Consider the following 144,179-nt stretch of genomic DNA (forward strand, 5'->3'; position numbering starts at 1 on the left):
TTCATGTTGGAGAGACTGTAGACAGATGAACTCTTATGTGCTGCTGGTGGGAATGTAAAATGGTACAACTACTTTGGAAAATAATTTGGTGCTTCTTTAAAAAGGTAGAAATACAAGTACCATGTGATCCAGCAATTACACTCCTAGGAATATTTCCTAAAGAAATGAGAGCCACCACACCAATAGACATATGCGCACGTATGTTCATTGCAGCATCATTCCCAATTGCAAAAAGATGGAAACAACTTACGTGCTTATCAACTGAAGAATGGATAAATAAATTATGATATGCACAGACAATGGAATACTATGCAGTGATAAAGAACAATGATGACTCCATGAAACATCTCACAACATGGATGAAATCTGGAAGGCATTATGCTAAGGGAAATTACTCAGTCACAAAAGGACAAATATTGTATGAGACCACTATTATAAGAACTCAAGAAAAGGTTTAAACACAGAAGAAAGCATTGCTTGACAGTTACGAGTGTGAGGAGGGAGGGAAAGAGATTCACTAACTAGATGGTAGATCAGGATCAATGTCGGTGAAGGGAATGACAACACACAATAAAAGGGAAGTCAGCACAACTGGATGAATGCAAAAGCTAAGAAGTTTTCTGGACACATCCAAACACTTAGAAGGACAGGATACCTGGGGTTGGGGTCTGGGAACCATGGTTTTGGGAGACATCTAGGTCAACTGGCATAACAAAGTTCATTAAGAAAATGCTCTGCAACCCTTCATGGTAATGTTGCTGGAATAAGGTTCTTGCCTCTAACTGGTCAAGAATGAGTAGGTAAGGCATGTAGGTTTCCACACGAGCAAAGCTTTATTGAAGACCCTTGCAAGCAGAGCTGAGGAGGGCCTAGAGCAACCCTTACTCTCATCTCACAGAAGAAAAGAAGGGCCTGAGTTTTAGAAGTTCTTGGATGGGAAAAATTCATGTTTATTCATAGACACAGGCAGAGATATGTTAACTATGCCATGACTGCAGTAGCTTTCCAAGATGGCTCCTGTCCTGGAGGCATCTGAGATTTGTAACAGGACTTATTATGGGGTGTCATGCCTACGCAGGATCTCCCTCTCTGGGTTCAATTCTCTGGGTAAGGCTGCAGCCCCTCACTGCCCCTGGTGGAAGGTCACACAGCGGTCACAGGTGGATGTTCTGCACATGTCCTTGGGCCTGGTTTTCTCCAGCTCCTTCTGAAAGGCAACTTTAAAGAAGTTTGCAGGCTATTTGTAGATACTTTGCCCCATTGTTCTGGGGAATGGCTTTGTTTCTGCACTCTGGCCCTTTTCTTGTTACTTTGTTTACATATTTGGGGGCCCCTCTGTTCCTTGTCTTACTAAGTCTCTAGTTTCCACACTCAAACCCCTATTACCTCCCTGATAGTAGAGTCTATTTCTCTTTTACTTGCTTCTCGTCTAACCACAGCAGCCTCTTTGCTATTTCTCAAACAGGCACGCACGATCTCAGGGTCTTTGCTCTGTCTTAGTAAGTGGCGTCTTGGCTCTTAAAAGCTTGCAAGCACCCATCTAACATGCACCAATTCATCCCATTTCACCTGGAGCAAAGGAGAATGAAGAAACTGAAAACAAAGGGAAAATATTAGTGCAAGAGATAAAAGGTCCACATAAACCAGAGACTCCACCAATCTGAGACCAAAAGAGCATGATGGTGACTGGCTACCACCAATGACAGCCCTGACAGGGAACACACCGAAAGTCCTGGACTGAGTGGGAGAAAAGGGTGGAGCAGAATCAAATTCACATGAAAAGAGCAGACTTAAGGGTTGGACAGAGACTGGAGGAGCCCTTAAATCTATGGCCCCTGGGCGCTCAGTTAACCCGGAACTGAAACCATTCCTGAAGCCAACTCTTCAGACAAGAATTAGACAGGACTCTAAAACAAAAAATTATACACCTGGAATGTGTTTCTTAGTTCATTAAGACACACGAGACCAAATGGGTGGCTCCTGGCTGGAGGCTCAGAAGGCGGGAAGGGATGGGACCAGGTTAAATGGTCACAAGGAACCTGGGGTGGAAAGCAGGAGTGTGCTGTAACATCTTGGGGATTGCAACTAATGTCACAAAATAATGTGTGTATGAATTTTTATATGAGAAATTAACTTGAATTATAAACTTTCACCTAAAGCACAATTTAAAAAAAATTTAATCTTCCATATAAATTGAAATACTCAATATAAATTATTAATTTACAAATTATCTACAATGTAAATCATTCCTTAAAGTTTAAATCTTAAAGTTTAAAAAATAAATATGATCCATTGCTCTATTCTATAGTCTGTCATAGTTTTCTATTCATCTGGCATAAATAAATAAGACACCATTTTGATTGCTATTAAAACAGGTATTAAACTATCCTTCTCTGGAATTCTAGCTGACATTCCAGAGCTGAAATAAGTATTCAACATTTTTAAGAGTATATGAGATATATCTCCACCAAATGGTCCTCCAACTTTATTCTTGCTATAACAAAAATCTATGTGCAAGAGAACTCTGTAGGCTTTCGTCCAAGAAGACCTAACTAAGAAAAAAATTTCTGAACTTCTATAAACCTTTTGCCATCCAGTCAATTCCGACTCCTGGCAACCCCATGTGTGTAGGAGCAAAACTGTGCTCTTACAGAGGTAGATCAGCAGGCCTTTCTTTATTGCGTGGCTTTGAATCAGCAATCTTTTGGTTAATAGTCGAGTGCAAGCCATTGGTGACCAAGCAGCGAAGTCTTTTTTGGCATTTAGGGCTCCTTTATACCTTAAAAACACTGAGAATCTGAAAGAACTCTTGTTTATATGGAGTTTATTTATCAACATTTACTGTTTTAGAAATTAAAACTAAAAAAATTAAAATGTTTATTTAAAAATAACACATCAACTGATTACATTGTTAACATAAAGAGTATATACATATTTTAAAAATAATTATCATTGCCTGGCCACAACCCATGACTGCCCTGACAGGGAACACAACAGAGAACCCCTGAGGGAGTAGGAGAGCTGTGGGATGCAGACCCCAAATTCTTATAAGACCAGACTTAATGGTCTGACTGAGACTAGAAGGACCCCGGTGGTCATGGCCTTGGACCTTCTGTTGGCCCAGGACAGGAACCATTCCCAAAGCCCGCTCTTGAGACGTGGATTGGACTGGACAATGGGTTGGAGAGGGATGCTAGTGAGGAGTGAGCTTCTTAGATCAGGTGGGCACTTGAGACTATATTGGCATCTCCTGCCTGGAGAGGAGATGAGAGGGTGGCGGGGGCTAGAAGCTGATGAAATGGACAGGAAAAGAGAGAGTGGAGGGAGAGAGTGGGCTGTCTCATTAGGGGGTGAGTAATTGGGAGTGCAGTAAGGTGTATGTAAGTTTTTATGTGACTGACTTGATTTGTAAACTTTCACTTAAAGCACAATAAAAATTATTTAAAAAAATAACTCATTCTTGAGTTAGCAAATGCTCTGTTATCCATATTTTTACAACAATAAAGATAAATAATTATCATTTCAAAGCAAAACAGAAATTAGCGAGAAGAGTGGCATTGCTATTTTTGCAAATCTTGGTTACTAGAAGGCTAATGAATTCTTACATCTGTTTTTGCATTAAATCTACTCTCATATACTGTGTGTTATTGCTAGTTGCCATTGGTATGATTCTGACTCATGGTGACCTCATATGTTATAGGTAGAACTGTTCCATAGAATTTTCTTGGATAAAATCTTAATGGAAGCAGGTCACCAGGCCTTTTCTTCTGTAGTACTACTGGGTAGGTTCAAACAGTCAGCCTTTATTTAGGCTAGCAATTGAGTTCAAGCTGTTTGGGCCACCTAGGGGCTTTGTATACTGTTTAGGTTAGAGTATATGAAAAACAAACTGATCTTACAGATGTGAAACTGGAAAAGGAGCAGTATTTTACTAGAAATATTTGGTATTTGTGAATTTTTTTTATTTCTGTGGTAATACACATATATTATATATAATATATATTGTTGTGTGCCAAGTCAATTCTGACTCATAGTGAACTTATAGGCAAGAGTAGAACTGTCCCATAGAGTTTCCTAGGCTGTATGTAATCTTTACAGAATCAGATTGTCAGGTGTTTTCTCCAGCAGAGCTGCTCTGGTTTCAAACAGCTGACTTTTGCATTAGCAACCCAGCTCTTTAGCTTTTGTGTCACCAAGGCTCTATATATGTCATTTGCCATTTTAACAATGGAGTATAAAAATTCAGTGGCATTAATTACCTTCACAATGTTGTGCGACCATGACCACTATCTATTTTCACAACTTTTCCATCATCCCAAACAGAAACTCTGGCCGAATAAGCAATAACTATCTCCTCACTACATGCCCTAGTTGTCTATTTTCTATCTCTCTGAATTTGCCTATTCTAGATTTCATTAGAGCCATGGTGGCACAGTGGTTGTGTTAGGTTGCTAGCTGAAAGGCAGGTGGTTCAAACCCATCAGCAGCTCCAAGGGAGAAAGATAGATAGACCATCTGCTGCTATAAAGATTTACAGCTTTGGAGAACCTATGGGGCAGTTCTACTCTATCAGGTAGGGTCACTACGAATTGGACTCAGCTGGATGGTAACAGTGTTGTTGTTGTTTTTTTTTTTTTGCTTAGGTAGCCATACATGTAGAATATCTTGTTTGTCCTTTTTTGGGTGTGTTCACTTAGCATAACATTTACAATGTTCATCCACATGGTAGCATATGTCAGAATGTCATACTTCTCTACCGTTAAATAATATTCCATTGTATGTATGTTTACCCCTTGTTAACATAAAGAGCATGATTTTGTTAAAAACGTAACAGAAGACAATCTTTGTATATTGCTAAAAAGATAAAAATTTTGTTTATTTCTCTGTTGATAGACACTTAGGTCATTTCCATTTTTTGACTGTTAGAAAAATTCTGCAATAGACATTGAGGTCCAAGTATCTTTCGAGTCCCTGTTTTCAATTCAAATGTAGGAGTAAAATTGCCGGGCCATTCGGTAATATTGTTTAACTTTTTGAGCAAATGGTTTTCACAGTGGCTGTACTATTTTAAATTGGAAAAGCATTCCAATTTCTCCACTTTCTAGACAGTACTTGCTATTTTTCCAGTTTTTTTTTTTTTTTAATTTTAGGCATCCTCATCAGTGTGAAACAGTAAGTCATTGTGGTTTTACATATCTCTAGTGCCAATAATATTGAGCATCTTTTCAAGTGTCCTTGGCCATTTGTACGTCTTCTTTAAAGCAGTAACTATTGAAGCCTTATGCCCATTTTTGTGTTGTTTATGTTTTTGTTGTTGAGTTTAAGAGATCTTTACATATTCTGGATATTAAGTATTATCTGATACATAGGTCCCAAATATTTTCTACCATTCTGTGAATTCTTTTCATGCCTTGATACTGTCCTTTGATACACAACAGTTTTTCAAACTTGATTAAGTTCAATTTATCTGTTTTATATTTGTTGCTTAAGCTTTTACATTCTTATTTAATAATCCATCTCAAAAAAAAAAAGTCAGGAGGATTAACCTTTACGTTTTCTTTTGAGAATTTTATGGTTTTAGACTTTTTATTACAGTTATTGAGTCAATTCTTTATATGGAGAGAGATAAGGGTCAAATTTATTCCTTTGTGTATGGCAATCCAGTTGACAAGGCACCATTTGTTAAAGAGGTTCTTTTTCTCCCTATTGAGCGGTTGGTCTTGACACACTTGTGAAAAATAAACCAGCTATATATGTATATGTTTATTCCTGAACTCTTAATTGTATTCTGTTGGGTTATGCGCCTGTCAACAGGCAGTATCACACAGTTTTGACTACTGTTTTTTTGTAGTAAGTTTGGAACTCGAAGAGTATAAGTCCTCCAACTGTGTTTTTTTTTTCAAAATTGTTTTGACTATTTGGGGCCCCTTTGAATTCCATATGAATTTGAAGATCAGCTTTTCCATTTCTGCAAAACAAAAAAAACAGGGGAGGGGTGTTGGAATTTTAATACAGATTGTGTTAAACCTGTAAAATACTTTTGGTAGTGTTGACATCTTAAGAGTAACGCTATTTGATTTCTCTATTCATTAAGAAATGTTTTGTAGTTTCAGTGCACAAATCCTGTACTCTTTTGGTTAAAATTATTCCTATGTATTTTATTGTTTTAGATGCTAAATGGAATTGACTTCTTAATTTTCTCTTTTATTTGCTCATTGCCAGCGTGTTGAAGCAATCAATTTTTGTGTGTTGATCTCATATCCTACGACTTTGCTGAAATTTGTTTATTAGCTTTAGCAGGCTTCTTGTAGATTATTTGGGAGTTTCTGTAGACACAATTGTTTCATTTGTTAATAGACGTAGTTTTACCTCTTAGTTTCTGATTTGTATGCATATTATTTCTTTTTATTAACTAATTCCTTTGACTAGAATTTCCAGTACAATGTTGAATAGCAGTGGTGAAAATGGACATCCTTGTCTTCATCCTGATCTTAGAAATATTTCAATCTTTCTGTATGGAGTATAATATGAGGTGGAAGAAGTCCCCTTCTATTTCAACTTTTCTCAGGGCTTTGGAAACCCTTGCGGTGTAGTGGTTAAGAGCTACGGCTGCTAAACAAAAGGTTGACAGTTCAAATCCATCAGGCGCTCTTTGGAAACTCTATGGGGAAGTTCTACTCTGTCTTACAGGGTCGCTATGAGTCAGAATCAACTCGACGGCAATGGGTTTGTTAGCTCTTTTTTTTTTTTTTTAATAATAATAAAAACGTGATGAATTTTGTTAAATGCCCCCCCGTATCAATTGAGAGGATATCACGTGGGTTTTGTCCTTTATTTCACTAATGTAGTGTATTACATTAATTTCTTGTTTAACTACCTTACATTTCTGGGATAAATCCCTCTTGGTTGTTGTGTAAGATCCTTTTAATATGGTGTTTCCTGCTATTTTGTTAAGGATTTTTGCAGCTATATTGATAGTTATTGGTCTGTTGTTTTCTTATGACATCTTTGTCTGCCTTTGTTATGAGGGTAAAACTGTCATTATAGAATGACTTAAGAAGTTATCTCAGTTACCTAGTGCTGCCATAATAGAAATGCCATAACTGGGTGTCTTCTTAAGAGTAAATTTATTTTCTCATAGTTCTGAAAATTAAAAGTCCAAATTAAGAATGCAGTCATGTTGATTCCTCCTTGTAGGTAGTCCAAATGTTCCTTGATTTGTAGATGATCCTAACATGGCATCTGTCTTCCCATGTGTGTGTGCCTGTGTGTGCTGCTGCTGTTTATATAATTCAGAAGTGATTAGGTTTATCAATTCATTTGAAAGATTATGTTGTGTTAGATGTCATTATGGAAGGGATGTTCTATTTCTTCTTGAGTCAGGTTTTCTAGTTAGTGTCTTTCTAAGAATTGAACATTTCATCTAGGTTCTTGAATTTGTTGTTATATAATTGTCAATGATATCTTGTTATAATTCTTTTTATTTCTGCAAGGTTAGAGTATTGTACCCACTTCCATTTCTGCTTTCAGCTATTTGAATCTTCCCTTTTTATCTGTCAGACTAAATAAACATTTGTAGGTTTTATTGATTAAAAAACAAACAATCCAACTTATGGCTTAATTGACAGCTACCTGGCCAACCAACTGGAAGAGATTCATATTTGTGCCCATTCCAAAGAAAGGTAATCCATCAGAATGTGCAAAGTTATTGAACAATATCATTAATATCACATGCAAATAAAATTTTGCTGAAGATAATACAAAAATGGTTGCAGCAGTACATAAACAATGAACTTCCAGAAATTCAAGCAGATTCAGAAGAGGACATGGAACAAGGGATATCATTGCTGTTGTCAGATGGATCTTGGGTGAAAGCAGAGAACACCAGAAAGATGTTTTCCTGTGTTTTATTGACTATGCAAAGATATTTGACTGGGTGGACCATAACAAATTATCAATGACATTGCAAAGAATGGGAATTCAAGAACACTTAATTGTACTTGTGAGGAAACTGTTCATAGACCAAAAGGCAGTTGTTTGAACAGAACAAGGGGATGCTGTATATTTTAAAATCAGGGAAGCTATGCCTCAGGGTTGTATGCTTTCACCATACTTATTCAATCTATGTACTAAGTAAATAATCAGAGAAGCTGCTCTATATGACGAAGAACGCAGCATCATGATTGGAGGAAGACTCAACTACTTTCGATATGCAGATGACACAACCTTGCTTGCTGAAAGTGAAGAGGACTTGAGCACTTACTGATGAAGATCAAAGACTACAGCCTTCATGATGGGTTACACCTCAACATGAAGAAAACAAAATCCTCACAACTGGACCAATAAGAAACATCATGATAAACAGAGAAAAGTTTGAAGTTGTCAAGGATTTTATTTAACTTGGATCTATAATTAACACCCACAGAAGTAGCAGTCAAGAAATCAAACAGCATAGTGCATTAGGCAAATCTCCTACAAAAGTGTTAAAAAGCAAAGTGTCACTTTGAGGACTAAGGTAAGCCTGACCCAAGCTACAGTGTTTTCAATCTCCTCCTATGCATGTGAAAGCTGAACAATGAATAAGGAAGACTGAAGAAGAATTGACACCTTTGAATTGTGGTGTTGGCGAAGAATATTGAATATACAATGGACTGCCAAAAGAACGAACAAACCTGTCTTGGAATAAGTACAACCAGAATTCTCCTTAGAAGCAGAGATTGTGAGACTATGTCTCACATACTTTGATCATGTTGTCAGGAGGGATCAGTCCCTGGAAAAGTACACCAAGCTTGGTAGGAGGTCAGTGAAAAAGAGGAAGACTCTCAATGAGATGGACTGACACAGTGGCTGCAACAATGGGTGTAAGCATAACCATGATTGTGAGGATGGTGCAGAACCAGGCAGTGTTTCAATCTGTTGTATGTAGTGTCTCTATGAGTCGGAACTGACTCAATGGCACCTAACAACAACAACTGAAGCAGTTCTTACTTAATGGAATATTTAAAAGATTTGCATCCAAAGGTTGAAATTTTCAAGCAGTAAGAATTATTTCTGCTTTAGCAAGATGAAGAAAATTTTGATTGTTTCACTGCAAATGTGTGGTGGTGAAGGAATAAATGATTACTAATACAGTTTGATGTCATATGCTGTATATTGTACCTCCTTCATGAAAACATTACCTGGTTGGCACACATTATTTTGTTATGTGTTGTAGAATAAATATTTTAGGATTTTCAGGTCAACAAATCTCTGTTGCAATTAACCAGCAAGAGACAACAATGTTAATTAATGGGCCTGGCTTTATTTCAACACAACTTCATAGGCAATAAATCTAAATGTCACACCTAGTTTTTGTGTGTCACATAAAATTATGCTTGTTTTAAATTTTTTCAAACTATTTAAAAATACAAAAATCATTCTTAGCTCATGGTCCTCATAAAAACAAACATTAGGTGAATTTGGCCAGTGCAAAACAGTTTGCAGACCTTTTCCAAGAATATCTACAACAGGAAGAACACAGGTAGGAGAAAACACTGGCATTCTCAGAAGCAAACCCTACCCCAGGGTCCTCTGTGGAAAAGTGAGTTCATCAATACTCAGAAAGAAATCATTTTAAGAATAGTGAGCTTACAAACGTAGTTCTAACACATGCCTCCCTATTTGTGCAGTAAACACCACTGTCCTAACATAGTATCAAAACAAGTTGGAGGTAATATCTTATGTAAAAAATAAAGTAATTATGAGGGGGACAGGTGGACAGGAGCCATTTTTCACCAGAAACAATAAAAAAGAGTGAGAAAAAATGTCAAAATTAGCCTTATCAGAGCTCTGGGAGACAGTCAAAAGTTTACGCCAAGCAAGCAAACACTTAGCAAGGACAAAGGCCAATAAACAGGGTAGAAAACCTGTGAGATATTTTAACTGACGCTAGTCCTATCCTCTACCACACCTCTGTCAGTTTCTTGTGCCATGATGGCATGTATGTTGCTGTGATTCTGGATGATATGCCACCAGTATTCCAAATACCAGCAGGATTATCGATTTTGGACAGGTTTCAGCAGAGCCTCTACACTAAGATAGGCCAGGAAGAAGGAGCTGTCAATCTCCTTCTGAAAAAATTTGCCAGTGAAAACCTTATGAATACCAGGAAAACATTGTCTGGTATAGTGCCAGAAGGTATACTCTTTGCCTTGGAAAGCACTGAAACATGCCTGGGGAAGAGCTGCCTCCTCAAAGTGGAGTCAACCTCAATGATGTGAACTGACTAAAACTTTCAAGACCTTCGTTTACTGATGTCACGTCTCAAAATGAAAAGAATCACCCGCAAATGTTCATTAATAATCAGAAGATGGAACATATGAAGTATGAATTTAGGAAAATTGGATGTCATCAGAAATGAAATGAAATGTATAAAGATTGATACCCTAAGCATTAGTGAGCTTAAATGGGCTGGTATTGGCCATTTTGAGTCAAACAATAATTTGTTCTACTATGCCAAGAATCATAAATTGATAGAGGAATGGTGTTGCGCTCATCATCCAAAACAGCATTTCAAGATCTATCCTGAAATACAACGCTGTCAGTAATAGGATAATATCAACCACCTACAAGAAAGACCAGCTAATACAACTATTACTCAAATTTACATGCCAACTACTAATGCCAAAGATGAAGAAATTGAAGATTTTTACCTACTTCTGCAGCCTGAAATTGATCAACTGTGCAATCAAGATGCCCTGATCATTACTGATCATTGGAATGCAAAAGTTGGAAATGAAGAAAAAGGATCTCTAGCTGGGAAATACAGCCTTGGTGACATAAACAACAGGGTAGGCTGCATGATAGAATTTTGCAAGACCAAATATCTTCATTGCAAATACTTTTTCAACTACATAAACGGTGACTATACACGTGGGCCTTGACAGAGGGAATATACAGGAATCAAATCTACTAAATCTGTGGAAAGAGATGGTGGAAAAGCTTAATATCATCAGTCAGAACAAGGCCAGTGGCCGACTGTGAAACAGACCATCAATTGCTCATATGCAAGTTCAATTTGAAGCTGTAGAAAATTAGAAGTCCACAAGAGCAAACATATGACCTTGAGCATATCCCACCTGAATGCAGAGAACATCCCAAGAATAGATTTGATGCACTGAACGCTGCTGACCAAAGACTAGATGAGTTGTGGAATGACATCAAGAACATTATACATGAAGAAAGAAAAAAGGTCATTAAAAAAAACAGGAAAGACCAACATGGATGTCAGAAGAAACTCTGAAACTTGCACCTGAATGTAGAATAACTAAAGTGAATGAAAGAAATGATCGAGTAAAGAGCTGAACAGAAAATTTCAAAGGGAATCTTGAGTAGACAAAGTAAAGTATTTTAACAAAATGTAACAAAACTGAAGTTAAAAAAATCAAAAAAGAAGAAATGCTCAGCATTTCTCAAGCTGAAAGAACTGAGGAAAAAGTCAAGCCTCGAGTTGCAATTTTGAATGATTCTACAAGCAAAATATTGAATGATGCTGAAAGTATCCAAAGAAGAAGTGAGGAATACACAGAGTTGCTATACCAAAAATAATGGGTTGATCTTCAACCATTTCAGGAGGTAGCATATGATCAAGAACACATGGTACTGAAGGAAGAGGTCCAAGCTGCACTGAGGGCATTGGCAAAAAACAAGGCTCTGGGAATTCACAGAATATCAACTGATATGTTTCAAGAAACACACGCAGCACTGGAAGTGCTTGTTTATCTATGTCAAGAAATTTGGAAGACAGTTACCAGGAACCAAACATGAACATTTGGCTATATAGTTTATTTGAACACTTGTTTTTAATTCTAGGTATTATACCTAGGACTGGAATTATTGGGTCATATGGCAATTCTTTTTTAACTTATTCAGGTACAGGCAAATTGTCGTACACAGTAGCTACACTATTTTAGCATTCCATCAACAATGTAAGAGGGTTCCAGTATTTTTTTTCTATTTTTTAAAATGCCTATTTTAGTGGTTAATGAAATGCTATCTAATTGTGATTTTGATTTGCATTACCCAAGGGACAACTGCCAAAAATTCAAGCCAGATTCAGAAGAGGAGGTAGAATGAGGAATATGATTGCTGATATCAGATAGATCTTGGCTGAAGGCAGAGAATACCAGAAAGATGTTTAGTTGTGTTTTATTGACTATGCAAAGGCTTTTAACTGTGTGGATCATAACAAAATATGAATAATATCATCTTTGGTAAAACAGAAAGTCAGCAAAAAAGAGAAGACACTGAGATGGATTGACCCAGTGGCTGCAAAAATGGGGTCGGAGATACCAATTAAGGTGAGGATGGCACATGATCAGACAGCCTTTTGTTCTGTTGTACATAGGGTCATTATGAGTCAAAATTGACTCTACAGTGCCTAACAACAGTAGTTATTAATGATTTTGAGCATCTTTTAATGTGTATATTGACCATTTACATATGTTCTTTGGAGAAATGTCAATTCTTTTGTTCTATTAAGGGGATGTATTATGTTAATTGATTTTCTTATCCTGAATCACCCTTGCCTTCCTGGAATAAATCCCACTTGGTTATGGTGAAAACCTTTCAATATGCTGTTGTATTTGGTTTGCTATCATATTGTTGATTTTTTGCATCTGTATTTGTGATGGATATTGGTCTACAATTTTTTTTTCTTTTGATGTGCTATTTGGCTTGGCATCATGGTAATGCTTGCCTCATGAAAGAGTTTTCAGTTTTTTGAAGAGTTTGAGAAGGATTGGTATTAATTCTTTTTTAAATGTTTGGTAAAATTCCCTTAATTCTTTTTGTTATTGTTGGGAGTTGTTATTAATTTCATCATTGGTTACTGGTGTACTAAGATATTCTATTTCTTCTTAAGTCAATCCGTAGTTTGTGTTTATAGGAATTTCATCCAGGTTATCTAATATTTTTGGCATGCAACTGTTTATGGTAATCACTTATAATCCTTTTTATTTTCATGTGGTTGATAGCGATGTCTCCACAAAATCACTATCAGTTTTGCTGAAAGTTTGTGGGAAAAAGTTTCTTCATATCCGTCAGGAGGCACCTGGACGAACTTGCGAAATGCAGGACCTTCAGAGAAAACATTCCTCACTCCCACCAGAGAGAGAGAGAAACTGAGAAAGAAAATTTATTCTGCCTACAGGTTTCATGACAAAAGGGAGCAATATAAGTAAATGGCTGCAAAAAATAGGTACCTTAAGGCATATCTTTTAGATAAGCTTGCCCCTGGAGACACAAAACTTCTAAAACAAAAAGGGGGGGAGGGGGTAAAATGTGATTGAGATTAACCCATATATTAAATGACCTATAAGCTGTGGAAAGGCTATTGCGTCTAAATATTTAAGGACTCTGAAAACACATCAACCACTTAAATCAACTATATAAGTGGCTAAGGAAGAGATGGGCTGCTGAACTTGCGTAGATACACTGCATGGCCAACAGGCAAAACACGTTATTTCTCAACCCTGTCACACAGGTGAGAATAGTGGCAGATGTTCTCAAAACTGCTGACTGGTATTCCTCAGTGGAGATGTTCTCCCCAAGGATATGGGGTAAAACAGCCTACAGAGAAGATGTGGTGTCTTAAAGGACAAATGGAGAGATAGTGATCCGTCCCTAGTGCTGAGTCAGTGCCAGCAGAATCAAGGGACTAGACTGCCCTAAAGAGGAATTTAGGGGGAAAAAAATTCACTTAAAGCACAATAAAAATTATTTAAAAAAAAAACCCCAAACCCAAGCACACAATTAAAATACTTGAGGAAAGAGAAGATTTCGATTTCCAGAGTTAACAGAGTATAGTATGCAAGTGTTCTAAGTTCAAGAAAAAGTTATAAACCATATGCAGAAGCAAGACAGAATGATTCAATTAAAAGAACATTACAAAGAACAAGAAATATCACTACGAAAGCCTGGATAATGAATGCAAGAGTACTTTCAAGCAACATTAACTATACTTAAAGAATTTTATTGACATCAGATAACATACTGTACAAAATAAGGAAATAAATGAAAATCTCGATGAGGAGATTAGAAAAAAAAAAAAAGAACAACATAAAATAGAACCAAATAGAAATACTGGAACTGATGAATACAGTAGGTGAACAGGAAAGTGAAAGGGAGGGTTTTTAAAATAGATTTGGCAGAAAGAAGAAAGTATACATGAACCAGAGGACAAGCTAATTGAACTTAGTAAGTCCCAAGAGAAACAGAAGAAAAGAATAATGAACAAACTCAAATGGAATTGTGGAACATCATCAAGTGAATCAACATAGGCTTTATAAGAATTCAGGACAGAAAAAGGGACAGAAAGAATATTTGAAGAAATGATAGCAGAAAACTTCCAGACCTGAGTAAGGAGCTTTACATGCAAATCTAAGAAGTCTGGCAAAATGCAAGTAGAATAAACCCAAAAGATATACATCCTGACACACTGTAATCAAACTCTTGAAAACCAAAGATAAAAAGAGTTCTGAAAGTAGCGAGAGAGGCACTAAGGAAACATAAAAGTAGTCTTCAATCAGATTAAGTACTGATTTCTCCTCAGAATCCTAGAAGGCCAGGAGGCAATGGAACAAAACACATGAAGTGTCAAAAGCAAAAAACTGTCAACCAAGAATTTTTTTATCTAACGAAAACCTCTTGCTGTCAAGTTGATTCTGACTTATGGCGATCCCATAAGACAGAGCAGAAGCTGTCCTTCAAAAATGATATGCTAAAACACAAGGCAGTCCCAGATAAACAAAAGTGGTGGAGATTCATTATCATCAGAGCTGCCTTGCAAGAGCTGCTAAACGGAGTTCTTCAGATGAAATGGAAAGAACACTAGACAGTTATTCGAAGGTGCACACAGGGAAAAAAAATAAGAAAGAAAAGAAAGAAGGAAGGAAGGAATAAGGAAATAAAGAGAGATGTCAAGTAAGTGTAATGGCATGGGCAAATAAAACAGTGCCTCTTATAGAATTACCTGTTGGCAAATTCAGCAGACATGTTCTATATGCTCCATAACACCAAATACATAAAAAATAAGTATAAATTTATCCTAACACATACAAGGTGTATAATTATGTAAAAGGTGACAACAACAGAGATGAGGGAGAGAAGAACCAAATAGGAATAGAGTTTGTGTACGTTAATGTTATATGTTACCTGTTGTTCGTTAAATGTAATTTAAATGTAATTGTTATGGTACACACTAAGAAAATACATTTACGCATATACATCGAAGGTAAGAAGAAATAAATAAAATAGATTCAACAATAAGAAAAAACCCAGAGAATGAAAAAATTGTAGAAACTGAGGGCCAAAGATGATACAAGACACAAAACACATTTAACAACATAACAGAAGTCCCTCATTATTGATAATTACCTTAAATTTAAATGGATTAAACACCCCAAGCAAAAGGCAAAAAGTTTCAGATGGATAGAAAAAATATAATTCAAACTTATGCTGTCCACAAGAGACACATCTTAGGCCCAAGGACCCAGACTGAGAATGAAAGGAGAGAAAAAAATAGTCTATATAACTAGTAACGGAAAGGGAGAGGGCTGCCATACTGATATCAGACAAAATAGTTTTTCAACCTAAATATGTTATGAGAGATGAAGAACATTAAGTAATGATAAAAACGGCCAGTCTATCAGGAAGACATAACAATTGTAAATATATATATGTACCTAACATCAGTGCCCCAAATACTGACATGACTGAAAGGAGAATAGACAACTGCACAAAAATAGTTGGGGATTTCAATATGCCAGTTCCAATAGTGGAGAGGACATCCAGAAAGATTAGTAAGGAAAGAGAGGACTTGATAACACCATAACTGATACGAGCTAATGCACCTAAATAGAAATTCTATCTAGCATGAGAATAATGCTCATTTTTCTTCAGTGCACATGGATCATTCTACAAGATACGCCACAAACAAGTCATAAAACAAGTCTCAATATGTTTAGTAATATTGAACTTATACAAAGTATCTTCTCTGGCCAAAAGGAAATACCATTAGAAATAAATAGCAGATTAAAAACCAGAAAACAAACAAATCTGTGGAAATTAAACGTCACATCTTCAACAGCCAATGGGTCAAGAAAAAATCAAATGAGAAATCAAAATATATCTGGAGTTGAACAAAAATGAAAACACAACATACCAAATTTGGAGATGCAGTGAATGCTGCCCTGAGGGGAAAACTTAGAATAAATGCCTATATTGAAGAAAAAGATCTCAAATCAATAATCTAACTCTACAACCTGAAGAACTAGAAAAAGAGTAAACTAAGCCTAAAGTTATCAGAAAGAAACACCTGAGCAGAAATAAAATAGAAAAACAACACAATCAATAGAACCAGAAGTTGGTTCTTTGAAAAGATTGATAAAATTGACAAATCTTTAGCTAGACTGACAAAGAAAATAAGAGAATGATGTAAATAGCCAAAATAAGATATGAAAATGGAGATATCACAACTGATCCAAAAGAATGAAAAGAATTATAACAGAATACGTTACACTCACAAACTTGATAACTTAGATGAAACGGACAAGTTCTTAGAAGCATATGACTTACCTAAACTGACTCAAAAGGAAGCAGAAAATCTCAACAGACCTGTAACAAGTCAAATGATTGAATCAATAATCAAAAACCTGCAACAACAACAAAAGTCCTGGACCACATGGCTTTACTGGGGAATTCTACCAAACATGTGCAGAACTGACATCAATCCTGTTCAAATCTCCAAAATGTTGAAGAGGTAAGAATGCTCCCTAATTCATTCTATGAAACCAGAATTACCCAGACAGAAATCACAAGAAAACTACAGACCAATATTCCTCATGAACATAAATGAAAAAATTCTCATCAAAATACTAGTGAACAGAATCTATGAGCATATTTAAAATTATCACACATCATGATCAAGTGGGATTTATTCCAGGAATGCAATTACATTAGAAAATCTATGTAATACTATATTAATAGAACAATGAATAAGTCACATCTAAATTAACACAGAAAAGCCATTTATAAAATCCAACACAATTTTCTAATAAAAACTCACAGGCTAGGAATAGAAAGGAAGTACCTCAAAATGACTAAAGTATTTGTGAAAAACCAACAGTCAACACTGTAGTCAATGGAGAAAGACTGGGAGCTCAATATTGTAGTAAATATTGTATTGGAAACCCTAGTCACAAGGCAATAAGAATAAAAGTTATCTAAATCAGAAAAGAAGAAGTAAAATTATTTCTATGCACAGAAAATATACTACTACATATAGAAAATGATATAATCCTATATATAGAAACTGACAACTATAAGAAAGCTTCTAAAGTTAATAGAGGAAGCTTAGCAAGGTTGCTGAGTACAAGGTCAACAATCAGTGGGGTTTCCACCCATTAGCAACAGGAAATCTAAAGAAGAAATTAGGAAAAAAACAACTTAAAATACCATCTAAGAGAATAAAACACATCGGAAAAAATTTAATAAGGAATATGGAAGACTTACCAAATAAAATTGTAACACATTACCAAAACAGATTAGTAAATGAATAGACCTTCCATGTTCATGGACTGGAAGACTTAATATCATTAAGATACCGGCACTTCCAAAAGTGCTCTATAGATTCGATGCAACTCCAGTAAAAATTTTAACCTTCTTTGTTGTTGTTATTAGGTGCCACTGAGTCAGTTCTGACTTATACTGACCCTATGTACAGTAGAACAAAACACTGCCACATCCTGTGGCATCCTCACAATTGTTATTATGTTTCAGCCCATTGCCGCAGTCACTGTGTGAATTGATCTTATGGAGGGTCTTCCTCTTTTTCACTGACCCTCTACTTCACCAAGCATGATGTCCTTTTCCAGGGACTGATTCCTTCATGATAACATTTCCAAAGTACGTGAGATGAAGTCTCGCCACCTTTGCTTCTAAGGAGCATTCTGGCTATACTTCTTCCTAGGCAGATTTGTTCATTCTTCCGGCAGTCCATGGTATACTCAGTATTCTTCGCTAACACCGTAATTCAAAGGAATCATTCTCCAGCTTTCACACGCATATGAGGCAACTAAAAATACCATGGCTTTGTTCAGGTACTCCTTAGTCATTAAAGTGACATCTTTGCTTTTGTCATGACATTGCTTATTAGTCCTGTTGTGAGGATTTTTGTTGGATGTTAAGGTGTCATTCATATTTGATCTTTGATCTTCACCAATAAGTGCTTCAAGTTCTCTTTGCTTTCAGCAAGCAAGGTTGTGTCATTTGCATAATGCAGGTTGATAATGAGTCTTCTACCAATCCTGATGCCACGTTCTTCTTCACATAGTTCAGTTTCTCAGATTACTTACTCAGCATACATATTAAAATTACTATAGTAAAAGGATACAACCCTGATGCACACTTTTGCTGATTTTAAATGATGCAGTATCCCCGTGTCCTGTTAGAACAACTTCCTCTTGGTCTGTGTACAGTTTCCATATGAGCACCATTACCTGTTCTAGAATTCCCATTCTTTGCAAGGTTATTCATAATTTGTTATCACCCACACACTCAATTGCCTTAGCATAGTCAATAAAACACCGTAAAAATCTTTCTGGTATTTTCTGCTTTCAGCCAAGGTCCATCGGATATCAGCAATGATATCCCTGGTTCCATGTCCTCTTCTGAATCTGGCTTGAATTTCTGGCAGTTCCCTGTTGATGTACTGCTGCAACTGCTTTTGAATTATCTTCAGCAAAACTTTGTGTGTGATATTAATGATATTGTTTGATAATGTCTGCATTCTGTTGGATCACCTTTCCTTGGAATGGGCGCAAATACGTACCTTCTCCAGTCAGTTGTCCAGGTAGATATCTTCTAAATTTCTTGGCATAGAAGGGTGAGCACGTCCAGTGCTGCATCCATTTGTTGAAACATCTCAATTGGTATTCTGTCAATTCCTAGAACCTTGTTTTTCAGTGCGACTTGGATTTCTTTCTTCACTACCATTGGTTCTAGATCATATGCTACCTTCTTTACAAATGGAAAAATCAATTCTCAATTTGTACGGAACGGAAGGAGGCCCACAGCTAAATTAATTTTGAAAGACAAAGAAGGGTCATTCACATTTCCTCATTTCAAAACATACTATACAGCCACAGTAATCAAAACAGTCTGATACTGGTATAATAATAGACACAAAGAACAAAAGAACAGAATTTAGACCCCAGAAATACAAGTATCCCTCATTTTTTGAAAGTTTGCTTTACATCACTTTGCTTTTACAAAAGACCTACTTTAGTACTTGTTTTCTCTAATTGAAAGAAATTCGAAGAGGAATTTCCCTTTTACAAAAAAAGCCAAAAAGTGGAAACAGCATTCAGCATTTGTTTTGCAGTGAGGTGCTAAAGAAGCAGTGGGGACGCAAAGCAGTGAGAGTGGGATGACCAAGCTCCTCCTCCGAGAACTCAGCATCACAGCGTCAAGCTGGTATACCTTTTAACTGTGTCTGTGGAGACACACTGTACATACATTATTCTACTTTATGTAGGCTGCATACTTATTATATCATCCCTGCTTTTACTACACAATATTTTCGGTTTTATGTTATTTGCTTTGAGTTGATAGGTTATTTTTTGGGTCTGGGAATGCTCAAAAAATTTTTTCCCACATAAATTAATGCTAATTTTGTCTTTACTTTATGCAATTTTAGCTCATGAAAGATTTCGTAGCAATGCTCTACTTTTAGATAGAGAAGAAAACCTGTAAAACCACATATCTATGATCAATTGATTTTTGACAAGGGCACTAAGACTATTCATGGGGAAGGAAGACTTTCTTCAATAAATGGTGCTAAAAGAATTGGATTTCCACATGCAGAATGGATTGTTCCATGCCTCACACTATACACAAAAATCAATTTAAAATGGTTCAAGGACCTAAACATAAAATTAAAACCATAAAATTACTTAAAAAAAAAAAAAAAGGTGCATGGCTTTGGGCCTAGTATTTTTTAATTTTTATTGTGCTTTAAGTGAAAGCTTATAAATTGTCAGTCTCTCAATTTGTATATACCTTGCTGTATACTCCTAGATGTTTCCCCCCTAATGAAACAGCACACTCCTTCTTTCCACCCTGTATTTCTTTGTCCATTCAGCCAGCTTCTGTCCCCCTCTGCCTTCTTATCTCCCCTCTAGACAGGAGCTGCCCACATAGTCTCATGTGTCTACTTGACCGAACAGGCTCACTCCTCTCCAGTATCACTTTCTATCTTATAGTTCAGTCCAGTCCCTATCTGAAGAGTTGGCTTTGGGGATGGTTTCTGTCTTGGGCTAACAGAAGGTCTGGGGACCATGACTTCAGGGTCCATCTAGTCTCAGTCAGGCCATTAAGTCTGGTCTTTTTACGAGAATTTGAAGTATGCATCTCACTGCTCTCCTGCTCCCTCAGGGATTCTCTGTTGTGTTCCCTGTCAGGAGAGTCATCAGTTGTAGCCAGGCTCCATCTAGTTCTTCTGGTCTCAGGGTGATGTGTTTTCTGATTTATGTGGCCCTTTCCGTCTCTTGGGCTCATAATTACCTTGTGTCTTTGGTGTTCTTCATTCTCCTTTGCTCCAGGTGGGTTGAGACCAATTGATGCATTTTAGGTGGCTGTTTACTAGCATTTAAGACCCCACCCACCACTCCCCAAAGTGTGATGCAGAATGTTTTCTTAATAGATTTTATTATGCCAATTGATCTAGGTGTCCCCTGAAACCATGGTCCCCAAACCTCTGTCCCTGCTATGCTGGCCTTCCAAGTGTTCAGTTTATTCAGGAAACTTTTTTGCTTTTGCTTTAGTCCAGTTGTACTGATCTCTACTGTATTGTCTGTTGTCTCTCCCTTCACCTAAAATAGTTCTTGTCTACTATCTTGTGAATACTCCTCCCTCCCTCCCCACTCTCATAACCATCAAAGAATATTACTTAAAAAAAAATTCAGTAACTGAAAAAATGTAATATACTGGCAAAGATGCATTATTTCCCTGGGGTTTGGCAAACTGTAAAACCGTTGGAGAGAGATGCTGACGAAGAGTGAGCTACTTGTATCAGGTGGACACTTGAGACTGTATTGGCATCTCCTGTCTGGAGGGGAGATGGGAGGGTAGAGAGGGTTAGAAACTGACAAAACGGTCACAAAAGGAGAGACTGGAAGAAGGGAGTGGGCTGACTCATTAGAGGGAGAGTGAGAGTATGTAATAAGGTGTATATAAGTTTATATGTGAGAGACTGACTTGATCTGTAAACTTTCACTTACAGCACAATAAAAATTATAAATACATATATATACACACACACAGCAAAGCATACACCAATTCAACAGTTTCTACATGTACAGTTCAGTGGTGTTGTTACACCTTTTCAGCTGTGCCATCATTCTCACCTTCCTTTTCTGCATCCCACCTTGGAGAGTGGCGTCTGGGGTCTTAAACGCTAGCAAGTAGCCATCTAAGATGCATCAATTGTTCTCAACCCACCCGGGTCAAAGGAGAATGAAGAACACCAAGGTCACACGATAACTATGAGCCCAAGAGACAGAAAGGGCCACATGAACCAGAGACTTACATCATCCTGAGACCAGAAGAACTAGATGGTGCCCGGCCACAACCGATGACTGCCCTGACAGGGAGCACAACAGAGAATCCCTGAGAGAGCAGGAGAATAGTGGGATGCAGACCCCAAATTCTCATAAAAAGACCATACTTAATGGTCTGACTGAGACTAGAGGAATCCTGGCAGTCATGGTCCCCAAACCTTCTTTTGGCCCAGGATAGGAACCATTCCCGAAGACAACTCATCAGACATGGAAGGGACTGGACAATGGGTTGGAGAGAGATGCTGACGAAGAGTGAGCTACTTGTTTCAGGTGGTCACTTGAGACTGTGTTGGCATCTCCTGTCTGGAGGGGAGATGGGAGGGTAGAGAAGGTTAGAAACTGTCAAAATAGTCACGAAAGGAGAGACTGGAAGGAGGGAGCGGGCTGACTCATTAGGGGGAGAGTAAATGGGAGTATGTAGTAAGGTGTGTATAAGCTTATATGTGACAGACTGACTTGATTTGTAAACTTTCACTTAAAGCACAATAATAATTATTTAAAAAAAAAAAGAAATGTGAAATGAGTTGTTCATTTTTTTTTTTCCTTCCAGGACTTTGCATGTTTTGGAGCCCTGGCAGCTCCATGGTTAAGACTCTGCTGCTAACCCAAAGGGTGCCATTTTGAATCCACCAGCCACTCCCTGGAAACCATATGGAGCAGTTCTCGTCTATCCTATATGAGTCAGAATTTACTCGATGGCAACAGGCTTGCACGTTTCATTACACAGGAAAACCTGCAAAAGACAGAACCTGGGAAAGACAGAAACTGTAAGAGAAGGAACACTCAAATATTTTCCACTAAGATGAGCAAGAGAAAAGTGCTAAGACTGCACCTCATTGTTAGGGTAGTCATAGCAGTCATCTTGTTCTTACTCCTGTTCTCAAGTGGGAGACTCTCCGTCGTCTCCATTCAGTGTTATGCTAGCTCTTGGTTTTTAATAAAAGTACCTTATTCATTCTCAAAAATTTCCCTTCTACGCATATACTGTGACAATTTTTATTAGGAAAGGGTGTTGAATCTTGTCAAATACCTTTTCTCCATCTATTGAGACGATCATGTAGCTCCGATACTTTGCTCTGTCATTGTGGTGTATTACATCTAAAAATTATACAATGTTGAATCATCATGTGTACCTGCAATAAATCCAAACTGTTCACGGTATGTAATTCTTTTAATATGTTTCTGTCTTCTGCTCACCAGTATTTTAATCAGAATTTTTTTTTTTTTGTATATTCATGAGGGATACTGGTCTTTTTTTGTGTGTTGTTTTGTTGTTTCCTTGTCTGGCTTTGAAATCTGGGAAAGGTTTCCTTTATAGAATGACTTATGGAGTATTGCTATCTGTTCTATAGTTTAGAAGAGTTTGAGGAAGAAGGTGTTGCTTTTTTCTCTGAATATTTGGCAAAGTCCCCCAGTTAATTAATTTGGTCCCATGATTTCTTGTTGCTGGAAGGTTTTAGATTCAATCTCTTCTGAGTTTATTGAGATTTTCTACCTCTTTTGTGTTACCTTATGTAGGTTATGTGTTTCTAGTAATCAACCCATTTTATTCATGTTTTAAATTTGTTGGAATACAACTTTTTATGGTACTCTGTTGTCCTTTTTTATTTCTCTTATATCTGTTGTAATGTCTTCTGTTTCATTTCTTATTTTTGTTATTTGCATCCTCTGACTTTTGTCAGTTTAGCTAAAGATTTGCAACTTTACTGACCTTTTCAAAGAACCAACTTTTGGCTTTGTTGATTTTCTTTGTTGTTCCTCTGTTCTTCATTTATCTAATTTGATCTCTATTTACCTCAGTTGAAATGCTTTTTCATCTCTGTCAAAAATTATTAGTCTTGGGCGGAACCAAGGTGGCAGAATAGACAGACGCTTCTTATGAGCCCCCTTTACAACAAAGACCCAAAAAAAAACAGTAAAACGAGTATATTTGTGACAAGCTGGGAGTCCTGAGCTTCAAAGGCAAGCTTAGAACACGAACCGAGGGGCAAGGGGAGGAAGAGACTGTTCAGAAGCGGAGAGAAGTTACCAGACCTGAATCGCGGGCAGCCCTCAGGCACCATTCCCAGAGGTGCAACGGTGGCAGGCTGATACTTGGCGGTCGGCTGCAATTTCCTCAGGGAGAAGCAGCCAGCCACACAGCCTACTCATGGCTCCAGAACCTGAGGAGAACAGCACTCTCAGTAAAAGGTAAGTACTTATGTGTATTTTAATGCACACCCCCCCAACCGCAAACCACCTTCAGTGGCCAAATTCCCTGGGCCTGAAACAGGCACTGTTGAGCACCTACAGCCATCCTCCTGGGCTTGGGGAGGAAAAAATTTGCATTTGGGAGAAAAGATAATTTCCTAGCTCCACTAACCAGAAGAGCTCAGGATAGAAGTGGCTCCTGTCCAGGCATAAACCATCCCTGGACTTTGAGCACTTTTCCCTTCTGCATGGACCTGTGTGGGCCTATTTCAGGAGAATAGGCCCTTGTTGGCAGACTCCAACCATTTCAGCTATGCAGTGGAGAGGTGGGTGTTTGATGTTTGACATTGCTTTGCCTATTAAACAAGGTCCTCATGTACCCGCATCACAGGCCTAAGGACTGGTAGCTCCACTGAGGATACCCAGGCAACCAATGACAGGGGTCCAAAGATAACTGGTACCTCCGAGTCCTTACAAACAAAAATTTGGGTACCCATGGTTCATCTGCAGAATCCACCCACCTGCACACTCTAGGAAACAGGGATGTGGTTTCCTCAGAGATACTCAGGGTAGGTTCTCAGCCCCTCCTGCCTTGTTCAGAGTGTGACCCTATGCTGCAATCAGACACCAGTATGTATGCCAATCACCCCTGCCCCTCTAAGATTGTAGGACAGAGTCTGTACCACACACTTGATGATCAGCTACCTGGAAACCTGAGCTGAATTCATACAAGAAAACTGAATGGACTCCTAGACTGATTTACCTGATAACAGCTCTAGCCAGCTGGGGACCAGACGTCAGAGCTCCAAAGGTGAAAATAATCAAGCTAGCTCACTCAAGTAACACATAGGGGTACACCAAAACAAAACAAAGCAAGAAGCTATGACACAGTAAGCAAGCATAAACTAATACAATGACTATAGATGGCTCAGAGACAACAGTCAATATCAAGTCACATAAAGAAACAGACCATGATCAACTCAACAGGCTCTCAAAACAAAGAATCCAGCAATCTTCTAGATAAAAGTGCATTCCTGGAATTCCCAGATGCAGAATACAAAAATTTAATATACAGAACCCTTCAAGACATCAGGAAGGAAATGAGGCAATACACAGAACAAGCCAAGGAACACACAGATAAAGCAACTGAAGAAATTAGAAAGATTAATCAGGAACATAATGAAAAATTTAATAAACTGGCAAAATCCTTAGACAGTCAGCAATCAGAAATTCAGAAGATTAACAATAAAATTACAGAAGTAGACAACTCGATACATAGTCAGGGGAGCAGAATTTAGCAAGTAGAAGCTAGAATTTTTGAACTCAAAGGTAAATCACTTGGCACTAATGTATTTAATGAAAAATCATATAAAAGGACTTTAAAAAATGAAGGAACCTTAAGAATCATGTGGGTCTCAATCAAGAGAATTAACCTACGAGTGACTGGAGTACCAGAACAGGGAGGGATAACAGAAAATACAGAGAGAACTGTTGAAGATTTCTTGTCAGAAAACTTCCCTGATATCGTGAAAGATGAGAAGATATCTATCTAAGAAGCTCATCGAACTCCACATAAGGTAGATCTGAAAAGAAAGTCATCAAGACATAATCAAACTTGCCAAAACCAAAGATAAGAGAGAATTATAAGAGCAGTGAGGGGTAAATGAAAAGTCACCTGCAAAGGAAAGTCAATAAGAATAAGCTTGGACTACTTGGCAGAAACCATGCAGGCAAGAAGGGAATGGGAAGACATATTTAAAAAACTGAAGGAAAAAAATTGACCTCCAAGAATCATATATCCAGCAAAACTGTCTCTTAAATATGAAGGTGAAATTAAGACGTTTCCAGATAAACACAAGTTGAGGGAATTTGTAAAAACCAAACACAAACTACAAGAAACACTAAAGGGAGTTCTTTGGTTAGAAAATCAATAATGTATCAACCCAAGACTAGAACACTGGGCAGAGCAACCAGAAGTTAACTCAGACAGGGAAATCCAAAAAAAAAAAAACAAAGCAAGATTATTTAAAAAAAAAAAAGCTCAAAAGAGGGTAACAGCGATGTGATTATATAAAAGAAGAACATTACAATAATAAAGAGGGACTAAGAAATGTAATCATCATACCTTCCACGTGGAGACAAATATGGTGATACAATGAAATAAAAATTGGTTTTAAATTTAGAAAAATAGGGGTAAATAATAAGGTAACCAAAAAGGAGACAACTATTCTACTCGTCAAGATGAAATACAAGGAAAAAAATAGAGCCTCAGCAGAAACAAAATCGACAACAACAGTTTGGCAAACTGTAAAACCAAAAAACTCAGAACTCATCCTGTATTTCTTTCAAGTCTTCATACTCTATATACTTGTGCTCAAAAGGCTCTTTTCTTCTGAAGTTAAATTCTACCTTTTCAGGCTTACTGAAGGATAAACTCCAGAACAAATTCACTCTGAGCTGGAGATGAGACTGAGATTTATAGAAGGGAGCCTTTTAAATAGGTAATACAAAAAAAAAAAAAAACTTGTTGCCATCAAGTCGATTCTGACTCACAGTGGTCATATGAAGAAAAATCTGCTGACGCTTTATGACTATTTTAGGTTAAGCAAATCTTAAACTTGAAATTAATAAACTGATTTCTGCATTATAATTTTTTTTTCATGACTATGACCTTTGTGAATCATTTGCCAAGAGGAAAACAAAACTGAGTTACTACAAGGTACGATAAGGCTCAGCTTGAATCAAGAGGATGTCCTTCTCTTACAATATGACTAAGAGCACCCCAAATTAACATAGGACCCCCGACATGTGATGGTGGCTCTTCTAAGGTCTGAGGCTAAAACGCCATTTTTGAATCAAAAGTAACTTCTGCATCAAAAATGCAGCTGTGATTTCTATAACTCTGCATAGCACCCTGATAAAGTTACGTGGTAAACAATTTTAGAGAACAATGTGATTTTGCTTAAAAGTTCTGCTTGCTTAAGAACACTGCCTTTTCAGGAAACTGAGTCCAAAACAATTATCAGAATAGAGTTTACTCAAGGTAAACCTTAGAATTACCCATGTCCTCCTGGTAGTCACATAAGGTGGATCTCGTCATTGTTTCAAGGCCAGATGTACCAATGTAATGATTACGTTGTAAGTTAAAAAAAATTAAAAATGTATGTAATCTACCAATCAGATGTACTCTAACCCAATTTGGTAACAATTATCTAAATGTCAGCCAATCACTGGATTTTTAAAATATTTTTATTCTAGAACAGTTTTAGACTCACAGAAAATTTTCCAAGATAGTTCAGAATTCCCATACACCCCACAATGGCTTCCCTTATTAATAACATGTATGTATTATATATTTGTCAAAAGTAATGAACTGATGTTGATACATTATGATTAACTAAAGTCCATACTTTATTCATATTTCTTTAGTTTTTACTTAATGTTCAGGAAGGGACAGGAAAACTGTAGGAATGGAAACAGAGAACCTGAGGTAGAGAAAGGGAGAGTGTTGACACATCACAGGTGTTGCCAACCAATGTCACAAAAAAATTTATGTATCAACTGTTTAATCAGAAACTAATTTGCCATGTAAACTTTCACCTAAATCACACACAAAAAACTACCCTAAAATCAAGAAAGACAAAAAGATATCCAAGAAGCTCAACAAACCCCACATAGAATAGAACCCAAAAGAAAATCACCAAGACGTATCATAATCAAACTGTCCAAAACCAAAGACGAAATAGAATTCAGAAGACAGCTTGGGAAAAAGAAAATGTTACCTACAAAGGGGAAACAATAAGACTAATTGCTGGTTTCTTGGCAAAAACCATATAGGCAAGAAAGCAATGGGATGAAGCACATAAAAGCCTGAAAGAAAAAAGACTGCCAACCAAGAACTATATATCCAGCAAAATAGTCTCTTAAATATAATAGTGAAACTGGGACATTTCCAGACAAACGGAAATTAAGGGAAATTTGTAAAAACCACACCAGACTTACAAGAAATGCCAAAAGGAGTCCTTCAGGTGGAGAACCAACAATGTCACACCACAACCTGAGATTAAGACACATAACAAGAGTACCAAGGTACCAACCCAGATAAAGAATTTTCAAAAATAAAGCTACTAGACTGAAAACAGAGCACCAGAGAGATCAACCCGTAAAAGATGACAACTGCAAAATAAAACCTAAAAAACAAACCTATTGTTGCTGAATCAATTATAACTCATAGTGGCCTCGTTGGACAGAAAAGAACTGTCGTACTGGATATCCAAGAACCGGCTGGTGGATTCGAACTGCCAACATCTTTGTTAGCAGCCAAGCTCTTAATCAGTGTGTCACCAGGGCTCTGCACAAAATAAAAGGGGAATAAATGGTGCAGTTTCAGAACTTCGTATGGAGAGGAAGTCAAAGCAATGTCAAGACACGAAAGGCTATTTTAAACTTAAGAAGATAAAAGTAAATTTCAGGGTAACCACAAAGAAAATTAATCAACCTAGTCATTAAAAAAAGAAGAAAATAATAAAGACTCAGTAAACACAAAATCAACAGCAGCGAAGGTAATTAAAGAAAATCTACAAATAAAACCTCAGCACACAAGAATACCCAAAAGAAATCACTAACACCATAAAAAAGCACTGAAAAATAACAGCAGTATATTCATTCCTATCAATAATTACACTGAACACAAATAGATTAAATGCACCAATCAAGAGACAAAGAGTAGCAAAATGGATTAAAAAAAAAGACCCACCAATATTCTGCATACAAGAGACAGGCACAAAGATAAAAGAGCTAAAGAACAAAGGATAGAAAAATATATGAAGCAAACAGTAACCATAAAAGAACAGGAATAGCAATAAGAATCTCAGATAAAATAGATTTTAAGTCAAAAAGCACCATAAGAGACAAGAAGAGCATTAAATAATAATTAAAGGGTCAATTCACCATGAGCATATAACCATAATAAACCTTTATACATCCAATGACAGACCTCCAAAATACGTAAAACAAACTCTAACAGAACTGAAAAGAGAAATAGACAACTCCACAATAATAGTAGAATTTAATGCACCACTTTTGATGAAGGAAAGTACAACTGGAAAGAAACTCAGCAAAGATACAGAAGATCTAAGAAACACAATCAACTAACTTGATCTCACAGACATATACAGAATGCTCCACCCAACATCAGCACATGGATCATTCTCTGGAATAGATCATATGCTAGGCCACAAAGAAAGCCGTAATAAATTCAAGAACACTGAAATAATACAAAGCATCTTCTCTGATCACAGCACTTTAAAATTAGAAATCAGTAACAGGAAGAACAAGGAAAAAATCAAATACATGGAAATTGAAAAACACTGCGTTTAAAAACCATTGGGTAGTAAAAGAAATAAAAAATTAACTAAAAAAATTCCTAGAATCAAACGAGAATAAAACACAACATACCAAAATGTTTTGGACACAGCACAAGCAGTACTCTGAGGTTAATTTATAGCAATGAATACACAAAAAAGAGAACCACAACCAATACCTTAATCCTACAACTCCAATAAATAGAAAAAGAGTAGTAGAAGAAGCTCACAGTCACCAGAAGAAAAAGAACAATAAAGACTAGAGCAGAAATAAATGAAACTGAAAACAGAAACACAACAGAAAGAATCAACACGACTAGAAGTTAACTGTCTGAAAGGATCAATAACATTCAGAAACAACTAGCCAAACTGACAAAGGGAAAGAAGAAGATGCAAATAACCAAAAAGAAAAAAAAAAAAAAAAGAGAGAGAAATGAGATGGATAATTTACAACAGAACAAACAGAAGTCAAAAGGATCATAACAGAATACCATGAAGAACTGTAGTCCAACAAATTTGAGTGGACAGAAACATACTACCTACCCAGACTCACACAAACTGACATAGAAAATCTGAACAGACCCAAAACAAAAGAAGAAATTAAAGAAGTCATAAGAAAACTCTCAACAAAATAAAGCCATGGCACAGATGGTTTCCCTGGGGAATTGTACCAAACATTCAGATAAAAGCAGACACAAGTTCTACTCAAACTCTTCCAGAACATAGAAGAAGATGGAAAAATCCTGAATTCATTCTAGGAAGACAGCAGTACACTGGTACCAAAACCAGACAAAGACACTGCTAAAAAAGAAATTTATAGAACCATATCCCTTATGCATTTCACAAAAATTGTCAACAAAATCCTCGCCAATAGAATCCAACAGCATAGCAAAAACTCAATACATCATGACCAAGTGGAATTCATATCAGATATGCAAGGATGGATGCCAGAGGAGACTCTGAAACTTGAGGAACCTTTATACAGATTAAAGGCAGTTGTTCAGACAGAACTAGGGGATACTGGTTGATTTAAAGTCAGGAAAGGTGTGTGTCAGGGTTGTATTCTTTCATCATACCTATTCAATCTGTATGTTGAGCAAATAATCCGAGAAGCTGGACTATATGAAGAAGAACAGGGCACCAGGATTGGAGGAAGATTCATTAACAACCTGCTTTATGAAGATGACACAACCTTGCTTGCTGAAAGTGAAGAGGACTTGAAGCACTTACTAATGAAGATCAAAAACCACAGTCTTCAGTATGGATTACACCTCAACATAAAACAAAAATCCTTACAACTGGAACATTGAGCAACATCATGATCATGATAAACTGGGAAAGACTGAAGTGGTCAAGGATTTCATTTTACTTGGATCCACAATCAACACCATGGAAGCCGCAGTCAAGAAATCAAAAGACACATTGCATTGGGTAAATCTGCTGTAAAAGACCTCTTTAAAGTGTTGAAGAGCAAAGATGTCACCCTGAAGACTAAGGGGTGCCTGACCCAAGCCATGGTATTTTCAATTGCATCATATGCACGTTAAAGGTGGACAATGAATAAGGAAGACTGAAGAACTGACGCCTTTGAATTGTAGTGTTGGTGAAGAACATTGAATATACCACGGGGTGCGAAAAGAATGAACAAACCTGTCTTAGAAGAAGTACAACCAGAATGCTCCTTAGAAGCAAGGATGGCGAGACTGCGTCTTACATACTTTGGACATGTTGTCAGGAGGGATCTGTCCCTGGAGAAGGACATCATACCTGGCAAAGCACAGGGGGAGCGGAAAAGAGGAAGACCCTCAACGAGGTGGATTGACACAGTGGCTGCAACAATGAGCTCAAGCATAACAATGGTTGTAAGGATGGCTCAGGACCAGGCAGTGTTTCGTTCTGTTGTGCATAGGGTCACTGTGAGTTGGAACTGACTCGATGGCACCTACCAACAACAATGACATGCAAGTATGGTTCAAAGCAAGAAAATTTACCAGAGTAATCCACCACATAAATAAAACAAAGAACCAGAACTAGACGATTATACAGATTGATGCAGAAAAGACATTTGATAAAATTCAACACACATTCCTTTAAAAAATTTTCAGCAAAACAGGAATTGAAGGGAAACTCCTCAAATAATTAAAGGCATATATACAAAACAAACACCCAACATTATTCTCAACAGAGAGACTGAAATCATTCCCTATGAGAACAGGAACCAGACAAGAATGTCCTTTATCACCACTCTTATTCAGTATTGTACTGGAAGCTAGAGCAATAAAGCAAGAAAGGGAAAGATACAACACACAAATTGGTAAGGAAAAGTAAAACCATCCCTATTTGCAGACAGTATGGTCACACACATAAAATGCAGTCCTGATCCAAATACCAACAACATTCTTTAACAAGAGGGAAAAACTAATTACCAGATTTATACGGAAAGGAAGGAGGACTCAGAGAAGCAAAACATTACTGAAGGAGAACAAAGTAGGAGGCCTCACAATTCCCAACTACTATAAAGACACAGTTATCAAAACAGCCTGTGACAGGCATATGGATCAATGGAAAAGAATTGAGAACCCAGAAGTAAATACATATATCTATTGACAGCTGACCTTTGGCAAAGGGTTGAAATCCACTATGTTCATGGAAGAGATACTCTAACAAATGGTGCTTGCAAAGCTGGATATCCATTTGCGGAAAAAGGAAACAGGATCCTTACCTTACACCAGATGAAAAAGCTAACTCAGGATGGACTAAAGATCTACATGTAAAACCAAAAACTATAAAGTTCATGGAAGAAAATATAGAGGCAAATCTAGGGGCCCTAATTTGTGGCATAAATAGACTATCAAGCATAACAAATCAAGCACAAACAGAAGATAGACAACTGGTGCCTCCTAAAATTTAAATACTTATGCACATCAAAAGACTTTACACCAAAAGAGTAAAAAGAATTTAAAGCCTGGGGGGGGAGAAAATTGGCAACAACATACCCAACAAAGGACTAATCTCTGAAATTTACAGAAAAATGTCAACACCTTAACAGCAAAAAGACAAACAATTCAATTAAAATGAGCAAAGGACATGAACAGACACTTTACCAGAGAAGACATGAGAGGGGCCAATGAATACATGGAGATGGTCATTACCATTAGCCATTAAATCCAAAAACCAACCCTGCTGCGGCGGTCGATCCTGACTCACAGCAACCCTAAAGGACAGAGTAGAACTGCCCCATAGGGTTTCCAAGGAGCTCCTGGTGGATTCAAACCCCTGACCTTTTGCTTAGCAGCCCTAAAACTTACCACTATACCACCAGGGCTTCCTTCATTAGCCATTAGCAAGATATAAATCAAACCTGCAATGATGTACCACCTGGCACTAATCATAAAAGCCTAAAACAACAAATCTTGGTGAGGGTGTGGGGAGACTGGAACTTTGTACACTACTGGTGGAAGTATAAAATGGTAAAACCATTTTGGAAAACATTACGGCACTTCCTTAAAAAGCTGGAAATAGAAATAGCATATGATCTAGCAATCCCACTCCTAGGAATATATCCTAGAGAAATAAGAGGCGTCGCATGAACAGACATATGCACACCCATGTTCACTGCAGCATTTTTCACAATAGCAAAAAGACGTAAACAATGTAAATGTTCCTCAGTGGATGAACGGATAAACAAACTGTGGTACACACACAGAGTGTTAAAGAATAACGATGAATCTGAGAAACATCTAACACAGATGAATCTGGAGGGCATTATGCTGAGTGAAATAAGTCAGTTACAAAAGGACGAATGTTGTATGAGACTACTATTATAAAAAGTCAAGAAAACTTTACACGCTGAAAGAAACGTTCTTTGATGGTTAAAAGGGATGGAAGGAGAAGAGAGGGAAAATCACTAGCTAGATAATAGAAACACATTAACTTTGGTGAAAGTCAATACACAATATGGGGGAAGTCAGCACAACATGACCAAGGCGAAGGAAGACACAGAGAAGTACACAACAGTAATAGGCAAAAATAGTAAACACAATTACATTTACATCCTCAATAGCAGTAATAACAAGCAATAATTCATGAGTAGATATATAGGCAGATATGTAAGCTGAATAGGTATGGGAGCGTGCTTATATAGGTTTGGGGGCAGAGGAATTTCTATATATATTTTACATTTTAACAAACTGATACAATGCTAGAGGCACTCACTTGTCTATGCCAAAAATTTTGGAAGATATCTACCGGCAAACTAACAGGAAGAGACCCATATTTGTATCCATTCCAAAGAACCCAAAAAAAAACCAAACCAAACCCACTGCCGTCAAGTCAATTCCAACTCATAGTGACCCTATAGGACACAGTAGAACTGAACCATAGTTTCCAAGGAGTGCCTGGTGGATTTGAACTGCCTACCTCTTGCTTAGCAGCCGTAGCACTTAACCACTACACCACCAGGGTTTCCATTCCAAAGAAAGGTGATCCAAAAACATGTGGAAATTATTGAACAATATCATCAGTATTACCCACCAAACCCAAACCCACCACCGTCGAGTCGATTCCGACTCATAGCGACCCCATAGGACAGAGTAGAACTGCCCCATAGAGTTTCCAAGGAGCGCCTGGAGGATGTGAACTGCTGACCTTTTGGTCAGCAGACGTAGCACTTAACCACTACACCACCAAGGTTTCCATTAGTATTACACACAAGTAAAATTTTGCTGATGATCATTGAAAAGCATTTGCAGCAGTACATCCACAGGGAGCTGCCAGAAATTCAAAGCAGATTCGGAAGAGGACGTGGAACAAGGGACATCACTGCCGATATCAGATGGATATTGCCTGAAAGCAGAGAATACCAGAAAGATGTTTACCTGTGTTTTACTGACTAAGCAAAGGCATTCAGCTGTGTGGATCATAACAAATTATGGATAACGTTGCAGAGAATAGGGATTCCGGAACACTTAATTGTGCTCATGTTGAACTAGCAGATAGACCAAAAGGCAATTGTTCAAACAGAGCAAGAGGCTACTGCATGGTTTAAAATCAAGAAAGGTGTGTGTCAGGGTTGCCTCCTTCACCATGCTTATTCAATCTGTATGCTGAGAAAATAATCTGAGAAGCTGAGAAGAATGTGGCATCATTATTACTGTTAAGACTCATTTATAACCTGTGAAAAGCAGATGACACAAACTTCCTTGCTGAAAGCAAAGAGGAATTGAAGCACTTACTGATGAAAATCAGAAACCACAGTCTTCAGTATAGATTGTACCTCAACATAAAGGAAATAAAAATCCTCTCAACTGGACCAATAAGGAGCATCTTGATAAAAGGAGAAAAGAATGACATTGTCAAGGATTCATTTAACAATTAACCCCATGGAAGTAGCAAGATGTATTACATTGGGCATACTGGCTGCAAAAGACCTCTTAAAATGCTAAAAAGAAAAAGATGTCACTTTAACAACTAAGGTGCACCTGATCCAAGCCAAGTTTTAAATCACTTCACATGCATGGGAAAACTGAGCAATGAATAAGGAAGACTGGAGAATTGTTGCCTTTGAGCTATGGTGTTGGCACAGAACATTGACTGTACCACAGATGGCCAGAAGAACAAGCAAATTTGTCTTGGAAGAAATTCAGCCAGACTACTCCTTGTAGGTGATGATGGCGAGGCTTTGTCTCACGTACTTTGGACATGTTATCAGGAGGGACCAGTCCCTGGACAAGGACATCAAGCTTGGTGAAATAGAGGTCAGCAAAAAAGAGGAAGACCCTCAACGAGATGGACCACCTCCGTGGCTGCAACAATGGGTTCAAGGATAAAAAATAGACTGAGGATGACACAGGCCTGGTAAGTGTTCTGTTCTGCTGTACATAGATAGGGTCACTATGAGTTGGAACCGGCTTGACAGCACCTAACATCAACAGCATTTTTATATTCTGTAAATATATCCATGTATATAATAGAGTACACAATGAGGCAGTCATGAAAACTTCTAAGCCAACACCTCATGGACTGAAGCACTGGACTTGAGGGCTTAGGACCATAGCCAGGGGATATCTAGGTCAACTGGCATAACATGATCCTTAAAGACAATGTTCTACATCCTACGTTGGTGAGTAGTGACTGAGGTCCTACAAGCTTGTGAGCAGCCGTCTTCCCTTCTGGACCAAAAAAGAATGAAGAAAACCAAAAACTCAAGGAAACAATTAGTCCGAAGTGTTAATGGGCCACATGAACCACAACCTACTCTAGCCTGAGACCAGAAGAATTAGATGGTGCCTACCTACCACAGCCCATTGATCTGATCAGGATTAGGAAAAAAAGTCCTGGATAGAGTCAGATAAAAATGTAGAACAAAATTCAAATTCATAAAAAATACCAGATTTACTGTTCTTTTAGAGACTGGTGGAACCCCTGAGACTATGGCCCTATGAACTCACTCTCAGCCAAAAAACAGACAGGCATAAAAAGGGGAAGTAACATCTGTGTACCTCAAAACAGTCAAGCAACAAGACCAAAAGGGCAGCATTTAACCAAAAGCATAGTTCAGAAGGTAGGAGGGACCAGAAAGCTGAGTTAATGGAAACAGAGAACCCAGAGAGGAAGGGGGAGAGTGCTGGCACGTTGAAGCGATTGCAATCAATGTCACAATACAAGCTCTGTATAAACTGTTGAATGAGAAACTAATTTGCTCTGCAAACTTTCATCTAAACCACAGTAAAATGTTCAAAGAAAAAAAAAAAAAAAGAATTAACTCAATTGCTAATTCAAGACCTTGCTTAGAAATCTCTTTAGCCAAACTTCCAGTTCATTACTTATAAACTCTTTTTTCCATAAAATACTCAAATGCATTTAGCCAAGTTCTATTTTTTAACAATGACTTGCATTTCTGTCACTGCTCAACAAACATGTTCATCATTTCTTTTCACACAAATTCATACATTTTCTAGCAGTATTCTGCTCGTGACAATATATAAAAGCTTTACCCACTTCTTTCTGAAGTACCATTGGAATTGCTTTTAATGACCATAATTTCCCAACAGTGTCTTCAAGACAATCTAGGCTTTTACTATCATGTTCCTGAAAAGTCATTCATCGGCCAATTCCAAAATTACTCACACTTATCTTAACATTTGTAAGACGAACAGTACATTCAAGTGCTGTTCTTAGTTTCCTAAGATTGCCATAAAAGAATACCACAAAGAGGGTGGCCTTAAAGAACAGAAATTTATTGTTTCACAGTTTGGGAAGCTAAAAGTCCAAATTCAGGAAATCAGCAAAGCTATGCTTTCTCTCTACAAGCTCCAGAACAAGATTTTTTCTTGTCTTTTTCAACTTCTATAGCCTAAGCATTTTTATGCATTGCTTAACTTTGAGACGTATCTTTATAGGACATCTTCCCCCTGACCAAGACTCTCCCTACCTCTATGTCTATTTTCTTTTCTTTTTATTAAACACCATTCAGAAGGGATTAGGATTAGGATCCACATTTCTCTTTGTTATGGGTTGAATTGTATCCCCCAAAGTGTGTGTTGTAAATCCTAAATACCTCTACCTGCAGATATAATCCCATTTGGTAATAGGATTTTGTTATATTAATGAAGGCAGTGTCCTAAGCCTATCACCTCTGAGATATAAAAGGAGCAGATTAGGTGGAGAAGCAATCCAAACCAAACTAAACTTGCTGCTGTTGAGTTAATTCTGACTCACAGGGACCCTACAAGGCAGACTAAAACTGCCCTATAGGGCTTCCCAGGGGCAGCTGGTGGATTTGAACTGGCAACCACTTGGTTAGCAGCCGTCTTTTTAACCACTGTGCAACCAGGGTCCTCAGCACAGAAGCAAGGAAGCACAAATAGGGGAAGAGAGATGCCATGCCACGTGAAGATCACCAAGTAACTCGGGAAGAGAAGCCGAAACAAAAAGGATATTCCACCAGAGCTGACAGAAAGCCTTTCCCTAGAGCTAGTGCTTTGAACTTGTACTTCTAGCCACCTAAACTGAAAAAATAAACTTGTTTGTTAGAGCCACACATTTGTCATACTTCTGTTATAGCAGCAGTAAGAAACTAAGACACTGTGGCATGACCTAACTGATAATATTTTTTAAAAGAACCTCTATTTACAAACACATGGTTTAGGTTTTCATCATCTTTTGGGAAGGTGTAATTCAATCAATAACAGTCTTTTAAACACATAAATATCTGAAAAACCTTTTTCTGACTATTAATCTCTCCAAAATAAGTTACCGAAGATATTTTTAAAATATATGTAATTTATAACTATTCTTGATTCTAAAACAAAAATGCATATTTCATCAGAGAGAATTAGAGGTCTCTTTGCTTGATTTACATGTGTGCCATAATCTTCTCACACAAAATTAAAATATTTATGCCTCACGGAAAATAGAATATAAAGTCTCAAGAAAATATTCCTTTCATAATAAACAAGACTAGAAACAAATATTTACCCCTAAGACTAATTGGAGCCCTGGTGGCACAGTGGTTAAAAAGTTCAGCTGCTAACCAAAAGCTGGGCAGTTCGAATCCACCAACTGCTCCTTGGAAACCCTACAGGGCAGTTCTACTCCGTCCTATAGGATTACTATGAGTCAGAATAGACTCGATGGCAACAGGTTTGATTTTGGGTTTTTAAGATTAATAACGTTTTAATGAATTTACCTTAATAGGCTAAATTTCCAAAAATATTAAAACTCCACAAATATTACAAAGTGGTAATTGATATTATCTATAATATTTCAGAATATAAGAGGTAATTGCTCAAACAAAAGATTAAGAACACAATTAGACATTTTTAAAATTCTAAATGTCTTTTCTACAAAATGTTTCAAAGACAAACAGAATGGTGGTTATTTTCCAAAAAAGAAAGACATGCCAAAGGCAAGGAAGAAAGTGTTTGTTTTTTTTTACGTTTTTAACTGTTTGAAGTCTAAAGTGTGTGAGGGTAGCTTTCATGATTCTTGGTTTGTTCTTAGGAAGGGATTCTTCTACTGATTATACTCTACGCACGTGAAGTGCAATTTAAGATGCATCGAGTATTTTTTCTAACTATGGACAAAAATGCACTAACTAAAAAAAAAAAGAAAAAGAAGTTTTACAAGATATTGTATATATATATTTCTGTACTCCAGGAAAAGTTCAAGGAGTGTGGGGAAATATTGCTGAGAAGTGACAGAATCCAATGTTTTCTACTCCTTTTGTTATCATTTACTTAGATACTTTTATCTTAAAACTAAGGGCCCTAGGTGGCACAGTTTGTGTGTGGCTGCTAACTTAAAGGTTGGTGGTTTGAGCCCCCTAGCAGTGCCATGGAAGAAAAGCCTGGCAATCTGCCTTCATTAAGATTATGGCGAAGAAGACCCTTTGGAAGAGTTCCTTTCTATAACACAAGTGTTTGCTATAAGCCAGAATTAATTCAAAGGCTACTAGCAACAACAACCTAATATTATGCTCTCCAATATGGCAGTCATTAGTCATATGGCTCTGAGCACTGAAATGTGGCAACTTTGAACTGAGGTGTAATCTAAGAGTGAAATACACTGAATTTCTAAAACAACACAAAAAATGTAAAATATCTCAGTAGTGATTTCATGTTGAAAGCGTATTTTGAATATAGCTGATCGAATGAAATGTAGTGCTAAAATTAATTTTACCTGTTTCTTTTTGTTTTGTTTTTAATATGGCTACCAGAAAATTTAAAATAGCAATATGTGGTTCACATTATATTTCTGTTGGACAGTGCAGCCTTAGAATCTTGGTGCTGGGAGTAATTTCTGAAAGGAAAAAATAAAAATCTGCCTTTGGTTATAACTTTACAATGGTTGACAAAGGTTTGGGACATTCTGCATCAATTCCAGATGTACAAGTACAAACTAACTGCAGCTACTGCCTGGGTGTCATGGTATCCACCCTGTACTTGGGAGATCACACTAATTCATCAGGCTTTTCTTTCAATTGTACAGAAGTCCCAGGAGTCTGCATAAGAAGAAACGAACCCTATAAGAAGGTCTCAAAGTCACATAAGAGTGAACAGGCTCACAATGATTTCTCCTAGGGCCCATTTAGATTGTAAACTTTCCATTATTTCATGTAACCTTTGATTCCACTGTGAGGATAAATGTATTTTATGTTTGTGTCTAAGTTCATGAGGGATATAATAGATATGTTATTACTGTAATACAATTTATAATATAGATAATAGTAATTAGAAAAAAATGAGATAATGCAGCTTAACAACTTATTTTAGAGACAAAAAGTGACCAAAAAGAAAACACACACACATACAACATACACAAAACCACTTCTCAGGATCTTTTACTGGCATAGAGATTAGGGCAATAACAAAGAAAGCACAGGCTTGGATCCCTAAAAACACTTACTAAAAACCACTACAGTTGGGATCTATCTTTTCCTAGCAGCTATAGAAATCATAACTCCAAATTCATTTTCAATCATCCATAAAATACATATGAGCTCTTACTGTGTATTGAGCATGGAAATGTGCTCATGCTGAACCTGTACATGGACCAAGAGCCAGTCATTTGAACAGAACAAGGAGATACTGCATGGTTTGAAATCAGGACAGGTGTGCATCAGGGTATATTCTTTTATCATAATTATTCAATCTGTATGCTGAGCAAACAACCAGAAAACCTGGACAGAAAGACTTATTAACACCCTGTGATATGCAGATGACACAACCTTGCTTGGTGAAAGTGAAGAGGACTTGAAGCACTTACTGAAGATTCAAGATCACAACCTTTAATATGGATTATACCTCAACATAAAGAAAACAAACGTCCTCACAACTACACCAGTAAGCAAACATCATTATAAAGGGAGAAAAGACTGAAGTTGTCAAGGATTTCATTTTACTTGAATCCACAATCAATACCCACAGAAGCAGCAAAAACACCATATTACACTGGGCAAAGCTGCTGGAAAAGACCAACAATACAACATAATAACAGCCGTGATATCAGATCATATTCACAGGTTCTGGGATTAGAGGAGAAAATCTTTGGGTTTCCATTATAGGAATAATGCCTATCATACCCTTCCTTCCTTCTTGCTAAAGAGATGGCACTAGAATGTACATAAGGGGAAAAAAAATCAATTACAGTGGGCAAAAAAAGGGAATGGAAAAATTAGAATATTAAGCAACCTACAAATTAGTTCAGAAATTATAAGGAATTAAAATTTGTAATCCACAGTCATTTAATACAGATATAAAGGAATTGTTTTTTCCCCAAATACTGTTAACTGTTTCTGACCAATTAGTCCTCTGATCCCAGTTACAAATATTTGATTCATTCCCTTAAAGTGGTATTACTACTTTTGACTCTCTCAACTAAAAATCAAAACAAGGGGATACTGATTGGTTTCAAGTCAGGAGAGGTGTGTGTCAGGGTTGTACCCTTTCACCATACCTATTCAATCTCTATGCTGAGCAAATAATCTGAGAAACTGGATTATATGAAAAATGGGGCATCAGGATTAGACGAAGACTCATTAACAACCTGTGTTATGCAGATGATACAACCTTGCTTGGACTTGAAGCACTTACTGATGAAGAGCAAAGACCACAGCTTTCAGTATGGATTGCACCTCAACATAAAGAAAACAAAAACCATCACAACTGGACCAATGAGCAACATCATGATAAACGGAGAAAAGATTGAAGTTGTCAAGAATTTCACTTTACTTGGACCCCCAGTCAATAGCCATGGAAGCAGCAGTCAAAAAATCAAAATACACATTGCATTGGGAAATTCTGCTGCAAAGGACCTCTTGAAAGTGTTGAAAAGCAAAGATATCACCTTGAAGACTGACAAGTGCCCGACCCAAGCCATACTATTTTCAAATTACATCCTATGTATGTGAAAGCTGGACAATGAATAAGGAAGAACAATGAAGAATTGATGCCTTTGAATTGTGGTGTTGACAAAGAATATGGACTATACCATGGACTGCCAGAAGACTGAACGAGTCTGTCTTGGAAGAAGTACAACCAGAATGCTCCTTAGAAGCCAGGATGGTGAGACTGCGTCTTACATACATTGGACATGTTGTCAGGAGGGATCTGTCCCTGGAGAAGGACATCATGCTTGGTAAAGTTCAGGGTCAGTGGAAAAAAGGAAGACCCTCAATGAGATGGACTGACACAGTGGCTGCAACAATGGGCTCAAGCATAACAACGATTATAAGGATGGCGCAGGACCGGGCAGTGTTTCATTCTGTTGTGCACAGGGTTGCTATGAGTCAGAACTGACCCAATACTACCTAACAATAGAATGTTTCCATGACTGTGCTCCCTGTGTGCTCTATTATATATATGAATATACATGCACACATACAAATATGTATGTAGAAATAGCCACAACCAAACCTATATACGCATTGGGTGTACCCTATAAATCTCTAACACCTGTTCAGCACACACATGAATCCACTTAGAAATTATTGTGTGTTATTACTGTTGCAGGATTGTATGAGCTATAGTCTTTACAGTTGTTGTCTTACATTCTTGCACAACTCTCAGCGTCTTCCTTCGCCTTGGTCATGTGCTGCTTTTCTCTTCTAAGCCATGTCTACTCTCTAGCTACTGATTTTCCTCTCTTCTTCCTCCACAACCCTGGTTACCATCAAAAAATGTTTCTGTGTGCAAACGTTTTCTTGACTGTTTGTAATACTGGGCTCATATAATTGTCCTTTTGTGGTTGATTTATTTCAGTGACTATAGTGCCCTCCAAATTCATCCATGTTGTGAGATGTTTCATGGCTTCATATTTATTCTTTAATGTTGCATAGCATTCCATCACATGTAGGTACCACAGTTTGTTTACCCATTTATCTGTTCCTAGGCACTTAGGTTGTTTCTATCTTTTTACTACTGTGAACAGTGCTGCATTTAACATGGGTGTGAGTATGTGTATTCTTATCTCAGCTCTTATTTCTCTAGGATATATAACTAGGGGTGGGATTGCTAGATCATATGGTATTTCTATTTCTAGCTTTTTAATGAAGTGCCATAATGTTTTCCATAGTGGTTGTACCATTTTATATTCCCACAGTGTATAAGAGTTCCAATCTCCTCATAACCTTGCCAGTATTTCCTGTTTTCTGTTTTTTTGATCAAGTGCCAGTATCACCCAGGGGAGATGGTATTTCACTGAAGGTTTGATTTGCATCTCTCTAATGGCTACTGATCATGAGCATCTCTTCATGGGTTTTTTTAGCCACCTGACTGTCTTATTTAGTGGTCTGTTCATGTTCTTCACTCATTTTTTAATTGTGTTGTCTTTCTGTTATTGAGGTGTTTAAGTTTTCTATAAAGATTAGGCCCTTGTGGGCTATGTCATAGCCCAAAGTTTTTTCACAGTGTAGGTTCTCCTTCTACTCTTTTGGTGAGCCTAAGTGTTAATATTTAGGAGGTCCCAGTTACCAAGTTTATCTTTGGCTGTTTGTGTATTTTAACACCTGGTATTTAGAAGACAGGAAAAGAAGGACAGCATAGGGAGTAAAGAAATGAGAAATAAAGAAAGAAAGGGAAAAAGAGAGAAAAGGAAGAATGGAAAAAAAGAAAGAAAAAGAGAAATGGCCCCAGGGATCCCACCTATGTGGCTGTGCAGATTGGGGAAGTGGCTCCAAAGCCCTGAAGTGCAGCACGGCTAGAAGGGGCTCCCAAGCCATGTAAGGAACAAGAAAATAAACAAACAAAACAAGCAAAATAAATAAATAAATAAAAGCCCCAGGGATCTCACCAGCATGCTGTCACCAGCTGTGGGAATCCTTCCCCAGTCGAGCAAGGCTTCACAGACTTTCAAGAAGCAAAGATGGGGCACGGAGCCAGGTGTTTGAGAGAAAGGATGTCGAGGTGGCGAGCCGCACGAAAGAAACCAAAAAAAGAGGAAGAAGTGACAACAGCTCCGGGGGCCTGCCGGTGCGAGCAGGGGCGAATTCAACTGGCCTGAGGCCAAAGCATTTGCCTTCTGCCAAGAGGCCGTGCCCGGTGGGAAGCAGAGGAGGCTGAAGGGGCAGCGGCAGATGACTGGACGTCATGAAAGCGTACATTGCTAGTTACCAGGAGCTCTGTCTCCTGCTGGGAACTTCATGAAACTGCTTTCCTGTACTCCCTGTTCACTGATCTCCGTGTGGATATTGCATTTCCTGGCCAGCTGAGCCCTGCAGCCAGCCAGGAAACTCGGAAGCTCGGAGGTAGAGCTGTGGAAGAGCATGGGGGTGGGAAAACGTGTATTGCTGGCTCCCGAGTGCTCTATGTCCTGCTAGGAGCTCCGTGAAGCTGTTTTCTCTTGCTTCTTGTCCACCAATCGCCGACAGGAGTCCATGATGGTGGATCCATGTTGCGTTAGCTAATGCGGGCTCCCCACATGTCTCTTCACTGTCTGTAGTCTGTCAGTTTTTTATTAGATTTGATGCTTGGCTGAGTTCTTTCTCTCTTCATTTGACACTTCAGGTTCCAGGAATGACGTCTGCCTGTTTTAGTTTTTCAGGTCTTTTCTGTGGAGGAACAATGTGGTGCTTCTGTCTATGGTGCCATGTTGGCCTGAAGTGTGTATGATAAAGCTTTGTTTTGTTTTGTTTTAATGAACAAGTTAATGAAAGTCTCTAGGAAATATTTCCAAAGAATTTTCATACTTGTTACAGTTTACTACCATCTTTTTTAGATGATATGGCCAGGCTCTATGTTGTGGTAAAAACTGTTGACAGCTTCAGGATCAAAGTTGCATTAAAAAAAAAGGCGTATTGAATTTGGAATTCTTTGAAGTATATTAAATCTCTGAACTTGTAAACTTAATGTGTATTTCACATTCCACACCAGCTGAAGCTTTCCTAGCCAAAACCAACAATAAAAATGCTTTTCATCAAGTATGTATTGATAATTTAGGTAGTCTAAATGTAAAGAAATGCCTGTATTCCTTCTCTTAATAGAAAATTATATTTTGGAAGCTCACTTTAAAAAGTTTGCCAGAGAGTGAGAAGTTAGTATAATAAGCTATATGGGGAAATCTCATATAAACTCTTAACAGGAATTTAGAAATATGAAAGTAGCAAAAAGAACTCAGTGTAAGGTTATGGCTCAATGCAGACCCAAACGTCAGCTCTTAGCTTATAAAACTTGAACAGCTGTTTCCTTTGTAGAGCATTTGGATAAGCTGTTATACCTCCAGATGATTTTCTGAAAACAGTGCATATATAGCTCTTGAAAGCCACAGCAGTATTTATTTGGAATTTTTCATTCTCTAAATGTTACATATGTATTTAAGTACTTAATTTATAGTTGGTGTTTTAATTTCTAGAGCTGATAAGGCTTACCACAGATATTTCAGTCAAACAATCTGGTTAGTTTGTTGTTTTGCAACAAACAAAACAAGAAATACATATATAACATGACATATAGATATATATAAAACCCATTGCCATCAAGTGAATTCCAACTCATAGCAACCCCATAGGACAGAGCAGAACTGCCCCATAGGGTTTCTAAACAGCAGCTGGGGGATTTCAACTGCTGACCTTTTTGGTTAGTAGGCTGAGTTCTTAAATCCTACACCATCAGGGCTCAATTAAAAAAAAAAAAAAAATGTATACATATAGAAACCCTGGTGGCGTAGTGGTAAGTGCTATGGCTGCTAACAAAAGGGTTGGCAGTTTGAAACTGCCAGGCACTCCTTGGGAACTCTATGGGGCGGTTCTACCCTGTCCTATAGGGTTGCTATGAATTAGAATCGACTCGACGGTACTGGCTTTGGTTTTGGTTTGTATACACACACGCACAAACACACATATTTTCCCAATCATTTATATGTTGTTGTTAGGTGCCTTTGAGTCGGTTCTGACTTATAGTGACTCTATGCCCTACAGAATGAAACACTGCCTGGTCCTGAGCCATCCTTACAAAAGTTGCTATGCTTGAGCTTACTGTTGCAAGCACTGTGTCAATCAAAGGCGTTCGACTGTGTGGATCAAAACAAATTATGGATAACACTGCGAAGAATGGGAATTCCAGAACACTTAATTGTGCTCATGAGGAACCTTTACATAGATCAAGAGGCAGTTGTTTGGACAGAACAAGGGGATACTGATTGGTTTAAAGTCGGGAAAGTGTGCGTCAGGGTTGTTTTCTTTCACCATACCTATTCAGTCTGTATGCTGAGCAGATAATATGAGAAGCTGGACTATATGAAGAAGAACAGGGCATCAGGATTAGAGGAACACTCATTAAGCACCTGTGTTATGCAGATGACACAACCTTGCTTGCTGAAAGTGAAGAGGACTTGAAGCACTTACTAATGAAGATCAAAGACCACAGTCTTCAGTATGGATTCCACCTCAACATAATGAAAACAAAAATCCTCACAACTGGACCTTTGAGCAACATCGTGGTAAGTGGAGAAAAGATTGAAGTTGTCAAGGATTTCATTTTACTTGGATCCGCAATCAACAGCCATGGAAGCCGCAGTCGAGAAATCAAAAGACGCAGTGCATTGGGTAAATCTGCTGCAAAGGACCTCTTCAAAGTGTTGAAGAGCAAAGATGTCAATTTGAAGACTAAGGTATGCCTGATCCAAGCCATGGTATTTTCAATCTCATCATATGCATATGGAACCTGGACAATGAATAAGGAAGAATGAAGAATTGACACCTTTGAATTGCGGTGTTGGCGGAGAATATTGAATATACCATGGACTGCCAAAAGAACAAACAAATCTGTCTTAGAAGAAGCACAGCCAGAAGGCTCCTTAAAGGCAAGGATGGCGAGACTGCGTCTTACATACTTTGGACATGTTGTCAGGAGGGATCAGTCCCTGGAGAAGGACATCATGCTTGGCAGAGTACAGGGTCAGCGGAAAAGAGGAAGACCCTGAACGAGGTTTGTATAAATTTCTGTATTAATTACCATAGTAATTGTTTGAACATTTAAAGTTCATAGACTAGACTTTTGAAAAAAGTGTAATTCTAGAAATAATGTGAGATGGTCTTGACTGTTTAATCTTAACTAAAAAATGGTAACTGAGTATATTACTACTTTAAAATACAGTAGAAGCTCTTTCAGATGCCATACTAGGCATAGTAATTGGTAGGCTAATAGAAAAAAAAATGATTAAAACAAGGAATTATGAATTAATATATGACTTTTTAATGTATCAAAACATAAAACTATATCAATCTTTTAATGTTGAGCCAATACCTTTTCTTTGAGTATGTCTCTGCTACCTAGAAGAAACTTTGATTAAACCATGCCAGTGATCGTGCAATTTCCTGCTTTGATTCTTTACAGTGGGGGAAGGAAGAAACTAAAGACACTTATAAAGCAATCTTAGGGCAGAATATTTTCAGATTTTTTTTTTACTTTTAACTTTTCTCAGTTTTTTTCATCTGTACTAATTTATAGCACTTATATTCTGTTAATTTGCCTTTAAGTCTTTCCAAAGCATCGCAAGTCTTCTAAAGCATTCATCTTTAGTTTTCATGGAAACAGTACCTGCTTTGCATTCTAGAAAGTTTGTATAACATAACATTGAATTACTTAGTAATAACTGGTATGAAAAAGTTTGAGAACAAACACAACTGAAAATTCAACTATAAAAGAAATGTACGTAGACATGCCTAAATACAGAATAGTCTAAAAGACAAGAACTTAATATTAAAATTACCGAAATAAAACTTCATTGTGATCTCCCCATCTATCATCATGGGATAAAGGTCTCTTTACCAGAACTATGACTTTATGAAATAGCTCTCTTAAATTTGTAAAACCAAAATTACAACTTAAATACCACACTATTACTTATGATTTAGCAATCAAGGCTGTACCTCTAGACTGAAGGAGGTCAACTTCTTTTAGCTTACAGTTAACATTTATCTGGAGTTGTCTGTTTATGCTTCTCAATCTTGTCCTTTCCTCTGGCTAGTAAGAAAGGACCCAAAATAGCAATTGTGGGGAAGTCATTATCAAGCCCAAAATTTAAGAAATGTGTTTCATGTAAACATTCTGATTGGGTATTACCAAGAATGCTGTGTCAGTCCATAGGAGAGGATTTTTAAGAAGTCCTACAAATACAATTTTAAAGAAGAAATCAGGTAAACTGGGATCATCAAAATGGACACATATAAAGCTGTGGACTACAATGGTAGACTGTGTTCTGTCACAGAAAATGCTATTTCTTTAATCACACAGAACTGAGAATATTTTATTTTTTGTGTACTTATGGTAAGGGAAACAATAAAAACCGACCTTTAAACAGGCAAAGCTTAGTTTTATCCAACTTGATGGAAACAATTACAACAGTGCAAATTTTAATGTCTGCTTACTATATGGCAGGCATGCTATATTTACCAAAAATTTTTTTGTTCTTTTCTCACTGCAATCATACAAGGTAGTTACCAATATGACCCCAAATTTATAGATGAGAAAACTGAGGCAAAAAAAGATTATTTTCCAAGGTCATAAAACAAGTAATTGGCAGAGCCAGAATTTATACAGAGATCTTCTATATATATTCTTTTCCGGTCTACTTTCTCTGGATAAAAAAAAGCAATTAATATAGCACATGTATTTGTTGTCCAACTTTGTTTTCTTCTGTCTTGATTTTCAGCCCGGCCTACTCAACAGAACTTTTAAGTGGACGGACAAGACACTGAAATTTGAGGTAACTTCTAAAATTCTCTCAAAAAATGTTTTTTATTTCCCTTGACAGTTGTAATTTCTTTCCTGTTTACATAAACAGTAAAAACTGAAGCCAAGGATTACAACCTACAGATATGAGTTTTGAAGCTTTCACTACAGACCACTTTCATAAGACTGCTAGGGTTTAATGCAATTGGAAAGGAATATCAACTGTAAAAATTTTTTTAAAAAGTAAATACCTTTCATTATAATCCAAGTGCCAAAGCAAATATTTCAGTAAAAACTTAATATGCTTAGTAATAGTGAAAAAAAAAAAAGTATACCTTAGGTCACAATAATACAGAATTGTATTCTTTTAAGAGAGAATAGCAGAATAGCTGGGAATGCCCATTGAATTAGCAGATAAAAACTTTAAAATACTTGATATAATAGCAAAATGTAACAGTAGTTACAATACCATAAAATGCTACCAAAAAAAGTCAGTTATAAATCACTAGTAGCAATTACTCTTTTCTCATTCCTATGGGCAAACCATATTGACGTGTAAAAGGCAAGTCCCTTCTGTGTTATTGTTGGCTGTATAGCCCTGTCTAATCTTTGGCTGAACGTAAAGCTCAAGAGTTGCTTCAGTGCCAAGTTAAAAAGGTACCCAGGGGTTTCTCCGATCTCTGTCAGACCAGCAACCTGGCCTTTTTGTGTGTGTATGCGTGAATTTGTATTTCATTCTTCATTTTTTTCCTGCTCTGTCCAGGACCCTATATGGAGACTCCTGCCAGAGCAGTGATTGCATCTAGTTGTTCTGGGCTCAGTCTTGTAGAAATTGTGGTAGTTTTGGTCCATTAGTCCTTTGGACTAATCTTTCTTTTTCTTGTGTCTTTAGTTTTCTACATTATTCTTTGCTCCAGCTGGGATGGGACCAGTAGAAGTATCTTAGATGTCTGCTTGCAGGCTTTTAAGACCCCAGTCACTACTCACAACAGTCAAATGTAGAATATTTTCTTTATAAACTATGTTATGCCAGTTCAGCTGGGTGATTCAAACTGTAATACTGTGTAAAAAGAAACCATTCTTTTCCTTGTAGGATCATTTTAGGAAAGTCAAATATCTGAAGGAGTTGTTCAGTCCTACATAAGTTTGGGAGGGGGAAGAGGGGAAAGATGTTTCACTCATAATGAATAATGAAACTGAATAATGAAGTTCGGAACTAAGAAACTATTATAATACATTTTATACCGAGAAAGTATTGCATGTATACTTATGACTAAAAAAAAAGCTCTTGCCTACAGAGTAATTTCAAAACAGTGTGAACCACTAGAACTCATTAAGTTAAGAATTCATCTATAAAATTTCTATAACCCTTTTCTGATTAAACTGAGAAAAAAACTGTCTTTCAAAACCCAACCAAACCAAACCTGTTCCCTTGAGTTGATTCCTACTCATAATGACCCTACAGGACTGACTCACAGAGTTTCCAAGTAGTGTCTGGTGGATTCGAAGTGGCTACCCTTTAGTTATCAGCCACAGCTCTTAACTATGCCACAGGGTTTCCTGTCTTTCAAAAGTCACTATCAATTATCAAAAGTATACTGTGCTTTCATGGAGAAGGAATTTCAAAGTTCGCTGTGTATAATTTATAGTTCCTTGGATTTCTATCTCTAGACTGAGAGTATTTCATATTGCTGCCAATCGGCTAAATAGCACTTTTGATTTGCTCTCTTACATTACATACTTCTCTTTTCATGCATACATAACTTCGTGTAGATCCATGTACAAACATACATATAAATTTTGACACAGAGGTCTCTAAGACACAGCATATTCTACAGCACTTAATATAATGCTTTGCAAATAGAATATCAAGATGAATGGTGATTAATATACATCTTGAATGATTATTTCACAGCTGCTCTGCAAGTGTTCGCAACCACAGATACAGCTGGTTACAAATAGTAATGCTGTAATTAGTTATATACTAATTATATAAATACATACTGCAGGATAAGAAATAAATGTTTGAAAACTTGAAGGCTGCACTATACATTTTGTAGAAAAAATCAATTCACCATTGGATAAAAAAGGGCACAGTAAAGACTACACAAGAGCAAGATAAAGCTAAGGATATCTACCATTTACTGACTACACAGCATTTACTTTATGTCAAGCACATAAATTATATTTTTATTTTGACACAAATATTATAACATGCTTGTTAAAATTCCATCCTATGCATAAGAAAACTCAAATGCAGAGAAGTTAGCGATAGCTAGTTAATGCCAGAGCTATTCTGACTCCAAAGCCTATGTGGGTGCTCTTTCTCCTCTGACATGCTGACTCAAACAAGACTCTATGAACTAATAAATTTGGGGGCTTTATTTCTTGATTAATTTTCTATATAAGTATACCTTTATGTGTGCTCCTATGGTTAAGTGCTCAACTACTAACCAAAAGTTGGTGTTTGAACCCATTCTAAGGTACCTCATTTATTCATAATTTATTATGATCCACACATTTGAATGCCTTTGTATAGTTAATAAAACAAGTAAACATCTTTCTGGTATTCTCTGCTTTCAGACAGGATCCATCTGACATCAACAATGACATCCCTGGTTCCACGTACTCTTCTGAATCTGCCTTGAATTCCTGGCAGTATCCTGTCAGTGTACTGCTGCAGTTGCTTTTGAATGATTTTCAGCAAAAGATTAATTGCATGTGATTTAATGATATCATTAAAAAATTTCTGCATTCAGTTGGATCATATAGATATAGACATAGACACATAAGTAGATGTAGACAAAGTCATAGTCATAGCAACTCGTACATCAGAACAAAATCTGCCAAGTCTTGCACCATCCTCATCAATATTGTTATGTTTGAGCCCACTGTGGCAGTCACTGTGTCAGTCCACCTTGTTTAGGGTCTTTTCCTTTTTTGCTGATGTCTACTTTACCAAGCATGATGTCCTTCTGCAGAGACGGGTCCCTTTTGACAACATAGCCGAAGTACAGGAGGCAAAGTCTAACCGTCCTCCCTTCCAAGGAGCACTCTGGCTGTATTTCTTCCAAGACAGACTTATTTGTTCTTCTAGCAGTCCATCATATATTAAATATTCTTCACCAACACCATAATTCAAAGAAGTCAATTTTCTTTCATCTCCCTTATTCATTGCCCAGCTTTCACATGCATATGAGGTGATTGAAAACACCGTGTCTTAGATCAGGTGGATCTTAGACTTGAAAGTGACATCTCTGCTTTTTAATGCTTTAGAGAGATCTTTTGCAGCAATTTTCCCAATCTAATACATCGTTTGATTTCTTGACTGTTGCTTCTGTGGGTGTTGATTTTGAGTCCAAGTAGAATCAAATCCTTGATGACTTCAACCTTTTCTCCATTTATATGATGTTACTTATTGGTCCAGTTGTGAGGATTTTTTTTTTCTTTGTGTTGACGTATAATCCATACCGAAGACTGTAGTCTTTGATCTACCTCAGTAAGTACTTCAAGTCCTCTTCACTTTCAGCAAGCAAGGTTGTGTCATATGCATAATGCAGGTTGTTAATGAGTCTTCCTCCAATCCTAATTCATGTTCTTCTTCATATAGTCCAGCTTCTCAAATTATTTGCACAGCATACAGATCAAATAAGTATGGCAAACAGATGCAACCCTGACATACATCTTTCTTGATTTTAAACCAGGACATGTGGTGGCCATAAAGATTATATAGCCTAGGAAGCCCTGTGGGGGCAGTTCTGCTCTGTCACATGGCAATGCTATCAGTCAGAAATGAACAACAATCTTTTCATTAGACTAATTCCCTTTCTGCCTCCTTCTTATGAATACTATAGACTAGATTCTATAATCGTTTACATTTAATAAATCTGATTATCTTTAAGGACAGTCTGTGGTTAATACTTTGCCCAAATTCATATTGATCAATTCGTAACTTACTGAAATAATGTATCTAAAGAATACATTTTAAATATTTGAAAAATATTATTATATGCTTGGAAGAAATGAATTCAAAGATAGTAACAAGGTATTTGAATGAGATTCAGTTATTTCTATTGTGACTGAAAGCAATATATATTAAATGAGATGCTGTGTCTGGATTATTATGGTCAGTCTCCGAAAATAGTGGTAAGCCTTTTTCACACATGTCAAAAATAAAGCATCAAGTTATTTTGAGAAGAGATATTGAAGGCAGAGGAGAGGCAAGATGGTGGTGTAAGCACCTGAATGCTCCTACCTTCCCACAACAATTACAGAAAACAAAACAAAATAGAATAAACAATGTTGTGGAACCAGTTAACTCAGACCTCTGGAAGCCAATGAAAGAGAAATAACATCTAACTGAATGCCAAAAAAAGAACAAGTTGAAAAGGTAGGAAAGTTTATCATATATGTGGTTCACCTCCCAACTTCTGTGGCAGTTAGAGCAGCTGCCATTGCTGGCTGCAAACTGCAAGCTATGAACTACATGGCCCTCTGGCTGAGGAATGTGGGGAATGAACTTAGCTTTTGTGGGCAGGTCGTTGTGTTTGAGTCTTCACATCTGTCGATGGGTGGCCAGAAGAACTGAGGAGACACAAGGTACTCACCGAATAGCCAATACCTACTCCCAGTGGATCTGAAGAAAAGTAGTTTGTATTATCTCCTGGTTTCCTGAATCAAATGGGAGCAATTTACCCTTAATGTCCCAAAAAATAGGCTTTCAGAGCTTAAAACCTGAGAAAGAGCTTTCAAAGGCTGAAATCTGAGAACAGTCTGCACTGGGAAAGTTCAAGAGTTATGATTTTAGAACTAATAAAATGAATTAAGATTTCATAAAGGTCTGGCTTTCCACCAGATTAACTACTATTTGGGAAAGAGCTCTTAGAATTATTTTGGGGCTGTGGAAGCAGATCAGACACTTAAACCAATCAATTTAGTCAATCCCTTACTGAAGGGATAAGCTGATGATCTCTCCTAGGTGGAACATGTGTACCAACCAGCTAGCATCTCCCATTCATCAACCCCACCAAGGAAGTAGGGAAATTGTCATATGTTCTAGAATATCTGGCTTGTGCCAGGCCAGTCAGTGGGAACTTATCCTCCAAGGTTCTGATTTTGCAAAGTTTGCAGAGAAGGCTTGGCCCAATAGTGCCCTGAAAGGTCCAAAAAAGTGTAAAAAGTATGATTTTAGCCTTTTGCGAATGCAGTGTCATTTGCTAGCAGAATTAAAGGGCCAGACTACAGCCAAAATCAAGTAATAACAGCAATATCTGCAGAGTGGGAAAATCAGATACTGTCTGTATTTTGCTCTTTGTTTTTCTCCCTGAGGTACAAGGATATATATCTTTTGAAACACTAGGAGGATAAGGGCTCTGAATAACAGTTCTTAATATTCATACACATTCTGTAGGACAGTCTCTTAAACAATAGTTAGAGAAGGATACTGAGCAGACAAACTATTATAGTCTTCAACAGTTAGGGAGACTATTAGAAAAATAATAAGGCACACAATTATAATTCATTAGGTAGGAGAGGATTATGAGTTCCATTGTTACCACAGTATAATACACAAATGTGACAGAAAATTACAAGGCATACAAAGAAGCAGAAAAGGAAGAGCCAACAGAAAGACCAATGTGAAGAGACAGAATTCAGCTCTATGGAAGCCCAGATAGGACAGAGGACTTTAAAACAACAACATTAAATATACTTAAATAATTGAAAGAATTCACAGGCAGAGAACTAAAGGAAATCAGGAAAGAAAGTAAGAATTTCAGTAAGGAGATAGAAACTATAAAAAGAACCACACAGATACTGGAATTGAAGTTGACACCAACTGAATTAAAAAAAAATACCTGGGAGGGATTTAAAAATAGATCAGGCCAGGCAGAATAAAAAATAAATGAGGTATAGGATGAGGCTATCAAAATTATTGTGTCAACAGAGAAAAGTGAAAAGGATAAAGGAAAATAAAGAAAGCCAAATGGAAGTGTGGGACACTGCCAAGAAAATCAACATATGTGTTACAGAAACCCCAGAAAGAGAAGACGGAAAGAATATTTGAAGAAATAATGGCAGAAAATTTTCCAAACCTTATGAAGGAGTTAAATCCACAAATCCAGAAAGATCAAGAACTCCAAACAGAATAAACTCAAAGAAATTTACAACATATAATCAAATTCTTGAAAACAAAAGATAAAGAGGCAATCCTAAAAACAGCAAAAAATGAGAGATTCAAGATATAAGGGATCCTCAATCAGACTAAGTGCTGCATTCTCCTCTGAAACTCTGGAAACTAGAAGGTAACTGAACCACATATAAAAAATAATGAGACCAAAAGAAAAAAGAACTGTCAACCAAGAATTTTCTATCAAGCAAAGCAGTCCTTCAAAAATTAGGATAAAATTAAGACTTTTCTAGGTAAGCAAAAGCTGAGGAATTTACCACCAGACCTGCCTTGCAAGCAATGCTGAAAGGAGTTCTTCAGATGTAAAGGAAATGACACTAGACAACTTCTCAATGTTGGGGGGCAGGGAGAGACCTCCAAAAAAAGTTATATCATGGGCAAATAAAAGGGCCACTCTTATGGTATTTTCAGTTAGTAACTTTAGTTAAACAATACTGAATATATCATCAACTGCCCGAAGACCTAACAAGTAAGTCTTAAAAGTATGGCTATAATGCTTCTTAGAAGTGAGGATGGTAAGGCTTCATCTTGCTTATACTGGGCGTATTATCAGAGGGATCAATCATTGGAGAAGGATATCATACATGGTAAAGTAGTGGGTAAGTGAAAAGAAAGGAAGATTCTTAATAAGATGGACTGACGCAGTGGCTGTGATAATGGGCTTACACATACCTACTATTCTGAGGATGGTACAGGACCAAGCAGCATTTTGATCTGTTATAAATAGAATTGTTATGAGTCAGAACTAACTAGATGACTCTTAAAAACTTTAGCTGTTACGTTCCTCAAGCTTTATAATGACAAGTGAACCAGAAATAAGCATAAATTTACAGACACATGATGTATAAAGATGTGATTGATAACAACAAAGAGATGGCAGGGAATAGAGAAGCAGTATAAGAATATATTACCAAAGTTAAACTGGTATCAAGTTAAACCACATTGCTGTAAGTTTAATGAGTTAAATGTAATTTTCATGTTAACAACAAAAAACATATCTAGAAAATATACACAGGAGGTAAGGAAATCAAAAGGGCTCAAGAGAAAATATCAACTAAATATAAATCATAACAAAGTACAGGAAAAGAGGGACAAAGATGGTATGACCCACAAAAAACAATCAGCAAAATGACAGAAATAAATCCTTATTTACTGGTAATTATTGTAAATGTAAATATACTAAATGTCCCAAACACAAGACAAAGAACTGTAGAATGAATAGAAAAACACATTCAACAAGATGCTGCCTCTAAGAGACTCATCTTAGAAGCAGCATGTGAATGGATCCTGTTTTTCTAGAAACAGACTAAAAGTGAAAGAATGGAAAAGAAAAAAACCCATGCAAAGAGTAACCAAAACAGAGTAATCAAACCAACACAGTGCTGTCAGACAAAATAGACTTTCAGTCAAAAGTCTCTTAGAAAAGACTAAGAAGTGGGCTTCTAAGAAGATGGCAGAATGAGAGGAGTAAGCATCCAACTTCCCCTACAAGAACACAGACCATCCAATAAAAATTCTTTACCAGACCCAGAAAAACCTGTGAAGATGAGCAGACGATGGCTAGAGATACTGGCAGAAGGTCCTAGTCAGGAAAAAGAATAATAAAAGGTATGAAAAAACTTCCTATGTGGTCTCTGCACGTTCCCATAGGGTACCACAAATCCATGGACCACACTGGCACTACTCCCCTCAGGACCTACAGATCCAGAGGGATTTGTACTCCAGTTCTGGTTATCCACTAGCCCCCAGAGACCACAAAACAGATCTCCTTTCTGAACGATTTGAGGTCTTTCATCCGCTAGTCCCCCAACACCTCTTACACATTATGGCTGCAACTCCAGTCAGCCGGTGCCTTGACTTGAGGTGGGAGAAGGAACCAACTTGTGGAGGGAGACAAGAAGGCTCTCACACAGCAGGACAGGAGACTTTCAACTGGGAAGGCAGAACTCTTTAGAGCACCTTGTTTATAATTTGAGTGGACTGGACTCCATAAAAGGTCATAAAGGACAGCAAAGCAGTGATTTGCTTGATGTTGTCCCACAGTTCCATTAATTTGTGTTCAGTGTTCTTGAGCCGTCTACCTTGTTCTTCAGCCATTAAAATTTTGATTACATTATGTTCTAATTTGCTGATTCTTTCTTCTACTTGTTCAACTCTGTTACTCAAACCTTTCGTTGACATTCTCATTTCAGTTATTGTCTCTTTCAGTTGCAGTATTTCTGTCTGTTTTCTTTTATGGAATCTGTCTCTTTATATTTTTAGTTTGTTTATTCCCTTTAGTTTTTTGTATATATTTTCCTTTAGTTCTTTGAGCTTGTTTAATACTGTTTTATTGTTTTCCCCTATTTTGTTAATTACTTGGGATTCCATAGATATATCTCTCCTTTCATCTTGTTCATTTGGGTGAGCCCTTTTCTCAGTATTCTTATTCTGTTTTGTTGAGCTCAGGACATTTGATTTTTGCTTGATGATAGCTTTTGCATTTTCCCTGTTATTGACAGCACTGTTATCTTGAAGAAACACTTAGGTGGTCAAAATCATTTAATTCCCACTCCCTCTACTCTAGATCAGGTTTTCAGAAATGAGAACTGTATGAAATTTTGTGTCCACTAAAGGTCACAGCTTACATTCCTTAGTGCTCACTCAAGTTCAACAAAAATTACAAGGGACAGGAGAAAATCATTCATTTAAGATAACATATGGAAGATGTTTTTGGAGGCCAGGTTAAGGAGAAAAAAGAGGACTTGCAAAGAACAATATTAAATATATTGAAAGAATCCAAAGAACACACAGAAAATGAACTAAGATAAGGAAACAAAATAAAATCCTAAATAAGGAGACAAAGATAAGAAAAATAACCAAATACAAGCAATGGCATTTGGGAATAAAAAAAAATTAATTAGAAAATGCAAGAGAGGGTTTCAACAATAGATTTGAGCAGACAGAGGACAGAATAAGTGGACTAGAGAACATTGTAACTGAACTTATTAAAGCTCAGTAGAAACAAGAGAAAAGAACAAAGCCTAATGAAACTATGGCACACAATCAAGAAATCCAACATTAGGATGATTGAAGTCCCAGAAGAAGAAGACAGAAAGAAAGCAATTGAAAGAATATTCCAAGATACGACAAAAATTTCCAGATCTAAATAGGGAATTGAATCTGCAAATACAAGAAGCTAGATGTATACTCCATGTGTAATGAATGTAAAGAGGTCTGCACAAAGACAAATTGAAATCAAATTCTTGAAAACCAAAGACAAGGAGAGACTTCTGAAAACAGCAAGAAAACAAAACAATAACAAAAAACCCCAACAAATTATAACATATAAAGGGTCTTCAATAAGATTAATTGCAAATTTATCATTAGAGACCCTGGAGGCTGGGAGTTAACAGAAAGATATATCTAAAGTACTGGAAGAAAAGAACTGTCGACCAAGAATTCTTTACCTAGCAAAATCTTCCTTCAAAGATGAGGGTAAAATCAAGATATTCCCAGATAAAAACTACTGAAATCTGTTACCAGATAGGCTTTGTAAGCATTACTGGTAGGAGGCTTTCAGATAGAAAGAAACTCTTACTAGGCAAATACTCAAAGCTGCATATTGCTATGAATAAATTAAGTGGTTAAAATCTATAAGCGCTGTAACAAAAACTGCATAAAAAATAAATACAAAATGGACCTAACAAACATAGGACCTAAAATGACACCTAGAGTCATAACAACAGAGATAGGAGAGGGAGGAGTAAAACAGTAATAATTTTTGTAAGTTGATGTTGTATGTTACTTGTTGTTTGTGTGCTAAATGTTGGTATGAGGCTAAAATAAGATGCTGGAAATATAACTTGTTAAATGTAATTTTTATGGTAACGACTAAGAAAGTATACAGCGAAGGGAAGAAGGAACAATAAAAAAGACTCAACATAAAAAAAGCAACTAGGAGACTTCCAGCCAACATGGCACCATAGACAGAAGCACCACGCTGTCCCTCTACAGCAAAGACCCAAAAAAACGAAGTAAAACAGAGACAAATGTCATTCCTGGAACCTGAAGTGTCAAATGAAGAGACAAAGAACTCAGCCAAGCACTGAATGGAATAAGAAACTGATAGAGGACAGAGAGTAGAGATAACCTGTGAAGGGTCCCATACTAATGCAGCATGGATCCACCACCTTGGACTCCTGCTTGGAATTGGCAGAAAAGGAGCATGGGAAAGTAGCTTCACAAAACTCCCAGCAGGAGACGGAGTATCCAGTAGCCTGCAATACACGCTTTCCCACCCCCCATTCTCTCCATGCTACTCTACCTCTGAGCTTGCTGGCTGGCTCTGGTGGCTTGGCCAGCCAAGAAGTGCAACATCAGCGCTGCTAGGATTCACCCTACCCACATCGGAGATCGGTGGAGAGGGAGTATGGGAAAGCAGCTTCCCGAAGTTCCTGGCAGGAGACAGAGCACCTGATCACAAGCAATATACGCTTTCCTAACGCCTGCACTACTTCCTCCCCCCTTTTGCCTCCTCTGCTCCCTGCCAGCCACAGTCTTTTGGCTGGGAGGTAACTGCTTTAGCCTCAGGCTGCTTGGATTCACCCTGGCCACACTGGCTGGGCTTCTGAGCTGGTGTTGGTTCTTTTCATCTCTTTTGGTTTCTTCTGTGCCTCCTACCACCTCTCCTTCCTTTCTCTGGAATATCTGGCTCTGTGTGCCATCTTTGCTTCTTCTTGAAAGGCTGTGAAGCCATGCTCTACTGGGGAACCATGTCCCCGGCCCGCAACATCATGCTGATGGGATCTCTGGGGCTTTTTTTTTCCTTGTTCTGTTTTGTTTGTTTTCTTTTTCTTTTCACAGCTTGGGAGCCCGTTCTAGCTGCTGAACTGCATGGCTTAGGAGCCACTCCCCCAATCTGTGCAGCTGGTGAAGGTGGGATCCTTGGGGGCATTCTTTCTTTCTTTTCCTTTTTTGTCTCTTTTCCCCTTTCTGTCTTTCCTCACTTCTCAGTTCTCATACTTATCTTCTTTTCCTGTCTCCTGAATACCTGGTGCTGTGTGACATCTATACCCCCTCTAGCCAGGCTATACCGTGCAGCCTGGGAGCCACTTCCGTGGTGTTAGCAGCCCCATTGGTGGGATTCCGGAACTCCTGGGGGCTTTTCTTTTCCAAAATTTTATCTAGTTTTTTTTTTTCTTTCTATTTACCTTTTTCTTTTCTTTTTGCTTTTCTCCATTTCTCAGTTTCTTTTCTCTTCACTCCAATGACAGTCTCCCTTAGCACTCTTTTTTTCTTTCTTTCTTTGCGTGTTTGTTTTTAGCTCCTGTTTCTCTGTCCTTTCTCTTTTCTTTCCCATACCCCTATTAGCTTCACACATCACAACCTACCCCCTATTTCCTGCCTATCTGCACCAGTGCTGAACATCACATAACCAAGCAGCACAGGCTCAGCCTACTGGAACCTGCCCAGCACTGATTTCTGGCCCACGCTGTCAGTCCTAGTACATGCCACAAACAACCCATCTCAGCCCCTCCCTTTCACCTGGACCTGCCCTGCTGCACCATAGCTCATTAATTGGCCCTGCCCATTGGACAAGAAGGTGAAAAGTGTTGTGGCTACAGATGAGGAAACAACAAAGAATGCACAGCCCGTCTGCTCAGACATAACCAAAGAAAACAACAAAGCAGGACAAAACAAACAAATCTACAATCAAGAATTGAAGACAATAACTACTGAATGTCCCAGAAGACAGCAGACTATATCAAAACATATATAAAAAAAATAGGACAGGATGGTTCCAGTAAGGGTCCAAAATAAAACACCAGGTGACTTTCCAGTAGAAGAAAAAGCACTGGAACTACCTGACAGGGAATCCAAATCTCTAATATTCAGAGCAATCCAGGAGTTGAAGCAAACAGCAGACAAAAATGAGGAAAAAATAGACAAATTTATTGAAAAGGCAGACAAATTCATGGAAAATACAGACAAAAAAATGGAACAATTCAGGAAAGTGATACAGGAACAAAATGCCAAAATAAACTCACAACTAGAAATCATGCAAAAACAACAATTAGAAATCCAAAAGATAAAGAACAAGATTTCAGAAATGGGCAGTGTCATAGAAGGGCTGAGGAGCAGGTTCGAAATGATGGAAGACAGAATCTGTGAAATTGAAGACAAACACTTAGATACAACTCTAATTGAGGAAAAATCAGAAAAAAGAACAAAGAAAAATGAAGAAACTAAGAATTATGTGGGGTACAATCAAAAGCAAAAATTTGCGAGTGATCGGAACTCCAGAAAAGGGAGAGAAACGGAAAACACAGAGAAGATCATTCAAGAATTGCTTACAGAGAACTTCCCTAATATCATGAATAATGAAAAGCTGACCATCCAAGAAGTTCAACAAACCCCATATAGGGTAGACCTCAAAAGAAAAACACCAAGGCATATCATAATCACACTTGCTAAAACCAAAGATAAAGAAAAAATCCTGTGAGCCGCTCAGGAAAAACCAAAAGTCACATACAGGGGAGAAACAATAAGACTAAGCTCTGATTATCAGGCAAAAACCATGCAGGCAAGAATGCAATGGGATGACATACATAAAACCTTGAAAGAAAAGAATTGCCAACCAAGAATAATATATTCTGCAAAACTTTCGTTCAGACATGATGGTGAAATTAGGACATTTCCAGATAAACAGAAACTAAGGGAATATGTAAAAACCAAACCAAACGTACAAGAATTATTAAAGACAGTCCTTCAGTCTGAGAACAAACAATATCAGACCACAGCCTGAATATAGGAGGCAAGATTGTACCAGCCAGATACCAACATAGGAAATGAACTCTCAAGGACTATCTAAAACCAAAACAATTGCAACAGGAACCAGAGAGGTTAATCTATAAATGACCACAATGTCAGAACAATAAAAGACAGAATACATGGTATAGGTCTAGAACTTTCTAGTGGAGAGAAACGCAAGGCGATACCAAGTAATAGTAGACTGGTTCAAACCTAGGAAGACAAGGGTGAATTTCAAGGTAACCACAAAGAAAGTTAACAATGGTACTAATCAAAATAAAGAAGGAAAACATAAAGTCTCATTAAAACAAAATCTGCAAAAAGCAACTAAACGCAGTAAATAACAAAAGTATGGGAATTATAGGACAAAGAAGATACAAGACAAACCAAACACAATTAGTAGAATGAATGAAGTAGGTACTTAGTTTTTAATAATTACCTTGAATATAAATGATTTAAATTCTCCACTCAAAAGGCTGAGAATGCACCCACACACATCAGGGGCCTGAAAACTTGTGACTTACCCCATTCTACCTAGCCACCCATGACAGGGGTCTAAGAATAGGTGGTGCCTCCTAGTCCCTATAGCCAAGACATCGGCTGCCCAAAATCTGGCTGCAAAACCCAACCATCTATGTGCACTAGGGGACAAGGACACACCGTCCAACTAGGCACTCATGCACAGGCATCAGCCCCCAACCTTGCTCAGCACGTAATCCCCTACTGCAGCCAAATACCTGTGTCTGTTCCAATCATGCCTATGTAGTCTGCCCATCTAGGACTTTAGGTGAGAGCCTGCACCGCACACTCAATGACTGATGACCTGGACGCCTGAGCTGAATACCTGTAAAAAAGTAAAAGGACTCCTGGGTTCACACAACTAGTAGCAACTCCAGCCACCTGGTGACAGGATGTGAGAGCTTCAAAGGCACCAAAAACCAAAGTAGCTTACACCCCCAACCTATCTGGGTGTATCAAAACAAGAAGCCAGGACATGGTAAGCAGACATTCAATAAATAAATGTAACAATTTATTGATGGCTCAGAGATAACAGCCAGTATCAAATCACATCAAGAGGCAGATAATGATGGCTCCAGCAAGTGACCAAAACAAAGGACCAGGAAACCTCCTGGAGGGAAATAAGATCTTGGAATTACTGGAGGTAGAAGTCAAAAGATTAATATACAGAACTCTTCAAGACATCAGGAAGGCCAAAACTCAACCAACCAAGGATCATACAAAGCAATAGAGGAATTTAGGAAAGTTATACAAAAGCAGAATGACAAATTTAACAGGCTGGTAGAAATCATAGAGACAGAAAATGGAAATCCAAAATATTAACAATAAAATTTTAGAATTAGGCAAATCAGTAGAAAGTTGCAGAATCAGAATTGAGGAAATGAAAATCAATATTAGTGAGACTGAAGATAAAACAGGAAAAATCTGATAGAAGAATTAAAAAAACAAACTCTAAGGATTATGTGGGATGCTATCAAGAGGGATACCTCACGAGAGACTGGAGTACCTGAACGGGGGGATAACAAGAAATATAGAGGGAATTGTTGAAGACTTGCTAGCAGAAAACTTCTCTGGTATCGTGAAAGATGAGAAGATAATCTGTCCAAGAAGCTCATCAAACCCCACACAGGGTAGATTCCAAAAGAAAGTTACAAAGACACATTATAATCAAACTTGCCAAAACCAAAGACAAAGAGAGAATTTTAAGAGCAGCTAGGGATAAACGAAAAGTCATCTACAAAAGGAAGTCAATAAGGCTAAGCTCTGACTACTCAGCAGAAACCTTGCAGGCAAGAAGGCCATAGGATGACATATATAAAACCTTGAAAGAAAAGAATCTCTAGCCAAGAATTATATATTTAGAAAAACTGTATCTCAAATATGAACACAAAATTAGGGCATATCCAGATAAACAGAAGTTAAGGGAATTTGTAAAAACCAAACCAAAATTACAAGAAATACTAAAGGTAGTCCTCTGGCCAGAGAACTGATAAAATCAGAACTAACAATGCAAGACTAGAACACAGGACAGAACAATCAGATTCCAATGCAGATAGGGAAGTCACAAAAATAAGTCAATGCTAAAACACTGAAAATAAGGAAACAGATGTCAATATGTAAAAGGTGACAACATTAAAACAAAAAAGAGGGACTAAATAGTGCAGTCATAGGACTTTCTCATGGAGAGGAAGACAAGGTGATATCAAGAAATTAAAGATTGGTTTAAACTTAGAAAAATAGAAGTAAAGTTTAAAGTAAGCACAAAGGAAACTAAAAAAAGCACATCAAAAAAAAAAAAACTCAGCAAATACAAAATCAGCAACAATGACAAAGGTGAAATTACATAAAGAAAAATGACTAAGCAAAGAAAATAGTGGAACAAAGAAACTGTGAACACACACACAAAAGAAATAAATGAAAATGACAGCAGTAAACTTATACCTATCAATAATTAAACTAAATGTAAATGAACTAAATGTACGAATAAAGAGAGAGTGGCAGAATGGATCAAAAAAAAAAAAAAAAAAAAAAAAGATCTGTCGATATGTTGCCTGCAAGAGACACACCTTAGACTCAAAGGCACAAACTAAAACTCAAAGCCTGGAAAAAAAAATATATCAAGCGAACAACAATCAAAAAAGAGCAGCACTGGCAATATTAATCCCTGACAAGATAGACTTTAAACAAAATCCACCACAAAGGGTAAGGAAGGACACTATACAATGACTAAAGGATCAATATAGCAGGAGGACATAACAGTAATAAATGTTTATGAACCCAATGACAGGATATCAAAATATATAAAACAAACTCTAAGAGTATTGAATAGAGAAACACATACCTCCACAACAGTAGCATGAGACTTCAACACACCACTTTTGATGAAGGACAGAACATCCAGAAAGAAGCTCAATAAAGACATGGAAGATCTAAATGACATAATAAACCAACTCGACCTCATAGACATATACAGAACACTTCACCCAACAGCAGCCAAATATACACTCTTTTCCAATGCACACGGAAGACTCTCCAGAAGAGACCACCTATTAGGCCATAAATAAAGCCTTTAACAGAATCCAAAACAGCAAAATATTACAAAACATCTTCACTGACCATAAAGCCATAAAAGTAGAAATCAATATAACAGAAACAGCAAGGAAAAAAAATCAAATACATGGAAGCTGAACAACACCTTGCTCAAAAACTGCTGGGTTATAGAAGAAATCAAGGAGGAATAAAGAAATTCCTAGAATCATAAATAATGAAAACCCATCCTAGCAGAACCGTTGGGACAAAGCAAAAGCAGTGCTCAGAAGTGAATTTTTAGCAATAAATGTACACATTCAAGAATAAAAAGCAGCCAATATCAAAACAACCCTAGTACTTGAAGAAATACAAAGAGATCAGCAAAAGAAGCCCTTGGGCACCAGAAGAAAGGAAATAATAAAAATTAGAGCAGAAATAAATTAAATAGAAAAAGAAAAAAAACTGAGTCAACAAGACTAAAAGCTGATTCTCTGAAAGGATCTATAAAAATGAATAAGCCATTGGCCAAATAGACAAAAGGAAAACAGGAGAGGAAACAAATAACCCAAATACAAAATGAGGTGGAAAATATTACAAGAGATGCAACTGAAATAAAAAGGATCATAACAGAATACTATGAAAAATCATATTCTAAGAAATTTGAAAACCTAGAGGAAATGGATGAATTTCAAGAAACACACTACCTACCTAAACGAACACAAAGTAGGAAAACTAAATAAACCTGTATAAAAAAGAAGAGATTGAAAAGATAACAAAACAAAACAAAATCCCCCCCCCCCCCTCAAAAAATGCTCTGGACTGATGGCGTCACTGAAGAATTCTACCAAACTTTCAAAGAAGAGTTAACACCACTACTACTAAACGTATTTCAGAGCATAGAAAAGGATGGAACATTCCCGAACTCATTCTCCAAAGCCAGCATAACCCTGATACTAACGCCAGGTAAAGACACCATAAAAAAAGAAAATTACAGACCAATATCCCTCATGAACATTGACACAAAAATCTTCAACAAAATTCTGTTCATAGAATTCAACAACATATCCAAAAAAAAAAATTCACCATGACCAAATGGGATTCATACCAGGTATGCAGGGATGGTTCAACATTAGAAAAATAATCAATGTAATCCATCACATAAGTAAAACAAAAGAATCGCATGATCTTATCAATTGATGCAGAAAAGGCATTTGACAAAGTCAACACCCATTCATGACAAAAACTCTCAGCAAAATAGGAATTGAAGGGAAGTTCCTTGACATAAAAAAGGGCATTTACTCAAAACCAGCAGTCAACATCATACTAAATGGAAAGTCTGAAAGCATTCTCCTTGAGAATGGAAACCAGACATGGATGCCCTAATCACCACTCTTATTCAACCTTGTGCTGGAGGTCCTAGCCAGAGCAATAAGGCAAGGAAAAGGTCATCTAAATTGGTAAACAAGAAGTAAAAGAGTTAAAGTGTCCCTATTTGCAGGCAATATGATATTATATGCAGAAATCCCCCCAAAATCCACAAGAAAACTGCTGGAACTAATAAAGAATTTCAGCAAAGTATCAGAATACAAAATAAACATACAAAAATCATTTGGATTCCTCTACATCAACAAAGAACTTCAAAATGGAAATCTGCAAATCAATACATTTAAAATAGCCCCCAAGAAGATAAAATACATAGGAATGAACCTAACCAGAGATGTAAAAGATCTATACAAAGAAAACTACAAGACACTATTGCAAGAGGGCAAAAGAGACTGTCTTAGTCATGTAGTGCTGCTCTAACAGAAATAACACGTGGATGGCTGTAATAAATAGAAATCAACATAATAGAAACAGCAAGGAAAAAAATCAAATTTGTAGAAGCTAAACAACACCTTGTTCAAAAACTACTAGTTTATAGAATAAATTAAAGAGGAATAAAGAAATTTATAGAATCATACGAAAATGAAAACACATCCTGCCAGAGCCATTCAGACAAAACTGGTTTCCTCACAATAAAGTAGGCTAAAAGTCCAAATGCAGGGAATCAACTCCAGGGGAAGACTTTCCTGTCTGTCAGCTTTCTCACTGGTCTTCCCCCAGTCTAGGAGCTTCTCTGTGCAGAGACCCTGAGTCCAAAGGATGAGCTCTGCTCCCGGCACTGCTTTCTTGGTGGCATGAGGTCCCCCACTCTCTGCTTGCTTCCCTTTCCTTTTATCTCAATCACAAAATGGAGGACAACCATACAATACTGGGAATCATGGCCCAGCCAAACTGATACACACATGTTTTGGGGACATAATTCAATCCATGACAGAGACCTACATATGTGCTCGTGGACAGGAAGATTCAACATTATGAAAATGTTGATTCTACCCAAAGTGAATTACAGATAAAATGCAATCCTGATTAAAATTCCAATGACATTTTTTTAATGAGATGGAGACCAAATCACCAACTTCATATGAAAATGGAAGAGGTCCCGGACAAGTAAAGCATTACTGAAGAAGGAAAACAAAGTGGTAGGCCTCATATTAGTTGATTTTAGAAAATATAATATTGCCACGGCAATCAAAACAGACTCCTATTTGTGCAACAGATACATAAGACTGATGGAACACAATTGAGAATCCAGCCATAAATTCATCCACCTATGAGCAGCTGGTGGGATATACTCAAGGTCATATGAGTATGACCTTGAGTATATCCCACCTGAATTTAGAGAATACCTGAAGAAAAATTTGATGCATTGAACACTAGTGACTGAAGACCAGATGAGTTGTGGAATGACATCAAGGACATTATACATGAAGAAAGAAAGAGGTCATTGAAAAGAAAGAAAGAAAAGACCAAGATGGATGTCAGAGGAGACTCTGAAACTTGCTCTCGAACGTTGAGAAGCTAAAGCAAAAGGAAGAATTGATGAAGTAAAAGAACTGAATGGAGATTTCAAAGAGTGGCTTGAGGAGACAAACTAAAGTATTATAATGACATGTGCAAAGAGGTGGAGATGGAAAACCAAAATGGAAGAACATGCTTGGTTCTCAAGCTGAAAGAACTGAAGAAAAAAATCAAGCCTCGATTTGCAATAGTGAAGGATTCTATGGGGAAAATATTAAATGACGCAGGAAGCCTCAAAAGAAGATGGAAGGAATACACAGAGTCATTATACCAAAAATAATTAGTGGATGTTCAACCATTTCAAGAGGCAGCATATGATCAGAAACTGAGGGTACTGAAGAAGAAGTCCAAGCTGCTCTGAAGGCATTGGTGAAAAACAAGGCTCCAGGAACTGATGGAATATCAATTGAGATGTTTCACCAAACAGATGCAGCACTGGAGGTGCTCACTCGTCTATGCCAAGAAATATGGAAGACTGCTTCCAAAGAGATCCATATTTATGCCTATTCCCAAGAAAGGTGATCCAACCGAATGTGGAAATTATAGAACAATATCATTAATATCACACGCAAGCTAAATTTTGCCAAAGATCATTCAAAAATGGCTGCAGCAGTATATCGACAGGGAACTGCCAGAAATTCTGGCCAGTTTCAGAAGAGGACATGGAACCAGGGATATCATTGCTGATGTCAGATGGATCCTGGCTGAAAGCAGAGAATACCAGAAGGATGTTTACCTGTGTTTTATTCACTATGGAAAGGCATTCAACTTGGTGGATCAAAACAAATTATGGATAACATTGCGAAGAATTGGAATTCCAGAACACTTAACTGTGCCCATGAGGAACCTTTACATAGATCAAGAGGCAGTTGTTCAGACAGAACAAGGGGATACTGAGTGGTTTAAAGTCAGGAAAGGTGTGTGTTAGGGTTGTATTCTTTCAACATACCTATTCAATCTGTATGCTGAGCAAATAATCTGAGAAGCTGGACTAGATGAAGAAGAACAGCGCATTAGGATTGGAGGAAGACTTATTAACAACCTGCGTTATGCAGATGACACAACTTTGCTTGCTGAAAGTGAAGAGGACTTGAAGCACTTACTAATGAAGATCAAAGACCACAGCTTTCAGTATGGACTGCACCTCAACATAAAGAAAACAAAAACTATCACAACTGGACCAATGAGCAACATCATGATAAATGGAGAAAAGACTGAAGCTGTCAAAGATTTCATTTTACTTGGATCCACAATCAACAGCCATGGAAGCAGCAGTCAAGAAATAAAAAAATGTATTGCATTGGGTACATCTGCTGCAAAGGACTTCTTTAAAGTGTTGAGGAGCAAAGACGTCACCTTGAAGACTAAGGTGCGCCTGACCCAAGCCATGATATTTTCAATCACATCATATGCATATGAAAGCTGGACAATGAATAAGGAAGACCGAAGAGGAATTGACCCCTTTGAATTGTGGTGTTGGCAAAAAATATTGAATATACCATGGACTGCCAAAAGAATGAACAAGTCTGTCTTAGAAGAGGTACAGCCAGGATGCTCCTTAGAAGCAAGGATGGTGAGACTGAGTTTTTACATACTTTGGACATGTTGTCAGGAGGGATCAGTCCCTGGAGAAGAACATGATGCTTGGGAAAAGTACAGGGTCAGTGGAAAAGAGGAAGACCCTCAACGAGTTGGATTGACACAGTGGCTTCAAGAATGAGCTCAAGCATAACAACGATTGTAAGGATGGCTCAGGACCAGGCAGTGTTTTGTTCTGTTGGGCATAGGGTTGCTATGAGTCAGAGCTGACTTGATGGCACCTAACAGCAACAACAACATGAGCAGCTGATATTTGACAAAGGCCCAAAGTCTTTTAAATGGGGAAAAGACAGTCTCTTTAATGAATGGTGCTCTTTAACTTATATCCATCTGCAAAAAAATGAAACAAGACCCATACCTCACACCACATACAAAAACTAACCCAAAATGGATCAAAGGTCTAAATATAAGATCTGAGACAATAAACGTCATGGAAGAAAAAATAGGGACAATACTAGGAGCCCTAATACATGGCATAAATAGAATACAAATCATAACTAACAATGCACAAACACCAGAAGAGAAACTAGATAATTGGGAGCTCCTAAAAATCAAAACACTTATGCTCATGAAAAGACTTCAACAAAAGAGGAAAAAGAGAATCTACACACAGGAAAACAATTTTTGGCTACGATCAATCCAAGGACTCTAATCTCTAAAATCTACAAGATACTGCAACACCTCAACAACAAAAAGACAACTAACTCAATTAAAAAATGGGTAAATGATAGGAACAAATATTTCACCAATGAAGACATTCAGGCAGCTAAGAGATATAAGAGGAAGTATGATTACTAACCATTAGAAAAATGCAAATCAAAACTACAATGAGATACCATCTAACTCCGACAAGGCTGGCGCTAATGCAAAAACACAAAATAATTAATGTTGGAGAGACTAGAGAGACACTGGAACACCTATGCACTGCTGGTGGAATGTAAAGTGGTACAACCACTTTGGAAAGGGATTTGGTGCTTCCTTAAAAATCTATAAATAAAAGTTCCATACGATTCAGCAATCCCACTCCTAGGTATGTATCCTAGAGGAATAACAGCCCTTACATGAACAGATACATGCACACCCGTGTTCACCGTAGCACTGTTCACAATAGGAAAAAGATGGAAAAAACCTAATTACCCATGAACAGACAAATGGATGACCAAATAACGGTACAAACACACAATGGACTACTACACAACCATAAAAAACAATGATGAATCTGGGAAACATCTTACAACACAGATGGATCTAGAAGGCATTATGCTGAGTGAAATTAGTTGCGAAAGGAGAATATCTATCACAGGAGACCACTGTTATGAGAACTCAAAAAAAGTTTAAAACACAGAAAAAAACATTTTTTGATGGCTACTAGGTGGGAGGGGAATTCACTCAGTAGATAGCAGACAAGAGTCATCTTAACTGAGGGGAAGGACAACACACCATGTGGAGAAGTCAGCACAACTGGACTAAACCAAATACTAACAAGCTTCCTGAACACAACCAAATACTCTGAGGGACAGAGTAATTGGGGCTGGGGTCTGAGGACCTCTGTGTCCTAACTTATTGTCTTTTTAGATGTTCTGTTTAGATGTTGTAATGTCCTAGTGTTCTATACATGTCCATTGGTTTATGGTATTGTTTAAGTCCTTGGTGATAGAAGCGATGCTGGAGAATGCATGACAATTTTGCAACACCAGCAACCTATTCGCTGAAAATACCTTACTTCAGCAACACGAATGACAGCTATACACATGAACGTCACCAGGTGGAATACACAGGAATGAAATTGAGTATATCTGTGGGAAGAGATGATGGAGAAGCTCAATATCATTATTCAGAACCAGGCCAGCAGTCGACTGTGAAACAGACCATTATTGCTCATATGCAAGTTCAAGTTGAAGCTGAAGAAAATTAAAACAAGTTCGTAAGAGCCAAAGTACAACCTTGAGTATAGCCCTCCCAAATGTAAGACCATCTTAAGAGTAGTTATGACTCAGTGAACACTAATGACTGAAGACCAGATGAGTTGTGGAATGACATCAGGGACATTATACGTGAACACAGCACAAGGTCATCAGAAAAACAGTAAAGAAAAAAAGATCAAAATGGATGTTAGAAGAGACTCTGAAACTTGCTCTTGAAAGTGCAGTAACTAAAAGCAAATGGAGGAAATGATGAAGTAAAAGAGCTAAACAGAAGATTTCAAAGGGTGGCTTGGGAAAACAAAGAAAAGTGTAATGAAATGCGCAGACAATTAAAAAGGAAGAACACACTCAGCATTTCTCAAGCTGAAAGAACCGAAGAAAAAAATTCAAACCTCAAGTTGCAATATTGAAGGATTCTGTGGGGAAAATATTGAACAATGCAGGAAGCATCAAAAAAGGATGGAAGAAGTACAGTCACTATACCAAAAAGCGCAGGTCGACGTTCAGCCATTTCAGGAGGTAGCATAATGATCAAGAACCAATGGTACTGAAGGAAGATATCCAGGCTGCACTGAAGGTGCTGACAACAAGACTCCAGGCATTGATGGAATACTAATTGAAATGTTTCAACAAACAGCTTCAATGCTAGAAGTGCTCACTCATCTATGCAAAAAACAGCTGAAAGAAACTAAAGAAGGCCTAAACAGATAGGAAGACATTCCATGTTCGTGGATTGTTAAAATTTTTTGTCAGGAAAGGTGCTGGATTTTATCAGATGCCTTTTCTGTATTTATTGTGATGATCATGTAGTTCTTTTCTTTTGATCTATTTAATGTGGTATATTACATTCACTATTTTTTAAATGTTGAACCAACCTTGCATTCATGGAATAAATTCCACTTGATCATAATATATATAATCCTTTTAATACACTGCTGGATTCCATTTTCTAGTATTTTTGTTCAAAATTTCCTTTGTCCATTTTTTGATTGGGTTATTTGACTTTTTGTAAAGTTGTAGAAGTTTCCAATACATTTTAAATATTGGACATTTTTCAGTGATATTGTTCCTGAAGATTTTTTCTCGGTCTTTAGTTTACCTTTTTACTCTTTTGATTGTGTCTAGATTTATATAAGTATTTAACTTTTGTGAGGTCCCAAAGATCTATTTTATCTTCCACTGCTTGTGAGTTTGTTGCTGGGTATGGTAATCTATTACTGAAAAAAAAAATTAGGATCTATAGACTTGCCCCTATATTTTCTTTCAAGAACTTCATCATTTTGGTTCCACATTTAGGTCCTTGATACATTTTGAATTAGTTTTTTGTGTGAGGTATGGATCTTGCTTCATTTTTCTGTGCATGGAAATTCAGGTTTGCGAACATCACTGAAAGAGACTAAAAAAAGACATTCCATGCCATGGATTGGAAGACTTAATATAGTCAATGTCCATACCACCCAAAGTGATCTACAGATAGAATGCAATCCAATCAAAATTCCAACAGCTTTCTTTCAGATATGAAATAAAGAATCCTCAACTTTGTATGGAAAGACACAAGACTCCAAATAGCCAAAGCAATTCTGAAGAAAAAATAACAAAGTAGAAGGTCTCAAACTACCCACTTTAAAAATGTATTACACAGACAGCCTAGAATTAAATCCATACATCTATGGTCAGCTAACATTAAATAAGGGTGCTAAATCCATTCAGTGGTGATGACCACGTCACGTCTTCAACAAATGGTGCTAGCCCCCCAGACACCCTTTCAGTTCAGTAGTGAAGTCACTCCTGAGATATACCCTTCAGCCAAAGAGTGGACAGGCCCATAAAACAAAACGAGACTAAAGGGGCACACCAGCCCTGAAGCAAGGACTGGAAGGCAAGAGGGAACAGGAAAGCTGGTGACAGGGAGCTCAAGCCTGAGAGGGGAGAGTGCTGACATGTTGTGGGGTTGTTAACCAATGTCATGAAACAATATGTGTACTATTTAATGAGAAACTAGTTTGTTCTGTAAACCTTCATCTAAAGTACAATAAAACAACAACAACAACAACAAAAAAAAGGTCCTGGAAAAACTGATTTCCACAGAAAAATGGAACAAGATCCATACTTCACACCGTACACAAAAACTAATTGAAAGTGGATCAAGGATTTAACTGTTAAATCTAAAACCAAATATAGGAACAAAAGTTTGAAATCCAATTTTATTCGATGACAGATTATCAAATCTATGATTGTACATGCAACAGAAAACAAAATAGGTGGCTGGGCTCTCATAAAAGTTAAATATGTTCATCAAAATAGTTTATCAAAAGAGTAAAGACCCAAATTACAGACTGGAGGATATCTTTAGGAACAGGATAACTGATAAAGGCCTAATATCAAAAATATCTAGAAAACTTCTACAACATAACAACAAAAAGACAAATAACCCAACCAGAAACTGGGCAAAGGACATGAATAAACACTTTACCAAAGAGGATATTCTAATGGCCAACAGACACATGAAAAGATGCTCAACATCATTAGCCATCAGATAAATGCAAATGAAAACCACAATGAGATACCACTTTAATCCTACTAGGACGGCCAAGATTTAAAAGAAAAAAAAAAAAAGGAATATAACAGGTGTTGGAGGGGATGTGGAGAAATTGGGACACTAGTGGAACACTAATCGATTGTTGGTGGGAATGCAAAATGGTACAGCCATTGTGGAAAAGTCTGGCAGTTCCTCTTAAAAAACTAGAGTAGAATTGCCATGTGAACCAGCATAGGTATATGCCCTAGTGATCTAATGAAAGTGACATGAACAGACACATGGGCACTTCTGTTTATCTCAGCACAGTAGCAAAAAGATGGAAACCACATAGATGTCCATGCACTGATGAGTGGATAAGTAAAATATAGTATATACATACAATGGAATACTACTCAGCAATAAAAAAAAGACTTCCCGAAATATCCTAAAACATAGATGAACCTGGAGGACACTACGTTGAGCAAAATCAGTCTATCACGAAGAAACAAATATTATATGCTCTCATTTTTATGAAATGACACAATATACACAAACTGATTTTCACTAGGGATTATAAGGTATGAGGGGGAAGGGAGAGAAGGAGGGAGATTCACTCTCTACATAATGGATACTTGTTAGTTTTGGTGATGGAAAAGGTAAAACCAAATGAGGATGAAGCCTACATAGCTTGATGAATGTAAACGATATAACTAAAGAAAAAGTCACTGCTATGGCATAAAGGGAAGAACATCCTTGACATTTCTGAGCTGAAAGGACTGAAGAGAAATTCAAGCCTCAAGCTTCAATACTGAAGGAGTCTATGGGGAAAATATTAAATGATGCAGGAAGCATCAAAAAAAGTTGAAACGAATACAGAGTAACTGTACCAAAAAGAATTGGTCAGTGTTCATCCATTTCAGGAGGTAGCATACGACTGGAACCAGTGGTATTGAAGGAAGAACCCAAGCTGCACTGAAGGCATTGTTGAAAAACAGGCTCCAGGAATTGAAGGAATACCAATTGAGATGTTTCAACATACAGATGCAGGGCTGGAGTGTTCACTCATCTATGCCAAGAAATTTGGAAGACAGCTACCTGGCAAACTGACTGGAAGAGAGCCATATTTATGCCTAACCTGAGAAAGGTGATCCAATCAAATATGGAAATTATCAAATAATATCATTAATGTCACACACAAGTAAAATTTTGCTAAAGATCATTCAAAAGAGGTTGCAACAGTACATTGACAAGGAACTGCCAGAAATTCAAGCTGGATTCAGAAGGGGACGTGGAATCAGGGATATCATTGCTGGTGTCAGATGGATCCTGGCTGAAAGCAGAGAATACCAGAAAGATGTTTACCTGTGTTTCATTGACTATGCAAAGGCATTTGACTGTGTGGATCACAACAAACTATGGATAACATTACAGAACACTTTAACTGTGTCCATGAGAAATCTGTACGTAGATCAAGAGGCAGTCATTCAAACAGAGCAAGGGGATACTGCATGGTTTAAAGTCAGGAAAGGTGTGTGTCAGTGTGGTATCCTTTCACCATACTTATTCAATCTGTATGCTAAAAAAATTATCTGAGAAGCCAAACTCTATGAAGATGAATGTGGCATCAGGATTGGAAGAAGACTCATTAACAACTATTGTTATGCAGATGACACAACCTTGCTTCATGAAAGTGAAGAGGACTTGAAGCAGTTCATGATGATCAAAGGCTACAACCTTCAGTATGAACTACATCTCAATACCAAGAAAAGAAAAATCCTCACAACTGAACCAATAAGCAACATCATGATAAACAGAAAAGACGGAAGTTGTCGAGGATTTTATTTTACTTGAATTCACAATCAACGCCTATGGAAGCTGCTTTCAAGAAATCAAGCTATGCATTGTATTGGGTAAATCTGCTGTGAGAGACCTATTTAAAGTGTTAAAAAGCAGATGATGTCACCTAGAAGACTAAGGAGTGCCTGACACAACCCATGGTGTTTTCAGTTGCCTCATATGCATGCAAAAGCTGGATGATGAATACTGACAACTGAAGAATTGATGCCTTGGAATTTTGGTGTTGGCAAAGAATTATTTAATATACCATGGACCGCCAAAAGAATGAACAAATCTGTCTTTTAAGAAGTACAACCAGAGTGTTCCTTAGAAGCAAGGATGATAAGACTAAATCTCACATATTTTGGACATGTTGCCAGAAGGGATCAGTCCCCAGAAAAGGACATCACGCTTGGTAAAGTAGAGCATCAGTGAAAAAGAGGAAGACCCTCAATGAGATGGATTGACACAGTGGCTGCAACAGTGGGCTCAAGCATAACGATTGTAAGGATGGTGCAGGACTAGGCAGTGCTTCATTCTGTTGCTATGAGTCAGAACTGACTTGATTTCACCTAGTAATAACAACAACAATGGCATATAATTTTGAAATAAAAGCAAAAACAACCAAAAATACATGTGCAGGTATATGTGTATGTATGTGAGCATATATGTGTATAGTTACATACATATGTGTATATGCATATGCATATACATCTATGGAACTGTATACACATATATTCATATACATAATACAGCTTATAGGGGCACAGTAAAGGATACAACTTAGATACAACCAAACACCTTATGGGAGCAGATTCCTAGGTTTGAAGCATTAGGGTCCTAGTCTTATGAAACATCTCTGTCAACTGGCATAAAATAGTTCATAAACTTATGTTCTACATCCTAGTTCGGTGAGTAGTGGCTGGAGTCTTATAAGCTGGTGAATGATCATCTTGGTATCTACTTATCTGGAGATAACAGTAAGAAGGAACCCAAAGACTCAAAGAAGGAACTAGTCTACAGGACAAATACCATATACCAACCACAGCTTCATCTACTCTAAGAAGAACGAGATGCTGCCTGGCTACCAATACCAACCTTCAAATCAGGGCCACAACAGATGGACCCTGATAGAATGGGAGAAAAATGTAGAAGCTCAAAAAAAACAAACAGACCTACACAACCAGTAGACACTGTAAGACTTCTCAGACTATTGTCCTCAACTATCCCCTGAAACTATCCCCTGAAGTCGCGTTGTAGCCAAATAATAAATCAGCTCAAAAAATAATATCACCTGTAAGTACAGTAGTCCTTTAAAAACTCATCTATATGAGACCAAATGGTCAACAATCACTTTAAAATGAAGGTGAGAATGTAAGGGGACAGGGAAACTAGATTAATGCAAACAGAACAACCACAATGTAAAATGAGAACGTTCACACATTGTGAAAAATGTAACCAATGTCACTGAACAACTTGTGTTGGAATTGTTGAATGGGAACTTAAACCTTCCCAAAAACACAGTAAAATATTATTATTTTTTTAATGGGCAAGAGGTACAAATAGACATTTCAACAAAGAGGATATTCAAACGGCCAACAGACATATGCAAAGAGGCTCAACGTCTTTAGCCACTGGAGGGATGCAACTCAATACTACAGTAAGATACTATTTCACTCCTTCTAGGTTGGTTAGGAGGAAAAAAAAAATTTTCAAGGTCGTGGAACCCATATCCACTGCTGTTGAGAACATAAAATGGTACGGCCAGTGTCACAAACAGTGTGGCAGTTCCTCGAAAAATTAAAAATGGAACTACCATGTGACATAGAAATTCCACTCCTTTGCAGCTACCCAAAAGTCTTGAAAACAGGGACTCATGAAGATGCTGCAGCACATTTTACGATAGCCAACAGATGGAAACAACCTAAATGCCCATCACGAATGGATTAACACAATATGGCACATACATGCAATGGAATACTATTCAGCCAGTAAGGGACATGAAATCTTGATACATGCTACAATATGGATAGAACCTGAAGGCATTATGCTGGGTGAACTAAGTTAGTCACAAAGGAAAAACACTGTATGACCTCTATTATACAGATAAAAGCAGGCAAATGTATTGAGACCAAAGTTTATTAGTGATTACCAGGAATGGGAGGGTAAGAGGAGGTTATGCTTATGGAGTACTGAGATTGAATTTACAATGGTTGAAAATTCACACGGATTAATGGGAGTGTTGCAGAGCCAAGTAATGTAATTGCTGTCATTAAGTTGTACACAGGTAAAAAGCTGAACTAGCCAAAGTTTTGTGGTAAATATATTTACAACAGTAAAGGAAAAAAAAAAAAAAGGATAACTGCTGAGACTGCCTATGTACAACCAAACACCTCATGGGATTTGGTCCCTTGGTTTGGAGTTTTAGGATCATGATTCCATGGGACACTCCAGTTAATTGGCCTAATGGAAAGATCGGTGCTTCTGTTCTACCTCCTACTTCATTGAGGAGTATCTGGATTATTAAAAGCTTACAAGCAGCCATCCAAAGCACAATTGGTCTCTATACACCTGAAGCTACAGAGGAAGAAAGAGAAGAACATGAGGAGAAAATGGAATGCGTGGCTAATTGCCTCCATGACCACCTGCCACATTTGTCATAAGACCAGAAGAACTAGATGGTGCCCAGCTATCACTACTGAATATTTTTATCAAAGATTGTACAGAACAATCCTGATCAAAAGAAAATACAGAATTGTAAATTCTCATGGAATTTAAACTTTCTGGAGCCATGGAGGCTAGATGAACCCAGGGAACTATTGTCCTGAGATAACCTTTAAGCCTGAAACCATAAACCAAAAATATCCCCTGAAGTCTTCTTAAAACCAAACAGTAAGTCAGGAAACTAGTAAAGAATGTGTGCCTCGAGAATTGTGCCTTTTTAAGATCTATCTATATGGGACCAAACTTACAAAATTTGGGCAGGAAGCTCTGGGTAAAGGAAGAGGAACAATCAGAAAAGGGGGGCAAGAACGTAAAGTTGAAGAATATAACCAATATCACTGAATTGTACACATAGAAACTGTTGAACTGGCTTATGTTTTGCTGTGTACAATTTCAACAATTAAAAAAAAAAGGAAGGAAGAAAGGAACTTTAGGCTGCATGAAGGAAGATCTTAGGTAAAGGAAATTGCATAAGCAAAAATAAGGGTAAGTTTTAAGGTATTCTTGACAACTCTTATGGTTATGTCCTTCCTACTTTATAACAAAAAATACATAAAAAATAAAGTATAAACATACTACTGGGCACGTGATGTATAAAGATGTAATTGAGATAACAACAATATAAATGGTAGGGCAAACCGTAGGGGTATAGAGTTGCTGAAGTCAAGTTGGTATCAATTTAACCCAGGTCATTATAAAAAGCAATATGAAATGTAATGTTATTCATGATAACCACAAAGAAAACATCTAAAAGAAAAAAAAAAAAAGCAAGTACAACAAAATGAATGGAGAAGTGAATCAAAATGGCTCAGTATAAAAAAATAGCAAATAAAAAATTTGCTAGCATTAGAGGTAATAAGGGACAAGAAAGGAATAAGTCACACAAAAACAAGATGGCAGAACTAAGGACTATTTTACTGGCAATTACAATGATTGTAAATGGATTAAATGCTTCACTCAAAAGGCAGAGAGTGGCAGAATGGATAAAAATATGACCCAACCATGTGCCACCTACAATAGACACATTTTAAGCCCAAAGACGCAAATAAATTGAAAATGAAAGAATGGAAAAAGTAATAATGCAAGTAATAGTCAAAAGAGAATCAAGTGGTGTTCTTAATATCCGAAAAAATAAATTTCAAATCTAAATCTGTTATGAGACATTATATGATGATGAAAGGATTGACTCATCAAGAAAGGGATTATATATACACCTAATTAAAACAAAAACATTGCTATCAAGTTCATTCCAACTCATAGTAACAATGTTGGACAAAATAGAGCTGCCCCACAGGGCGTTCAAGGAGTGGCTGGTGGATTCAAACTGCTGACCTTTTGGTTAGCAGCTATAGCACTTAAACACTGCACTACCAGGGCTACACCTAATATAGAAACATGGAAAACTTACAGCAAAGACTAAAAGAATAGTAAGAGACTTCAATACATCATCCTCAAAAATGAACAGAACTTCTAGAGAGAAGATCAATAAAGAAGATCAATCAAGAGGCGGGGCCAAGATAGCGGAATACATAGACACTTCTGGCGAGCCTTCTTTACAACAAAGACCCCAAAAAACAAGTGAAAGGAGGATATTTATGACAAGCTAGGAGCCCTGAGCATCAAAGCCAAGCTAAGAAAATGAGCTGAGGGGTGGAGGGAGAAAGAAATGGTTCAGAAGTGGAGAGGAGTTACCAGACCTGAATCATGGGAAGCCCTCAGGCACCATTCCCAGGAGCGGCAGGGAGGCCTGGTACTAGCATTTTGCTGCAGTTTCCTCAGGGAGAAGCAGCCAGCCACACAGCCTACTCACACCTCTGGAACCAGAGAAGAACGGCGCGCTCAGCAAAAATTAAGTACTTGCATATATTTTACCATGCCCGCCCTCACCCCCCCACTCCACCCCTCCCAAGCTGGCTTCAGTGGCTGACTTGCCTGAGCCTGTGATTGACCCTGTTGAGAGACTAGAACCATCCTCCTGGCCTTGGAGAAGGAATAAATTTGCAACTGGGGCAAAAGATAATATGTCAGCGCCACTGAATGGGGGAGCTCAGGACCGATGCGGCTCCTGTCCAGGCATAAATGATCCATAGACTTTCAGTACCTTTACCCTCTGCATGGACCTCTGTGGGCCTATTTCAGGAGAATACGCCTTTGTTCGCAGACTCCAGTCATTTCAGCCGTGAGGTGGAGAGGTGGGTGTTTGATCTTTGACATTGCTTTGCCTATTACACAGGGACCTCACCTACCCACATCAGGGGTCTAAGGACTGGTAGCTCCACTCAGGTCATCCAACCACCCATGAAAGGGGTCCAAGGGTAACTGGTACCTCCCAGTCGTTACAACCCAAAACATTGGGTGCCCATGGTTCATCTGCAGAACCCACCCACCAGTACACTCTAAGGAACAGTGACGCACTTTCCTCAGAGACGTGTGGGGGACATTCTCAGCCCCCTGCCTTGTTTAGAGTGTGACCCCCTGTTTTAACCAGATACTGGTACCTACCCAATCACCCCTGCCCCTCTAAGACTGTAGGACAGAGCCTGTACCACACACTTGAGGGTCAGCTAACTGGACACCTGAGGTGAATTCATACAAGAAAAGTGAAAGGACTCCTAGACTGATATACCTGATAATAGCTCTAGCCATCTGGGGATAGGACGTCCGGGCTCCAAAAGTGAAAATAATCAAGATAGCTCACTCTGGCCACTCATTTGGGCATATCAAAACAAAATAAAGCAGTAAGCAACTACACAGTAAGCAAACATAAAATTAATACAATAACATATAGATGGCTCAGAGACAACAGTCAATATCAAGTCACAAAGAAACAGACCATGATCGCCTCAACAAGCTCTCGAAACTAAGCCAGGGATCTTCTAGATGAAAGTGTATTCCTGGAATTACCAGAGGTAGAATACAAAAGATTAATATACAGAACCCTTCAAGACATCAGGAAGGAAATGAGGCAATATGCAGAACAAGCCAAGGAACACACAGATAAAGCAATTGAAGAAGTTAGAAAGATTATTCAGCAACATAACTAAAAAATTCATAAGCTGGAAAAATCCACAGACAGCAATCAGAAATTCAGAAGATTAACAATAAAAGTACAGAAGTAGACAACTCAATAGTAAGTCAGTGGAGCAGAATTGAGCAAGTAGAAGGCAGAATCTGAACTTGAAGATAACGCATTTGGCACCAATATATTTGAAGAAAAATCAGATAAAAGAATTAAAAAAAAAAATGAAGAAACCTTAAGAATCATGTGGGACTCTATCAAGAAAAATAAGCTACAAGTGATTGGAGAACCAGAACAGGGAGGGGTAACAGAAAATACAGACAGAGTTGTTGGCAGAAAACTTCCCTGAAATCACGAAAGGAGGTATCTATCCAAGATGCTCATCAAACTCCACATAAGGTAGATGTAAAAAGCAAGTCACCAAGACATATTATAATCAAACTTGCCAAAACCAAAGATAAAGAGAGAATTTTAAGAGCAGCTAGGGATAAACAAAAAGTCACCTACAAAGGAGAGTCAATAAGAATAAGCTAAGACTACTTGGCAGAAACCATGAGGCAAGAAGGCAATGGGATGACTTATACAAAAATTGAAGGAAAAATATTGCCAACCAAGAATCATATATCCAGCAAAACTGTGTCTGAGATATGAAGGTGAAATTAGGACATTTCCAGATAAACAGAAGTTTAGGGAATTCATAAAAACCAAGCCAAAACTACAAGGAATATTAAAGGGAGTTCTTTGGCTAGAAAATCAATAATATCAGGTATCAACCCAAGACTAGAACACTGCGGAGAGCAATCAGAAGTCAACCCAGACAGGAAATTAAATAAATAAATAAAGATTTTTTTTAAAAACACTCAAAACAGGGTAATAGTGATGTTATTATGTAAAAGAAGACAATATTAAAACAATAAAGAGGGACTAAGAAATGTAGTCATGGATCTCCCATATGGAGAGGAAGATAAGGCGATACAAAGAAATAAAAGTTAGGCTTAAATTTACAAAAATAGATGTAAGTAATAAGGTAACCACAAAAGAGACAAACTATCCTACACATCAAAATAAAATATAAGAAAAAAATAGAGACTCATCAGAAAAAAAATCAACAATAACAAATACCAGGAAAGGACAATATATAAAGACAATATACTCAGCACATAAAATTAAGGAGGAAAAAGAAACTGTCAACACCACACAAAAACAGAAATCAAAATGATAGCACTAAATTCATACCTATCCATAATTATACTGAATGTAAATGGACTAAATGCACCAATAAAGAGACAGAGAGTGGCAGAATGGATTAAAAAACACGATCCGTCTACACGTGGCCTACAAGATACAAACCTCAGACTTAGAGACATAAACAAACTAAAAATCAAAGGATGGAAAAAAATATATCAAGCAAACAACAATCAAAAAAGAGCAGGAGTGGCAATATTAATTTCTGACAAAATAGACTTTAAAGTTAAATCCATCATAAAGGATAAGGAAGGACACTATATAATGATTAAAGGGACAATATACCAAGAAGATATAACCATACTAAATATTTATGCACCCAGTGACAGGGCTCCAAGATACATAAAACAAACTCAGCATTGAAAAGTGAGCTAGACAGCTCCACAATAATAATAGTCAACTTTAACACAGCACTTCCAGTGCAGGACAGGACATCCAGAAAGAAGCTCAATAAAGACGCAGAAGATATAAATGCCACAATAAACCAGCAGAACACTCCACCCAACAGCAACCAAGTATGCTTTCTTTTCTAGTGCACATGGAACACACATATTAGCGAATTTTATGAATTCCGTAAACTTCTGTTTATCTGGAAATGTCCTAATTTTCCAGGGCACATGGGACCACATATTAGGGCATAAAGCAAGCCTTAGCAGAATCCTTAGCAGGAAATATTACAAAGCATCTTCTCTGACCATAAGGTCATAAAAGTGGAAATCAATAACAGAAAAAGGGGGGAAAGGAAATTAAACAGTTAAAACTGGATTATAGAAGACATTAAGGATGGGATAAAGAAATTCACAGAATCCAATGAGAATGAAAACAATTCCCATCAGGATCTTTGGGACACAGTGAAAGCGGTGCTCGGAGGTCAATTTATATCAATAAATGCACACATCCAAAAAGAAGAAAGGGCCAAAATCAAAGAAGTATCCCTACAACTTGAACAAATAAAAAGAGAGAGAGAAAAAAAAAAGGAACGCTCAGGCACCAGAAGAAAATAAGTAATAAAATTAGAGCAAAACTAAATGAAACAGAAAAACAATTGAAAGAATTAACAAGATCAAAAGCTAGTCCTTTGATAAATCAACAAAACTGATAAACCACTGGCCAAACTGACAAAAGAAAAACAGGACAGGAAGCAAATAACCCAAATAAGAGGTGAGATGGGTGATATTACAACAGACCAAACTGAAATTAAAAGAATCATATCAGATTACTGTGAAAAAATTTTATCAAGTTTGAAAATGTAGAAGAAATGGATGAATTCCTGGAAACACACTAGCTACCTAAACTAACACAAACAGAGGTAAACAACTGAATAGACCTGTAACAAAAAAAGAGATTGAAAATGTAATCAAAAAACTCCCAACAACAACAAAAAAGCCCTGGCCTGGACAGCTTCACTGCAGAACTCTACCAAACTTTCGGAGAAGAGTTAACACCACTACTACTGAAGGTATTTCAGAGCATAGAAAGAAATGGAATACTCCCAAACTCATTCTATGAAGCCACCATATCCTTGATATCAAAACTAGGTAAAGACATCCCCCAAAAGAAAATTACAGACCTATATCTCTCATGAGCTTAGTGCAAAAATCCTCAAAAAAAGCTGGTGAATAGAATTCAACAACATATCCAAAAAAAATTTCACCATGACCAAGTGGGATTTATACTAGGTATGCAGGGATGGTTCAGCATTAGAAAAACAATTAATGTAATCCATCACATAAATAGAAGACAAGAATCACATGATTTTATCAATTGATGCAAAAAGGCGTTTGATGAAGTTCAACACCCATTCATGATAAAAACTCTCAGCAAAATATAATAAAGGGCATTTCAACATCATCCTAAATGGAGACAGCCTGCAAGCATTCCCCTCGAGATCAGGAACCAGACAAGGATGCCCTTTATCACCACTCTTACTCAACATTGCGCTGGAGGTCCTAGCCAGAACAATTAGGCTAGATAAAGAATAAAGGCCATCCAGATTGGCAAGGATGAAGTAAAAGTATCTCTATTTGCAGAGACATTATCTTATACACAGAAAACCCTAAGGAATTCTCCAGAAAACTACTGAAACTAATAGAAGAGTTCAGCAGAGTATCAGGATACAAGATAAACATACAAAAATCAGTTGGATTCCTCTACACCAACAAAAAGAATATGGAAGAGGAAATGACCAACTCAATACTATTTACAGTAGCCCCCAAGAAGATAAAATACTTAGGAATAAATCTTACCAGAGATGTGAAAGACTTATACAAAGAAAACTACAAAACACTTCTGTAAGAAACCAAAAGAGACCTATACAAGTGGCAAAATATACCTTGCTCATTATAGGAAGACTTAACATTATAAAAATGTCTATTCTTCCAAAAGTGATCTATAGATTTAATGCAATTCTGATCCAAATTCCATGGACATTCTTTAATGAGATGGAAAAACAAATCACCAACTTCACATGGAAGGAAAAGAGGCCCGGATAAGTAAAGTCCTACTGAAAAAGAAAAACAAAGTGAGAGGCTTTACTCTACCTGATTTTAGAACGTATTATACTGCCACAGTAGTGAAAACAGCCTGTTACTGGTACAACAACAGATACATAGACCGATGGAATAGAATTGAGAATCCAGAATAAATCCAACCACATACGAGCAGTTCATATTTGACAAAGGCCCAAAGTCAGTTAAATGGGGAAAAGACAGTCTTTTTAACAAATGGTGCTGGCATAACTGGATATCCATCTGTAAAAAAATGAAACAAGACCCATACCTCATTCCATGCACAAAAACGAACTCAAAATGGATCAAAGACCTAAATATAAAACCTAAAACGATAAAGATCATGGAAGAAAAAGTAGGGACAATGTTAGGAGCCCTAATACATGGCATAAACAGTACATAAAACATTACTGATAATGCACAAACACCAGAAGAGAAACTGGATAACTGGGAGCTCCTAAAAATCAAACACCTATGCTCATCCGAAGACTTCACCAAAAGAGTCAAAAGATTACCTACAGACTGGGAAAAACTTTTTAGCTATGACATTTCCGATCAATACCTGATCTCTAAAATCTACATAATACTGCAAAAACTCAACTACAAAAAACCCAATTAAAAAATGGGCAAAAGATATGAACAGACACTTCACTAAAGAAGACATTCAGGTAGTTAACAGATACATGAGGAAATGCTCATGATCTTTAGCCATTAGAGAAATGCAAATCAAAACTAAAATGAGATTTCATCTCACTCCAACCAGGCTGGCATTAATCCAAAAAATACAAAACAGTAGATGTTGGAGAGGCTGTGGAGAGACTGGAACACTTCTACACTGCTGGGAGAATGTAAAATGGTACAACCGCTTTGGAAATCAATTTGGCACTTTCTTAAAAAGCTAGAAAGAGAACTACCATAAGATCCAGCAATCCCACTCCTTGGAATATATCCTAGAGAAATGAGAGCCCTTACAGGAGCAGATACATGCATACCCATGTTCACTGCAGCACTGTTTACAATAGCAAAATGATGGAAGCAACCAAGGTGCCCATTGACGGATGAGTGGATAAATAAATTATGGTATATTCACACAATGGAATACTGTGCATCAATAAAGAACAGTGATGAATCTGTGAAACGTTTCATAACATGGAGTTATCTGGAAGACATTATGCTGAGTGAAATTAGGCAGTTGCAAAAGGACAAATATTGTATAAGACCGGTATTATAAGAACTCGAGAAATAGTTTAACCAGAGAAGAAAAGATTCTTTGATGGTTACGACAGGGGAGGGAGGGAGGTGCCAGAGGGGTATCCACTAAATAGTAGGTAAGAACATTTTAGGTGAAGAGAAAGACAACACACAATATGGGCGAGGTCTGCAGAACTGGATTAAACCAAAAGCAAAGAAGTTCCCTGAATAAACTGAATGCTTTGAAGGACAGTGTAGCAGGGGCAGGGGTTTTGGAACCATAGTTTCAGGGGATATGTAAGTCAATTGGCATAATAAAATCTGTTAAGAAAACATTCTGCATCCCACTTTGGAGAGTGGCATCTGGGGTCTTAAACACTCGCCAGAAGGCATCTAAGACGCATCAATTGGTCTCAACCCACCTGGATCAAAGAAGGATGAAGAACACCAAGGATACAAGGTAATTATGAGCCCAAGAGAGAGAAAGGGCCACATAAACCAGAGACTACATCAGCCTGACACAAGACGAACTAGATGGTGCCTGGCTACAACCAATGACTGTCCTGACAGAGAGCACAACAGAGAACCCCTGAAGGAGCAGGAGAGCAGTGGGATGCAGACCCCAAATTCTTGAAAAAGACCAGACTTAATGGTCCGACTGAGACTAGAAGGACCCCAGTGGTCATGGCCTCCAGAGCTTCTGTTGGCCCAGAACAGAAACCATTCCCAAAGCCAACTCTTCAGACAGGAATTGGACTGGGCAATGGGTTTCAGAGGGATGTTGGTGAGGAGTGAACTTTTTGGATCAGGTGGACACTTGAGACTATGTTGGCATCTCCTGCCTGGAGGGGAGAAGAGAAGGTAGAAGGGGTTAGAGCTGGTGAAATGGAAACGAAAAGAGAGAATGGAGGGAGGGAGCAGCCTGTCTTATTAGAGAGTGAGCAATTGGGAGAATATAGCTTGGTATATATAAATTTCCATGTGACAGACTGAGTTGATTTGCAAACTTTCACTTAAAGCACAATAAAAAATTAAAAAAAAAATCAATCAACAGAATACCTGAATGATACAATAAACCAAATACATACATATGTCATTACACCTCATAAGAGTACAATACACATTCTTTTCCAGTGCACATTAATTGTTTTCCAGGAAAGAGTGCCTATTAGGTCCCAAAAAAGCCTCAATAAATTTAAGGAATTTAAAATCATTATTTTCTCCAACCATAAGGTATGAAATTAGAAATTAATGATAATTAAAAAAGAAAAAACCACACAAACATAATTAAAGACACTAATAACCAGTAGGAAAACCTGGTGGTGTAGTCGTTAAGAGTTGGGCTGCTAACCAAGAGGTCAGCAGTTGGAATTCACTGGCAGCTCCTTGGAAACCCTATGGGGCAATTCTACTCTGTCCTATGGGGTCATTGTAAGGTGGAATCAACTTGACGTTAATGAGCTTGGTTTGGTTTTTATTTAAAAAAAAAAAAAAATTAAAAGTATTTACAGAAGAATGTAAAGAGAAACACAGCTTATCAAACTCTATTAGCTGCAGTGAAAGCAGTGTTCAGTGGGAAATTTATTGGTGTAAACACCTATTTTAAAAAAGAAGAAAAACCAAAAATCAGTAGCTGTAAAACTTAAGAAATTAGAAAGGGCAAACAAACCCAAAGCAAAAGAAGGAGGGAGATAACAAAGATTCAGAGCAGAGATAAATGAAATAGAGGATTGAAAAAGAATACAAAAACCAATGAAGTGAAAGTTAGCTTTTTAAAGTAATCAATAAAATAGAAAAGCCTATACCTAAACTGACATAAAAAAGGAAAGATAATGCAAGCATCTAAAATTAGAAATGAAAATGGGGACATTAAAATAACCCTTAATGAATTAAAAATGATCATAAGAGAATACTATAAACAAATATATACCAACATATTAGATAACTTTGATGAAATGGAAAAATTCCTAGTAATAAACATACTTCTACACTAACTCAAAAAGCAACAGAAGACCTCAATAGACCCACAGAAAGTGAAGAGATCAAAGCAGTTATCAAAAACCTCCCAAAAGGACCAGTTGTCTTCACTAGAGAATGCTACCAAAATTTTACAGAAGTGATGCCAGTCTTCTTAAGCTTTACTAGAAAATAGAAGAGGAAGGAATTCTTCCTAACTCATTCTATGAACCCAGTATGAACCTGACACTAAAACCAAAGACACTACAAGAAAACCACAGACCTATCTCCCTTATGAATATACATGCAGAAATCTTCAACAAAGTATCAGCAAACTGAATCTGAAAGCATATTAAAAAGATCATGCGTCATGATCAAGTGGGGATTAAGGACGCAAGGGCAGTTCAGCATTAGAAAATCAATCAATCCAATACACCACATTATTAGAAGAAGGGATAAGAAATATACTGTCATCTTAATTGATGCAGGGAAAGCTTTTGACAAAATTCAACATTCTTTCAAAATAAGAGCTCTCAACAAGATAGGAACACATGGGAAATTCGTAAGTTTGATCAAAGACGTATGAAAAACAGGTAACATCATATTCAGTGGTGAAACTGAGAGCTTTTCTTTCAGATCAGGAACAAAACAAAGATGCCTCTTCTCACCATTGCTCTTCAATGTTATACTGGAAGTTCTGGCCAAAGCAATTGCGCAAGAGAAACAAAAGGCAACCATATTGGGAAGGAATAGGTAAAACTATACCTTTTCACAGATGACATGATCCAATACATGTTGTTGTTTTTAGTTGTCATCAAGTTGATTCTGACTCTTGATGACTCTAAGAATGCACAGTAGAACTGCTCCATCTGGGTTTTTTCCCCCTCCAACAGTTTCTACATGTACAATTTAGTGACATTGACTACATTCTTTGACTTGTGCAACCATTCTCACCCTCCTTTTCTAAGTTGTTCCTTCCTCATTAACATAAATCCACTGCCTCCTAAGGTTCTTATCTAACCTTTTGCGTTGCTATTGTCAATTTGATCCCATACAGACAGTTTTAAAAGAGCATAAAGTTCAAGGTAATATTGTATAAATTCACTTATATAAAAAGATAAGAAAAGACAAATGTATAGAGACCAATATTTATTAGTAGCTACCAGGGTTGGGACGAAGGATGAAAAAGGAGGTTAATGGTGATGGAAAAATCAACTGATTAAGGGAAGGATTGCACAGATGATTATTGTAATTGGTGTCAGTAAGTTGAACACCTGTAAAAAGCTGAATTGACAAAAGTTGTGTTACAGACATATTTACAATCACACAAAAAAGTAGCTGCTGAGACTGCTTATGTACAGCCAAACACCTCATGGGATTTGATTCACTGGCTTGGAGGGTTAGGGTCATGTTTTCATGGGACATCCCAGTTAATTGGCCTAATATCATGTTTAGTGCTTCTATTCTACATCCTAGTTTGTTTTGTAGTGCCCGGGGTCTTAAAAGCTTGCAAGCTGCTGTGCAATGCACAACAATTCGTCTCCATTCACCTGGACCAAGACAGAAAGAGGGAGAAGTCACAACAATATGGAATATGTGATTAATTGCATCCATGAACAACTGCCTCCTTTGCCATCAGGCCAAAGAACTGGATAGTGCCTGGCTACCGTTCCTGAACATTTTGATAAAAGATTTCTTAAAAGAATCCCAATCAAAAGGAGAAAATGCAGGACAGAATTTCAAATTCTCATGGATTCTAGACTTCCTGGAGCCATGGAGCATGTATGAACCCCTGAAACTACTGTCCTTAGATAACCTTAAAATCTTAAACCAAAAATGTCTCCTGAAGTCTTATTAAAACCAAGCAAAAAATTTAGCTTAACTAGTAAAAAATGTCCACATGGTGTTTAAGGCTGTGACCTTCTGAAGCCGACCAACAGACCTGTCTCCTGAGGCATCTCTGGGTGGGTTCAACCGCCAAACTTTAGGTTAGTAGTCAAGCATTTAGCTGTTTCAGCCACCAAAGAGCTCCTCTCCTATATAAGAAAACAACAAAAAATTCAGAAGATAGCTATTGGACCTAATAAACAAATTCAGCAAAGTGGCAGAATTGAAGGGTAATGCACAAATATCAGTTAGATTTTTATATATCAACAATTAACAATCTGAAAGGAAAATTAAGGAAAAATTTCCACTTGCCGTACCATCTAAAAGAATAAAACAACTGGAAATAAATTTAACCAAGGAAGTGAAAAAGCTGCTCCACAGAAAACTACAAAATATTTCTAAAAGAAATAAAAGATAGCCTAAAAAAATGGAAGGCTGTCTTAGTTATCTAGTGCTACTATAACAGAAATACTACAAGTAGATGGCTTTAACAAAGAGAAGTTTATTCTCTCATGGTAAAGTACGCTAAAAGTCCAAATTCATGGTGTCAGCTCCAGGGGAAGCCTTGCTCTCTCTGTCGCCTTCTCATCAATCTTCCCCTGGACTAGGAGCTTCTCTGCGCAGGAACTTGGGGTCCAAAGGAGGCGCTCTGCTCCCAGCACTGCTTTCTTGGTCGTAGGAGGTTCCCATCTGTCTCTGCTCACTTCTTTCTTTTATATCTCTAGAGATTGCCTCAAGACACAATCCAATACGGTAGATTGAGTCCTACCTCACTAACACAACTTCTGCCCATTCTCCCTCATTAACATCATAGAAGGAGAATTTATAACATATAGGAAGATCACACAATACTGGGAATCATAGTCCAGCCAAACTGATACACACATTTTTGGGGGGACATAATTCAATCCATGACAAAAGGCATTCCATGCTCATGGATCATGATACTTAAAATTGTCCAGATATCAATATTACCTAAGGAAATTAAAAAATTCCAACAATCCTTATCCATATTCCAAAAACCTTCTTCCCAGAAATTTAAAAGCCCATCCTCAAACTTATATCTAACTGCAAAGGGCTCCAAATAGCCAAAACTATCTTGAAAAAGGACACAGTAGGAGGGCTTACATTTCCTGTCTTCAAAACATACTATAAACCTATAGTAATCAAACAGTTTAGTACTGGTATCATGATAGACATACAGATCAATGGAACAGAATTGAGAGCTCAGACATAAGCAAGCACGTCTGTGGTCAGTTAATCATTGACAATAGTCTTAAATCCAATCAAACGGGAAACATTAGTCTCTTTATTAAATGGTGCTGAGACAATAAATTTCCATATGCAAAAGAATAAAATTAGATAGTTAGATCCTTACCTCATATACAAAAAATAATTTAAAATGCACCAAAGACATAATGTACAATCTAAAACTATAAAACTCTTAGAAGAAAACATAAGGGGAATTGTGGTGAAAAGAGTTCCTTATGTGGTCTTTTCCCTTGGTTCTGTGAAAAACAGAGGAAAAAAAAGCTTGAGATACTTTTACCCTTGGCCCTGAGGAGTTATCGTAGATGTCCTTGTTAAAGTTGCCCCAGTTCTGTGGAGAAACTTGCCACTTTTGCCTAGGCAAGAAGCCAGTCCCTGCCCATTCAGTTATTATGCAAATAGATTGACCCACCTGCAACAGGATTGGTCAGTTATTATGTAAATAGTGGCCTGAAAATCCACCCAATAGGACTGAACTACTTGCCTATATAAGGAGTCAACTGCACAGAGAGGGTTAGAGGCAAGGAGGAGTGGAAAGGAGAGAAGAGAAGCAAGTGGCAAAAGAGAGAAGGCTGAACATCTTCAACAGAAGTCTTGCCAGTGGAACTAAAAATGTAGTATGGGTCAAGATACCAAAGGCCTGAGAGAGGCCAGTGTCATGCACAGTTGAGAGGGATGTGCATGGCCAAGAGGAGTTGTGCGTTGCCATGAAGGGACCTGTCCTGAGGGGGCCGAAAAGAGGCTTGTGTGAGGGGGTGTGCATGGCCAAGAAAAAGCTGAGCACTGTCTCACAGTACAGAAGGGTGGAGTCTCCTTCATTTTAGGGGAGACTTCCAGACCTTGCCAGTGTGTTTCTAGATGCTGATCCTAAGTCTTAGCCTGCTACTTCCAAGTTGATCCTGATCCCAAGTTATAGCCTGTTACTTTTCTAATAAGCCATACAACTGTAAGTATAGTTCATGAGTTCTGTGAGGCATTGCAGCAAATTACTGAACCCAGCAGAGAGAGAGGAAGATTGCTGAGGAAAGAAAATAGTCGATGTCACAGATGTTTGTAGTCGTACAGCAGCTTGGAGAAGTTGGAATGGGGGCATGTTTAAGCTCTGCTTTTTAGGAAACCAGCTTTGTGCTGATTCTTACCGAAGAAGTAATGTTTAGTTGGTGTCAAAAGTGGAATTTGCTGTAACAACCTAGTCTCATTGAAATATGTGGTTTTGGGGAAAAGGAGATAAATGGGAGGAGAATGAGAAACCCTAGGCTTCTTGGTGGGATAAAAAACAGCTATGGTTTGAAATAGCTGTTATGTTGCAATCAATTATCTAAGGCAAAAGCTATTTATGGCAAATAAGAATGGTAGATTCAACTGAGGAATTGGCTCACTTAATACATAAGGAAATACAGAGTAATAAGGAAAGGGTGAGTTATACAATTCTTTGGTTGCAATTATTGGTAATAGCTGTGATGGCAGGGAAAGAAAATGCTGAGGTGAATTGTAGCACCAAACCCAGATCTGGTCTGGTTGGAACTTTGATTGCTAGTCTCAAGGCCAACCTGGAAAAGGAAAACCATAGTAAAATGACAAAAGATCACTCATCCACAAGAAAGTAGTAAAGAAGGGAGACAGATAAAACCAAGAGACAACTGAGACCGGGGGTATAATGTAAAGGAGTTGTTTCAGTTTGTAGATCAGTACTATTAGCTTCCTGAGGAAAAGTTACTAAAATGGATTGTGAGAGTGACTAATTTAGGAGCAGTGTGTTTAGTTTTGATAGTTGCAGAATGTAAGAGTATGTTTTGGTTGATGCAAGATCCACAACTCAGTATGAAACAGTCTCAAAGATGATACAAGATCCAGTTACACATCAAGTTATCCTGGAGGGGACAGTCAGCCATGACTACATAAAATCTGTGGTGAAGTTTGTTTACCCTGAGAAAGGTAACGGCCTCTCTTCCTCTATAAATACCAAATGGAACACTCCAAGGAAGCAGCTAATATGCTCCTTATCCCAGGCATGCTGGATTGGCTTTATGGGGGTCAGGATATCCATTTATTGAACTTTCTCCTTACACAGGTTATGGTAAATACAATGATCAAGGGGATCCCTGTGACATGGGCATCCCATGTAACCTTGCCACTGCAAGACAAATAAAAATCTGGGAAGGCTTGTCATATGTGTTTGTGCAGTTTTCCTCCTGGGTCTTACACACACACACATGCACACACAAATGCAAAAGTGATTCATAAGAGAATGGGGAGAGGCAATGGGGAAATAACTCACACCAGCAGGGTGAAGATTTTAAAATGGTTACTAAAAAGTGGGACAAAAATAGCAGACGTTGATAAAGTTAAGACAAAAGTTCTAAGGTGGCACTACAGGTGGTTGGGTGTACCCATCAAAACTTCTGCTGGTCCCCCAATGTTAAAAGACCTAAACAGGCCCTTTCTATTCACCCTATTCAGGAGGAAATTAATGATGAGAACGCCTACCTGAGATCATTCGAAGCAGACACTCAGGTGGTCAATCAAGATAAGGATTAAGAAGAGGCCAGGGTCTTCTGGTCCAGCCTGTAGCATGGGACCCAGGCCACACGCACATGTGTGAGGGAAATGGTGTGTGGGTGGAGAAAAAACTTCATGGTGCTCCTTGACACGGGAGTCCAATGTACTTTAATGTCAATAAAATCTTGAAGGTGCCTAAGGTTAGACTGGGGGGATATGGGTATGCAACATTTGATGGGGTTAAGGTGAATGTTTGGATGAGACTTGGAAGACTTAAATACACTCTATATGTATGGTTGCGTCTCACTCACCTGAATGTATTGACTTGGATATTATGTCTTATTGGAAGTACTCCACCACTAGATATTGTGAAACTGAAAGTAAGTATGGCTTACCGTAGGCCAGTTTTGACTAGACATGCTAATGGGAACCATTAGAATTGCTTAAACCCACTCAGGCTATTAATTTGAAACAGCATTAAATACCCAGTGGATGAAGGGAGATTATTGCTTTGATTAAGGATATGCTACTGGCTGGAGTACTGGTACTAAGAGATGCTCTGTATTACACCCTCTATGGCCCGTGAAAAAGGCAGATGGCTCATGAAGCTGTCAGTAGGCTGCTGAGGCCTAAATAACGTAGTGCTAACAGTGACCTCAGCTGTCCCAGACATGGTATCAATAGTGCATAAAAGACAGCAGGGCTAAAGGAGACAGTGACTCAGTTGCATATGCCTTTTTCTTTATCCGTCTCAAAAAAAAAAAAAAAAACAGCCAGCTACACTTTGCTTTCATGCAGGAAGGATTCCAATTTACTTTAACTGTATTGCCACAGGGTTATTTGAATTCAACGGGTTACTGTCACAGTTTGGTTAGAAGGAACGTGGACTTGGTGCAGATCTTAAGTGTTATGATACTTTGTATTGATGATATATTAATATCAAACATCAAAGATAAGGCTAGAGTTGATTTAAACAATGGTGGCCCACATGACCAACAGAGGCTGCTCAGAAATTTCAGCAAAAATCTAGAGCCGCGCCCAAACTGTGAAATTCTTGGGAACAACTTGTGCAGAGGCCATCTGTGACATTATGTGGACAATCAAGCTTAAGTTCCTGTCACTACTTAGCCCCAAGACTAAGCATGAGGCCAAACACTTGGTTGGTTTATTCAGGTTTTGAAGAATGCATGTTCCGTATCTGGGACTACTGTTGGGTCCAATCCATAAAACCATTAAAAAATTAAAAAAAAACAAAACTGTTTTTCAATGGGATGAACAAGATTACCTCATTTGTAGAGGACTTTTTATGATACCAGTGGACAAACTGTTAATGATTGATTTGAGCTAAAATTGTAATATTTGTGGTAAAATATACAAGGAGGGAGAAATAACCCTCTGAATGTTATTATGTGAAAAGACCAAGGGCCAAGACTAGCAGGCGGTCTGTAAAGAAGTGAGTTCCTTCATATGTTTTTTTGCCTTGGTTCTGTGAGAAAGGGATAAAAAACAAACAAAACAAAAACAGCTTGGGAGATTTTTCCCTGGACCCTGGGCCCTGAGGAGTTGTTATGGTTGCCCTTGTTACAGATGCCTCAAATTTTGGAGAAGCTTATTACTTTTGCTTAGGGAAGCAGCCAGCCCCTGCACACAGAAAACGTCAATTATTATGGAAATAGATACAGCCACTTGCAAAGGAACAGGAAGAGGACTGTTGTTGTTTTTGTGTAGGTGCTGGTGAGTCAGTTCTGACTCCTAGTGACTTTATTACAGGAGATGGAAACACTGCTCAGTCCTGCACCATCCTCACACTCATTACTATGTTTGAGCCCACTGTTGCAGCCACTGTGTCAATCCATCTCATTGAGGGTCTTTTTTTCAGTAGGCCTCTACCAAGCATGATGTCCTTTTCCAGGTAATTTGCTGCAAAGTCTCACAGAACTTATGAACTATACTTACAGTGATATCTCATATCACTCATAGTGATCCTATAGGGCAGAGTAGAACTGCCCCATAGAGTTTCCAAGGAGCACCTGGCAGATGCGAACTGCTGACCTTTTGGTTAGCAGCCATAGCACTTAACCACTATGCTGCTGTGAGTAGGAATTAACTCTATGGCAGCAGGTTTGGTTTTTTGTTTGTTTGTTTGTTTCCAGTAATATGGTTATTAGGGAAGTACCAGTGGGATTGGTCATTTATTATGCAAACAGTGGCTTGAAAATCCACCCAACAGGACTGAATCACTTACCTATATAATGAGCCAACACCACACACATGTTCAGAGGCACAGAGGAGAAGCAAGAAAAGAAGAGAAAAGCAGGGGAGAGTAAGCTGAGCACCTTCAGACAGAAGGATTGCCAGTGGCACTAAAAGTGCTGTAACACAGGTCAAGCTTTGTAACACTGAAGATGGCTAGAGGCCTGAGAGAGAGCCCAAGCTTGTGCAAGAATGGGAGGGGGAGTGAACAGCCAAAAGTAGATGTGCACATTCGAGTGGAAATGGGAATTTGATGGTCAAAGGAGGCCTGTACTGAGGGGCCAAGGGAAGGCCTATTAAGGGAGCCACGAGGATGCTTGTCTTGAAATGGGTGCACACACTCAAGAGTGGATGTACGTGGTTGAGAGAACTGTCCTACACTAAAGGAAGGAGAAATGTGTTCTCACAAGTTTTCTAAACCTTGCCTTGATGCTGAATCTGAGTTGTAGCTTGTTACTTTCAAGTTGATCCTGTTCCTGTTTTTTCTAAGATGATCCTGTTCCCAAGTTATAGCATTTTACTTCCCTAATAAGCCATATTGCTAGAGGAACAGTTCATAAGTTCTGTGAGACACTGAAGAAGAATACCAAACTGAACACAGAGAAAGGGAAACAGGTGAGTGGAGGGAAAGTTACTGATGTCAGAGATGATGGAGTGGTACAACAGCTTGTAGAAGTTGGAAACCTGGGATATGTTTAACCTTACCTCATAGGAGGCAGCTTTGAACTAATTTTTATTAATGAAATAATACTTTCAGAATGCCTCAGAACCTAGCCTTAGCAACAAATTCTTAGGTATGACACTACATAAGCAAAGTAGATGAAATAGATAAGTGGAACACCATAAAAATTAAAAACTTGAGTACATCAGTGGATCTTATTAACTAAGTGAAGACACAACCTACACAGGGAGGTAAAGTTTGGACACCATTTATCAGATATGTTTTAACATCCTTAATGAATAAAGTACTCTTACAACTTAAAAAGGAAAAGATAACAATCAAAAAATAGGCAAACGACCCGAATAGATACTTCACCAAAGAGGATATACAAACGGCCAACAAAACATGTGAAAGGATGCTCAACTCCATAGCCATCAGAGAAAGGCAAATCAAAACCACAGTGAGATACCACAGAACCCTCACTAGGATGGTTAAGATAAAAAACAAAACAAAAAACAACAAATGTTGGCAAGGATGTGGAGAAACTTAAACTCTCATCCATTGCTGGTGGAAATGCAAAATGGTACAGCTGCTGTGGAAAACTGACAGTTCCTCAAAAAGTTAAACATAGACCAAGCAATTCTACTCTTAGGTATATACCCTAGAGACTTGAAAGCAGCAACGCAACAGATATGTACACCAATATTTACTGCAGCACTATTAACAGCTAAAAGGTGGAAACAAGTCAAATACCCATCAATAGATGAATGGATAAATAAAATGGGGTATATACAAACAATGGACTATTACTTAGCCATAGAAATGAAGTCCTGATTTATGGTAATACATGTATGAATCTTGGAACTATTATGTTGAATGAAGTAAGTTAATGACAAAAGTAAAATTTTCTATGACCTCACTTACATAAAGTACTCAGAATAGGCAAATTTATAAAAATCAAAGTTTAATTGTGCTTCTCAGGGGTGAAAGGAGTATGAAAAGGGGGAATCATTGTTCAGGAAGCACTGAGTTTCTGTATATGTTGATGAAAATTTTTACAGCAAATATTACTGATGGCCATATGATATGAATGATACAACTGGTGTCAATGACTTGTACATGTGAAAGATGCTGAATTAGCAAATGTGTTATCTTTATTTTTACAGTGAAAAATATATGAAAGATAGCCTTCTAATTTTAACAAGTGTAGGTTAATTCCTATTTATGGAATTTTATACCCTATAAAAATAATTATTGTTCTCTTGTGACCAAAAATCTTATCGAGCAGCAAAACATAAATACATAAAATGTCCATTTTCCTAGTTATAAAATTAACTGTAATATTTTTTTAAAAAGAGAGAAGAAAATATGGATATCATATAAAGATAAAATGATTAATTTATCAAGAAGACACATTAATTATACCTATATAGGCACCTAACACTGGAGCCCCTAACTACATAAAGCAAACACTGAAGAACTGAATGGAGAAATAGACAGGTCTCTGATAATAGCTGGAGATTTCAATATACCACTTTTGATAATGCACAGACCACCTGAAAAGAAAATGAATAAGGAAACAGAGGACTTAAACAACACTATAAAACAAATAAACCTAACAGACATACATAGAACACTCTAACCAATAACCAAACAATGCATATTTGTTTCCAGTTCCCACGGACCATTCTCTAGGATAGATCATATGTAGGTCACAAAAAAAATCTCAGGAAATTTCAAAGATGGAATCATACAAAATTTTTATTCTGGCCACAAAAGAATACAACTAGAAATTAATAGAAAACAGACAAATTCATGGAAATTAACCAACACACGGTTAAACAATATGTCAAGGAAGAAATCAAGACAGAAATAAATATTTGAGGTCAAATGAAGATAAAAATATATCATACCCAAAACTATGAGATACAGCGAAGCCAGTGCTCAGAGGAACATTTATAGTAATAAATGCCTATATTAAAGATAACAAAAGGTCTCAAGTCAACAGTATAAGTGTACAACCAAAGCAGCCAGAAAAGTAGTGAAAATTGAGCCTAACTCTACCAGGAAGAAGGAAATAAAAATGATTAAAGGAGAAATAAATGAAACAAGAGAATAGAAAAATAGTAGAGAGAATTAACAAAACCCAAAGTTGAGCCTTTTAAAAGACCAATGAAATTAACAAATGTATAGTTAGACTGACAAAGAAATAGAGAATATCACAATAATTAAAATAGGAAATGAAAGTAGAGAAATTACAACTGCCCAGAAAGAAAAAGAGATCATAACAGAATACTATGAACAATTGTAATGTCAACTAGATAACTTAGATACAAAGGACAAATTCCTAGAAACACAAATTCTGTGTAAACTGACTCAGGAAGAAATGGAAAATCTGAACATACACGTAACAAATGAAGAGACGATGAGTAATCAAAATCTCCAAACAAGAAAAAAATCCAGGACCAGATGGCTTCATTGGTGAATTCTACCAAATATTTAAAGGATCCTGCTCAACTTTCCCAAAAAGTAGAGGAAGAAACTTTGCCGAACTCATTCTGTGAAGGCAATATTATCATAATACTAAAGCCAGGCAAATGTACCACAAGAAAACTACAGATCAAGATCCTTTATGTATAAACCCAAAACCAAACCTGTTGCCTTCAAGTAGATTCTAACCCATGGTGACCCCAGGCGTTACAGAGTAGAACGAAGCTCTGTAGGATTTTCTTGACTGTCATCTTCATGGGAGCAGATTACCCAGGACCTTTTTCTGCAGCACTGCTGGCTAAGTTCCAAATGCCAATCTTTCAGTTAAAAGTTGAGTACAGACATTTTGTGACACTTAGGGACTTCCCCCTACAAATAAAGACAAAAAAATCCTCAACAAAATACTGGCACATTTAATCCAGCAGCATATTAAAAGGATAAGACACCATGACCTAATGGGATTTATTCAAGGAATGTGAGGATGTTTCAACACTAGAAAATCAATCAATGTAATACACCACATCAACAGAACAAAGGAAAAGAACCACATAATCATCTCAATTGATATAAAAAAGCATTTAAAAAAATCCAACACGCTTTCTTGATAAAAACTCACAAGAACAAAAGGGAAGTTCCTCAACATGACTAATGGCATTTAAGAAAAACCAACAGCCAAAATTATACTCAACAGAGAAAGAGAGGTTTCTCCCTGAAATTGGGAACAAGACAAAGATGCCTACTCTCACCACTACTATTAAATAGTGTATTGAAAATCCTGACCAGAGCAGTAAAGCAAGAAAAAGAAATATAAGGTATCCAAATCAGAAAAAAATATACAGTCATCTCTTTTAACAGATGACACTATCCTGTATTTATTTTCAAGTAGCTCTGTATAGCCAAGGCAATCTTGAAAAGGAACAACAAAACATGTAATACATACTTCACAATTTCAAAAAATATATACCATAAAACTACCATTATAAAAACAGTCTGGTATTAATAGATACTTACATCAATGAAATAGAGTTCAGAATCCAGAAATAAACTCATAGATATACAGTCAATTGATTTTTTCTTTTTTGCATTTTTTAAAAAATATTTTATGGGAAGGATAGCCTTTTTAACAAATGGTGCTGGGGCAACTGGATATCTATATGCAAAAGAATAAAGGTGGATTCATACCTTACACCATACATGAAAATTAACTCAAAGTGGATCAAGGACTTTACAGTAAGAACTAAAACCATAAAACTGCTAAAAGAAAATATAGGGGTACGGTTTTAGTAATTAGTTTTTAACAATGGATTCTTAGACAAATAGCACAAAAAAATACAAAGTAGATACGCTGAACTTCATCAAATTCAAAAACTTTTGCTCCATAAGGGACTGTAATGACAAACTGAAAAGACAACCTATAGAAAGGAAGAAAATTTCTGGAAACCATATATTGGATAAGAGTTTAATATCCACAATTTGTAAAGAATTCTTACAAATTAAGAAGAAAAAGACAATCGACCCATTTAAAAAAAGAAAAGGGCTAAGAATATGAACACATATTTCATCAAAAAAAAAAACTACAAATGGCCAAGAAGCACATGAAAAGATGCTTAACATCATTAGCCATTAAAAAATGCAAATCAAAACCACAGTGAGACACATCTTCACCCCCATCGAGATGGCTAAGGTAAAACAAACAACAAAAATAAATAAATAAAACATAAAACAAATATTGGGAATGATATAGAGATTTTGGAACACTTATCCACTACCAGTGAGAAGGCACAATGGCACAACTGTGGAAACAGGCAGTTCCTCAAAAAATTAAACATAGAACTACCATATGACCCAGGAACTCCACTCTTAGGTTTATATCCAAGAGATCTGAAAACAGCAATGCGTAAAGATGTAAATCAAAGTACACTGCACCAGTATTCACCATTGCCAAAAGGTAGAAAAAACCCAGATGTCCAGCAACAGATGGATCAATTAAAAAAACTAAAAGATGGCTTATACATACAATGGGAATACTACAAGCCATAAAGAGAAACAAAGCCTGGATGTGAGTTACAGCATACATGAAACCTGAAAACATGATGAGTGAAGTCAATCATAAAAGGACACATATTTTATGATATCATTTATATAAAATATCTAGATACACAAATGTATACAGATCAAAGTTTATTATTAGTGCTTACCAGGTGGAAGGGAGGGGAACAAGGGGAGTGAATATTTAGGAAGCATTAAGTTTCTGTTCATCATGATAAAAATCTGGCAACACCTCTTGGTGATAGTTATATAACATAGCTAAAGTAACTGATGTCACTGTTCGCACAAAAAATGTTTTAAAGAGAGAGAGAGAAGGATTGAAGGCAACAGCCATTCATCCATTGTTTTTAATCACCATTCTAGGGGCAAATCTTAAAAGACAAACAAATGACCTGGGGAGCTAATTTCCTCACATTTTAATCAACATATCCTAACAGATTACTTACCTTTAGAATTGCAGTGTTGCAGGTGACCCTTCTGAGTCATCTCTGCATCAGATCATGCTCCATATGGTTAACTTCAGCATTCAACTGTCCTAGCTCCTCTTTCTCAAGTTTCAATTGCATTGTTAACCTCTCCATCCTTGCTCGCTGATGTTAACAGCAAGGTTACAGCATTACAGATAAAGTCATTACAGAAAATAATATTGAACAAGTGACTCTGAAATTTCAGTAAACATCACTAATGTATAAAATACTCATATTTGGTTGACTTTTATTCCTGCTATAATTTAGCTCTTATAATTAAATGACATCATTTATACATCTGCCCTGTTCTGTTGTCTTTAGTTTCCCTAGAATTCTCTTTACACTTGTGTGTATTTTAAACAGGCTCAATTCTAGGCACATTGAATTACAGTAGAAATTATTTTTCTTCTTAAATAGTGAAATAATAAATTCTCAGTTATCCTGAAAGAATCTGAATACACTTTTAAAATATATCTCCTCCTTTATATTTAGTTAGGTCTACTGTTAACTAATCTAACAATGATCTTCGTTATTAATTCCACATCTTAAAATATATAACAGTTATAAATACTATTACTCCCTCAGGTCATCCTCTTTAGAAAAGATACAAAATCTTTCACTTTGATCAATGACTCCCTCTAAGAACTTATCTTCCCCTACCCCTGCAGTCTACTTTTGACAATATACATTTTACTTGTCTGAATTTTCTTCTCATTTTCATGCTGGTGCTTTCACAATAAAAAGGTAGATGCCTCTGTACATAGGTAATATAGGTACATAGGTAAAAAATATAGATGACTCTGACGAACTAATTGTATTACTAATAGCAATTCTGTTGGCCAACATTTAATAAACACTGAACACTTAATTATAACTAAACTGTTAATATAAATTATTTTATTTTGTATAGGAGGCTGCCACCTCACTATAAAATTTCATTTAATAGTGAACATTTATGTTGTGTGTAAGCATAGTCATCTGATGCAGAACAAGAATTCCTCTGGGGCTTGTGGCTTTCCTTTCCTCCCACAGGGCCTGGTGTTACTAAAATTGTCAGAATAGATTCTGGTGCTATAGAGTACTCTTCGTTTCCCTAAATTTAAGAGATTTTCAGTTGTTCCATGTCCTACTGTAATTTTTAAAACTGTAGATGGGTTTGGTATCATTGCAGATGGTGGTAGAGCAGATGAAAGTCCAGGTGGCTGTGTATACATAATGTGCATGGTATTAACATGAAATAATGGTTTTGGTTGACTAGACAGCCCTCTTGGACAGCTTGAAAGTGCCATAGTGGTTGTGTACAGTGAGTACTGATCCTGTGGGGTTTGTTGACCCCTGATGGGTGAAGGACTCCTACTATTTGCTGTCCCAGATATTTGAGGGTGGTCAACTGTGATTTCTATCTTCTTCATGGAAACTTTGGGTGAGCTAGATGCTGTGTATTGAAGATAAACTACTGAATGGCTTCTCTGTTTCTGATAGCTAGGAGGCCCTTTTCGATATAAATGGATTAGACTAGCTGAAGGACTAGGTAGCATAAAGATGTGGGAACTCTGGTGACGCAACAGGGAAGGTTACATTTAATGCTGTGCAGACCTAAAGGGTGAAAAACATTGAGAAGCTATTGAGTGATAAGCTGATTGAGGAATATGCTGTTGTTTGGGAGAATTCTGAGAAGGTTGATAGTTATACTGATATGCATAAACAGGTAAAGGATGGTAACTAAAACAAGGCTCTGGGCCATGGGGTAAGAGCTGCTGAGGCGTACTCTGAGGTATTTGTCTTCCTCTTGAATGTAGAGATGTCTGTGTAATATAAAAAGAAGCAGGAGACAAACAGGTATTACTTGGAATTTGTGGAAGATTTTGTAAACCTCTTGATAAAATCTGTCTAGGTGGGAGTTTTGGGATACTGTTGCAGTAATTGGATTTGTTCCAGACTGAGCTATTTGCATGCAGGAAGGACATGGTGGCGGTGGAGAATGTCCTTGCATAGCAGATAAATTCATTCCTGTTTGCATAAAATATGGCTGTGGATGAGGAGTAGCAGCACTTCTATACTGTTCATTCATAAAAAATAAACTGCAGTTAGGAGTAATAGTCACAATAGCTGGAGCTGAGTGTGGTTCCTGAACTGAATTTATCAGCTGTTTACCTGCTGTATGTCCTGGATTAACATATTCAGCACTTGAACTATTCAGCAGTGTCTTACCACTATTAAGTTGAGCTCTATCTTCTGGGTAAAACTACTAGGAGAATGGATACCCAAGTTAATATGTAAAAGATGATTTGTATTCATTGCACCGTCACTTGAACTATGGTATTCCCTATATATGTATTTGTCACTCTCCTGGGAAACAGCTTGGCAACAGGCATCAAGATTGCTGTTATTTGGGAAAGAAAAATGGCAAACATACCATTGGCAAAATTCAAGTGTCCTAAGAGTGAAATTTACACTTTGCTTGAGTAATGGAAACTCAGTCCTTACAAACACAGTATAGAGTTTGTGTAACAAAAAAAAAAAAGGTTCAAAGTCACTCATTATAAAAGCTCACATAATCAGTATTTTCACTACTACTACAGAAACGTACAAACATCTGAGTACCTACTAATGAACACTGTGACTCAGCTACAAGTTTTCTGACTAAATGTATATTGTTGCCTTTCAACAAATGAGAATGTTGGACTAATCTTGGATTCAGTATACTGGTTGCATTACATATGTATAAGTAATATTCATCATTAATATATAATAGACATGAAAATTACCACACTTTAAATGTAGAAAAATAGGGATGAATAACAAGGTAACCACAAAGGAGACTAACAATCCTAGTCATCAAAATAAAACACAAGAAAAGCGTAAAGTCACAACAACAACAAAAATCAACAGAAATGGAAACAGGAAAAGACAATATATAAAGAAAAGCTAAGTGGAAAAAAAGAAAATGTGAAACCACTTTTGTGAAACCACAAAAGGAGAAAATAATTAAAATGAAATTTCTAGTCAAAACAGGCAATATCCAAAAGCAACATTCACATGGACTTTTTAATACCTTTCACTCCTAAATGGACTTGTGTGGGCCCCTTTCAATATCTTAGGCCCTCCTTGGCAGTGTAACAGTATATGTGCGTGAGGTCTGACTTGAACTATTTCAGCTGTGTTGTAGACAGGCGGGTTTTTGATGCTTGACACTGCTCTGATTATTAAGCGGGGTCCTCACCTACCCACATCAGGGGACTGAGGACTGGTGGCTCCACCCACACCACCTAGCCACCCCCTACAGGGTCCAAGAATAAATAATGCCAAAAGAACTAGGTGCCTATGGTCCAGCTGCAGAGCTTGCCCACATGTGCACTCTAAGGAACAGGGAGGTGCTTTCCTCACAGACACTTGAGGGATGGTTGTCAACCCCTGCCTTGCTCAAAGCCTGACTGCAGGCTACAGCTAGATACCTGTGCCTACGCCAATTGCCCCTGCTCCTTTAAGACTGTAGGTGAGAGCCTGCACCACACACTTAGTGACTGACTACCTGGACACCTAAGCTGAATCCACATAAGAAAAGTGAATGGACTCCTGGGTCATATACCTGGTGACAACCGTAGCCATCTGGTGATAGCATATTAGAGCTTCAAAGGCACCAACAATCAAACTAGCTCACTCAAGCAGCCTATGTGGGCATATCAAAACAAAATAAAGCAAGAAGCTAGGACACAGTAAGTAAACATAAAATAAATAAATATAATAACTTATTGATGGCCTGGAGACAAGAGTCAGTCTTAAATCACACAAAGAGGCAGACAGTGATTGGTTCAACAAGCTCCCAAAACAAAGAATCAGGGAATCTTCTGAATGAAGAGATATCCCTAGATTTACCAGAGGAGACTACAAAAGATTAATATACAGAACTGTCCAAGAGATCAGGTGGGAATTAGGCAAAAAGCAGAACAAGTCAAGGAAAACACAGATAAAGCAGTGGAAGAAATTAAGAAGGTTATTCAAGAGCATAATGAAAAATTTAATAAGCTGCAAGAATCCACAGAGACAATAATCACAAATTCAGAAAATTAACAATAAAACTTCAGAATTAGGCCACTCAGCAGAAAGTCAGAGGGGCAGAATTGAGGAAATGGAAGTCAGCATTAGTGATATTGAAGATGAAACACTTGGCACCAATATACTCAAAGAAAAATTAGACAAAAGAATTTTAAAAAATGGGACTCTATGAAGAGAAATAACCTACCACTGATTGGAGTACCAGAATGGGGAGGATAACAGAAAATGCAGACAGAATTGTTAAAGATTTGTTGGCAGAAAGCTTCCCTGATATCATGAAACATGAGAAGATATATATCGAAGACGTTAACCTAACCCCATACAAGGTAGATCCCAAAAGAAAATCATCAACACATATTATAATCAAACGTACCAAAACCAAAGATAAAGAGTTTTAAGAGCGGCTAGGGGTAAATGAAAAGTCACCTACAAAGGAGGGTCAATAAGAATAAGCTTGGACTACTCAGCTGAAACCATGCAGGAAATGGGATGACATATGAAGCAGTGAAGGAAAGAAACTTCCGGCCAAGAATCATATACCAGCAAATCTGTCTCTCAAACAGGAAGGCAAAATTAGAACATAACCAGATAAACAGGAACTTAGGGAATTTGCAAAAACCAAACCAAATCTACAAGAAATGCTAAAGGGAGTCCTCTGGTTAGAAAATCAGGAACATCAGATAACAACCCAAGACTAGAACACATGACAGAACAACCAGACATCAACTCAGACAGGGAAATTGCAAAAATAATCAAGATAAAAAAAAATGCTCAAAACAGACAAACAACGATGACATTACGTAAAAGATTAATTTAATAAATAGGTACTAAAAAATGTAGCCACAGATCTTTCATACGGAGAGCAACTCAAGGCAATATACAGAGATACAAGTTTGGTTTCAACGTAGAAAAATAGGAGCAAATAGTAAGGTAACCACAAAGGAAACTAACAATCCTACTCATCAAAATAAAATACAAGAAAAGCATAAAAGCTCAACAAAAACAAAATCAACAGCAATGAGAAAAAGGAAAAGACCATATATAAAGAAAAACTAAGTGGCAAAAAGAAACTGTCAGGAACATACAAAAAAAGACATCAAAATGACAGCACTAAACTCATACTGATCAATAATTATCTGAATATAAATGGACTAAATGTGCTAAAAAAGAGACAGAGTTGCTGAATGGATAAAAAACCAGATCTAACTATATGCTACCTATAAGAGACACACCTTAGACTTAAAGACACAAACTAAAACTCAAATGATGGAAAAAACATACCAAGGAAATGACAATCAAAAGAGGGCAGGAGTGGGGATATTAATTTCTGGAAAAAACAGGCTTTAAAGTTAAATTCACAAGAAAGGATAAGGAAGGTCACTACATAATGATTAAAGGGACAATACACCGGGAGGATATAACCATATTAAATACTTATGCAGACAGCTCCAAAATAATAGTAGGAGATTTCAACACACCACTTTCAGTGAAGGACACACATCCAGAAAGAAGCCCAGTTAAGACACTGAAGGTATAAATGCCACAATCAACCAACTTGACCTCACAGACATACAGAACACTCCATGGAACAGCAGACAAGTATACCTCCCAACGCACATGGAACATTCTCTAGAATAGACAACATATTAGGTCATAAAGTAAGCCTTAACCAAATTCAAAACATTGAATATTACAAAGCATCTTCTCTGAACATAAAACGAAAAACCAATCCCAGTGCTGTCAAGTCAATTCCAACTCATAGCAACCCTACAGGACAGAGTAGTACTGCCCCATAGAGTTTCTAAGGAGCACCTGGAGGATTCAAACTGCTGACTCTCTGGTTAGCAGCCATAGCACTTAACCACTACGTCACCAGGGTTTCCTTCTCTGAATATAAAGCCAGAAAAATAGATATCAATAATAGAAAAAGCAGGGAAAAAAATCAAACACATGGAAACTGAATGACACCTTGCTCAAAAATGATCAGGTTATAGAAGAAATTATGGCAGAATAAAGAAATTTATAGAATCCAATGAGAATGAAAACACTTCCTATCAGAAACTTTGGGACACAGCTAAAGCAGTGCTCAGAGGTCAACTTATATCAATAAATGCACACATCCAGAAGGAAGGAAGGGGCAAACTCAAAGAATTGTCCCTACAACTTGAACAAATAGAGAGCAACGAAAGAAACCCTCAGGCACCAAAAGAATGACAATAATAAAAATTGAAGCAGGATTAAATGAAATAGAGAACAGAAAAACAACTGAAAGAGCTAACAAGACCAAAGCTGGTTCTTTGAAAAGATTAACAAAATTGATAAACCACTGGCCAAACTGACAAAAGAAAAACAGGAGAGGAAACAAATAACCCAACTAAGAAATGAGATGGGTGCTATTATAACAGACCCAACTGAAATTAAAAGAATCATATCAGATACTATGAAAAACCGCACTCTAACAAATCTGAAAACCTAGAAGTGGACAAATCTCTAGAAACATACTACCTACCTAAACTAACAAAAAAGAGGTAGAACAACTAAATAAACCTGTAATAAAAGAAGACACTGAAAAGGTAATTAAAACACTCCGAACAAAAAATTGCCCTGGCCCTGATGGGTTCATTATAAGATTCTACAAAACTTTCAGAGAAGAGTTAGCACCACTAATACTAAATATCTTTCAGAGAACACAAAATGATGGAACACTCCCAAACTCTTTCTATGAAGGCAGCATTGTCTTGATACCAGCTGCAGGTAAAGACACCACAGAAGAAAATTACAGACCTATATCCCTCATGAACTTACATAGAAAATTCCTCAACAAAATTCTAGCCAATAAAATTCAATAACATATAAAAAAAATAATTCACCATGACCAAGTGGGATTCATACCAGGTATACAGGGATGGTTCAAAATTAGAAAAACAATCGATGTAATCCATCATATAAATAAAACAAAAGACAAGAAACAAACGATCTCATCAGTTGACGCAGAAAAGGCATTCGACAAAGTCCAACACCCATTGATGATAAAAACTCTCAGCAAAATAGGAATAGAAGGGAAATGCCTCAGTATAACAAAAGGAATTTATACAAAGCCAACAACCAACATCATCCTAGATGGAGAGTCTGAAAGAATTCCGCTTAAGAATGGGAACTTGAGAAGAATGCCCTTTATCACCACTCTTATTCAACATTGTGCTGGAGGTCCTAGCCAGAGAAATTAGTCAAGATGAAGAAATAAAGGGCATCCAGACTGGTAAGGAAAAAGTAAAAGTACCTCTATTTGCAAGTAACATGATCTTACACACAGAAAACTGTAAAGAATCCTCAAGAAAACTACTGAAATTAATAGAAAAGTATTACAATACGAGATAAACATGCGGAAATCAGTTGGATTCCTCTACTCCAACAATGAGAATGTCGTAGAGGAAATCACCAAATTAATACCATTTATAATAGCCCCTCAAAAAGATAAGATACTTAGGAATAAATCTAACGAGATATGTTAAAGACCTATACAAAGATCGATAATTACAGGGCACTACTGCAAGAAGCCAAAAATGACCTACATAAGTAAAAAACATACTTGCTCAAGGATAGGAAGACCCAACATTGTAAAAATGTCGATTCTACCCAAAGCGATCTATAGATACAATGCAATCCCAATCAAAATACCAATGACATTTTTTAATGAGATGGAGAAACAAATCACCAACTTCACATGAAAGGGAAAGAGGCCCCAGATTAGTAAAGCATTATTGAAAAAGAAGAACAAAGTGAGAGTCTTTGCACTCCCTGATTTCAGAACCTATTATACCGCGAAAGTAGTCAAAACAGCCTGGTACTGATGCAACAACAGATACACAGACCAATGGAACAGAATTGAGAATCAAGACAAAGATCCAAAGTCTATTAAATAAGGAAAAGACAGTCTCTTTAACAATTGGTGCTGGATAACTGGATATCCTACTGCAAAAAAATGAAAACAAGACCCATATTGCACACCACACACAAAAACTAACTCAAAGTGTATCAAAGACCTAAATATAAAATAAAAAATGGTAAAGATCATAGAAGAAAAAATAGAGACAATGTCATGAGCCCTAATACATGGCACAAACACTATACAAAACATTACTAAAAATGTACAAACACCAGAAGACAAACTAGGTAACTGGGAGCTCCTAAAAATCAAACACTTATGCTCATCCAAAGACTTCACCAAAAGAGTAAAAATACAACCTACAGACTGGGAAAAAGTTTTGGCTACAACAAATCTGATCATTGATCTCTACAATGTTCATGGTACCGCAAAAACTCAACAACAACAAATCTGTCGTGGGAGAAGTATGCCCAGAATGCTCCTTAGAAGCAAGGATACTTTGGACATGTTGTCAGGAGGCATCAGTCCGTGGAGAAGGACATCATGCTTGGCAAAGTAGGGGGTAAGAGATAAAGACGAAGACTGTTAATGAGATGGGCTGTCACAGAGGCTGCAACAATGGGCTTAAGCATAACAAAAATTGTGAGGAGGAGATAGGACCTGGCAGCGTTTGGTTCTGTTGTGAATAGCGTCTCTCTGAGTCAGAAGTGACTTGACAGTACCTAACAATATTGACTGCATATATGAGGTAGATCACACACGCAGGGTTAGAAGTACTGGTTCAAATTTCTTAATAAAGATCTCAATGAAGGGACTTTTAAGTCTGTTTCTCTGTTGCCCATTTACTGGGCACAGGTGAACTAATTCAATGATGACAGTGAAACAAAGAAAATATTAATACATTAAATAAAGTAAGCTTTAAACTTAAATGTATGTATTATGGAGGACTTACATAGACCAAAAAAAAAAAAAAAAAGGCAGTGGAATAGCTACAGATTTTCTTAAAATAAGGCTCAAAATTACAGCTTAGGATGTTATAACAACATATTTGAGATTCAAAATCTAACTCTAAGAATTCAGGGACTGATAGTATAATCCCCCCTGCCCAAAAAAAAAATTCAAAAAGTAAAATATGAGAGAAATATTTTGTTTTTCCACATGCTTTCACCCTTTTCTCTGTTTTTCACACAAGAAACTTAACTAATCATTACCAACACAAATCCAACTATAAGGAGAAAGATAATTCAATATTACTATAATTAGTAAGTAATCTACCTGTAACATGCACTGAGATGTCACACCCTCGGGAATTTCAGGGAAACATTGTCAGAGCTCCTGGAGAATCTGAACATCAATTTACGGACTTCTTTGTGTCATGTCAGAGCAAACAGTGATCAAGTTTCTTTTAGGGAATGGATGATAACAGATCTCCAATGGTAATGATCTACCAACACCTGAGTCATTTTCTACTAGAAGAAATCAAAGAATGATTAAATTTAATAATATACTTTCACTTTATTTAAATAATTGCCTTAAATATATTAAAAGTGAGAAACGTGAAATTAATATATCCAATGTCAGAGTTGAAAACCGACCACCTCAACTTTGTTGTTGTGTGCCATTAATTCCAACTCATAGTGACCGTATAAGAAGAGTTGGACTCCCCCAAAGAGTTTCCTATGCTATAATCTTTATGGGAACAGATTGCCATGTTTTATCTACAACAGAGTTGCTGGTAGGACTTCAGACCTCTTGGTTAGCAGCCAACCACTTACCCATTGTGCCAACAAGGCTTCTTCAACCTCAACTTAGCCAGAGACTTTTCTGAGAGCTTTAAAGACAAAAAACAACCACCTTCACATCCATTTTACTGCTAATAGGAGGAGGAGGTGAATAAACCCAAAACCAAACCCACTGCCGTCGAGTCGATTCCAACTCATAGTGACCCTATAGGACAGAGTAGAACTGCCCCATAGCGTTTCCAAGGAGCACCTGGCAGATTCGAACAGCTGAACTTTTGGTTAGCAGGAGTAGCACTTAACCACTATGCCACCAGGGTTTCCGAGGAGGTGAATAGGAAAGAGTGAAAAAAACAAAACAAAACAAAGCAAACTCGTTGCTGTCGTGTTCCTTCTGACTCACAGGGACCCTACAGGACAGAGTAGAACCGCCCCATAGAGTTTCCAAGGAGCGTGTAAATTCAAACTGCCGACCTTTTGGTGAGCAGCCATATCTCTTAACCAGTACACCACCAGGGTTTCCAGGAAACAGTAAGAAGATTCAAAATATAAAACATTATTATTTGGCAACTATTTTTTAGCCCCAGGGGTAACTATTTATACACAATCATTCATGTTTTCCTAAAAGCCATCCCCTTACTTTTCTTAAACCAAGTAATCATTTTAGTGTCTGAAATGGCAAATTCTCCACAAAACAATAGCTTAATCACAAACTGCACTTGTCCTTGCTTGCCTTGAATTCCCTTGGTTCTCCAAGGCCTTTAAAAGGCTTAAATATGAAATATGATGAGAGAAGATTTATATGATACAGCTGAGAAAATGAAAACGTACAATCTTTTATTTTTAAAGATGATGCTGGTGACTTACTCACAGCTACCTAACTAGGTTCTTGCCTAGACTTGGTATCAATAGTATAGGCACTAAATTAGAGCAGGACTGGGTTTAAAGGCTGAGTAGAGAAAACCAATTTCCCATCTCACTTGCTGTGTCAAGTTAACCACCCATGTAAATAAAGCAACCAGAGAAGAAATATTATCACATTATTAATCAACTGGAAATACCAGGAGTCAATTAACCAGTCCACTCCTTAATCTGTATTTTCCATTTTTAAAGGGGAGAAATGTGCAGCGTGGATCATACAATCTCACTCATTAGACAGTTATTTTAAATAAGTATATCAGTTTTATTTTAATAATGAGAAGAAGCAAATATCTGCATCTTTAGAGGATGCATGGAAACTACAATTGTAAGATACACACCCAAACTACACACAAAACGGAGGCTCATCTCATACCAAATCTACTCCATGTAAATAGTTCTTGAAACTTTAAATCATGATATTGCTTTTAACAATGTAGAGAACCAAAAATGGAATCATTTTAAAGAAAAATGGCGAATTACTTTTGCTGGTTCATAATTAAGTAGATAATTAAAAAAAAATATGATCTCAAATTTGACTTTCATTAGGAGGAAGGAATTTCATTTTGTATGCATTATGTTGGCTTTTATTGGGTGTCTCACTCTCTTTTCCCACCAGCCAAGCAAAGGTCCTCCGTTACATTCGTTCTGTATCTACAGGGTAGCCAGAAAGCTCCTAGGCATAACCACAGGTGTAAACCTTAAAACAACTGTTACAGACGGCTTTAATACTTCCAAGCATAAACATGAAAGATGTAAAAAAAATGGAAGATAGATAAGAAAGAAGAGAGAAAATATTGAATGTGGGAGAAGACGTAATTTCTGATTTGTCTGTGTACAGGTTTTATAGCCATCCTACATTACTCTGCTCCCTGAAATTCACTCCTTAGTCCCTTTAATCTGGCTCACATCTCTGTTCCATGGACATAATCACTCCATTTTTCTGTTGCTCTACCTAGTTGCTATCCCTTTGGACCTCCACAGCATGTGATGCTGCTGACCACACCTCCCTTTTTACAAAGTTCCTTCTTTTTTTCAGTCTCTGTTCTATTACAGTAGCCTGGTTTCTTCTATCTCTCTTGTCACTAGTCTTTAATGTTGGCATTTTCCTGGATTTTTTCCTAGACTGCCTCCTCTTCTCATTCTATACCCTCTTTTCCTGTGTTCCCATCCAATACACCAAGGTTTCAATAACTTTTAAAGATGATAATTCTCAAATTTGTAACTTAAGCATCAGACTCTCTATAAGACTCCAGACACATACAGCCCACTACACAGCACCGCCTGGATATACCCAAAGATATTAGTGAATATTTCCCAAAAGGAACTCATCTCTTCATCACAGCTCTTCCCAAAAGCTCTGTTTTCTCCATGAATATTACCTCTATTCAATCCATTAACAAAGCTAAAAACCAGAATGTCAATGCTGATGTCTCACTCGTGTACAACCAACTAGGCTGAATGCAAAGTTAGGCAAGTTATAGTTGTAATCCTGGTTCTGACATGCACTAGTCTCTAGAAAAGGTCCCAACCTCAAAGTTTAGATGCTTCGTTAATAAAATGGACATAATGAAAAGTTTTCAGTAAAATTTAAATGCCAAGCAGTAATAAGAAAGCATTTGTTACTATTATTCAGGTCACATATGAGTATTTTTCTTATCGATATTATACAATAACATCGTTATGGTCTTTCTGTCTCTAGTCTTGTCTTTTACCTTATCAGACCAAGTATTTGTTTTCTAAGATGCAAAGCTGATCATGTTCCCTCCATTCTCTGCATTCCAAGCAAACAGCATTGTGTATATTCCTATGCATGAATGTGCCATGCTCCCTCCTCTCAGAGCATCAGCCTATGATCATTCATCTGCCAAAGATACTTTCGTGTATTCCCAATCCCTCTCTCTGCTTCTTCAAATTGTGCTTATTCAGTATATGCTGTTTTTGGTAGCACAGCCTATAAACACTTCCATTGACATACCCTCTCTGTGATGATTAAGATTGTGTGTCAACTTGGCTGGGCCATGATTCTCAGTGCTTATATGTGATCACTCCCATGACTGAAATCTGCTGTGAGTAGCCAATCAGTTGAAAGGGATTTTCCCTGGGAGTGTAGCCTGCCAATCTTGGGTTCACCAGCCAATCTTGGGTTCACCAGCCACCGTAGTTACATGAATTGAGAAAAGCCTCTATCTTGATACATGGACTTGGGACATTTTGGCCTATACAATCGTGTGAGGCATTTCCTTGACATAAATCTCTCTATATACATATTTATACACTTTATTGGTTTTGCTTCTCTAGAGAACCCTGCCTAAGACACCCTGCTGCCATGTCTCTAATCCTCAACCTACACTGAACTTCACTATGCTGCCATAGCAGGCTGTGCAACACATTGTAACAGTTAACATGCTATACCAAAACCATTTTGGACCTAAAGTTCTTTCACATAAAATTGTAGCTTAACATGGGATATTACTGTTGTGCTACGGGAAGTACTCAAGGAAACAGGAACCAGTTTGAAGAGACTCCCACGAGGCAAATCTGTGACAAAACAATTAAAGACAGAAAATAAGTAATAAATTGTAAGCGTTAAGAAAACAAGTATACATCCATGAGGCCATAGCAATGACAGATGGATGGGTGGTTGGATGGATGGACAGACAGATGGATGAAGGTGGGCCCTTGCCTAGAGTAAAATTCGACTGATATATGTGCAGACTGGTTTAGTCTGCAGTCTAGGGTGAAATTTTGATGAGGAGTATATTTGCATGGTGCTAAAAATGTCTCCCCTGAAACTGCTATTACTGATCAAAATTAACACCACCGAAATGGAAAGAAATGAGACAGTATGTGCCTCTAGATTCCATACCATGAGGAAGGCATATCAACTATGTATTATTCCAGACAGGAATGCATAACCTGAACCTAATCATAAGAAAACATATGCCAATCCCAAAATGAGGGACATTCTTTATTTTTATTTTTTAAAGTAGGGGGGAAGATTGTATTCCTCAAAAATAGGCATGACAGTATATGCAATATCTAATCTTAGATTAGATCCTACATTGGAGGAAAAAACAATATTATAAAAGTTGATAACTGTATGTGACTATGTTAGGAAATAAGAATTCTACTGTTACAAAATTTACAATAAGGCACTTAGGGGTAAAAGTCAAGTACGTATACAACTTAATCAAATAGCTTAATATAGGAGGCGGGGCCAAGATGGCACAGTAGTTGGACACTTCCTGTGGTCCCTCTTACAACAAAGACTTGAAAAAACGAGTGAATCAATTATATATTACAATCTAGGAGCCGCGAATATCAAAGTTGAGGAATCGGACTGAGCACCAGGGGGTGGGAGGGATGGTTCAGATGCAGCAAGGAGTTGCCAGTTCTGACCCAGCACCCCACAGACTAAATGCGTTGGCACGTGTGTGGTGAGGAAAGCAGGATGCTTGGGACACATTTCCACATGAGGAGAGACCAAGTGGCAGTCTATTTAAGCCTCTGCAACCAGTGAACAGTGGCGCTCAATTGTCAAAGGAAAAGTACAAGCTCGTATCTATCAATAATTACACTGAATGTAAGTGGACTAAATGCACCAATAAAGAGATAGAGAGTGGCAGAATGGATTGAAAAAACATGATCTGTCTATATGCTGCCTATAAGAGACACACCTTAGACTTAAAGATACAAACTGAAACTCAAAGGATGGAAAAAAAATATATCAAGTGAACAACAATCAAAAAACAGCAGGAGTAGCAATATTAATCCCTGATAAAGCACCTTTAAAGTAAAATAATATATACAGTATTAGTAGTCAATACCAGTCAATATTAGTAGAAGACTTCAACATAATACTTTTGGTGAAAGACAGAACATCCAGAAAGAAGCTCAATAAAGACACGGAAGATATAAATGCCAGTATCAACCAACTTGACCTCATAGAAATATACAGAACACTCCATCCAACGACAGCCAAGAATATTTTCTTTTCCAATGCACGTGGACCATTCCCCCCAAACAGACCACATTTTAGGTCACAAAGAAAGCCTTAATGGAATCCAACACATAGAAATATTACAAAGCATCTATCTCACCAAAAAGCTTTAAAAGTAGAAATCAATATGGACAATGCAAGGAAAAAAGATCAAACACATAGAAACTGAACAACACCTTGCTCAAAAACTACTGGGTTATAGAAGAAATTAAGGATGGAATAAAGAAACTCACAGAGTCAAAGCACACCCTACGGACAGGAACCATTCCTGAAGCCAACTCTTCAGACATGGATTGGACTGGACAATGGGTTGGAGAGGGATGCTGGTGAGGAGTGAGTTTCTTGGATCAGGTGGACACTTGAGACTATGTTGGCATCTCCTGCCTGGAGGGGAGATCAGAGGGTGGAGGGGGTTAGAAGCTGGTAAAATGGACATGAAAAGAGAGAATGGAGGGAGACAGCGGGCTTTCTCATTAGGGGTAGAGTAATTGGGGTGTGTAGCAAGGTGTATGTTGGTTTTTGTGTGAGACTGACTTGATTTGTAAACTTTCACTTAAAGCGCAATAAAAATTATTAACAAACAAACAAACACACCCTACCAAAACCTTTGGGACACAGCAAAGACAGTGCTCAGAGGTCAATTTATAGCAATAAATGCCAACATCCAAAAACAAGAACAGGCCAAAATCTAAACATTAACCCTACAACTCAATCTAATAGAGAGCATGAAAAGAAGCTCATGGGCACCAGGAAGAAAGGAAAAAATGAAAATTAGACCAGAATTAAACAAAATAGAGAACATGAACATGACTGAAAAAGTTAACAAGACTAAAAAAAAAATGGTTCTTTGAAAAGATCTACAAAATCAATAAACCACTGGCCAAACTACAAAACGAAAACAGGAGAGGAAGCAAATAATCCAAATAAGAAATGAGATGGGTGCTATGACAACAAACACAACCAAAATTAAAAGAATCATAACAGAATATTATGCAAAACTACTCTAACACATTTGAAAACCTAGAGGATATGGTCAAATTTCTAGAAACACACTACCGATCTAAACTAACACAGACGTAACACAAAAGAAGAAACTGTGAAAAGGTAATTTGAAAACTCCCAACAAAACAACCCTTGGTCCTGATGGCTTCACTGGAGAATTCTACCAAATTTTCAGAGAAGAGTTAACACAACTACTACTAAAGATATTTCAGAGCATAGAAAAAGATGGCATACTCCCAAACTCATTCTATGAAGCCACCATATCCTGATACCAAATCCAGGAAAAGACACCACAAAAAAGGAAAATTACAGACCTGTATCTGTCATGAACTGAGACGCAAAAATCCTCAAAAAATTCTAGCCAATAGAATTCAACAACATATCAAAAAAATAATTCACCACGACAAAGTGGGATTCATACCAGGTATGCAGGTGTGGTTCAACATTAGAAAATCAGCCAATGTAATCTGTCGCATAAGTAAAAGTCAAGACCCACATGATCTTATCAATTAATGCAGAAAAGACGTTTGACAAAGTTCAACACTCATTTGTGATAAAAACTCTCAGCAAAATAGGAATGGAAGGGAAATTTCTCAGTATAATAAAGGGCACTTATGCAAAGCCAACAGCCAATATCTTCCTAAATGAAGAGAGTCTGAAAGCATTTCCCCTGCGATCGGGAACCAGACAAGGATGCCCTTTATCAGCACTCTTATTCAACATTGTGCTGGAGATTCTAGCCATAGCAATTAGGCTAGAAGAAATAAAGGGCATCCAAATTGGTAAGGAAGAAACAAAAGTGTATCTATTTGCAGATGACATGATCTTATGCACCCAAAACCCCAAAGAATCCACAAGAAAGCTACTGGAACTAATAGAAGATTTCAGCAAACTATTAGGATACAAGATAAACATACAAAAATCAGCTGGATTCCTCTACACCAACAAAGAGAACGTTGAAGAGGAAACCACCAAATCAATACTATTTACAATAGTCCCCAGGATGATAAAATACTTAGGAATAAGTCTAACTAGAGATGTAAAAGACCAACACAAAGAAACCTACAAGACGCTACTGCAAGAAACAAAAATAACCTAAAAAGTGGAAAAACATACCTTGCTCTTGGATAAGAAGACTCAACATTGTGAAAATGTCATCTATTCAAAGTGATTTACAGATACAAGGCAATCCAGATGCACATTCCAATGGCATTTTTTAATGAGATGGAGAAACAAATCACCAACTTTATATGGAAACGGAACAAGCCCCAGATGAGTAAAGCATTACTGAAGAAGAAGAACAAAGTGGGAGGCCTCACACAACCTGATTTTAGAACCTATTATACCACCACAGTAGTCAAAATAGTCTGGTACTGATACAACAGACACACAGAACAATGCACCAGAACTGAGAATCCAGACGTAAGTTTATACGCCTATGAGCAGCTGGGAAACGCTTGTGGTATAGTGGTTAAGTGCTATACCTGCTAACAAAAAAGTCCACAGTTCAAATCCACCAGGTGCTCCTTGGAACTCTATGAGGCAGCTCTTCTTTGTCCTATAGGGTCACTATGAGTCAAAATCAACTGGACAGCAATTTTTTTTTTCTTGGTTTATGAGCAGCTGATATTTGACAAAGGCCAGAATTCTGTTAAATGGTAGTGATTAAGTGCTATACCTGCTAACAAAAAGGTCCACAGTTCAAACACACCAGGTGCTCTTTGGAAACTCTATGAGGCAGCTCTACTTTGTCCTATAGGGTCACTACAAGTCGAAATCACCCCGACAGCAATGGCTTCTTTTTTTTTGTTGGTTTATGAGCAGCTGATATTTGACAAAGGCCAGAATTCTGTTAAATGGGGGAAAGACAGTCTCTTTAACAGATGGTGCTGGCATAACTGGATATCCATCTGTAAAAAAATGAAACAAGACCCATACCTCACACCATGCACAAAAACTAACTCAAAATGGATCAAAGACCTAAATATAAAATCTAAAACTATAAACATCATGGAAGAAAAAATAGGGACAATGTGAGGAGCCCTAATACATGGCACAAACAGAAAGCAAAACATTACTTACAATGCACAAACACCAGAAGAGAAACTAGATAACTGGGAGCTCCTAAAATCAAACACTTATACTCATCAAAAGACTTCGCCCAACGAGTAAAAAGACAACTTATAGACTGGGAAAAACTTTTGGCTACGACAGATCTTATCAGTGTCTGATCTCTAAAATCTACATGATACTGCAAAATCTCAACAACAAAAAGACAAATAGCCCAATTTAAAAAGTGGGCAAAGGATATGAACAGACACTTAGGCAAAAAGATGTTCAGGTGGCTAACAGACACTAGAGGAAATGCTCATGGTCATTAGGCATTAGAGAAATGCAAATCAAAACTACAATGAGACACGATCTCCCCAACAAGGCTAGCACTAACCCAGAAAACACAAAATAATAAATGCTGGATATGTTGTGGAGAGACCGGAACACTTATACACTGATGGTGTTAATGTAACTTGGTACAATCACTTTGGAAATTGATTTGACGCTTTCTTAAAAAACCTAGAAATAGAAATACCATACGATCCAGCAGTCCCACTCCTTGGAATACATCCTAGAGAAATAAGAGCCATCACATGAATAGACATATGCACACCCATGTTCACTGCAGCACTGTTCACAATAGCAGAAAGATGAAAACAACCTAGGTGCCAATCAACAGATGAACGGATAAAAAAATTGTGGTATTTTCACACAATGGAATACTATGCAACAATAAACAATGATGAATTCACAAAACACAACATGGATGAACCTGGAAGGCATTATGCTGAGTAAAATCAGTCACAAAAGGACAAATATTGTATGAGAACACTATCATAAGAACTCAAGAAAAGATTTAAACACATAAGAAAAAATTACAAGGGTAGGAAAGGAGAGAGAAGGGTATTCACTAACCAGATACTAGACAAGAATTATCATAAGTGAAGGGAAGGACAACACACAATAGAGGGGAAGTCAGCACAACTGTACTAAACCAAAAGCTGACAAGTTTCCTGAATACAACCAAACACTTCAAGGGAGAGAGTAGCACAGGCAGGGGCCTGGGGACCGTGGTTTTGGGGAACATGTAGATGAATTGGCATAACAGTTTATTAAGAAAATGTTCTGCAGCCCACTTTGGTTACGTGGGATCTGGGGTCTTAAAAGCTTGTGCTCAGCCATTTAAGATGCATCAATTGGTCCCAACCCACCTGGAGCAAAGGAGAATGAAAAATACCAAAGACACAAGGAAAATATTAGCCCAAGAGACAGAAAGGGCCACATAAATCAGAGACTACATCAGCTTGAGACCAGAGGAACTTTATGGTGTCTGGCTACCACCAATGACTGCCCTGACAAGAAATACAACAGAGAATCCCAGAAAGAGCAGGAGAAAAGTGGGGTGCTGAACTCAAATTCTAGTAAAAAGACCAGACTTAATGGTCTGAGTCAGACTGGAGGAACCCTGGAAGACTTGGGCCCCAGACTCTGTGTTAACCAGTAACTAAAACCATTCGCGGTGCCAACTCTACAAAGATTAGACTGGATTATAAGACACACAGTTGACACTCGTGAAGAGTGTGCTTCTTAGCTCAAGGAGATACAGGAGACTAAATGGGCAGCTCCTGTCTAGAAATGATATGAGAAGGCAGAAGGGACAGGAGCTGTTTGAATGGACATGGGAAATTCGGGGTGGAAAGGAGGAGGGTGTTGTCACATTGTAGAGAGAGCAACTGGGGTCACAACAAGGTGCTTGTGATTTTTTGTATGAGAAACTGACTTGAGCTATAAACTTTCACTTAAAGCATGATACAAAAAAAAAAGTTTAATATATACTTACACATATATAGCATACATAAATCAGTTTGTCGTACTGTGGTGGCTTGAGTGTTACTGTAAAGCTGGAAGCTATGGTAATGGTATTTCAAAAATCAGCAGGGTCACATATGATGCACAGGTTTCAGTAGAGCTTCCAGACTAAGACAGACAAGAAAGAAGGACCCGCTGGTCTATTTCTGAAAAACTGGTCAGTGAAAACCGTATGAATAGCAGCAGAACATTGTCTGATATGGTGCCAGAAGATGAGTTCCTTAGGTTGTGAGGCACTCAAAAAACAACTGGGGAAGTCCTGCCTCTTCAAAGCCGAGTCATCCTTCATGATGTGAATGGAATCAAGCTTTCAGGACCTTCATTTTCAGAAGTGGCACAATTCAAAATGAGAAGAAACAGCTGCAAACATCCATTAATAATCAGAATATGGAATGTAAAAAAGTATGAGTCTTAGAAAATTGGGGTCACCAAAAATGAACGGGAATAGATATAGATCGATATCATGAGCGTTACAGAGCTGTAAATGACTGTCATTGGCCATTCTAAATCAGATATTCATATTGTCTACTATGCCAGAAATGAAAATTGAAGAATATGGTATCACATTCAACATTAAAAGAACACACCAAGATCTAACCTGAAATACAATGCTTTAAGTGACAGGATAATATCCATGTGCCTACGAGGAAAACCAGTTAACACAACTATTACTCAAATTTATACACTAACCACTATGCCCAAAGAAGAAGAAATTGAAGATTTTTACCAACTTCTCCAGTCTGAAATTAATCAAACATGCAGTTGAGTCACATTGATAATTACTGGTGACTGGAGTTTAAATGTTGGAAACAAAGAATGATTGGAAGTTGGAAAACATGGCATTGTGATAGAAACGACAACACAGATTGCATGACAGAATTCAGCAAGATGAATGACTTCATTGTAAATACCTTTTTTTCAACAACGTAAACAGCGACTATACCCATGGACATCTCCAGCTGGGATACACAGGAATCAAACTGACTACTTCTGTGGAAAAAGACGATGGAGAAGCTCAATATCATCAGTCAAAACAAGGCCAGGGAATAAATGCAGAACTGACTATCAAGTGCTCATACGCAAGTTCATGGTGAAGTTGAAGAAAATTAGAACAAGCCATGAGAGCCGAAGTATCACCTTGAGTATGTCTCATCTGAATTTAGAGGCCATCTCAGTATAGACAGATTTGACACACTGAACACGAACGATTCAAGAGCAGATGAGTTGTGGAATAACATTAAGGACATCATACATGAAGAAAGCAAGAGGTCATTAAAAAGACAGGAAAGAAGGACCAAAATGGACGTCAGAAGAGACTCTGAACTTTGCTCTTGAACATCAAGCAGTTAAAAAAAAAAAAAAAAAAAAGAAGACATAATGAAGTAAAGGGCTGAGCAGGAAATTTCAAAGGCAGCTCAAGAAGAAAATGTAAAGTACTATAATGAAATGTGCACAGATGTGGAGATAGAACACCAAAAACGAAGAACACGCTCGGCAATTCTCAAGCTGAAAGAACTGAAGAGAAAATTCAAACCTCAAGTTAAAATATTGAAGAAACCACACAGGAAGTATCAAAAGAAGACAAAAAGAATACACAAACTCACTGTACCAAAAAGAACTGGCCAACGTTCAACTATTTCAGGAGGTAGCATATGATCAAGAACTGATGTTACTGAAGGAAGAGGTCCAAACTGCACCAAATGGAAGAGATTCATATTTGTACCAATTCTGAAGAAAGTGATCCAACAGAATGTGGAAATTATTGAGCAATATCATTAATAACACACACAAGAAAAATTTTGCTGAAGACCATTCAAAAGCAGTTGCAGTAATACGTTGACATGGAACTTCCAGAAATTCAAGCTGGATTCAGAAAACAATGTGGAACAAGGGATATCACTGCTGATATCAGATGGATCCTGGGTGAAGTAAAGAATATCAGAAAGATGTTTACCTGTGCTTTATTGATGATGCAAAGGTATTCGACTGTGTGGATCATAACAAATTATGGATAACATTGCAAAGAATGGGAATTCCAGAACACTTAGTTATGCTCATGAGGTATAAGACCAAGAGGCTATATGGCCAAGAGTCATTCAAACATGACAAGGGGATATTGTGTGGCTTAAAATCAGGAACAGTGTGTATCAGGGTTGCATCCTTTCACCATACTTATTCACTCTTATACTGAGCAAATAATCCGAGAAACTGGACTACATAAAGAAGAACATGGCATCAGGATTGGAGGAACACCCATTAACAACCTGCTTTAAGCAGATGACACAACCTTGCTTGCTGAAAGTGAAGAGGACTTGAAGCAGTTACTGACAAGGATCAAAGACCACAGCCTTCAGTATGGATTACACCTCAACACAGAGAAAAAAAAAATCTTTACAACTGGACCAATAAGCAAAAGTGGGTGTTTTGAACCCACTCAGTGGCTCCGCAGGAGAAAGATATGGCAGTGTGCTCCCATAAAGATTACCACCCAGGCAGCCCTATGGGCAGTTCTACTGTGTCACGTGGAGTTGCCATGAGTCAATACCAACTTCACAGTATGTGATGACAACAATGACGAGTGCTGAGTCTCTGGGTGGCGCACACAGATAAGCACTCAGCTACTAAAAGAAGGTTGGCAGTTTGATTGCACCCAGAGGTACCTGTGAAGAAAGACCTGGCAATCTACTTCCAAAAGATCACAGCCATTGAAAATCCTATGGAGTTGTCATGGATTGAATTATGCTCCCCCCAAAATGTGTGTGTCACCTTGGTTAGGCCATGATTCCCAGTATGGTGTGGTTGTCCTCCATTTTGTGACTGCAATTTTATGTTAAGAGGATTAGGGTGGGATTGTTACACCACCCTTACTCAGGTCACCTCCTTGATCCAATGTAAAGGGAGTTTCCCTGGGGTGTGGCCTGCACCACCTTTTATCGCTTAAGAGATAAGAGGAAAAAGAAGCAAGAGAGTTGGGGACCCCATACTCAAAGAAAGCAGGGCCAGGAGCAGAGGGCATCCTTTCGATCTGAGGTCCCTGCACTGAGATGCTCCCAGACCAAGGGAAGATGGATGACAAGGACTTTCCTCTAGAGCCGACAGTGACAGATAGCCTTCCCCTGGAGCTGATGCTCTGAGTTTCGACTTTTAACCTACTTTACTGTGAGGAAATAAATCTCTCTTTGTTAAAGGCTTCCACTTGAGGTATTTCTATTATAGCAGCGCTAGATGACTAAGACAGGAGTGCATTCTACTCTTAAACACATGGGGTTGCCGTAAGTTGGCAAGGACTCAATAGCAACTGGTAAATCTTCTCTATATAGCTTATCTATAATGCCTGTGCCAGATATATGTATCTAAAGTATCTTCTGTAAGTCTGTTGCTTTCTTTTTCCCTCTTAGTAGAGTCATTTGATGAACAAAACTTCTGAATTTTATTGAACATCCAATTTTCAATATTTTCTTTTATAGCTACTATTTTTGTGTTCTGTTTAAGAATGTTCCCACAAAACTGAGAATTAACTAAATGTCCATCACTAGTAGAATGATATCAATAGAAAAATATACCATGCTCATGGATAGGTAGACTCAACAGTGTGATAATGTCAATTCTACCCAAAGAAATTTACAAACACGATGAAATCCTGTTCTAAATACCAAATGCATTCTTTAACGAGATGGAGAGTTAGCTAATCTTTATGAAGTTAATTAATCATTAACTTTATATAGAAAGGAAAGAGGCTCCGGATAAGTAGAAAACTGCTGAAGAAAAAGAATAAAGTAGGATGACTTGCACTACCTGACCTCAGAAATTTCTCTCCAGCTATGGAAGTCAAAATAGCCTGGTACTGGTACAACTACAGGCACGTTCACCAATAAAACAGAATAGAGATCCCAGATACAAACTAGTCTACCAAATGTCACTGTATCTTCAACAAAGGCCCGAAGTCCATCAAAAACGGAAAAGACAGTCTTTTTAACAATGGGCTGGCAAAACTGGATGTTCATCTGTAAAAAAAGAAAGAAAGAAACAAGAACTATAGCTCACACCATACACAAAAATTAATTCAAATGGATCAAAGACCTAAACGTAAAACCAGAAAATATAAAGACCATGAAAGAAAAAAAGAGAGCTAGAGACCCTAATGTATGTATACCATACAAACCATAACTAACAATACACAAAGACCAGAAGATAAGATAGATAACTGAGATCTTCTAAAAATTAAATAATTATGCTCATCAGAAGACTTTCTCAAGAGTAAAAAGACAACCTACAGACTGGGAAAAAAGTTTTGGCTATGACAAATCTGACAAAGACCTAATGTCTAAAATCTACAGGGAAATCCAACACCTCTACAACAAAAAGACAAATAATCCGATTAAAAAATGGGCAAAAGATATGAACAGACACTTCAACAAAAAAGACATTCAAAATGCTAACAGATACATGAAGAAATGTTGATGATGACTAGCCATTAGAGAAATGGAAATTAAAACCACAACAAGATTCCATCTCACACCAACATTACAGGCACAAATCATAGAAACAGAAAATAACAAATGTTGGCGAACCTGCAGATTCCCACTGCTGGTGGGAATGCAAAATGGTACAACCATATTGGAAAGTAATATGGTGCTTCCTTAAAAAGCTAGAAATAGAAATACCATATGATCCCACAATCCTACTCCTAAGAATATATCCTAGGGAAATAAGAGCTGTCACACTAATAGAAATAAGACTCATCACATGAATAGACATATGTACACCCACGTTCATTGCAGCATTGTTCACAATGGCAAAAAGATGGAAACAACCTAGGTGCCCAAGAACAGTTGAATAGATAAACTATGGTACATACACATTATGGAATACTATGCAACAATAGAGAACACTGATAAATCTGTGAAGCATCTCACAGCGTGGATGAATCTGGAGGGTATTGTGAAGCGAAAAAACTCAATCATGAAAGGAAAAATATTGCAGGAGATCACTACCATAAAAACTTTATGAAAACGTTTACACACAAAAAACAATCTTTGATGGTTACAAAGGTGGGGAAAGAAGGGAAAGGAAAAACCCTAAATAGACGATAAGTATAACTTTGGTGACGGGTAAGACAGTACACAATACTGGGGAAGCCAGCACAACTTGTACAAGACAAGGTCATGGAAACTCCCTGGACACATCCAAACTTTCAAGGGACAGAATTGCTGGGCCAGGGACTGTGGGAACCATGGTTTCAGGGAACATCTAGCTCAAATGACACAACATAGTTTATAAGAAAGCGTTCTACAGTCTACCTCGGTCAGTAGCACCTGGGGTCTTAAAAGCTTGTGAGCAGCCATTTAAGATATTCCACTGGCCTCACCCTGTCTGGAGCAAGGGAGAAAGAGGAAAACCAAAGACACAAGGGGAAGATTAGTCCAAAGGACTAGTGGACCACAAGTACCACAGCCTCTACCAGACTGAATCCAGTACAACTAGATAGTGCCCAGCTACTGCCACTGACTGCTTTGACAGGGGTCACAATAGAAGGTCCTGGAGAGAGCTGGCGAAAACTATAAAACGAGAGTCTAACTCAGACGCACACAAAAACACCAGACATTGATCAGAGACTGGAGAAATCCTGAGAATATGGTCCCTAGACACCCTTTTAACTCAGTACTGAAGTCGCTACTGAGGTTCACTGTTCAACCAAAGATGAGACAGATGGATAAAACAAAATGAGACTAAATGGGAACACCAGCCCAGGGGCAAGGACAAGCATGCAGGAGAAGACAGGGAGGCTGGTAATGGGGAACCCAAGGTCGAGAAGGGAAGTTTTTAGCATGTCATGGGATGGCAATCAATGTCAGAAAACAATATGTGTATTAATTGTTTAATGAGAAACTTATTTGCTCTGTAAACCTTCATCTAAAGTACAATTTAAAAAAAAAAGAAAAAAAAATCCAGAAGGACATGCATGTGACGAGGGTAGATGAGAGCTCAGAAAATATCTTAAAAGGCACTAACCCCTCACCTCTAGCTGATCTTAAGACTGTGTGAGCAAGAAGTAAAATCTAGGTCAGAGGTGACAGAAGGTGTTCCTGTACAAACACACAAAGCCCTTCTATAAAGACTGTGAGCTTTTTGAGTTGCAGTTATTTGAAAAAATGTTTGTCCAATCTCTACCTGACAGGCTAGCAGAACAGAGACTTTAGTGGCAACAATGACAGGGAATACAGTCTTTCCAGAATTATCACCGAATTAATGGTGATAACTACAATGAGAAGCCATCACAATACGCCCTGACAGGGGGAAGAATCTAATTACCACAGCTGTTACATTTTTACTTCACAATGTCCAGTTTTCAACAACAGCAAAATTACTAGGAATGTGAAGAAACAAGAAAGTGTGACAAATAAACAGGAAAAAAGCAAATGAAAGCAGTGTCCTGAGAAAGCCAAAAAATGGACAAAGACTTTAAGTCAGCTACTTTCAGTGTATTTAAAGAACTACAAAAAAAAAAAAAAAAAATCCAAGTCCAAATACATAAAACAAAGAAAATGATGCTCACCAAATAGAGAACACCAGTGAAAAGATAGTGTCTTAGTTATCTAGTGCTGCTGTAACAGAAATACCACAAGTGGATAGTTTAACAAAGAGAAATTTATTATCTTACTTTAGGAGGCCAGAAATCCTAATTCAGGGCACCAGCTCCAGGTAAAGGCATTCTCTCTATGCCAGTTCTAGGGAAAGTCCTTGTCACCAATCTTCTCCTGGTCTAGGAGCATCTCAGCTCAAGGAACCCTGGTCCAAAGGGCACACTTCACTCCTGGGTCTTCTTGCTTGGAAGTAATGAGGTTCCTTTCTTCTCTGCTTGATTCTCTCTTTTGTATCACAAAAGATACAAACTAATTCTGTAGATTGAGTCATGCCTCATTAACATCATAGAGGTTAAGACTTACAATACATAGGCTAACTACATGTGATTACAAAATGGTAGACAACCACACAATACGGGGCACAGTGCTGGGAATCATGGCCTAGCCAAGCTGACACACAGTTTTAGGAGTGTCAATCCATAACAGATAGGAATTATAAAAAGGGAACAAACAGAAATGATAAAGTTGAAAATCACAGTATCTGAAATAAAGCCTTCATGAGAAAAACCCATCAGCAGATTTAATTAAGAAAACAGAAGGGGAAAAAAAAAAGACTAAAGAGCAAACTTGAAGATATATTTATTGACTATTCCAGCCAACATGGTGTTAAAGACAGAAGCACCACGCCATCCCTCCACAGCAAAGACATGAAAAACTAAGTAAAACAGAGACAAACTTCAATCCTGGAAACCAAAGTGTCAAACAAAGACATAAAGAACTCAGCCAAGCACCAGATGGAATAAGAAACTGACAGAGAACAGAGAGCGTGCAGAGATACGTGCAGAGGTCCCCTCTAAACCGATGGAACATGGATTCACCATTTTGACCTCCTGTTGTAGACAGGCAGACAGAGAGTACAGGCAAGTAGCTTCACAGAGCTCTCAGCAGGAGACTGAAGACTCCTAACCAGCGATACACGTTTCCCCCCCACGCCTCATCTTTCTCCCCACTGAGGAAAAATCAGAAAAAAGAACAAAGAAAAATGAAGAAACCATAAGAATTATGTGGGATACAATCAAAAGCAACAATTTATGAGTGATTGGAGATCCAGAACAGGGAGAGAAAATGAAGAATTGCTGATAGAAAACCTCCCTAATATCGTGAAAGATGAAAAGCTGACTATCCAAGAAGGTCAATGAAACCCAGAGAAGACAGACCCCAAGAGAAAATCACCAAGGCATGTCATAATCACACTCACAAAAACAAAAGACAAAGAAAGAATTCTGAGAACAACTCCAGAAAAACGAAAAGTCACATACCTATGAGAAACAACAAGACTAAACTCTGATTATTCAGCAGAAACCATGCAGGCAAGAAGGCAATGTAATGACATACATAAAACCTTGAAAGAAAAAAACTGCCAACCGAGGATAGTATATCTTGCAACACTCTTGTTCAAATATAATGGTGAAATTAAGACGTTTCCAGATAAACAGAAATTAAGGAAATGATAAAAAACCAAGCCAAACTTATAAGAATTATTAAATGGAGTCCTTCAGTCTGAAAACAAATAACATCAGACCACGGCCTGAATCTATGGTGTGATATTCTACCAGCCAGACACCAACCTAGGAAATGAACTCTCAAGGACTATCCAAAACCAAAGGAATTACAACAGGGAACAAAAGAGTTTAATCTGTGAATGACAACAACATCAGAACAATAAAAGAGGGAATACATGGTATAGGTATACAACTTTCTAATGGGGAAGAAGTCAAGTATTATACCAAATAGTAACAGACTGATTCAAACCTAGGCAAAAAAGGGTAAATTTCACCATAGCCACAAAGAAAGTTAACAATCCTACTCATCAAAATATAGAAGAAAAGCATAAAGTTTTGGTAAAAACAAGAGAAACGACAAAGAAATTCACAAGCAAAAGAAATTCAACACAGGAGAGTAAGAGGAACAAAGAAAACGTCAGCACCACAAAAAAAAAAAAAAGAAAAAACCTCAAAATGACAGCAATAAACACACCCATCAATAGTTACATGGAATGTAAATGGCCTAAATGACCCATAGAGACACAGAGTGACAGAATGGATAAACAACAACAACAAAAACAGGATCCATCAATATGCTGTCTCCAAGAGACACATCTTCAAAACAAAGATGTAAATTTATTAAAAATCAAAGGATGGGGGAAAAAATATTAAGCAAATGGCTACCAAAAAAGAGCAGGGTGGCAATACTAATCTCAGATAATATACATTTTAAAACATAATCCACCATAAAAGATAAAGGCCACTATGTAATGATTAAAGGGATGATCCATCATGAAGACATAACCATAATAAACATCTATGCATGGCTCCAAAATATATAAAACAATGTCTAACAGGACTGAAAATAGAAATTGACAGTTCCACAATAATAGTAGGATACTTCAACACAGCACCCTCAGTAAAGGACGGAACATCTAGAAACAAACTCAACAAAGATACAGAAGAGCTAAAAGTCACAATCAGTCAACTTGACCTCATAGACATATATAGAACATTACACCCAACAGCTACAAAGTACACATTTTTTTCGAACAAGCATGGAATGTTCTCCAGAATAGAGCACGCCTTAGGCCACAGGGTAACCCTCAACAAAATCTAAAACACTGAATAATACAAAGTATCTTCTCTGATCACAACATCATCAAGGTAGAAATTAACAACAGGAAGAGCAAGGAAAATATCAATTACACAGAAACTGAATAACACCCTGCTTAAAAAACACTGGGTAATACAAGAAATCAGAGCTGGAATCAGCAATGCAATAAGGTATTGAAATAAAGATACACATATTTGGAAGAAAATATAAAACTGTCTTTATTAGTATGTGACTTAATTATCTATACAGAAAGTGTCCATGTAGAACTAAAAAAAAAAGGAAAATAATAAGTGACTTTAGCAAGGTTGCAGGACACATGTTTAACATACAAAAGTCAATTTTCTTTCCTATATACCAATAATGAACAATTAGAATTTGAAATTAATCCAGTGTCATTAAATTAGCACCAAAAAAAGTAATAGATATAAATGTAATAATTTATGTTCAGATTCTATACATAGAAAACAACACTCTAATGAAAGAAATCAAATAAGATCTAATAGATAAATGTAGAGATGATGCATGTTTATGCACAAAAACAATATTATCAAGATGTTTATTCTTCCCAATCTGATCTATATATTTAATGCAATCCAATTAAAATTCCAGCAAGTTACCTTGCGGATATCAACAAACGGAACATTACATGCAAAGGCAAAAGGCCAGGAATAGCCTACCCAAATGAAGAAAAACAAAGTCAGAGGTGTAACACTACGTGATTTGAAGACTTACTATAGAGCTACATTAGTCAAGAAAGTGTGGTATTGAAAAAATAATTTACAAATGGATCAACAGATAAAAAGAGAGCCAAGAAACAGACCCCCACCAATATAACCAACAAATCTTTGACAGAGGTACAAAGGCAGTTCAACGGAGAAAGGGTAATCTTTTCAACAACCAGTGCTGGAACAACTGGACACCTACATGCAAAAAAAAAAAAAAAAAAAAAAAGAAAGAAACTAATTTAGACACACACCTTATATCTTTTGCAAGTATTAGCCCAAAACATATCATAGATCTAAGTGTAAGATGCAGAACCATATAATTTCTTGAAGATAAAATAGGAGAAAATCTAAGTGCCTTGGATTTGGCAATGTGTATTTAGATACAACATCACAAGCACAATCTATAAAAGAAAAAAAATTGATAAGTAGGACTTCATTATTATCAAAAATTTCTGCTCTGTGAAAGAGAATGAAAAAACAGGTCACAGCCTCAAAACATATCTCAAAACACCTCTATCCAAAGTATGCAAAGAGCTCTTAAAACTTAACATTAAGAAAACAAAAACAATATTTTAAAACTGCCAAAATTTCTGAACTAACACATCAGTGAAAAGATATATAGATAGCAAATAAGCATACGAAAATATGCTCACTTGTTTCCATCAGGTAGCTTTCAACTCATAACAACCCTGTAGGACAGAGTAGAATGGTCCTGTAGAGTTTCCAAGGCTATGATTTTTACAGTAGTAGACTGCCGTATCTTTCTCCAGCAGAGTGGCTAGTGGGTTCAAATTGCCAGCATTTCATTAGCAGCCAAGTGCTAGATCACTGTGCCACCATGGTTTCTTATGTCATTAGTAAATTTCAAATTAAAGTCAGAAACAATTAACACCACACACCTACTAGATGGTTAAATACAAAGAATTTATAGGTCCTAATGCTCTGGTCAGGGTGTGGAGCAGAGGAACAAGCATTCATTACTGGTGTCAGCACAAACCACTACTTAAAAAGACAATTCGGTAATTTCTAACAAAGCTAAATATAATGATCTAACAATCATACTACTAAGTATCAAATAAGTCAAAAATTTATATTCACATAAATCCTGTAAATTAATGTGTATAACAGCAAAAAACTGGGGGGCTGGGGGGTGGGAACAGTGTCAAAAAACAAGACATCTTTCAATACGTGAATGGATAAATTACCTGTGTTACATTCATTCAATGAGAGATTACTGTCAGTAAAAAGAAAAGGGCATCAAACTGTATGAAAAATGGAGGAACTTTATATGCATACTTCTAACTGCATGAAGCCAGTGTGAAATGTCTGCCTATCGTGAAAATCTGTTACAAAACACAAAAAAGGTCAAAATATACTGTTAAAAATGACAACTCGTCAAGAAGATACAATTATAAACATAAAATACTCATTGACATCAAGTTGATTCTGACTCTAGGAACCTTATAAGATGGAGTAGAACTGTCCCATAGGGTTTCCAAGGAGCAGTTTGTGGATTTGAACTGCTGACCTTTTAGTTAGCAGCTGAGCTGTCAACCACTGAGTCACCCAGGGCTTTGAGAAATACAGACACCTACTTTCAGAGCCCTAAAATATGTAAACCAAATCTGACAAATTTGTGAGAAGAAACTGACAGTTCTACAATAATAGTTGTAAACTTCAATACAGGTATGTGTCACTTGACATTCACAACGCCATAAAATAGGGTGTTGTGTAATTTGGACATTGTGTGAACACCTGGGTTCATGGCGCAGTAGCTGCTATGGGGCATGTGCCCCAGGCAGTTCCCACTGTGAACGTCCCAGGTGAGTTTTTTGCTAGGTCCTGTCTGGCACACAACACTGCAGTCCCATGAATGTGATGTTGGCGAGGCTCCAGGCACAGGCCCGGACAGCAGGGGAACGGTCCCCATGACCTGGTGACCCTGCCGCAACTGGACCTCCACAATGCCTGCTGACCTTGGGCATTCAGGAGCAGGTGGTCCCTATGCCACCTCTTCCCATTAGCAAAGGTGTCTTTTCCCATAGGTGGGGGCAGTGGGTTGGGCTTACTGCCAAGGGAGGATGTGGGAAGGTGTTAAAAATAAAGGTATATTTAAACTGCTGGGCAGCCAAACTGTTACCTTAAAGCAAAAACAAAGCCAGGGAAAAACAGAGAAATCAAAAAGCACTCTGGGCCAGGGTAGCCTCATGCATACCAATGGTTTGTGTTATTTAAGGCTGGACAAGATTTATGACTCAGTACCCAGCCACTGTAAACAAAGCACAAAACAGCAAACACTTGCTCCTAATGGCATTTTGCAGTGATGCAACATGAAAAGAGGGTCCAAGCAGTGTAGAAGGTGAGACCTGGCCACAAAAATTTGCTCACTGACATTTTCTCTTCAGACCAGCCTGGTTGGATGTGGCATTTGAAGAAAGAAGGTATGGGTCAACAATGAACCCACACTTTCTCCTCCAAACTGCTGACACAACTCTCACAGCCATAACACGACATGACACAACTAATCCAGCTGCAGGGAAGGTCAGCTTGCCCATCAGAACCTGGTTGGGGAGGGGACAGTGTGGGCCAAGTGGCCCTGAGGGTGCCTGGGCCAGGGCTGGGCACCTAGGGCACGTACCTCTATATCAGCACACTTTGGGAAAACACAGGGACTAGACCCACCAAGCTGTGAAAGCCGAGAGGGGCTGGGGTTGGAGTTTGAGCTCGGGCCTCCATTGCCATAGACTAGGTAGCTTCCAGGTTGTGTGCAGCAGACAGACAGAAGTGGGGCTCCAACCTCAAGACAAGGATCTATCATCCTAACACTGAGACACCTGGCCTTCCTGGCCGACAGATATACATGCAGTCAGATGTTACCGAATTGGATGTTCAGCAACACGTACCCGTATGACACTTCAATAAAATTAGAACAATGAAACAGAAGACCAGTAGGGAAATAAAGATATTAAACAACATATACACCAAGTAGGAGTCCCTGGGTATTGCAGATGGTTAAGTGCTTAACTACCATCTAAAAGGTTGGCAATTTGAGCCCATTCAGTACCTCAGGAGACAGACCTGGTGATCTGCTTCTGAAAATTCACTGCCTTGAAATCATGTGGTCACCATGAGTCAGAGTCAACTTGATAGCAGCTAACACCAATGACAAATTTACCAACTAGATCTAATACGCAAATGTAAAGAACAGCACCTAACAACCACATAATACATATTTTTCACCTGAGCACACGGATCATTTTCCAATAGAGGCCACATATATGTCATAAAACAAGTCCAATAAATTTAAAAACAATTAAATGATACAATGGAATGTACTAGGCCACTGTGTCCATTGTTGTTAGGCGCCGTCGGTTCCGACTCACGGCGACCCCACGCGCAACAGAATGAAACACTGCCCGGTCCTGAGCCATCCCTACAATCATTGTTATGCTTGAGCTTGTTGTTGCAGCCACTGTGTCAATCCACCTGCGTGAGGGTCTCCCTCTTCTCCACCGATCCTGTACTCTACCAAGCATGATGTCCTTCTCCAGAGACTGATCCCTCTGTCCAAAGTATGCAAGACAGTCTTGCCATCCTTCCTTCTAAGGAGCATTCTGGTTCTACTTCTTCTAACACAGATTTATTCATTCTTTTGGCAGTCCATGGTATATTTAATATTCTTCGCCAACACCACAACTCAAAGGCGTCAGTTCTTCTTTGGTCTTCTTTATTCATTGTCCAGCTTTCACATGCATATGACGCAGCCATGTGCACCTTAGTCTTCAGGGTGACATCTTTGCTCTTCAACACTTTGAAGACGTCCTTTGCAGCAGATTTACCCAATGCAATGTGTCTTTTGATTTCTTGGCTGCTGCTTCCTTGGCTGTTGATAGTGGATCCAAGTAAAATGAAATCCTTGACAACTTCAGTCTTTTCTCTGTTTATCATGCTTTTGCTCATTGGTTCAGTGATGAGGATTTTTCTTTTCTTTATGTTAAGGTGCAGCCCATACTGAAGCCTGTGGTCTTTGATCTTCATTGATAAGTGCTTCAAGTACTCTTCACTTTCAGGAAGCAAAGTTGTGTCATCTGAATAATGCAGGTTGTTAATGTGTCTTCCTCCAATCCTGATGCCCCGTTCTTCTTCATATAGTCCAGCTTCTTGGATTATTTGCTTAGTATACAGATTGAATAGGTATGGTGAAAGAATACAACCCTAAAGCACACCTTTCCTGGCTTTAAACCAACCAGTATCCCCTTGTTCTGTCTGAACAACTGCCTCTTGATCTATGTAGAGGTTCCTCAGGAGCACAATTAAGTGTTCTGGGATTCTCACTCTTTGCAATGTTATCCATAATTTGTTATGATCCACACAGTCGAATGCTTTTGCATAGTCAGTAAAATAACTTCTGGTCTTCTCTGCTTTCAGTCAGGTTTCATCTGACATCAGCAATGATATCCCTGGTTCCATGTCCAGTTCCGAAACGGGCCTGAATTTCTGCTTGTTCCCTGTCAATATACTGCCACAGCCATTTTTGAATGATCTGTAGCAAGATTTTGCTTGCGTGTGATGTTAATGATATTGTTCTATCACTTCCACATTCAGTTGGATCACCTTTCTTGGGAATAGGCATAAATAGGGATCTTTTCCAGTCAGCTGGCCAGGAAGCTGTCTTCCATATTTCTTGGCATAGACAAGTGAGCACCTCCAGTGCTGCATCTGTTTGGTGAAACATCTCAATTGATATTCCATCAATTCCTGGAGCCTTGTTTTTTGCCAATGTCTTCAGGCCAGCTTGGACTTCTTCCTTCAGTACCATCAGTTCCTGATCATATGCCACCTCTTGAAATGGTTGAACATCAACTAATTCTTTTTGGTATAATGACTCTGTGTATTCCTTTCATCTTCTGTTGATGCTTCCTGCATTGTTTAATATTCTTCTGAGAGAATCCTTCAATATTGCAGCTCAAGGCTTGAATTTTCTCTTCAGTTCTTTCAGCTTGAGAAATGCCAGGTGTGTTCTTCTCTTTTGGTTTTCTATCTCTAGGTCTTTGCACATTTCATTACAATACTTTTTGTCTTCTCAAGCCATGCTTTGAAATCTTCTGTCTTAGGCTGGGTTCTCTAGAGAAGCAAAACCAGTAAAACATATAAATATATATATAGAGAGAGATTTATATCAAGGAAAGAGCTCATGCTATTGTAAAGGGTATAACACCCCAAGTCTGTGTATCAGGATAGAAGCTTCTCTCAATTCATGTAGCTGAAGGGGCTGGCGAACCCAAGATTGACAGATCAGACAGCAGGGCTCCCACTCTTACGGTGTGAAGATCATAAATCCCAAGATCTGCAGATAAGCTGATAGCTCAGGTCCCAAGAGCTGGAGGTCAGACGAACAGGAGGCAGCTACAGGATTCAGAGTGAGCAAAAAAGCCAGAACATCTGCTTATATTTGGATGTAGGCCGTACCCCCAAGAAAAATCCCTTTCAACTGATTGGCTACTTACAGCAGGTTCAATCATGGGAGCGATCACATATAAACGCTGAGAATCATGGCCCAGCCAAGTGGACACACATTCTTAAGCATCACAGTCCACCCCTTGTCAACTTGGCACATGTACACATCTCCCTACTCCATATATAATCTCTGAATAAGACAATCTTAAAGTTATACTTGTGCCTAACATGATACAACTAACACGGGTACAACTGAAAATGCACTAGCCCTGTTTACATCTTATATTTTATAAGTGAAGAAAACAAAAATATTGAATGCACACATACAAAGCAGAAATACTTACAACAATTACAGTCCTCATTTCTGCAACTGATCACACAGCCATAACTGGTATTTAGAACTACCTTCTTCCATCACCTATTCCATATTCTTTCCTCTCAGCAAGCATCTCAGCTGGTTGTATTTCTTTGCCTGGTGGGGTGACCCAGACCTTCAATCCTGAAGGGTCTGGGTCATTAGCAGTCATGCTGGAATTGTGTTGCTGTAGTTTTCCATTGACTTTAATCACAGGGCATGGTAGTACTAAGAGACATCCTGCCCTAAAAGATCTCCTGCATTCCAGACATACACTTCTTTACCTCCATTATGTAATATCAATCTGATTTCCTCTTGGTATTGGGATCAATCACACCAGCCAGTATGGTAACTCCCTTCCTTGAATGTTGATCCAGAGGCATAAGGAGACCAAAGTGGCCATGTGGCATTCTTAGCTTCCAGTTCAGTGGAATCAGTGATGTGTCTCTAGGTGGGAGCATTCCTCCCTTTGGAACTAAGACCTCTAGAGCTCCAGAGCATAAGGTTGTGGGGACAGGAACCAAAAATCTTGCAAGTGGGTCACTAAAGGTAATAGTGAGTGGTGCCACTCCTATTTCCACCCTTTGATTCCTGGACCTGTGAATCCTGGCTATGGGAGAAACAGCAGCATATACTGGACACTGGTCTAGAGCATATATGACCTCCTGGAGAACAGTGCCCCAACCCTGCAAGGTATTGCCACCTATCTGGCACTGTAATTGTGTCTTTAGAAAGCTATTCCTTCGTTCTATCAAGCCAGCTGCTTCAGAATAATGAAGAACATGGTAAGACCAGTGAATTCCATGAGCATGGGCCCGCTGCCACACTTCATTTGCTGTGAAGTGAGTCCCTTGATCTGAGGCAATGCTGTATGGGATACTATGATGGTGGATAAGGCATTCTGTTAAGTCCATGGATGGTTGTTTGGGCAGAAGGCAAATCCATATCCAGAGTACATGTCTATTCCACTAAAAAAAAAATGCTGCCCTTTCTGGGATGGAAGTGATCCAATGTAATCCACTTGCCACCAGGATGCTGACTGATCACCTCAAGGGACGGTGCCATATCGGGGACTCAGTGTTGGTCTGTGCTTCTGGCAGATTGGGCATTCAGCAGTGGCCATGGCCACGTCAGCCTTGGTGAGTGGAAGTCTATGTTGCTGAGCCCATGCATAATGTCCACCCCTGCCACCATGGCCACTTTGTTCATGAGCCCATTGAGCATTGACAGGACTAGCTGTAAAAAGAATATGAATTTTTTTCACAGAACATGTCATCCTATTCACTCGATTGTGAAAATCCTCCTCTGTTGAGGTCACCCTTTGGTGAACACTCACATGAGACACAAATGTCTTTACTTCTTTTCCATTCAGAGAGGTCTATCCATATGCCTCTTCCCCCATAAATCCTTGTCTCTTGTTTTCCAATCATATTCTTCCCATGTCCCTGAACATCCAGCCAAACCACTGGCCACAGTTAATGAATCAGCATACAATCGCATATCAGGCCATTTCTCCTTCCAAGTAAGGTGAACAACCAGGTGCACTGCTTAAAGTTCTGCCCATTGAGAGGATTTTCCTTCACCACTGTGCTTCAGGGAGGTCCCAGAAAGGTGCTGTAGTGCTGCTTCTGTCCACTTTCAAGTGGTGCCTGCATATAGTGCAGAACCATCCGTAAAGCTAACATAGGTTTTCTCTTCTTCAGTCAACTGATAATAAGGAACTCCTCATGAGGCCATAGATGCAGACTGGGAGAAGGAAGGTAATGTGACAGGAGTGGAGACCATGGGCATTTGAGCCACTTCCTCATACAACTTACTTGTGCCTTCAGGTATGCTCGGGCCCAATTTAATATATACTTCTTTCATTTAAAGATGGAGTGCTGCTGTACATGTCCAATTTTATGACTCTATGGGTCAGACAACACCCTGTTCATGATGGGCAGTTCAGGCTGCATGGTGACTTGGTGACCCATGGGTAAGCATTCAGTCTCTACTAAGGTACAATAACAAGCCAAAAGCTGGTTCTAAAAAGGAGAGTAGTTATCTGCAGAGGATGGCTCGGCTTTGGTCCAAAATCCTAAGGGTCTGGGTTGTGATTCACCAATAGCGGCCTGCTAAAGACTCCAAACGGCGTTATCTGCCATTGACACTTCCAAGCACCATGGGATCAGCTGGATCTTATGGCCTGAGTGGCAGTGCGGCTTGCACAGCAGCCTGAACCTGTTGCAGAGCCTTCTCTTCTTCTGGGCCCCACTGAAAACTGGCAGATTTTTGAGTCACTTGCACAAATGAGGAATATTTGTTGCAATAACTACCTTAATTTTTTGTTAACAGTTAGAGGTTCCATCGTAGCTTTATCACTTTTCCTTTGCATTCCAAGAGAAAAAAAAATCAAACAGCATGACACTAAGAGGCAGTAAATGGTACTCCCTTCTGAAAAGTATCTTCCAAATATAGCTGTAAAATGTATGATAAGAGTGTAAGTAGGATGACAACACTTCATGGCTTTCCCAGGGCAGGCCCATTTCGTGTGAAAAGTATCTGAGAATACCTGCCGTATTGCAGCCAAACACTAAGAGAAAAATCATCCTGACTGGCCCCTTTCCCTCTATAGTTTAAGCAGGATTGAGTAAGGAATTGATTTTCCACCACATCCTCACCCTACAGTATAAGACAGTGTGCTTTGTTTCCCCTACTTGGTAGTGTCCCAGGCTAAGAAAACTTATTTCCAAACATCTGTTTAGCAATGGCAGGCAGAACTCTGATTCTCTTGGGGTATAAAGTGGCTAAAAGTAGAGCTGATTTCATATTCTCTGCCTGGTAGAATCAGGCAGTAGAGATCTAGTTCCCCCAATTAGATAGTGTTAAAGTGACTAAAGGCACAGCTTACCTTCCATTCTCCAATGAGCTGAGGCCTACAATGTGCTGATGCTCCCACAAGGGTATTGCCAGCAAGATCTGGGTACAGGTGGTCTCCTCTTCTATCTTGAAGCAGCAATACTTAGTAAGGCCATGTAAGGAGGAAAATGTTATCCATTTGAAAGGGCAGGGAACTGGGGGAAAATGAAAAGATAAATTTCTACCTCCTACCCTGCATTAAGACTGAACAAGTAAGTGCTAGAAAGAACCCTACTTTCCCCTACTCTTGGTGCTAGTAAGACCCAGCAGGGCACTGAACCTCCACAACAACTCTGTAGCAGAGATTGAACAGTCTGAACTCTGTTGCCCATCATCACCCCCATGTCATTGGAGCCTAGTGGGTAGCTGAGCCTCCAACTTCGCCCATCATTGCATCAAATAGGCAAAATGAAATTGTGAGAAGAGGGCCTAGTTGGCACTGTACTTTTCTTTCTACTGACTTTTCTTCTGGTGTCAATGGGTCCTAGTAAGGACCTGATCATATACAGTCCTTCAAATTTGAGGAGATGAATCAGTGCAAGGCAGTGCCCCATTTTTCCACAAAGGTGCCAATGGGGGCAAAAGGGAAGCTGAATTCCACTCCAACCATCTACAAGGATATGATACGCGCCAGTGCCTTAGGGTCCAGTAGACCCAAAGATCCAGGTAGTGTCAGAGGGGCTCAGAGAGAAGCTGAACATATACACTCAACTGACCCTCCATGAAAGGATTGCCTATAAAAATGAGAAGGATTAAATAGGATTCAGAACATTATAATATTCAAAATGTGTAGGATACAATAGAAAATAATGTCACATATCCTAGAAAATCACAATATAATTGAGAAAATACAATGAAAAATACTGTCAATGGATACTGTTGTGAGTTTAATAATGTTCTTAAAAAAAAAAAAAGATGTTGAAATCCTAACCACTGGAACCTCAAAATGTGACCTTATTTGATACTGGAGTCACTGCAGATGTAATTAGTTAACATGAGGTCACAGTGGAGTAGAAAATCTGCTGCCGTTGAGTTGATTTGACTCATAGCAACCCTATAGGATGGAGAAGATCTGCCCCATAGGGTTTCCAAGGAGCCGCTGGTGGATTTGAATTGGCAAACTTTTGGTTAGCAGCTGCACCTCTCAACCACTATGCCACCCAGGTTTCCTACTGCAGTAGGGTGGGCCCTAATTTCTTTATGACTGGTGTTGTGAAAACAGAGAAAAACTCCATATAAGGACACAGAGACAGACTGGATTTATGCCACCACAAACTAAAGAGCACCTCTAACCACTATAAGCCAGAAGAGCCTTCAGAGAGAACGTGGCCCTGCTGACACAGTGATTTCAGATTTCTAACCTCCAGGACTGTGAGAGAATAAATGTATGTTGTTTTATGCCACACGTTTTATGACATTTGTTATGCTAGCTTCAGGAAACTAATACAGGTGCCAACACTGAGCTAAGCCAAATGTTGGAGTTACCTGACAAGGATAAGCTGTTATATAAATACTCAGTAGTTATAAATCACTTGAAACAAATGAAAAAACATAAAAATCTAAGTTAAAAAAAAAAAAAAGAAGTTATACAAAAAGATCCAAAACTGAAAACACTTTAACTGAAAACAAAAGAGTGGCTGAAAAGTAGAGTGAAGAAGACAGAAGGACAAGCCAGTGAGCTTGAAGACATTTCTCAGGTTTATCCAATCTGAACACAAATAAAAAGAGGCTGAAAAAAAGTAAGAATCATCTCAGACCTGTGGATTACAATAAAAAACCCTCTATTAAAGTCCCAGAAAAGGAGAGTGGGACTGAACAATTATTGAAGAAATAATGGCTCGAAACTTCACAAATTTGGTGAAGACATAAACTTGCTAAATCAACAAATCAAGCAAACCCAAAACAGGATAAGCCCAAAGAAATGAACACCAAACATTTAATAATTAAACTGCTGAAATCTGAAGGAAAAAAAACCTTGAAGGCAGCCAGAGACAAACGACAAATGACTGATAAAGAAACATCAATTTGAATGTGAGTGGATTTCTCATTTGAAAGCAGGGAAGTTAGAAAGGAAGAGCTAAAATGCTGAAATAAGAGATAATTCCTGAAAATACTCATCAACAGAATTAGATGGTGCCCAGCTACGACCGATGACTGCCAAGACAGGGAGCAAAACAGAGAATCCCTGAAGAAGCAGGAGAGCAGTGGGATGTAGACCCCAAATTCTAGTAAAAAGACTACACTTAATGGTCTGACTGAGACCATAGCAACCCTGGAAGTCATAGTCCCCAGGCCTTCCATTAGCCCAAGACAGGAACCATTCTTGAAGCCAACTCTTCAGAGATTGGACGGGACTACAAGACAGAAAATGATACTGGTGAGGTGTGGGCTTCTTGGATCAAGTAGAACATGAGACTATCTGGGCAGCTCTGGTCCAGAGGGAAGATATGAAGGCCAAGGGGGACAGAGCTGGCTGAATGGACATGGAAACACAGGGTGGAAAGGAATGTGCTGTCTCACTGAGGGAGAGCAACTAGAAGAATATAGCAAGATATATATAAGGTTTTGTACAGGAGACTGATTTGATTGGTAAACTTAAAGCACAATAAAAAAATTTAAAAAAAAACTCATAAAAAATTAAGGGGAAGAAAAACCAATTCTCAAGCTTACATGGAATGACAAGATGCCCTAAATAGCTAAAGGAGAAAGAAGGAGGACTCATACTCTGATTCTAAGAAATACTATATAGCTACAGTTCTCAAAACAGCTTGGAACTGTTGTTAAGAATAGACACACAGTCCAAAGGAAAAGACATGAGAGTCCAGAAATAAACACACACATCTATGGTCAATTGATTTTTTTTTCCTTAAGATTATTCTTTTTTTTAACGTGCTTTAGGTGAAAGAGGAAACCCTGGTGGCATATGGGCTAAGTTCTATGGCTGCTAACCAAAAAGGTCAGAGGTTCAATCCACCAAGTGCTCCTTGGAAATTCTATGGGGCAGTTCTACTCTGACCTATAGGGTTGCTATGAGTCAGAATTGATTCGACGGCAATGGGTTTTTTAATGGGTTTTTAGGTGAAAGTTTACAAAACAAAGTAGTTTCTCATTAAGCAATTAATACACATTATTTTATGAGACTGGTTGTCAACCCCATGATGTGTCAACACTCTCCCCTTCTTAACCTTGTGTTCCCCATTTCTATTCCTCCAGCTTTCCTATAACTTCCTGCCTTCTTGTCCTTATCCCTAGGCTTGTGTGTGCACATTCAGTCTTATATACATGGTTGTGTGTTACTGTTCTACAGGCTCTTCTAATCTTTGGGTGAAGGATGAACCTCAGGTGTGACTTCAGTGCTGAGTTAAAAGGGTGTTCTGGGGCCATACTCTTGGGGTGTCTCCAGTCTCTATCAGACCAATAACTCTGGTCTTTTCTTGAGTTTAAATTTTATTCTACATTTTTATCTGGCTCAGTCCTGGACCCTCTTTGTGATGCCTGTCAAAACATTCGGTGGTGACAGCCAGGCACCATCTAGTTATGCTGGATTCAGTCTGGTGGAGGCTGTGGTTCATGTGGTCCATTAGTCCTTTGAACTAATCCTTGTCTTGTTCTTCATTCTCCCTTGCTCCAGATGGGGTGGAACCAACAGGCATATCTCAGGTAGCCATTCACAAGCTTTTAAGATCACAGATGTTACTCACCAAAGTAGAATGTAGAACATATTCTTTACAAACTATGTTACACCAATTGATCTATATGTCCCCCCAAGACCGTGGTCCCCAACTCTCAGCCAGTAATGCATTCCCTCAGGGAGTTTAGATGTGTCTATGAAGCTTCTATGACCTTGCTTTGGTCAAGTTGTGCGGACTTCCCCGGTATCGTGTACAGTCTTATCCTTCACCAACTTTACAAATTTTCTATTGATGTCTAGTTAACTAATGTCTAGCTAATGTTTTTCACTCCCTAGTAACCATCAAAGACTCTGCGTGTAAACCTTTTTGTGAGTTTTTGTATTAGCGGTCTTAAACAGTGGGTGTCCCATTGTGATTGACTTATTTCATTCAGCATAAGGCTCTCCAGTTCACCCATGTTATGGGATGCTTCACAGATTCATCATTGTTCTTTATTGTTTGTAGTATTCCATTGTGTGTATGTTTCATAATTTGTTTATCTATTCATCCGCTGAGGATTACTGAGGTCATTTCCATCTTTTTGCCATTGTGAATAATGCTGCAGTTAACACGAGTGTGCATAAGTCTATTCATGTGACAGTTCTTGTTTCTCTAGGGTATATTCCTAGATTTGGGACTGATGGGTGATATGGTATTTCTGTTTCTAATGTTTGAAGAAAACACCATTATCATTTTCCAAAATGATGAAGTGTCTGTTCATATCCTTTGCCCATTTTTTAACTAGATTATTAGTCTTTTTGTTACAGAGGTGTTGGATTTTCCTATACATTTTAAGATTAGACCTCTGTCAGATATATCAAAATTAGGACATTTCAAAATAAACAGAAATTAAGGGTATGTGTAACAGCAAAACCAAATTTACAAGAATTATTAAAGGTCAGCTGATTTTTGACAAGGGTGCTAAGTCCATTCAATGGGGAAAGAAGACTCTTTTCAATAAATGGCTCTTGGAAAATTGTATTTCCACATGCAGGAGAATGAATCTGGATCCATGCCTCACATCATACACAAACACTTTTAAAAAATGGATTAATGATCTAAATGTGAACAATATGTGAACAATAAAGCCATAAAATTATTAGAAGAAAATATTGGGTCATGGTTTTTGGGCCTAGATATTAAAGTTGGAATATCTGACTTAGTTACAAAAGCACAAAGCCAAGATAAATGGGACCTCATAAAAATTATTCTTTGTCCATCAAAAGCCTTTATGAAAAAGAAAGACAACCTACATATTGGAAGTGTATTTCTGGAAACCATATACCCAATAAGAATCTAATATTATATATATAATATATAATGTTTGAAAACTGCTTTTCAAACAGAGGCCCCTCCTTCCTTCTGCCCCTGCTAACCAGTAATAAACTTTGATCTCTACCTGC

At 37.8% G+C, this 144,179-nt stretch overlaps 1 pseudogene; it reads right to left on the minus strand.

Annotated features, from left to right (window-relative positions):
* Nucleotides 1-43,920: 43,920 nt before the first annotated feature.
* On the minus strand, nt 43,921-110,219 carry LOC126069871 (TGF-beta-activated kinase 1 and MAP3K7-binding protein 3-like; annotated as a pseudogene).
* Nucleotides 110,220-144,179: the final 33,960 nt, after the last annotated feature.

This window comes from Elephas maximus, chromosome Y (assembly GCF_024166365.1).
Source record: "Elephas maximus indicus isolate mEleMax1 chromosome Y, mEleMax1 primary haplotype, whole genome shotgun sequence".
In the NCBI taxonomy this organism is placed as follows: domain Eukaryota; kingdom Metazoa; phylum Chordata; class Mammalia; order Proboscidea; family Elephantidae; genus Elephas; species Elephas maximus.